We start from the raw sequence: 122,167 nt of genomic DNA on the forward strand, positions 1-122,167 counted from the left end.
TTGGTACGTTCTCATTAGTTTGATGGGCTTGCTTAACCATTTGTGACCAATATTTTGCTTATGAGAAAGTATATTTTGCCCTCAATTGAGTGAAAAGGGTTGCATTAATTCTTGGAGGAAATTCTGAACCCTAACCCTAACTTGCAAACCCAGAGCTAGGGTTAGGGTTAGGATTCCTGCAAAACATAGATACTTTTTGATGGCATAGCTGTGTTTTAGGGCAGAAATGATATTTATGACAATTGTTGTCTCAGTGATATCTGCAGAATTATTTTCTTCCATTTTTAGCTGCACTGCATTGCTTAAAATTGGAATTGTGTCTACAATGCACTAAGGCAAAGGTTTGAAAAAAGCTTAAAATACCTGTCAAAATCTTACCTCTGGCATTGAGTGCACATGCATATTATCAAATAAAGCCGAGATTCTTGGGGTTTTGGTGATTCTTACACCAGTTAAGCCTGAAACCAAGCTCATTGAGATCACCTTCCAAAACAAAATCTCCAAAAGTAGAATACTTATCCAAATATAGAAGTTTACTCTTGTTGGTACGTTCTCATTAGTTTGATGGGCTTGCTTAACCATTTGTGACCAATATTTTGCTTATGAGAAAGTATATTTTGCCCTCAATTGAGTGAAAAGGGTTGCATTAATTCTTGGAGGAAATTCTGAACCCTAACCCTAACTTGCAAACCCAGAGCTAGGTTTAGGGTTAAGATTCCTGCAAAACATAGATACTTTTTGATGGCATAGCTGTGTTTTAGGGCAGAAATGATATTTAGGACAATTGTTGTTTCAGTGATATCTGCAGAATTATTTACTTCCATTTTTAGCTGCACTGCATTGCTTAAAATTGGAATTGTGCCTAAAATGCACTAAGGCAAAGGTTTGAAAAAAGCTTAAAATACCTGTCAAAATCTTACCTCTGGCATTGAGTGCACATGCATATTATCAAATAAAGCCCAGATTCTTGGGGTTTTGGTGATTCTTACACCAGTTAAGCCTGAAACCAAGCTCATTGAGATCACCTTCCAAAACAAAATCTCCAAAAGTAGAATACTTGTCCAAATATAGAAGTTTACTCTTGTTGGAACGTTCTCATTAGTTTGATGGGCTTGCTTAACCATTTGTGACCAATATTTTGCTTATGAGAAAGTATATTTTGCCCTCAATTGAGTGAAAAGGGTTGCATTAATTCTTGGAGGAAATTCTGAACCCTAACCCTAACTTGCAAACTCAGAGCTAGGGTTAGGGTTAGGATTCCTGCAAAACATAGATACTTTTTGATGGCATAGCTGTGTTTTAGGGCAGAAATGATATTTAGGACAATTGTTGTTTCAGTGATATGTGCAGAATTATTTTCTTCCATTTTTAGCTGCCCTGCATTGCTTAAAATTGGAATTTTGCCGAAAGTGCACTAAGGCAAAGGTTTGAAAACTGCTTAAAATACCTGTCAAAATCTTACATCTGGCATGGAGTGCACATGCATATTATCAAATAAAGCCCAGATTCTTGGGGTTTTGGTGATTCTTACCCCAGTTAAGCCTGAAACCAAGCTCATTGAGATCACCTTCCAAAACAACATCTCCAAAAGTAGAATACTTGTCCAAATATAGAAGTTTACTCTTGTTGGAACGTTCTCATTAGTTTGATGGGCTTGCTTAACCATTTGTGACCAATATTTTGCTTATGAGAAAGTATATTTTGCCCTCAATTGAGTGAAAAGGGTTGCATTAATTCTTGGAGGAAATTCTGAACCCTAACCCTAACTTGCAAACTCAGAGCTAGGGTTAGGGTTAGGATTCCTGCAAAACATAGATACTTTTTGATGGCATAGCTGTGTTTTAGGGCAGAAATGATATTTAGGACAATTGTTGTTTCAGTGATATCTGCAGAATTATTTTCTTCCATTTTTAGCTGCCCTGCATTGCTTAAAATTGGAATTTTGCCGAAAGTGCACTAAGGCAAAGGTTTGAAAACTGCTTAAAATACCTGTCAAAATCTTACCTCTGGCATTGAGTGCACATGCATATTATCAAATAAAGCCCAGATTCTTGGGGTTTTGGTGATTCTTACACCAGTTAAGCCTGAAACCAAGCTCATTGAGATCACCTTCCAAAACAAAATCTCCAAAAGTAGAATACTTGTCCAAATATAGAAGTTTACTCTTGTTGGATGTTCTCATTAGTTTGATGGGCTTGCTTAACCATTTGTGACCAATATTTTGCTTATGAGAAAGTATATTTTGCCCTCAATTGAGTGAAAAGGGTTGCATTAATTCTTGGAGGAAATTCTGAACCCTAACCCTAACTTGCAAACCCAGAGCTAGGTTTAGGGTTAAGATTCCTGCAAAACATAGATACTTTTTGATGGCATAGCTGTGTTTTAGGGCAGAAATGATATTTAGGACAATTGTTGTTTCAGTGATATCTGCAGAATTATTTACTTCCATTTTTAGCTGCACTGCATTGCTTAAAATTGGAATTGTGCCTAAAATGCACTAAGGCAAAGGTTTGAAAAAAGCTTAAAATACCTGTCAAAATCTTACCTCTGGCATTGAGTGCACATGCATATTATCAAATAAAGCCCAGATTCTTGGGGTTTTGGTGATTCTTACACCAGTTAAGCCTGAAACCAAGCTCATTGAGATCACCTTCCAAAACAAAATCTCCAAAAGTAGAATACTTGTCCAAATATAGAAGTTTACTCTTGTTGGAACGTTCTCATTAGTTTGATGGGCTTGCTTAACCATTTGTGACCAATATTTTGCTTATGAGAAAGTATATTTTGCCCTCAATTGAGTGAAAAGGGTTGCATTAATTCTTGGAGGAAATTCTGAACCCTAACCCTAACTTGCAAACTCAGAGCTAGGGTTAGGGTTAGGATTCCAGCAAAACATAGATACTTTTTGATGGCATAGCTGTGTTTTAGGGCAGAAATGATATTTATGACAATTGTTGTTTCAGTGATATCTGCAGAATTATATTCTTCCATTTTTAGCTGCACTGCATTGCTTAAAATTGGAATTGTGCCTAAAATGCACTAAGGCAAAGGTTTGAAAAAAGCTTAAAATACCTGTCAAAATCTTACCTCTGGCATTGAGTGCACATGCATATTATCAAATAAAGCCCAGATTCTTGGGGTTTTGGTGATTCTTACACCAGTTAAGCCTGAAACCAAGCTCATTGAGATCACCTTCCAAAACAAAATCTCCAAAAGTAGAATACTTGTCCAAATATAGAAGTTTACTCTTGTTGGAACGTTCTCATTAGTTTGATGGGCTTGCTTAACCATTTGTGACCAATATTTTGCTTATGAGAAAGTATATTTTGCCCTCAATTGAGTGAAAAGGGTTTCATTAATTCTTGGAGGAAATTCTGAACCCTAACCCTAACTTGCAAACTCAGAGCTAGGGTTAGGGTTAGGATTCCTGCAAAACATAGATACTTTTTGATGGCATAGCTGTGTTTTAGGGCAGAAATGATATTTAGGACAATTGTTGTTTCAGTGATATGTGCAGAATTATTTTCTTCCATTTTTAGCTGCCCTGCATTGCTTAAAATTGGAATTTTGCCGAAAGTGCACTAAGGCAAAGGTTTGAAAACTGCTTAAAATACCTGTCAAAATCTTACCTCTGGCATTGAGTGCACATGCATATTATCAAATAAAGCCCAGATTCTTGGGGTTTTGGTGATTCTTACACCAGTTAAGCCTGAAACCAAGCTCATTGAGATCACCTTCCAAAACAACATCTCCAAAAGTAGAATACTTGTCCAAATATAGAAGTTTACTCTTGTTGGAACGTTCTCATTAGTTTAATCGGCTTGCTTAACCATTTGTGACCAATATTTTGCTTATGAGAAAGTATATTTTGCCCTCAATTGAGTGAAAAGGGTTGCATTCATTCTTGGAGGAAATTCTGAACCCTAACCCTAACTTTCAAACCCAGAGCTAGGGTTAGGGTTAGGATTCCTACAAAACATAGATACTTTTCGATGGCATAGCTGTGTTTTAGGGCAGAAATGATATTTAGGACAATTGTTGTTTCAGTGATATCTGCAGAATTATTTTCTTCCATTTTTAGCTGCCCTGCATTGCTTAAAATTGGAATTTTGCCGAAAGTGCACTAAGGCAAAGGTTTGAAAACTGCTTAAAATACCTGTCAAAATCTTACCTCTGGCATTGAGTGCACATGCATATTATCAAATAAAGCCCAGATTCTTGGGGTTTTGGTGATTCTTACACCAGTTAAGCCTGAAACCAAGCTCATTGAGATCACCTTCCAAAACAAAATCTCCAAAAGTAGAATACTTGTCCAAATATAGAAGTTTACTCTTGTTGGAACGTTCTCATTAGTTTGATGGGCTTGCTTAACCATTTGTGACCAATATTTTGCTTATGAGAAAGTATATTTTGCCCTCAATTGAGTGAAAAGGGTTGCATTAATTCTTGGAGGAAATTCTGAACCCTAACCCTAACTTGCAAACTCAGAGCTAGGGTTAGGGTTAGGATTCCTGCAAAACATAGATACTTTTTGATGGCATAGCTGTGTTTTAGGGCAGAAATGATATTTATGACAATTGTTGTCTCAGTGATATCTGCAGAATTATTTTCTTCCATTTTTAGCTGCACTGCATTGCTTAAAATTGGAATTGTGCCTACAATGCACTAAGGCAAAGGTTTGAAAAAAGCTTAAAATACCTGTCAAAATCTTACCTCTGGCATTGAGTGCACATGCATATTATCAAATAAAGCCCAGATTCTTGGGGTTTTGGTGATTCTTACACCAGTTAAGCCTGAAACCAAGCTCATTGAGATCACCTTCCAAAACAACATCTCCAAAAGTAGAATACTTGTCCAAATATAGAAGTTTACTCTTGTTGGAACCTTCTCATTAGTTAAATGGGCTTTCTTAACCATTTGTGACCAATATTTTGCTTATGAGAAAGTATATTTTGCCCTCAATTGAGTGAAAAGGGTTGCATTAATTCTTGGAGGAAATTCTGAACCCTAACCCTAACTTGCAAACCCAGAGCTAGGGTTAGGGTTAGGATTCCTGCAAAACATAGATACTTTTCGATGACATAGTTGTGTTTTAGGGCAGAAATGATATTTAGGACAATTGTTGTTTCAGTGATATCTGCAGAATTATTTTCTTCCATTTTTAGCGGCCCTGCATTGCTTAAAATTGGAATTTTGCCGAAAGTGCATTAAGGCAAAGGTTTGAAAAAAGCTTAAAATACCTGTCAAAATCTTACCTCTGGCATTGAGTGCACATGCATATTATCAAATAAAGCCCAGATTCTTGGGGTTTTGGTGATTCTTACACCAGTTAAGCCTGAAACCAAGCTCATTGAGATCACCTTCCAAAACAAAATCTCCAAAAGTAGTATACTTGTCCAAATATAGAAGTTTACTCTTGTTGGAACGTTCTCATTAGTTTGATGGGCTTCCTTAACCATTTGTGACCAATATTTTGCTTATGAGAAAGTATATTTTGCCCTCAATTGAGTGAAAAGGGTTGCATTAATTCTTGGAGGAAATTCTGAACCCTAACCCTAACTTGCAAACTCAGAGCTAGGGTTAGGGTTAGGATTCCTGCAAAACATAGATACTTTTTGATGGCATAGCTGTGTTTTAGGGCAGAAATGATATTTAGGACAATTGTTGTTTCAGTGATATCTGCAGAATTATTTACTTCCATTTTTAGCTGCACTGCATTGCTTAAAATTGGAATTGTGCCTAAAATGCACTAAGGCAAAGGTTTGAAAAAAGCTTAAAATACCTGTCAAAATCTTACCTCTGGCATTGAGTGCACATGCATATTATCAAATAAAGCCCAGATTCTTGGGGTTTTGGTGATTCTTACCCCAGTTAAGCCTGAAACCAAGCTCATTAAGATCACCTTCCAAAACAACATCTCCAAAAGTAGAATACTTGTCCAAATATAGAATTTTACTCTTGTTGGTACGTTCTCATTAGTTTGATGGGCTTGCTTAACCATTTGTGACCAATATTTTGCTTATGAGAAAGTATATTTTGCCCTCAATTGAGTGAAAAGGGTTGCATTAATTCTTGGAGGAAATTCTGAACCCTAACCCTAACTTGCAAACCCAGAGCTAGGGTTAGGGTTAGGATTCCTGCAAAACATAGATACTTTTCGATAGCATAGCTGTGTTTTAGGGCAGAAATGATATTTATGACAATTGTTGTCTCAGTGATATCTGCAGAATTATTTTCTTCCATTTTTAGCTGCACTACATTGCTTAAAATTGGAATTGTGCCTACAATGCACTAAGGCAAAGGTTTGAAAAAAGCTTAAAATACCTGTCAAAATCTTACCTCTGGCATTGAGTGCACATGCATATTATCAAATAAAGCCCAGATTCTTGTGGTTTTGGTGATTCTTACACCAGTTAAGCCTGAAACCAAGCTCATTGAGATCACCTTCCAAAACAACATCTCCAAAAGTAGAATACTTGTCCAAATATAGAAGTTTACTCTTGTTGGAACGTTCTCATTAGTTTAATGGGCTTGCTTAACCATTTGTGACCAATATTTTGCTTATGAGAAAGTATATTTTGCCCTCAATTGAGTGAAAAGGGTTGCATTAATTCTTGGAGGAAATTCTGAACCCTAACCTTAACTTGCAAACTCAGAGCTAGGGTTAGGGTTAGGATTCCTGCAAAACATAGATACTTTTTGATGGCATAGCTGTGTTTTAGGGCAGAAATGATATTTATGACAATTGTTGTCTCAGTGATATCTGCAGAATTATTTTCTTCCATTTTTAGCTGCACTGCATTGCTTAAAATTGGAATTGTGCCTACAATGCACTAAGGCAAAGGTTTGAAAAAAGCTTAAAATACCTGTCAAAATCTTACCTCTGGCATTGAGTGCACATGCATATTATCAAATAAAGCCCAGATTCTTGGGGTTTTGGTGATTCTTACACCAGTTAAGCCTGAAACCAAGCTCATTGAGATCACCTTCCAAAACAACATCTCCAAAAGTAGAATACTTGTCCAAATATAGAAGTTTACTCTTGTTGGAACCTTCTCATTAGTTAAATGGGCTTTCTTAACCATTTGTGACCAATATTTTGCTTATGAGAAAGTATATTTTGCCCTCAATTGAGTGAAAAGGGTTGCATTAATTCTTGGAGGAAATTCTGAACCCTAACCCTAACTTGCAAACCCAGAGCTAGGGTTAGGGTTAGGATTCCTGCAAAACATAGATACTTTTCGATGACATAGTTGTGTTTTAGGGCAGAAATGATATTTAGGACAATTGTTGTTTCAGTGATATCTGCAGAATTATTTTCTTCCATTTTTAGCTGCCCTGCATTGCTTAAAATTGGAATTTTGCCGAAAGTGCATTAAGGCAAAGGTTTGGAAACTGCTTAAAATACCTGTCAAAATCTTACCTCTGGCATTGAGTGCACATGCATATTATCAAATAAAGCCCATATACTTGGGATTTTGGTGATTCTTACCCCAGTTAAGCCTGAAACCAAGCTCATTGAGATCACCTTCCAAAACAACATCTCCAAAAGTAGAATACTTGTCCAAATATAGAATTTTACTCTTGTTGGTAAGTTCTCATTAGTTTGATGGGCTTGCTTAACCATTTGTGACCAATATTTTGTTTATGAGAAAGTATATTTTGCCCTCAATTGAGTGAAAAGGGTTGCATTAATTCTTGGAGGAAATTCTGAACCCTAACCCTAACTTGCAAACCCAGAGCTAGGGTTAGGGTTAGGATTCCTGCAAAACATAGATACTTTTTGATGGCATAGCTATGTTTTAGGGCAGAAATGATATTTAGGACAATTGTTTTTTCAGTGATATCTGCAGAATTATTTTCTTCCATTTTTAGCTGCACTGCATTGCTTAAAATTGGAATTTTGCCGAAAGTGCATTAAGGCAAAGGTTTGGAAACTGCTTAAAATACCTGTCAAAATCTTACCTCTGGCATTGAGTGCACATGCATATTATCAAATCAAGCCCAGATTCTTGGGGTTTTGGTGAATCTTACCCCAGTTAAGCCTGAAACCAAGCTCATTGAGATCACCTTCCAAAACAACATCTCCAAAAGTAGAATACTTGTCCAAATATAGAAGTTTACTCTTGTTGGAACGTTCTCATTAGTTTAATGGGCTTGCTTAACCATTTGTGACCAATATTTTGCTTATGAGAAAGTATATTTTGCCCTCAATTGAGTGAAAAGGGTTGCATTAATTCTTGGAGGAAATTCTGAACCCTAACCCTAACTTGCAAACCCAGAGCTAGGGTTAGGGTTAGGATTCCTGCAAAACATAGATACTTTTCGATGGCATAGCTGTGTTTTAGGGCAGAAATGATATTTATGACGATTGTTGTTTCAGTGATATCTGCAGAATTATTTTCTTCCATTTTTAGCTGCACTGCATTGCTTAAAATTGGAATTGTGCCTAAAATGCACTAAGGCAAAGGTTTGAAAAAAGCTTAAAATACCTTTCAAAATCTTACCTCTTTCATTGAGTGCACATGCATTTTATCAAATAAAGCCCAGATTCTTGGGGTTTTGGTGATTCTTACACCAGTTAAGCCTGAAACCAAGCTCATTGAGATCACCTTCCAAAACAACATCTCCAAAAGTAGAATACTTGTCCAAATATAGAATTTTACTCTTGTTGGTACGTTCTCATTAGTTTGATGGGCTTGCTTAACCATTTGTGACCAATATTTTGTTTATGAGAAAGTATATTTTGCCCTCAATTGAGTGAAAAGGGTTGCATTAATTCTTGGAGGAAATTCTGAACCCTAACCCTAACTTGCAAACCCAGAGCTAGGTTTAGGGTTAGGATTCCTGCAAAACATAGATACTTTTTGATGGCATAGCTGTGTTTTAGGGCAGAAATGATATTTAGGACAATTGTTGTTTCAGTGATATCTGCAGAATTATTTACTTCCATTTTTAGCTGCACTGCATTGCTTAAAATTGGAATTGTGCCTAAAATGCACTAAGGCAAAGGTTTGAAAAAAGCTTAAAATACCTGTCAAAATCTTACCTCTGGCATTGAGTGCACATGCATATTATCAAATAAAGCCCAGATTCTTGGGGTTTTGGTGATTCTTACCCCAGTTAAGCCTGAAACCAAGCTCATTGAGATCACCTTCCAAAACAACATCTCCAAAAGTAGAATACTTGTCCAAATATAGAATTTTACTCTTGTTGGTACGTTCTCATTAGTTTGATGGGCTTGCTTAACCATTTGTGACCAATATTTTGTTTATGAGAAAGTATATTTTGCCCTCAATTGAGTGAAAAGGGTTGCATTAATTCTTGGAGGAAATTCTGAACCCTAACCCTAACTTGCAAACCCAGAGCTAGGGTTAGGGTTAGGATTCCTGCAAAACATAGATACTTTTTGATGGCATAGCTGTGTTTTAGGGCAGAAATGATATTTAGGACAATTGTTGTCTCAGTGATATCTGCAGAATTATTTACTTCCATTTTTAGCTGCACTGCATTGCTTAAAATTGGAATTGTGCCTACAATGCACTAAGGCAAAGGTTTGAAAAAAGCTTAAAATACCTGTCAAAATCTTACCTCTGGCATTGAGTGCACATGCATATTATCAAATAAAGCCCAGATTCTTGGGGTTTTGGTGATTCTTACACCAGTTAAGCCTGAAACCAAGCTCATTGAGATCACCTTCCAAAACAAAATCTCCAAAAGTAGAATTCTTGTCCAAATATAGAAGTTTACTCTTGTTGGAACGTTCTCATTAGTTTGATGGGCTTCCTTAACCATTTGTGACCAATATTTTGCTTATGAGAAAGTATATTTTGCCCTCAATTGAGTGAAAAGGGTTGCATTAATTCTTGGAGGAAATTCTGAACCCTAACCCTAACTTGCAAACTCAGAGCTAGGGTTAGGGTTAGGATTCCTGCAAAACATAGATACTTTTTGATGGCATAGCTGTGTTTTAGGGCAGAAATGATATTTAGGACAATTGTTGTTTCAGTGATATCTGCAGAATTATTTACTTCCATTTTTAGCTGCACTGCATTGCTTAAAATTGGAATTGTGCCTAAAATGCACTAAGGCAAAGGTTTGAAAAAAGCTTAAAATACCTGTCAAAATCTTACCTCTGGCATTGAGTGCACATGCATATTATCAAATAAAGCCCAGATTCTTGGGGTTTTGGTGATTCTTACACCAGTTAAGCCTGAAACCAAGCTCATTGAGATCACCTTCCAAAACAAAATCTCCAAAAGTAGAATACTTGTCCAAATATAGAAGTTTACTCTTGTTGGTACGTTCTCATTAGTTTGATGGGCTTGCTTAACCATTTGTGACCAATATTTTGCTTATGAGAAAGTATATTTTGCCCTCAATTGAGTGAAAAGGGTTGCATTAATTCTTGGAGGAAATTCTGAACCCTAACCCTAACTTGCAAACCCAGAGCTAGGGTTAGGGTTAGGATTCCTGCAAAACATAGATACTTTTTGATGGCATAGCTGTGTTTTAGGGCAGAAATGATATTTATGACAATTGTTGTCTCAGTGATATCTGCAGAATTATTTTCTTCCATTTTTAGCTGCACTGCATTGCTTAAAATTGGAATTGTGTCTACAATGCACTAAGGCAAAGGTTTGAAAAAAGCTTAAAATACCTGTCAAAATCTTACCTCTGGCATTGAGTGCACATGCATATTATCAAATAAAGCCCAGATTCTTGGGGTTTTGGTGATTCTTACACCAGTTAAGCCTGAAACCAAGCTCATTGAGATCACCTTCCAAAACAAAATCTCCAAAAGTAGAATACTTGTCCAAATATAGAAGTTTACTCTTGTTGGTACGTTCTCATTAGTTTGATGGGCTTGCTTAACCATTTGTGACCAATATTTTGCTTATGAGAAAGTATATTTTGCCCTCAATTGAGTGAAAAGGGTTGCATTAATTCTTGGAGGAAATTCTGAACCCTAAACCTAACTTGCAAACTCAGAGCTAGGGTTAGGGTTAGGATTCCTGCAAAACATAGATACTTTTTGATGGCATAGCTGTGTTTTAGGGCAGAAATGATATTTAGGACAATTGTTGTTTCAGTGATATCTGCAGAATTATTTACTTCCATTTTTAGCTGCACTGCATTGCTTAAAATTGGAATTGTGCCTAAAATGCACTAAGGCAAAGGTTTGAAAAAAGCTTAAAATACCTGTCAAAATCTTACCTCTGGCATTGAGTGCACATGCATATTATCAAATAAAGCCCAGATTCTTGTGGTTTTGGTGATTCTTACACCAGTTAAGCCTGAAACCAAGCTCATTGAGATCACCTTCCAAAACAACATCTCCAAAAGTAGAATACTTGTCCAAATATAGAAGTTTACTCTTGTTGGAACGTTCTCATTAGTTTAATGGGCTTGCTTAACCATTTGTGACCAATATTTTGCTTATGAGAAAGTATATTTTGCCCTCAATTGAGTGAAAAGGGTTGCATTAATTCTTGGAGGAAATTCTGAACCCTAACCTTAACTTGCAAACTCAGAGCTAGGGTTAGGGTTAGGATTCCTGCAAAACATAGATACTTTTTGATGGCATAGCTGTGTTTTAGGGCAGAAATGATATTTATGACAATTGTTGTCTCAGTGATATCTGCAGAATTATTTTCTTCCATTTTTAGCTGCACTGCATTGCTTAAAATTGGAATTGTGCCTACAATGCACTAAGGCAAAGGTTTGAAAAAAGCTTAAAATACCTGTCAAAATCTTACCTCTGGCATTGAGTGCACATGCATATTATCAAATAAAGCCCAGATTCTTGTGGTTTTGGTGATTCTTACACCAGTTAAGCCTGAAACCAAGCTCATTGAGATCAACTTCCAAAACAAAATCTCCAAAAGTAGAATACTTGTCCAAATATAGAAGTTTACTCTTGTTGGAACGTTCTCATTAGTTTGATGGGCTTGCTTAACCATTTGTGACCAATATTTTGCTTATGAGAAAGTATATTTTGCCCTCAATTGAGTGAAAAGGGTTGCATTAATTCTTGGAGGAAATTCTGAACCCTAACCCTAACTTGCAAACTCAGAGCTAGGGTTAGGGTTAGGATTCCTGCAAAACATAGATACTTTTTGATGGCATAGCTGTGTTTTAGGGCAGAAATGATATTTAGGACAATTGTTGTTTCAGTGATATGTGCAGAATTATTTTCTTCCATTTTTAGCTGCCCTGCATTGCTTAAAATTGGAATTTTGCCGAAAGTGCACTAAGGCAAAGGTTTGAAAACTGCTTAAAATACCTGTCAAAATCTTACCTCTGGCATGGAGTGCACATGCATATTATCAAATAAAGCCCAGATTCTTGGGGTTTTGGTGATTCTTACCCCAGTTAAGCCTGAAACCAAGCTCATTGAGATCACCTTCCAAAACAACATCTCCAAAAGTAGAATACTTGTCCAAATATAGAAGTTTACTCTTGTTGGAACGTTCTCATTAGTTTGATGGGCTTGCTTAACCATTTGTGACCAATATTTTGCTTATGAGAAAGTATATTTTGCCCTCAATTGAGTGAAAAGGGTTGCATTAATTCTTGGAGGAAATTCTGAACCCTAACCCTAACTTGCAAACCCAGAGCTAGGTTTAGGGTTAAGATTCCTGCAAAACATAGATACTTTTTGATGGCATAGCTGTGTTTTAGGGCAGAAATGATATTTAGGACAATTGTTGTTTCAGTGATATCTGCAGAATTATTTACTTCCATTTTTAGCTGCACTGCATTGCTTAAAATTGGAATTGTGCCTAAAATGCACTAAGGCAAAGGTTTGAAAAAAGCTTAAAATACCTGTCAAAATCTTACCTCTGGCATTGAGTGCACATGCATATTATCAAATAAAGCCCAGATTCTTGGGGTTTTGGTGATTCTTACCCCAGTTAAGCCTGAAACCAAGCTCATTGAGATCACCTTCCAAAACAACATCTCCAAAAGTAGAATACTTGTCCAAATATAGAATTTTACTCTTGTTGGTACGTTCTCATTAGTTTGATGGGCTTGCTTAACCATTTGTGACCAATATTTTGTTTATGAGAAAGTATATTTTGCCCTCAATTGAGTGAAAAGGGTTGCATTAATTCTTGGAGGAAATTCTGAACCCTAACCCTAACTTGCAAACCCAGAGCTAGGGTTAGGGTTAGGATTCCTGCAAAACATAGATACTTTTTGATGGCATAGCTGTGTTTTAGGGCAGAAATGATATTTAGGACAATTGTTGTCTCAGTGATATCTGCAGAATTATTTACTTCCATTTTTAGCTGCACTGCATTGCTTAAAATTGGAATTGTGCCTACAATGCACTAAGGCAAAGGTTTGAAAAAAGCTTAAAATACCTGTCAAAATCTTACCTCTGGCATTGAGTGCACATGCATATTATCAAATAAAGCCCAGATTCTTGGGGTTTTGGTGATTCTTACACCAGTTAAGCCTGAAACCAAGCTCATTGAGATCACCTTCCAAAACAAAATCTCCAAAAGTAGAATTCTTGTCCAAATATAGAAGTTTACTCTTGTTGGAACGTTCTCATTAGTTTGATGGGCTTCCTTAACCATTTGTGACCAATATTTTGCTTATGAGAAAGTATATTTTGCCCTCAATTGAGTGAAAAGGGTTGCATTAATTCTTGGAGGAAATTCTGAACCCTAACCCTAACTTGCAAACTCAGAGCTAGGGTTAGGGTTAGGATTCCTGCAAAACATAGATACTTTTTGATGGCATAGCTGTGTTTTAGGGCAGAAATGATATTTAGGACAATTGTTGTTTCAGTGATATCTGCAGAATTATTTACTTCCATTTTTAGCTGCACTGCATTGCTTAAAATTGGAATTGTGCCTAAAATGCACTAAGGCAAAGGTTTGAAAAAAGCTTAAAATACCTGTCAAAATCTTACCTCTGGCATTGAGTGCACATGCATATTATCAAATAAAGCCCAGATTCTTGGGGTTTTGGTGATTCTTACACCAGTTAAGCCTGAAACCAAGCTCATTGAGATCACCTTCCAAAACAAAATCTCCAAAAGTAGAATACTTGTCCAAATATAGAAGTTTACTCTTGTTGGTACGTTCTCATTAGTTTGATGGGCTTGCTTAACCATTTGTGACCAATATTTTGCTTATGAGAAAGTATATTTTGCCCTCAATTGAGTGAAAAGGGTTGCATTAATTCTTGGAGGAAATTCTGAACCCTAACCCTAACTTGCAAACCCAGAGCTAGGGTTAGGGTTAGGATTCCTGCAAAACATAGATACTTTTTGATGGCATAGCTGTGTTTTAGGGCAGAAATGATATTTATGACAATTGTTGTCTCAGTGATATCTGCAGAATTATTTTCTTCCATTTTTAGCTGCACTGCATTGCTTAAAATTGGAATTGTGTCTACAATGCACTAAGGCAAAGGTTTGAAAAAAGCTTAAAATACCTGTCAAAATCTTACCTCTGGCATTGAGTGCACATGCATATTATCAAATAAAGCCCAGATTCTTGGGGTTTTGGTGATTCTTACACCAGTTAAGCCTGAAACCAAGCTCATTGAGATCACCTTCCAAAACAAAATCTCCAAAAGTAGAATACTTGTCCAAATATAGAAGTTTACTCTTGTTGGTACGTTCTCATTAGTTTGATGGGCTTGCTTAACCATTTGTGACCAATATTTTGCTTATGAGAAAGTATATTTTGCCCTCAATTGAGTGAAAAGGGTTGCATTAATTCTTGGAGGAAATTCTGAACCCTAAACCTAACTTGCAAACTCAGAGCTAGGGTTAGGGTTAGGATTCCTGCAAAACATAGATACTTTTTGATGGCATAGCTGTGTTTTAGGGCAGAAATGATATTTAGGACAATTGTTGTTTCAGTGATATCTGCAGAATTATTTACTTCCATTTTTAGCTGCACTGCATTGCTTAAAATTGGAATTGTGCCTAAAATGCACTAAGGCAAAGGTTTGAAAAAAGCTTAAAATACCTGTCAAAATCTTACCTCTGGCATTGAGTGCACATGCATATTATCAAATAAAGCCCAGATTCTTGTGGTTTTGGTGATTCTTACACCAGTTAAGCCTGAAACCAAGCTCATTGAGATCACCTTCCAAAACAACATCTCCAAAAGTAGAATACTTGTCCAAATATAGAAGTTTACTCTTGTTGGAACGTTCTCATTAGTTTAATGGGCTTGCTTAACCATTTGTGACCAATATTTTGCTTATGAGAAAGTATATTTTGCCCTCAATTGAGTGAAAAGGGTTGCATTAATTCTTGGAGGAAATTCTGAACCCTAACCTTAACTTGCAAACTCAGAGCTAGGGTTAGGGTTAGGATTCCTGCAAAACATAGATACTTTTTGATGGCATAGCTGTGTTTTAGGGCAGAAATGATATTTATGACAATTGTTGTCTCAGTGATATCTGCAGAATTATTTTCTTCCATTTTTAGCTGCACTGCATTGCTTAAAATTGGAATTGTGCCTACAATGCACTAAGGCAAAGGTTTGAAAAAAGCTTAAAATACCTGTCAAAATCTTACCTCTGGCATTGAGTGCACATGCATATTATCAAATAAAGCCCAGATTCTTGTGGTTTTGGTGATTCTTACACCAGTTAAGCCTGAAACCAAGCTCATTGAGATCAACTTCCAAAACAAAATCTCCAAAAGTAGAATACTTGTCCAAATATAGAAGTTTACTCTTGTTGGAACGTTCTCATTAGTTTGATGGGCTTGCTTAACCATTTGTGACCAATATTTTGCTTATGAGAAAGTATATTTTGCCCTCAATTGAGTGAAAAGGGTTGCATTAATTCTTGGAGGAAATTCTGAACCCTAACCCTAACTTGCAAACTCAGAGCTAGGGTTAGGGTTAGGATTCCTGCAAAACATAGATACTTTTTGATGGCATAGCTGTGTTTTAGGGCAGAAATGATATTTAGGACAATTGTTGTTTCAGTGATATGTGCAGAATTATTTTCTTCCATTTTTAGCTGCCCTGCATTGCTTAAAATTGGAATTTTGCCGAAAGTGCACTAAGGCAAAGGTTTGAAAACTGCTTAAAATACCTGTCAAAATCTTACCTCTGGCATGGAGTGCACATGCATATTATCAAATAAAGCCCAGATTCTTGGGGTTTTGGTGATTCTTACCCCAGTTAAGCCTGAAACCAAGCTCATTGAGATCACCTTCCAAAACAACATCTCCAAAAGTAGAATACTTGTCCAAATATAGAAGTTTACTCTTGTTGGAACGTTCTCATTAGTTTGATGGGCTTGCTTAACCATTTGTGACCAATATTTTGCTTATGAGAAAGTATATTTTGCCCTCAATTGAGTGAAAAGGGTTGCATTAATTCTTGGAGGAAATTCTGAACCCTAACCCTAACTTGCAAACTCAGAGCTAGGGTTAGGGTTAGGATTCCTGCAAAACATAGATACTTTTTGATGGCATAGCTGTGTTTTAGGGCAGAAATGATATTTAGGACAATTGTTGTTTCAGTGATATCTGCAGAATTATTTTCTTCCATTTTTAGCTGCCCTGCATTGCTTAAAATTGGAATTTTGCCGAAAGTGCACTAAGGCAAAGGTTTGAAAACTGCTTAAAATACCTGTCAAAATCTTACCTCTGGCATTGAGTGCACATGCATATTATCAAATAAAGCCCAGATTCTTGGGGTTTTGGTGATTCTTACACCAGTTAAGCCTGAAACCAAGCTCATTGAGATCACCTTCCAAAACAAAATCTCCAAAAGTAGAATACTTGTCCAAATATAGAAGTTTACTCTTGTTGGAACGTTCTCATTAGTTTGATGGGCTTGCTTAACCATTTGTGACCAATATTTTGCTTATGAGAAAGTATATTTTGCCCTCAATTGAGTGAAAAGGGTTGCATTAATTCTTGGAGGAAATTCTGAACCCTAACCCTAACTTGCAAACCCAGAGCTAGGTTTAGGGTTAAGATTCCTGCAAAACATAGATACTTTTTGATGGCATAGCTGTGTTTTAGGGCAGAAATGATATTTAGGACAATTGTTGTTTCAGTGATATCTGCAGAATTATTTACTTCCATTTTTAGCTGCACTGCATTGCTTAAAATTGGAATTGTGCCTAAAATGCACTAAGGCAAAGGTTTGAAAAAAGCTTAAAATACCTGTCAAAATCTTACCTCTGGCATTGAGTGCACATGCATATTATCAAATAAAGCCCAGATTCTTGGGGTTTTGGTGATTCTTACACCAGTTAAGCCTGAAACCAAGCTCATTGAGATCACCTTCCAAAACAAAATCTCCAAAAGTAGAATACTTGTCCAAATATAGAAGTTTACTCTTGTTGGAACGTTCTCATTAGTTTGATGGGCTTGCTTAACCATTTGTGACCAATATTTTGCTTATGAGAAAGTATATTTTGCCCTCAATTGAGTGAAAAGGGTTGCATTAATTCTTGGAGGAAATTCTGAACCCTAACCCTAACTTGCAAACTCAGAGCTAGGGTTAGGGTTAGGATTCCAGCAAAACATAGATACTTTTTGATGGCATAGCTGTGTTTTAGGGCAGAAATGATATTTATGACAATTGTTGTTTCAGTGATATCTGCAGAATTATATTCTTCCATTTTTAGCTGCACTGCATTGCTTAAAATTGGAATTGTGCCTAAAATGCACTAAGGCAAAGGTTTGAAAAAAGCTTAAAATACCTGTCAAAATCTTACCTCTGGCATTGAGTGCACATGCATATTATCAAATAAAGCCCAGATTCTTGGGGTTTTGGTGATTCTTACACCAGTTAAGCCTGAAACCAAGCTCATTGAGATCACCTTCCAAAACAAAATCTCCAAAAGTAGAATACTTGTCCAAATATAGAAGTTTACTCTTGTTGGAACGTTCTCATTAGTTTGATGGGCTTGCTTAACCATTTGTGACCAATATTTTGCTTATGAGAAAGTATATTTTGCCCTCAATTGAGTGAAAAGGGTTGCATTAATTCTTGGAGGAAATTCTGAACCCTAACCCCAACTTGCAAACTCAGAGCTAGGGTTAGGGTTAGGATTCCTGCAAAACATAGATACTTTTTGATGGCATAGCTGTGTTTTAGGGCAGAAATGATATTTAGGACAATTGTTGTTTCAGTGATATCTGCAGAATTATTTACTTCCATTTTTAGCTGCACTGCATTGCTTAAAATTGGAATTGTGCCTAAAATGCACTAAGGCAAAGGTTTGAAAAAAGCTTAAAATACCTGTCAAAATCTTACCTCTGGCATTGAGTGCACATGCATATTATCAAATAAAGCCCAGATTCTTGGGGTTTTGGTGATTCTTACACCAGTTAAGCCTGAAACCAAGCTCATTGAGATCACCTTCCAAAACAAAATCTCCAAAAGTAGAATACTTGTCCAAATATAGAAGTTTACTCTTGTTGGAACGTTCTCATTAGTTTGATGGGCTTGCTTAACCATTTGTGACCAATATTTTGCTTATGAGAAAGTATATTTTGCCCTCAATTGAGTGAAAAGGGTTGCATTAATTCTTGGAGGAAATTCTGAACCCTAACCCTAACTTGCAAACTCAGAGCTAGGGTTAGGGTTAGGATTCCTGCAAAACATAGATACTTTTCGATGGCATAGCTGTGTTTTAGGGCAGAAATGATATTTAGGACAATTGTTGTTTCAGTGATATGTGCAGAATTATTTTCTTCCATTTTTAGCTGCCCTGCATTGCTTAAAATTGGAATTTTGCCGAAAGTGCACTAAGGCAAAGGTTTGAAAACTGCTTAAAATACCTGTCAAAATCTTACCTCTGGCATGGAGTGCACATGCATATTATCAAATAAAGCCCAGATTCTTGGGGTTTTGGTGATTCTTACACCAGTTAAGCCTGAAACCAAGCTCATTGAGATCACCTTCCAAAACAAAATCTCCAAAAGTAGAATACTTGTCCAAATATAGAAGTTTACTCTTGTTGGAACGTTCTCATTAGTTTGATGGGCTTGCTTAACCATTTGTGACCAATATTTTGCTTATGAGAAAGTATATTTTGCCCTCAATTGAGTGAAAAGGGTTGCATTAATTCTTGGAGGAAATTCTGAACCCTAACCCTAACTTGCAAACTCAGAGCTAGGGTTAGGGTTAGGATTCCTGCAAAACATAGATACTTTTTGATGGCATAGCTGTGTTTTAGGGCAGAAATGATATTTATGACAATTGTTGTTTCAGTGATATCTGCAGAATTATTTTCTTCCATTTTTAGCTGCACTGCATTGCTTAAAATTGGAATTGTGCCTACAATGCACTAAGGCAAAGGTTTGAAAAAAGCTTAAAATACCTGTCAAAATCTTACCTCTGGCATTGAGTGCACATGCATATTATCAAATAAAGCCCATATACTTGGGATTTTGGTGATTCTTACCCCAGTTAAGCCTGAAACCAAGCTCATTGAGATCACCTTCCAAAACAACATCTCCAAAAGTAGAATTCTTGTCCAAATATAGAATTTTACTCTTGTTGGTACGTTCTCATTAGTTTAATGGGCTTGCTTAACCATTTGTGACCAATATTTTGTTTATGAGAAAGTATATTTTGCCCTCAATTGAGTGAAAAGGGTTGCATTAATTCTTGACGGAAATTCTGAACCCTAACCCTAACTTGCAAACCCAGAGCTAGGGTTAGGGTTAGGATTCCTGCAAAACATAGATACTTTTCGATGGCATAGCTGTGTTTTAGGGCAGAAATGATATTTAGGACAATTGTTTTTTCAGTGATATCTGCAGAATTATTTTCTTCCATTTTTAGCTGCACTGCATTGCTTAAAATTGGAATTTTGCCGAAAGTGCATTAAGGCAAAGGTTTGGAAACTGCTTAAAATACCTGTCAAAATCTTACCTCTGGCATTGAGTGCACATGCATATTATCAAATAAAGCCCATATACTTGGGATTTTGGTGATTCTTACCCCAGTTAAGCCTGAAACCAAGCTCATTGAGATCACCTTCCAAAACAACATCTCCAAAAGTAGAATACTTGTCCAAATATAGAAGTTTACTCTTGTTGGAACCTTCTCATTAGTTAAATGGGCTTTCTTAACCATTTGTGACCAATATTTTGCTTATGAGAAAGTATATTTTGCCCTCAATTGAGTGAAAAGGGTTGCATTAATTCTTGGAGGAAATTCTGAACCCTAACCCTAACTTGCAAACCCAGAGCTAGGGTTAGGGTTAGGATTCCTGCAAAACATAGATACTTTTCGATGTCATAGTTGTGTTTTAGGGCAGAAATGATATTTAGGACAATTGTTGTTTCAGTGATATCTGCAGAATTATTTTCTTCCATTTTTAGCTGCCCTGCATTGCTTAAAATTGGAATTTTGCCGAAAGTGCATTAAGGCAAAGGTTTGGAAACTGCTTAAAATACCTGTCAAAATCTTACCTCTGGCATTGAGTGCACATGCATATTATCAAATAAAGCCCATATACTTGGGATTTTGGTGATTCTTACCCCAGTTAAGCCTGAAACCAAGCTCATTGAGATCACCTTCCAAAACAACATCTCCAAAAGTAGAATTCTTGTCCAAATATAGAATTTTACTCTTGTTGGTACGTTCTCATTAGTTTGATGGGCTTGCTTAACCATTTGTGACCAATATTTTGTTTATGAGAAAGTATATTTTGCCCTCAATTGAGTGAAAAGGGTTGCATTAATTCTTGGAGGAAATTCTGAACCCTAACCCTAACTTGCAAACCCAGAGCTAGGGTTAGGGTTAGGATTCCTGCAAAACATAGATACTTTTTGATGGCATAGCTGTGTTTTAGGGCAGAAATGATATTTAGGACAATTGTTGTTTCAGTGATATCTGCAGAATTATTTACTTCCATTTTTAGCTGCACTGCATTGCTTAAAATTGGAATTGTGCCTAAAATGCACTAAGGCAAAGGTTTGAAAAAAGCTTAAAATACCTGTCAAAATCTTACCTCTGGCATTGAGTGCACATGCATATTATCAAATAAAGCCCAGATTCTTGTGGTTTTGGTGATTCTTACACCAGTTAAGCCTGAAACCAAGCTCATTGAGATCACCTTCCAAAACAACATCTCCAAAAGTAGAATACTTGTCCAAATATAGAAGTTTACTCTTGTTGGAACGTTCTCATTAGTTTAATGGGCTTGCTTAACCATTTGTGACCAATATTTTGCTTATGAGAAAGTATATTTTGCCCTCAATTGAGTGAAAAGGGTTGCATTAATTCTTGGAGGAAATTCTGAACCCTAACCCTAACTTGCAAACCCAGAGCTAGGGTTAGGGTTAGGGTTCCTGCAAAACATAGATACTTTTTGATGGCATAGCTGTGTTTAAGGCAGAAATGATAGTTAGGAAAAGTGTTGTTTCAATGATATCTGCAAAATTGTTTTCTTCAATTTTTAGCTGCCCTGCATTGCTTAAAATTGGAATTTTGCCGAAAGTGCACTAAGGCAAAGGTTTGAAAAAAGCTTAAAATACCTTTCAAAATCTTACCTCTGGCATTGAGTGCACATGCATATTATCAAATAAAGCCCAGATTCTTGGGGTTTTGTTGATTCTTACACCAGTTAAGCCTGAAACCAAGCTCATTGAGATCACCTTCCAAAACAAACATCTCCAAAAGTAGAATACTTGTCCAAATATAGAATTTTACTCTTGTTGGTACGTTCTCATTAGTTTGATGGGCTTGCTTAACCATTTGTGACCAATATTTTGCTTATGAGAAAGTATATTTTACCCTCAATTGAGTGAAAAGGGTTGCATTAATTCTTGGAGGAAATTCTGAACCCTAACCCTAACTTGCAAACCCAGAGCTAGGGTTAGGGTTTGGATTTCTGCAAAACATAGATACTTTTTGATGGCATAGCTGTGTTTAAGGCAGAAATGATAGTTAGGAAAAGTGTTGTTTCAATGATACCTGCAAAATTGTTTTCTTCAATTTTTAGCTGCACTGCATTGCTTAAAATTGGAATTTTGCCGAAAGTGCACTAAGGCAAAGGTTTGAAAAAAGCTTAAAATACCTTTCAAAATCTTACCTCTGGCATTGAGTGCACATGCATATTATAAAATAAAGCCCAGATTGTTGGGGTTTTGGTGATTCTTACACCAGTTAAGCTTGAAACCAAGCTCATTGAGATAACCTTCCAAAACAACATCTCCAAAAGTAGAATACTTGTCCAAATATAGAAGTTTACTCTTGTTGGTACGTTATCATTAGTTTGATGGGCTTACCTAACCATTTGTGACCAATATTTTGCTTCTGGGAATGTATATTTTGCCCTCAATTGAGTGAAAAGGGTTGCATTAATTCTTGGAAGAAATTCTGAACCCTAACCCTAACTTGCAAACCCAGAGCTAGGGTTAGGGTTAGGATTCCTGCAAAACATAGATACTTTTTGATGGCATAGCTGTGTTTTAGGGCAGAAATGATATTTAGGACAATTGTTGTTTCAGTGATATCTGCAGAATTATTTTCTTCCATTTTTAGCTGCCCTGCATTGCTTAAAATTGGAATTTTGCCGAAAGTGCACTAAGGCAAAGGTTTGAAAACTGCTTAAAATACCTGTCAAAATCTTACCTCTGGCATTGAGTGCACATGCATATTATCAAATCAAGCCCAGATACTTGGGGTTTTGGTGATTCTTACCCCAGTTAAGCCTGAAACCAAGCTCATTGAGATCACCTTCCAACACAAACATCTCCAAAAGTAGAATACTTGTCCAAATATAGAATTTTACTCTTGTTGGTACGTTATCATTAGTTTGATGGGCTTGCTTAACCATTTGTGACCAATATTTTGCTTATGGGAAAGTATATTTTGCCAATTGAGTGGAAAGGGTTTCATTAATTCTTGGAGGAAATTCTGAACCCTAACCCTAACTTGCAAACCCAGAGCTAGGGTTAGAGTTAGGATTCCTGCAAAACATAGGTACTGTTTGATGGCATAGCTGTGTTTTAGGGCAGAAATGATATTTAGGACAATTGTTGTTTCAGTGATATCTGCAGAATTATTTTCTTCCATTTTTAGCTGCCCTGCATTGCTTAAAATTGGAATTGTGCCTAAAATGCACTAAGGCAAAGGTTTGAAAAAAGCTTAAATTACCTTTCAAAATCTTACCTCTGGCATTGAGTGCACATGCATATTATCAAATAAAGCCCAGATTCTTGGGGTTTTGGTGATTCTTACACCAGTTAAGCTTGAAACCAAGCTCATTGAGATCACCTTCCAAAACAACATCTCCAAAAGTAGAATACTTGTCCAAATATAGAATTTTACTCTTGTTGGTACGTTCTCATTAGTTTGATGGGCTTGCTTAACCATTTGTGACCAATATTTTGCTTCTGGGAACGTATATTTGGCCTCAATTGAGTGAAAAGGGTTGCATTAATTCTTGGAGGAAATTCTAAACCCTAACCCTAACTTGCAAACCCAGAGCTAGGGTTAGGGTTAGGATTCCTGCAAAACATAGATACTTTTTGATGGCACAGCTGTGATTTAGGGCAGAAATGATATTTAGGACAATTGTTGTTTCAGTGATATCTGCAGAATTATTTTCTTCCATTTTTAGCTGCCCTGCATTGCTTAAAATTGGAATTGTGCCTACAATGCTCTAAGGCAAAGGTTTGAAAAAAGCTTAAAATACCTGTCAAAATCTTACCTCTGGCATTGAGTGCACATGCATATTATCAAATAAAGCCCAGATTCTTGTGGTTTTGGTGATTCTTACACCAGTTAAGCCTGAAACCAAGCTCATTGAGATCACCTTCCAAAACAACATCTCCAAAAGTAGAATACTTGTCCAAATATAGAAGTTTACTCTTGTTGGAACGTTCTCATTAGTTTAATGGGCTTGCTTAACCATTTGTGACCAATATTTTGCTTATGAGAAAGTATATTTTGCCCTCAATTGAGTGAAAAGGGTTGCATTAATTCTTGGAGGAAATTCTGAACCCTAACCCTAGCTCTGGGTTTGCAAATAATATCTGCAGAATTATTTACTTCCATTTTTAGCTGCACTGCATTGCTTAAAATTGGAATTGTGCCTAAAATGCACTAAGGCAAAGGTTTGAAAAAAGCTTAAATTACCTGTCAAAATCTTACCTCTGGCATTGAGTGCACATGCATATTATCAAATAAAGCCCAGATTCTTGGGGTTTTGGTGATTCTTACCCCAGTTAAGCCTGAAACCAAGCTCATTAAGATCACCTTCCAAAACAACATCTCCAAAAGTAGAATACTTGTCCAAATATAGAATTTTACTCTTGTTGGTACGTTCTCATTAGTTTGATGGGCTTGCTTAACCATTTGTGACCAATATTTTGCTTATGAGAAAGTATATTTTGCCCTCAATTGAGTGAAAAGGGTTGCATTAATTCTTGGAGGAAATTCTGAACCCTAACCCTAACTTGCAAACCCAGAGCTAGGGTTAGGGTTAGGGTTCCTGCAAAACATAGATACTTTTTGATGGCATAGCTGTGTTTAAGGCAGAAATGATAGTTAGGAAAAGTGTTGTTTCAATGATATCTGCAAAATTGTTTTCTTCAATTTTTAGCTGCACTGCATTGCTTAAAATTGGAATTTTGCCGAAAGTGCACTAAGGCAAAGGTTTGAAAAAAGCTTAAAATACCTTTCAAAATCTTACCTCTTTCATTGAGTGCACATGCATATTATCAAATAAAGCCCAGATTGTTAGGGTTTTGGTGATTCTTACACCAGTTAAGCTTGAAACCAAGCTCATTGAGATCACCTTCCAAAACAAACATCTCCAAAAGTAGAATACTTGTCCAAATATAGAATTTTACTGTTGTTGGTACGTTCTCATTAGTTTGATGGGCTTGCTTAAGCATTTGTGACCAAGATTTTGCTTATGAGAAAGTATATTTTGCCCTCAATTGAGTGAAAAGGGTTGCATTAATTCTTGGAGGAAATTCTGAACCCTAACCCTAACTTGCAAACCCAGAGCTAGGGTTAGGGTTAGGATTTCTGCAAAACATAGATACTTTTTGATAGCATAGCTGTGTTTTAGGGCAGAAATGATATTTAGGACAATTGTTGTTTCAGTGATATCTGCAGAATTATTTTCTTCCATTTTTAGCTGCCCTGCATTGCTTAAAATTTGAATTTTGCCGAAAGTGCACTAAGGCAAAGGTTTGAAAAAAGCTTAAAATACCTGTCAAAATCTTACCTCTGGCATTGAGTGCACATGCATATTATCAAATAAAGCCCAGATTCTTGGGGTTTTGTTGATTCTTACACCAGTTAAGCCTGAAACCAAGCTCATTGAGATCACCTTCCAAAACAAACATCTCCAAAAGTAGAATACTTGTCCAAATATAGAATTTTACTCTTGTTGGTACGTTCTCATTAGTTTGATGGGCTTGCTTAACCATTTGTGACCAATATTTTGCTTATGAGAAAGTATATTTTACCCTCAATTGAGTGAAAAGGGTTGCATTAATTCTTGGAGGAAATTCTGAACCCTAACCCTAACTTGCAAACCCAGAGCTAGGGTTAGGGTTTGGATTTCTGCAAAACATAGATACTTTTTGATGGCATAGCTGTGTTTAAGGCAGAAATGATAGTTAGGAAAAGTGTTGTTTCAATGATACCTGCAAAATTGTTTTCTTCAATTTTTAGCTGCACTGCATTGCTTAAAATTGGAATTTTGCCGAAAGTGCACTAAGGCAAAGGTTTGAAAAAAGCTTAAAATACCTTTCAAAATCTTACCTCTGGCATTGAGTGCACATGCATATTATAAAATAAAGCCCAGATTGTTGGGGTTTTGGTGATTCTTACACCAGTTAAGCTTGAAACCAAGCTCATTGAGATAACCTTCCAAAACAACATCTCCAAAAGTAGAATACTTGTCCAAATATAGAAGTTTACTCTTGTTGGTACGTTATCATTAGTTTGATGGGCTTACCTAACCATTTGTGACCAATATTTTGCTTCTGGGAATGTATATTTTGCCCTCAATTGAGTGAAAAGGGTTGCATTAATTCTTGGAAGAAATTCTGAACCCTAACCCTAACTTGCAAACCCAGAGCTAGGGTTAGGGTTAGGATTCCTGCAAAACATAGATACTTTTTGATGGCATAGCTGTGTTTTAGGGCAGAAATGATATTTAGGACAATTGTTGTTTCAGTGATATCTGCAGAATTATTTTCTTCCATTTTTAGCTGCCCTGCATTGCTTAAAATTGGAATTTTGCCGAAAGTGCACTAAGGCAAAGGTTTGAAAACTGCTTAAAATACCTGTCAAAATCTTACCTCTGGCATTGAGTGCACATGCATATTATCAAATCAAGCCCAGATACTTGGGGTTTTGGTGATTCTTACCCCAGTTAAGCCTGAAACCAAGCTCATTGAGATCACCTTCCAACACAAACATCTCCAAAAGTAGAATACTTGTCCAAATATAGAATTTTACTCTTGTTGGTACGTTATCATTAGTTTGATGGGCTTGCTTAACCATTTGTGACCAATATTTTGCTTATGGGAAAGTATATTTTGCCAATTGAGTGGAAAGGGTTTCATTAATTCTTGGAGGAAATTCTGAACCCTAACCCTAACTTGCAAACCCAGAGCTAGGGTTAGAGTTAGGATTCCTGCAAAACATAGGTACTGTTTGATGGCATAGCTGTGTTTTAGGGCAGAAATGATATTTAGGACAATTGTTGTTTCAGTGATATCTGCAGAATTATTTTCTTCCATTTTTAGCTGCACTGCATTGCTTAAAATTGGAATTGTGCCTAAAATGCACTAAGGCAAAGGTTTGAAAAAAGCTTAAATTACCTTTCAAAATCTTACCTCTGGCATTGAGTGCACATGCATATTATCAAATAAAGCCCAGATTCTTGGGGTTTTGGTGATTCTTACACCAGTTAAGCTTGAAACCAAGCTCATTGAGATCACCTTCCAAAACAACATCTCCAAAAGTAGAATACTTATCCAAATATAGAATTTTACTCTTGTTGGTACGTTCTCATTAGTTTGATGGGCTTGCTTAACCATTTGTGACCAATATTTTGCTTCTGGGAACGTATATTTGGCCTCAATTGAGTGAAAAGGGTTGCATTAATTCTTGGAGGAAATTCTAAACCCTAACCCTAACTTGCAAACCCAGAGCTAGGGTTAGGGTTAGGATTCCTGCAAAACATAGATACTTTTTGATGGCACAGCTGTGATTTAGGGCAGAAATGATATTTAGGACAATTGTTGTTTCAGTGATATCTGCAGAATTATTTTCTTCCATTTTTAGCTGCCCTGCATTGCTTAAAATTGGAATTGTGCCTACAATGCTCTAAGGCAAAGGTTTGAAAAAAGCTTAAAATACCTGTCAAAATCTTACCTCTGGCATTGAGTGCACATGCATATTATCAAATAAAGCCCAGATTCTTGTGGTTTTGGTGATTCTTACACCAGTTAAGCCTGAAACCAAGCTCATTGAGATCACCTTCCAAAACAACATCTCCAAAAGTAGAATACTTGTCCAAATATAGAAGTTTACTCTTGTTGGAACGTTCTCATTAGTTTAATGGGCTTGCTTAACCATTTGTGACCAATATTTTGCTTATGAGAAAGTATATTTTGCCCTCAATTGAGTGAAAAGGGTTGCATTAATTCTTGGAGGAAATTCTGAACCCTAACCCTAACTTGCAAACCCAGAGCTAGGGTTAGGGTTAGGGTTCCTGCAAAACATAGATACTTTTTGATGGCATAGCTGTGTTTAAGGCAGAAATGATAGTTAGGAAAAGTGTTGTTTCAATGATATCTGCAAAATTGTTTTCTTCAATTTTTAGCTGCACTGCATTGCTTAAAATTGGAATTTTGCCGAAAGTGCACTAAGGCAAAGGTTTGAAAAAAGCTTAAAATACCTTTCAAAATCTTACCTCTTTCATTGAGTGCACATGCATATTATCAAATAAAGCCCAGATTGTTAGGGTTTTGGTGATTCTTACACCAGTTAAGCTTGAAACCAAGCTCATTGAGATCACCTTCCAAAACAAACATCTCCAAAAGTAGAATACTTGTCCAAATATAGAATTTTACTGTTGTTGGTACGTTCTCATTAGTTTGATGGGCTTGCTTAAGCATTTGTGACCAAGATTTTGCTTATGAGAAAGTATATTTTGCCCTCAATTGAGTGAAAAGGGTTGCATTAATTCTTGGAGGAAATTCTGAACCCTAACCCTAACTTGCAAACCCAGAGCTAGGGTTAGGGTTAGGATTTCTGCAAAACATAGATACTTTTTGATAGCATAGCTGTGTTTTAGGGCAGAAATGATATTTAGGACAATTGTTGTTTCAGTGATATCTGCAGAATTATTTTCTTCCATTTTTAGCTGCCCTGCATTGCTTAAAATTTGAATTTTGCCGAAAGTGCACTAAGGCAAAGGTTTGAAAAAAGCTTAAAATACCTGTCAAAATCTTACCTCTGGCATTGAGTGCACATGCATATTATCAAATAAAGCCCAGATTCTTGGGGTTTTGTTGATTCTTACACCAGTTAAGCCTGAAACCAAGCTCATTGAGATCACCTTCCAAAACAAACATCTCCAAAAGTAGAATACTTGTCCAAATATAGAATTTTACTCTTGTTGGTACGTTCTCATTAGTTTGATGGGCTTGCTTAACCATTTGTGACCAATATTTTGCTTATGAGAAAGTATATTTTACCCTCAATTGAGTGAAAAGGGTTGCATTAATTCTTGGAGGAAATTCTGAACCCTAACCCTAACTTGCAAACCCAGAGCTAGGGTTAGGGTTTGGATTTCTGCAAAACATAGATACTTTTTGATGGCATAGCTGTGTTTAAGGCAGAAATGATAGTTAGGAAAAGTGTTGTTTCAATGATACCTGCAAAATTGTTTTCTTCAATTTTTAGCTGCACTGCATTGCTTAAAATTGGAATTTTGCCGAAAGTGCACTAAGGCAAAGGTTTGAAAAAAGCTTAAAATACCTTTCAAAATCTTACCTCTGGCATTGAGTGCACATGCATATTATAAAATAAAGCCCAGATTGTTGGGGTTTTGGTGATTCTTACACCAGTTAAGCTTGAAACCAAGCTCATTGAGATAACCTTCCAAAACAACATCTCCAAAAGTAGAATACTTGTCCAAATATAGAAGTTTACTCTTGTTGGTACGTTATCATTAGTTTGATGGGCTTACCTAACCATTTGTGACCAATATTTTGCTTCTGGGAATGTATATTTTGCCCTCAATTGAGTGAAAAGGGTTGCATTAATTCTTGGAAGAAATTCTGAACCCTAACCCTAACTTGCAAACCCAGAGCTAGGGTTAGGGTTAGGATTCCTGCAAAACATAGATACTTTTTGATGGCATAGCTGTGTTTTAGGGCAGAAATGATATTTAGGACAATTGTTGTTTCAGTGATATCTGCAGAATTATTTTCTTCCATTTTTAGCTGCCCTGCATTGCTTAAAATTGGAATTTTGCCGAAAGTGCACTAAGGCAAAGGTTTGAAAACTGCTTAAAATACCTGTCAAAATCTTACCTCTGGCATTGAGTGCACATGCATATTATCAAATCAAGCCCAGATACTTGGGGTTTTGGTGATTCTTACCCCAGTTAAGCCTGAAACCAAGCTCATTGAGATCACCTTCCAACACAAACATCTCCAAAAGTAGAATACTTGTCCAAATATAGAATTTTACTCTTGTTGGTACGTTATCATTAGTTTGATGGGCTTGCTTAACCATTTGTGACCAATATTTTGCTTATGGGAAAGTATATTTTGCCAATTGAGTGGAAAGGGTTTCATTAATTCTTGGAGGAAATTCTGAACCCTAACCCTAACTTGCAAACCCAGAGCTAGGGTTAGAGTTAGGATTCCTGCAAAACATAGGTACTGTTTGATGGCATAGCTGTGTTTTAGGGCAGAAATGATATTTAGGACAATTGTTGTTTCAGTGATATCTGCAGAATTATTTTCTTCCATTTTTAGCTGCACTGCATTGCTTAAAATTGGAATTGTGCCTAAAATGCACTAAGGCAAAGGTTTGAAAAAAGCTTAAATTACCTTTCAAAATCTTACCTCTGGCATTGAGTGCACATGCATATTATCAAATAAAGCCCAGATTCTTGGGGTTTTGGTGATTCTTACACCAGTTAAGCTTGAAACCAAGCTCATTGAGATCACCTTCCAAAACAACATCTCCAAAAGTAGAATACTTATCCAAATATAGAATTTTACTCTTGTTGGTACGTTCTCATTAGTTTGATGGGCTTGCTTAACCATTTGTGACCAATATTTTGCTTCTGGGAACGTATATTTGGCCTCAATTGAGTGAAAAGGGTTGCATTAATTCTTGGAGGAAATTCTAAACCCTAACCCTAACTTGCAAACCCAGAGCTAGGGTTAGGGTTAGGATTCCTGCAAAACATAGATACTTTTTGATGGCACAGCTGTGATTTAGGGCAGAAATGATATTTAGGACAATTGTTGTTTCAGTGATATCTGCAGAATTATTTTCTTCCATTTTTAGCTGCCCTGCATTGCTTAAAATTGGAATTGTGCCTACAATGCTCTAAGGCAAAGGTTTGAAAAAAGCTTAAAATACCTGTCAAAATCTTACCTCTGGCATTGAGTGCACATGCATATTATCAAATAAAGCCCAGATTCTTGTGGTTTTGGTGATTCTTACACCAGTTAAGCCTGAAACCAAGCTCATTGAGATCACCTTCCAAAACAACATCTCCAAAAGTAGAATACTTGTCCAAATATAGAAGTTTACTCTTGTTGGAACGTTCTCATTAGTTTAATGGGCTTGCTTAACCATTTGTGACCAATATTTTGCTTATGAGAAAGTATATTTTGCCCTCAATTGAGTGAAAAGGGTTGCATTAATTCTTGGAGGAAATTCTGAACCCTAACCCTAACTTGCAAACCCAGAGCTAGGGTTAGGGTTAGGGTTCCTGCAAAACATAGATACTTTTTGATGGCATAGCTGTGTTTAAGGCAGAAATGATAGTTAGGAAAAGTGTTGTTTCAATGATATCTGCAAAATTGTTTTCTTCAATTTTTAGCTGCACTGCATTGCTTAAAATTGGAATTTTGCCGAAAGTGCACTAAGGCAAAGGTTTGAAAAAAGCTTAAAATACCTTTCAAAATCTTACCTCTTTCATTGAGTGCACATGCATATTATCAAATAAAGCCCAGATTGTTAGGGTTTTGGTGATTCTTACACCAGTTAAGCTTGAAACCAAGCTCATTGAGATCACCTTCCAAAACAAACATCTCCAAAAGTAGAATACTTGTCCAAATATAGAATTTTACTGTTGTTGGTACGTTCTCATTAGTTTGATGGGCTTGCTTAAGCATTTGTGACCAAGATTTTGCTTATGAGAAAGTATATTTTGCCCTCAATTGAGTGAAAAGGGTTGCATTAATTCTTGGAGGAAATTCTGAACCCTAACCCTAACTTGCAAACCCAGAGCTAGGGTTAGGGTTAGGATTTCTGCAAAACATAGATACTTTTTGATAGCATAGCTGTGTTTTAGGGCAGAAATGATATTTAGGACAATTGTTGTTTCAGTGATATCTGCAGAATTATTTTTTTCCATTTTTAGCTGCCCTGCATTGCTTAAAATTTGAATTTTGCCGAAAGTGCACTAAGGCAAAGGTTTGAAAAAAGCTTAAAATACCTGTCAAAATCTTACCTCTGGCATTGAGTGCACATGCATATTATCAAATAAAGCCCAGATTCTTGGGGTTTTGTTGATTCTTACACCAGTTAAGCCTGAAACCAAGCTCATTGAGATCACCTTCCAAAACAAACATCTCCAAAAGTAGAATACTTGTCCAAATATAGAATTTTACTCTTGTTGGTACGTTCTCATTAGTTTGATGGGCTTGCTTAACCATTTGTGACCAATATTTTGCTTATGAGAAAGTATATTTTACCCTCAATTGAGTGAAAAGGGTTGCATTAATTCTTGGAGGAAATTCTGAACCCTAACCCTAACTTGCAAACCCAGAGCTAGGGTTAGGGTTTGGATTTCTGCAAAACATAGATACTTTTTGATGGCATAGCTGTGTTTAAGGCAGAAATGATAGTTAGGAAAAGTGTTGTTTCAATGATACCTGCAAAATTGTTTTCTTCAATTTTTAGCTGCACTGCATTGCTTAAAATTGGAATTTTGCCGAAAGTGCACTAAGGCAAAGGTTTGAAAAAAGCTTAAAATACCTTTCAAAATCTTACCTCTGGCATTGAGTGCACATGCATATTATAAAATAAAGCCCAGATTGTTGGGGTTTTGGTGATTCTTACACCAGTTAAGCTTGAAACCAAGCTCATTGAGATAACCTTCCAAAACAACATCTCCAAAAGTAGAATACTTGTCCAAATATAGAAGTTTACTCTTGTTGGTACGTTATCATTAGTTTGATGGGCTTACCTAACCATTTGTGACCAATATTTTGCTTCTGGGAATGTATATTTTGCCCTCAATTGAGTGAAAAGGGTTGCATTAATTCTTGGAAGAAATTCTGAACCCTAACCCTAACTTGCAAACCCAGAGCTAGGGTTAGGGTTAGGATTCCTGCAAAACATAGATACTTTTTGATGGCATAGCTGTGTTTTAGGGCAGAAATGATATTTAGGACAATTGTTGTTTCAGTGATATCTGCAGAATTATTTTCTTCCATTTTTAGCTGCCCTGCATTGCTTAAAATTGGAATTTTGCCGAAAGTGCACTAAGGCAAAGGTTTGAAAACTGCTTAAAATACCTGTCAAAATCTTACCTCTGGCATTGAGTGCACATGCATATTATCAAATCAAGCCCAGATACTTGGGGTTTTGGTGATTCTTACCCCAGTTAAGCCTGAAACCAAGCTCATTGAGATCACCTTCCAACACAAACATCTCCAAAAGTAGAATACTTGTCCAAATATAGAATTTTACTCTTGTTGGTACGTTATCATTAGTTTGATGGGCTTGCTTAACCATTTGTGACCAATATTTTGCTTATGGGAAAGTATATTTTGCCAATTGAGTGGAAAGGGTTTCATTAATTCTTGGAGGAAATTCTGAACCCTAACCCTAACTTGCAAACCCAGAGCTAGGGTTAGAGTTAGGATTCCTGCAAAACATAGGTACTGTTTGATGGCATAGCTGTGTTTTAGGGCAGAAATGATATTTAGGACAATTGTTGTTTCAGTGATATCTGCAGAATTATTTTCTTCCATTTTTAGCTGCACTGCATTGCTTAAAATTGGAATTGTGCCTAAAATGCACTAAGGCAAAGGTTTGAAAAAAGCTTAAATTACCTTTCAAAATCTTACCTCTGGCATTGAGTGCACATGCATATTATCAAATAAAGCCCAGATTCTTGGGGTTTTGGTGATTCTTACACCAGTTAAGCTTGAAACCAAGCTCATTGAGATCACCTTCCAAAACAACATCTCCAAAAGTAGAATACTTGTCCAAATATAGAATTTTACTCTTGTTGGTACGTTCTCATTAGTTTGATGGGCTTGCTTAACCATTTGTGACCAATATTTTGCTTCTGGGAACGTATATTTGGCCTCAATTGAGTGAAAAGGGTTGCATTAATTCTTGGAGGAAATTCTAAACCCTAACCCTAACTTGCAAACCCAGAGCTAGGGTTAGGGTTAGGATTCCTGCAAAACATAGATACTTTTTGATGGCACAGCTGTGATTTAGGGCAGAAATGATATTTAGGACAATTGTTGTTTCAGTGATATCTGCAGAATTATTTTCTTCCATTTTTAGCTGCCCTGAATTGCTTAAAATTGGAATTTCGCCGAAAGTGCACTAAGGCCAAGGTTGAAAACTGCTTAAAATACCTGTCAAAATCTTACCTCTGGCATTGAGTGCACATGCATACTATCAAATAAATCCCAGATTCTTGGAGTTTTGGTGATTTTTACACCAGTTAAGCCTGAAACCAAGCTCATTGAGATCACCTTCCAAAACAACATCTCCAAAAGTAGAATACTTGTCCAAATATAGAAGTTTACTCTTGTTGGTACGTTATCATTAGTTTGATGGGCTTACCTAACCATTTGTGACCAATATTTTGCTTATGAGAAAGTATATTTTGCCCTCAATTGAGTGAAAAGGGTTGCATTAATTCTTGGAGGAAATTCTGAACCCTAACCCTAACTTGCAAACCCAGAGCTAGGGCTAGGGATAGGATTCCTGCAAAACATAGATACTTTTGGATGGCATAGCTGTGTTTTAGGGCAGAAATGATATTTAGGACAGTTATTGTTTCAGTGATATCTGCAGAATTATTTTCTTCCATTTTTAGCTGCCCTGCATTGCTTAAAATTGGAATTTTGCCGAAAGTGCACTAATGCAAAGGTTTGAAAAATGCTTAAAATACCTGTCAAAATCTTACCTCTGGCATTGAGTGCACATGCATATTATCAAATAAAGCCCAGATTCTAGGGTTTTTTTTTATTCTTACATCAGTTAACCCTGATACCAAGCTCATTGAGATCATCTTCCAAAACAACATCTCCAAAAGTAGAATACTTGTCCACATATAGAATTTTACTCTTGTTCGTACGTTCTCATTAGTTTGATGGGCTTGCTTAACCATTTGTGACAAATATTTTGCTTCTGGGAAAGTATATTTTGCCCTCAATTGAGTGAAAAGGGTTGCATTCATTCTTGGAGGAAATTCTGAACCCTAACCCTAACTTGCAAACCCAGAGCTAGGGTTAGGGTTAGGATTCCTGCAAAACATAGATACTTTTTGATGGCTTGGTTGTGTTTTAGGGCAGAAATGATATTTAGGACAATTGTTGTTTCAGTGATATCTGCAGAATTATTTTCTTCCATTTTTAGCTGCCCTGCATTGCTTAAAATTGGAATTTTGCCGAAAGTGCATTAAGGCAAAGGTTGAAAACTGCTTAAAATACCTGTCAAAATCTTACCTCTGGCATTGAGTGCACATGCATATTATCAAATCAAGCCCAGATTCTTGGGGTTTTGGTGATTCTTACCCCAGTTAAGCCTGAAACCAAGCTCATTGAGATCACCTTCCAAAACAACATCTCCAAAAGTAGCATTCTTGTCCAAATATAGAATTTTACTCTTGTTGGTACGTTATCATTAGTTTGATGGGCTTTCCTAACCATTTGTGACCAATATTTTGCTTCTGGGAACGTATATTTTGCCCTCAATTGAGTGAAAAGGGTTGCATTAATTCTGTGAGGAAATTCTGAACCCTAACCCTAATTTGCAAACCCAGAGCTAGGGTTAGGGTTAGGATTCCTGCAAAACATAGATACTTTTTGATGGTATAGCTGTGTTTTCGGGCAGAAATTATATTTAGGACAATTGTTGTTTTAGTGATATCTGCAGAATTATTTTCTTCCATTTTTAGCTGCCCTGCATTGCTTAAAATTGGAATTTTGCCGAAAGTGCACTAAGGCAAAGGTTGAAAACTACTTAAAATACCTGTCAAAATCTTACCTCTGGCATTGAGTGCACATGCATATTATCAAATCAAGCCCAGATTCTTGGGGTTTTGGTGATTCTTACCCCAGTTAAGCCTGAAACCAAGCTCATTGAGATCACCTTCCAAAACAACATCTCCAAAATTAGCATTCTTGTCCAAATATAGAATTTTACTCTTGTTGGTACGTTATCATTAGTTTGATGGGCTTTCCTAACCATTTGTCACCAATATTTTGCTTCTGGGAACGTATATTTTGCCCTCAATTGAGTGAAAAGGGTTGCATTAATTCTTGGAGGAAATTCTGAACCCTAACCCTAATTTGCAAACCCAGAGCTAGGGTTAGGGTTAGGATTCCTGCAAAACATAGATACTTTTTGATGGTACAGCTGTGTTTTCGGGCAGAAATTATATTTAGGACAATTGTTGTTTTAGTGATATCTGCAGAATTATTTTCTTCCATTTTTAGCTGCACTGCATTGCTTAAAATTGGAATTGTGCCTAAAATGCACCTAGGCAAAGGTTTGAAAAAAGCTTAAATTACCTTTCAAAATCTTACCTCTGGCATTGAGTGCACATGTATATTATCAAATAAAGCCCAGATTCTTGGGGTTTTGGTGATTCTTACCCCAGTTAAGCCTGAAACCAAGCTCATTGAGATCACCTTCCAAAACAACATCTCCAAAAGTAGAATACTTGTCCAAATATAGAAGTTTACTCTTGTTGGTACGTTCTCATTAGTTTGATGGGCTTACCTAACCATTTGTGACCAATATTTTGCTTCTGGGAAAGTATATTTTGCCCTCAATTGAGTGAAAAGGGTTGCATTAATTCTTGGAGGAAATTCTGAACCCTAACCCTAACTTGCAAACCCAGAGCTAGGGTTAGGGTTAGGATTCCTGCAAAACATAGATACTTTTTGATGGCATCGCTGTGTTTTAGGGCAGAAATGATATTTAGGACAATTGTTGTTTTAGTGATATCTGCAGAATTTTTTTCTTCCATTTTTAGCTGCGCTGCATTGCTTAAAATTGGAATTGTGCCTAAAATGCACTAAGGCAAAGGTTTGAAAAAAGCTTAAATTACCTTTCAAAATCTTACCTCTGGCATTGAGTGCACATGCATATTATCAAATAAAGCCCAGATTCTTGGGGTTTTGGTGATTCTTACACCAGTTATGCTTGAAACCAAGCTCATTGAGATCACCTTCCAAAACAACATCTCCAAAAGTAGAATACTTGTCCAAATATACAGTAGAATTTTACTCTTGTTGGTACGTTCTCATTAGTTTGATGGGCTTGCTTAACCATTTGTGACCAATATTTTGCTTATGAGAAAGTATATTTTGCCCTCAATTGAGTGAAACGGGTTGCATTAATTCTTGCAGGAAATTCTGAACCCTAACCCTAACTTTCAAACCCAGAGCTAGGGTTAGGGTTAGGATTCCTGCAAAACATAGATACTTTTTGATGGCACAGCTGTGATTTAGGGCAGAAATGATATTTAGGACAATTGTTGTTTCAGTGATATCTGCAGAATTATTTTCTTCCATTTTTAGCTGCCCTGCATTGCTTAAAATTGGAATTTTGCCGAAAGTGCACTAAGGCAAAGGTTTGAAAAATGCTTAAAATACCTGTCAAAATCTTACCTCTGGCATTGAGTGCACATGCATATTATCAAATAAAGCCCAGATTCTAGGGTTTTTTTTTATTCTTACATCAGTTAACCCTGATACCAAGCTCATTGAGATCATCTTCCAAAACAACATCTCCAAAAGTAGAATACTTGTCCACATATAGAATTTTACTCTTGTTGGTACGTTCTCATTAGTTTGATGGGCTTGCTTAACCATTTGTGACAAATATTTTGCTTCTGGGAAAGTATATTTTGCCCTCAATTGAGTGAAAAGGGTTGCATTCATTCTTGGAGGAAATTCTGAACCCTAACCCTAACTTGCAAACCCAGAGCTAGGGTTAGGGTTAGGATTCCTGCAAAACATAGATACTTTTTGATGGCTTGGTTGTGTTTTAGGGCAGAAATGATATTTAGGACAATTGTTGTTTCAGTGATATCTGCAGAATTATTTTCTTCCATTTTTAGCTGCCCTGCATTGCTTAAAATTGGAATTTTGCCGAAAGTGCATTAAGGCAAAGGTTGAAAACTGCTTAAAATACCTGTCAAAATCTTACCTCTGGCATTGAGTGCACATGCATATTATCAAATCAAGCCCAGATTCTTGGGGTTTTGGTGATTCTTACCCCAGTTAAGCCTGAAACCAAGCTCATTGAGATCACCTTCCAAAACAACATCTCCAAAAGTAGTATTCTTGTCCAAATATAGAATTTTACTCTTGTTGGTACGTTATCATTAGTTTGATGGGCTTTCCTAACCATTTGTGACCAATATTTTGCTTCTGGGAACGTATATTTTGCCCTCAATTGAGTGAAAAGGGTTGCATTAATTCTGTGAGGAAATTCTGAACCCTAACCCTAATTTGCAAACCCAGAGCTAGGGTTAGGGTTAGGATTCCTGCAAAACATAGATACTTTTTGATGGTATAGCTGTGTTTTCGGGCAGAAATTATATTTAGGACAATTGTTGTTTTAGTGATATCTGCAGAATTATTTTCTTCCATTTTTAGCTGCCCTGCATTGCTTAAAATTGGAATTTTGCCGAAAGTGCACTAAGGCAAAGGTTGAAAACTACTTAAAATACCTGTCAAAATCTTACCTCTGGAATTGAGTGCACATGCATATTATCAAATCAAGCCCAGATTCTTGGGGTTTTGGTGATTCTTACCCCAGTTAAGCCTGAAACCAAGCTCATTGAGATCACCTTCCAAAACAACATCTCCAAAATTAGCATTCTTGTCCAAATATAGAATTTTACTCTTGTTGGTACGTTATCATTAGTTTGATGGGCTTTCCTAACCATTTGTCACCAATATTTTGCTTCTGGGAACGTATATTTTGCCCTCAATTGAGTGAAAAGGGTTGCATTAATTCTTGGAGGAAATTCTGAACCCTAACCCTAATTTGCAAACCCAGAGCTAGGGTTAGGGTTAGGATTCCTGCAAAACATAGATACTTTTTGATGGTACAGCTGTGTTTTCGGGCAGAAATTATATTTAGGACAATTGTTGTTTTAGTGATATCTGCAGAATTATTTTCTTCCATTTTTAGCTGCACTGCATTGCTTAAAATTGGAATTGTGCCTAAAATGCACCTAGGCAAAGGTTTGAAAAAAGCTTAAATTACCTTTCAAAATCTTACCTCTGGCATTGAGTGCACATGTATATTATCAAATAAAGCCCAGATTCTTGGGGTTTTGGTGATTCTTACCCCAGTTAAGCCTGAAACCAAGCTCATTGAGATCACCTTCCAAAACAACATCTCCAAAAGTAGAATACTTGTCCAAATATAGAAGTTTACTCTTGTTGGTACGTTCTCATTAGTTTGATGGGCTTACCTAACCATTTGTGACCAATATTTTGCTTCTGGGAAAGTATATTTTGCCCTCAATTGAGTGAAAAGGGTTGCATTAATTCTTGGAGGAAATTCTGAACCCTAACCCTAACTTGCAAACCCAGAGCTAGGGTTAGGGTTAGGATTCCTGCAAAACATAGATACTTTTTGATGGCATCGCTGTGTTTTAGGGCAGAAATGATATTTAGGACAATTGTTGTTTTAGTGATATCTGCAGAATTTTTTTCTTCCATTTTTAGCTGCGCTGCATTGCTTAAAATTGGAATTGTGCCTAAAATGCACTAAGTCAAAGGTTTGAAAAAAGCTTAAATTACCTTTCAAAATCTTACCTCTGGCATTGAGTGCACATGCATATTATCAAATAAAGCCCAGATTCTTGGGGTTTTGGTGATTCTTACACCAGTTATGCTTGAAACCAAGCTCATTGAGATCACCTTCCAAAACAACATCTCCAAAAGTAGAATACTTGTCCAAATATACAGTAGAATTTTACTCTTGTTGGTACGTTCTCATTAGTTTGATGGGCTTGCTTAACCATTTGTGACCAATATTTTGCTTATGAGAAAGTATATTTTGCCCTCAATTGAGTGAAACGGGTTGCATTAATTCTTGCAGGAAATTCTGAACCCTAACCCTAACTTGCAAACCCAGAGCTAGGGTTAGGGTTAGGATTCCTGCAAAACATAGATACTTTTTGATGGCATAGCTGTGTTTTAGGGCAGAAATGATATTTAGGACAATTGTTGTTTCAGTGATATCTGCAGAATTGTTTTCTTCCATTTTTAGCTGCACTGCATTGCTTTTAATTGGAATTGTGCCTAAAATGCACTAAGGCAAAGGTTTGAAAAAAGCTTAAAAAACCTTTCAAAATCTTACCTCTTTCATTGAGTGCACATGCATTTTATCAAATAAAGCCCAGATTCTTGGGGTTTTGGTGATTCTTACACCAGTTAAGCTTGAAACCAAGCTCATTGAGATCACCTTCCAAAACAAACATCTCCAAAAGTAGAATACTTGTCCAAATATAGAATTTTACTCTTGTTGGTACGTTCTCATTAGTTTGATGGGCTTGCTTAACCATTTGTGACCAATATTTTGCTTATGGGAAAGTATATTTTACCCTCAATTGAGTGAAAAGGGTTGCATTAATTCTTGGAGGAAATTCTGAACCCTAACCCTAACTTTCAAACCCAGAGCTAGGGTTAGGGTTAGGATTCCTGCAAAACATAGGTACTTTTTGATAGCATGGCTGTGTTTTAGGGCAGAAATTATATTTAGGAAATGTGTTGTTTCAATGATATCCGCAGAATTTATTTCTTCCATTTTTAGCTGCACTGCATTGCTTAAAATTGGAACTTTGCCTTAAGTGCACTAAGGCAAAGTTTTGAAAAAAGCTTAAAATACCTTTCAGAATCTTACCTCTGGCATTGAGTGCACATGCATATTATCAAATAAAGCCCAGATTCTTGGGGTTTTGGTGCCTCTTACACCAGTTAAGCCTGAAACCAAGCTCATTGAGATCACCTTCCAAAACAGTATCTCCAATAGTAGATTACTTGTCCAAATATAGAATTTTACTCTTGTTGGTATTTTCTCATTAGTTTGGTGGGCTTGCTTAACCATTTGTGACCAATATTTTTTTTCAGTGAAATATATGTTGCCCTCAATTGAGTGAAAAGGGTTGCATTAATTCTGAACTGTTCTGAAGTTGCAAACCCATAGCTAGGGTTAGGATTCCCACAAAACATAGACAGTTTTTGATGGTATAGCTGTGTTTTAGTAAAGTTATGATAATTAGGATAACAGTTATTTAAATGTTTTTTAAACATTTTGTTCTGACATATTTGGCTGTATACTGTACAATTTATTTCCCCAAAAGAGAATGTTGTGTAAATAGCTTTTAATGCACTGGGATTTAAGAAATAAATATCACATTTTTTTAGATATTTCTGAGTCTCCCACCATTTAAGCATGAATCCATTCTCATTCAGGACTCCATTCAACACAAGATATCCATTAACAGAATATTTGTCAAAATTACTGTGTCTATTTTTGATACATTCTCTTTGTTTTGCAGAGGTTTCTTAATTGTTTCAGACTGATATCTTGATCAAATGAAGTCAGTTTTCCAATCAAATGAATGGAAGATTGTGGAAAAAACACCCTTTACCCTAACCCTAACATAACCCAAAGCCTTAGCTAGGGTTAGGGTTATGATTCCCACAAGACATAGACAATTTTTGATGGCATGGCTGTGTTTTAGTATAGAAAATATATGTAGGAAAACAGTTTTTCAGTGTTTTCTAAACATTTTTTCCAACATACATTAAAATGCCATATTGTGTGTGCAGTAGCGAAATGGAAAGCAATTTAGAGATTGTATTTTTGTGCTCTCAGTGGTATTCTATGTTATTAAACTATAACGTTATAGGAACACAGAATATTTCCTTTTTAGAGGTTAAATTTAAACGTTCCAAATTAATGATAGGAATCTATACTGTACTGGAGTTGTATTCCTGAAGCTGTTTTCATTTACTTCTAAATACAAAGTCATTTTGTAATTTCAAGGGATTGTGCTCAACTGAAATTAAGACAAAGAAGATAACCTCCATTCAGTTCTAAAATGATATTTTGAAAGTCTACTGTCACAGAAAATGCTACATGAATAGCTTTTTTTGTTTTACAGATTTGTTTGTAAAACTATAGGGTAATAAAAGATCAGGTCAAGCTTGCATTATACATTATATCGTGCTTATTACTGTATTTGTTTTTTTAAGCCTGTTACAAAATAAAGCACTGTATTTTTCAGTGCTTTCAGACTAAATTGGTATAAAGTACAGTAATGGAATATAAAATATCATGTCAACTTCATAAGAATGTAGGTAATTGTAGGTCAGAAATCAAGTGTTTTTGTGAGGGACTGTTACAGGCAGGCCATAAAAGCTCTAATTAGGGGCTGTTGTGCTTCAGACTTGAACAGAAGGCCTCTGCACTGCACTTGAGCTGACTAGTCCAGCATGCTCAGGCACCGTAACTCTCAAGCCGAAACTGTTATACTTAATATTTGCAAGTTGAGAAGTTTCTTTAATTATTTACAGGGTTCTCCCTTTGCAGAGAAAACTTGGAAAGAACAGATGTGACAAAGTCTTATTAGTTCTCACCTTAATCCATTCTTCTATTCTCCCTTGCTGAGGTAGACTGCCCCTGCCCTTGCCTGGACCTCCGCCTTCCTTCCCAGCTGCTCATACCAACATTCCTGCAATACACGGCTCTCTGCCCCTTAACTTCTCAGTGAAAAATATAATTGAGCCTGTGATTGAAATTCTGAATAGAATTAGAGCACTGATTAACAAAAGCTCCAGGAGCATGACCAAGAAGCCCAGAGGGATGATTATAACCAGTGACCCACAGGCAGGCACATTATGTCTGAGGGTAATGTCGCCTCGACAACCCCAGAAAAACTATTTGTATACTGATATAGTCCCTGAAGTTTTTAAAACCAAAGGCCCAGTGATTACAAACTATGGCAGATGAGTGACAAAAAATAGACAAAGCTATTTCTCACAAGTGGGTTATCACCAGTGGTTTGTTCCCAGTTTCTTTTTCTCTATGGTATCACTGGCAGTACCAACAAGAGCCAGAGTCTCTAATGTGGCTAGTTAAATTTCAAACCTTCCAAGCCAACAGCACCTTCAGAATTCTGGGAAGAGAGTTTCTAGTTCCGTTTAGACTGAAAAATAATTATTTTGCAGTACAGTGCTTTGGACATAGAGATGGAAACAGATTTCACAACTGATGAGGAGGAGGAGCGTTGTTCCTTTGTCAGAAGTTACTCACCATGGAGTACAGATCTGCTATACTGGAAGGAGAATGTGTGACAGTCAAATGGGCTGGGAAGAGAGTTTACCCTTGTGATGGACTACTCCTCCCTTAGATGATCAAGGGTAAACAAAGAATGAACGACCCGGGTTAAAACATCGTTCTTAGTCATACAGCCCTTTTACTTTACTTTATTGAGCATCAATCAGGCTCAAAACAGGGCAATGCTGATAAGCCATCTCAAGCTCACAGCCTCTCGGCACACTCTGCTCCACCTGGTAGGTTTGAGCTAAGGGGGAATGTGGGATGAAGCACGTGCAATTCATGATGAGTCTTGGGAGGGAATATGTGTGACTGGAATGTCAGAATACTGTCAGAATAATGTCAGAATACATATTAAACTGTGCACATTAAATTAAGCTGCAATATCTACAATTTCTCCAGCAGGGGTCTGCAAAGGACCAAACCCAGGAATATGACTGTGATAAGTTGTAAGTGGGAAAAAGGAAAAAGGGTGGAACTGGTAACCTGTCCCTGCTTAAAAAGCCAGGGCTCCCCATAGTTAGTTTGTCATAAAGTAAACTCAGTCTAGGGCTGTTGAGCAGTGTATTTACTGTTGAAAGGTTTACATTTGTTTTTGCTGTAAATAATACATACTGTATGGAGCTGAAGGACTAAATTGACAACACAGTGAAGTGTCTGCCTTTGTGCTAAGGGGCAGCTTTGAGATCGAGCACTGTGACCCCATATGCATTTAGTGTGCAAAATAAAAACTGTATGTACTGCATACCTCTGTCCCATTTTTTAACTGTTTCTTCTGATTCAGGGTCTCAGGGAAGCCAGAACCTGTCCCTGCTTTAACAGGCACAAGGCAGGGTATACACTGAACTGGACACCAGTTCATCACGGGACAGACAGACACAAACACAAAAACAGACATGCACACACTAACATCAAGGCCTACTTCCCTAGAAGCCAATTCATCTACCACTATGTTTTTGGAATTTGGGAGGAAACCCACAAGAACACAGGGAAGACATATAAACTCCACGAATATAGCACTCCAGGTTTGGAATTTAACCTAGGGCCCCAGCATTCCAAGGCAGCAATGCTAAACAATTGCGTCTACGTGCCACCTGCTATGTTTCACCTGTTTGGTTAAATTATTGGTTATTGTATGAAGGCATTCCTTGTTCAGCTTTTGTAACAAACTGATTGGGACAAATATTAAATGTGATACTGCACGTCCTGCTGCAAAGTCACCTGACAGGAATCTCACCTCTTCTCTTCCCAAAGGTAGCAGGGTCTGGGCCAGTGAAAAAAACAGTGTTATTTGCTTCTGTGACCTCTGTTTCTTAATACATTACTTAACCGCAGGAGTGTGGGAGATTGATTTAGTTTTCAATATAGAGAGAATGCAGAAGCATTAACAATTTAAGAATATCCACAGCAGGATTGATGTTTAACCCTAGAAAACACAGTTTGCTGCTTTATTTCTTCAGAGCAATCTGTGCTACAAACTAAAGCACAGAGCTGTTATTTTGTGTGCATGCCATGTGCATGTGCTGAGTAGCTGTATTAAATTAAGTCAATTGTTCTGTTATAGAACACGAACCATCGTCCTGAGGGAACTTACATATTGTTGTTTATACTGTATGTTTATAATTTTTTTATTGCACATACTCTCAGGACAGATAATAATAGACAATGAATATGTGTAATGGTCTATTAATTAATCTGTATCCATTTTGAGACAATTAAATACAAAATAAAATGTTATTACGTACACATACATATTTTATTAATCCTGTCAGTAAATAATAACTACCTGCAAGTAAAAAAAAACAGAGAGCCATGCGAGCTTTTGTTTTCCTTTCCACCAAAATTCTCAATTTTTAATTACACCAAAAACTAGCCTAAATAGTCCTGATTAACTTGATCTCTGTCTATTGGTTAAATATGCTCATAAACCCTAAATGATTGGGGCTTTCCATGATAAGGACATCTTGTATTTCACAGATTTTACATACAGTATATCATATTTCTCTAAAAGTCAGGAAGAACAGAGAATAAAATGTTCTCCGATGAGTAGGTTATCACCAGTGTTTTGCTCCCAGTTTTTCCTCCATGGTTGTACCACTGACAGTATCTACAAGAGGCAGAGTTTCTAATGTGAACTGAAGCAGCCAGCAGCACCTTCAGAGCCCTGGGGAGAGAGTTTCTAGTTGAGTCAAAAAGATTTATTTTGCAGTCCAGTGCTTCAGACATAGCTGGCAGCTGTGATTTCATAACTGATGATGATGAGGACCGCTGTTCCTTTGTCTGAAGTTACTCGCCATGGAGCACAGATGTGCTATTGTGGAAAGGGAGAAGGTGACTATCAAATGAGCCATTGACATCTTATAGTGCAATCTGTTGGGAAGGGAGTTTGCTCTGTTGATGGATTACTCCTCCCTCAGATGATTGAGAGTAAACAAAAGAGTGGAGCACCCAGGTAAAAAGGTGGCTCTTCTCCTGCATTCTTATCACTTTATAACAACAGCAAAAGTCAGGCTCAAAACATGGCAAAGCCATAAAAAAGGAAAACAAAAATGTCAATTCATATGCACATATTTTTGTAGGTATGTATTTATGTGAAATTATTTTATACAAATGGGTCCTATAGTTGAGAAAAGAGGATACAGCTGCGAGGAAATGTAGAGTGTTTAAAAACTATTACCTAGATTGAATACTATAATTGTTCGTGCTGTGCTTGCAGTCTTCCTCAGGGTTCAGCCATAGATGAACCACTCAAGAAAATAAAGCTTTCTGGGATTTCATTTTTAAAGGGGGGGTTTCCTTTTTAGGTTTTAGATTTCTAGCTGTTTTAATTCAATTTACCCTTAACTGCTATTAATAAAAATGTTGGGAATACTGTAAATACATTTCCTATTTTATCTGTTCCAATAGTACATGCAACTGAATCAGGCCTTCTTTAAACCAAATACAGAATTAAAACATACAGGTAATTCAGGGTTAACTCTACTATCCATTGCAAAGTAGAGTTAATGTGAGAAACTGCATTTGACAGAACAGTGAACCTCATACATTTCTGAGAGTCTGGTGCTAAACAGTACAGGAGCCAAATTTATACAGTATTTTAACAGCCTTCATGTAAGAAAAAGGAGCAGGTGGTTTCACATAATACCCAGTTTCTAAGTATGGTGATGGTGGTTTGCTATTTGAGGTGCGATATTGCAGTATTTTTTGTGTTATTATTATTCTTCCACATTCTATTGAGCACTGTCACATTTAACCCACAGTTAAAAAAGACAAAATGACAGCACTGGACAGCACAGGTTGTTTTTGGCTTTCTTCTATCTCATTTGTGATTAACAAAACACCTGATTTGTATTAGGTATTTAAAATTAATTCAATTTAAAATTGGATGTACATTTTTCTCATATTATTTTTTCACTCCAGATACTACTGCAGCTGTCTAACTGTAAGTCAATTAAGTGTATTGCATTTCAATAAAGGTATATTAAGAAAAAACTTCAGTGGACGGTTTTTGCTCACTGGTAACAGTACTGAGACTGAGAGTCTGTGAAAATATTATTCATATTTGCTCAGAGCTGTGCAAGGTAGAATGCCAGTTTAATTCATATTCAGTCTCTATCAATAGTAAATCTTATCAAGACAGCTGTTTTATGTTGTGTACATGTATTTTCTAAATTAAATTTACTCAAGAGAGACTTGTAAGTCATATGGTTTTGGCAATTTAAAGGTTCTGAGTCTACTACACCATCTGAATGAAACAGAGGACTTGTTATATCAAGGTGTAACTTTTCTATACAAAAAAGTATAGTATAAGAATACTGTATATATAAAATGTGTGATTATTATTTATATATACTGTATATGTTTCTGCTCTAAAATGACAAATTGCAGAAATTATTTTTTAGAGAAAAATCACATAAAGGAAAAATATAAATCAATTAGACATTGATGACTAAGTACTACTGGAGTGTTTGGGGTTTTGAAAGATAAAGTGTACTTTTAAAACTGCTCTTAAACTTGGAAACAAACTACAAGAATGGAAAGATGCAAGAAGCAAAAGACGAGAGCCAAAATAATTAGAACTGGATTTTTTGGGGGATAAATGTTTCTGTGCAGCATTAGCTATCAATTGAGCTTGACACTGCATTCTTCATCAAATTCTAAGTGCATGGCTAGTGAACTCTGGCCATATGTGGTAATGAGTTACGGAGAACTGCCATCACAAACATCTTGCACAAATGAGGAGGAATCCCTCCTTCTCCTACTTTGTTACCTGTAAAAAAACAAATAAACCCTCATTTTCAGCCCCTTTTTCTCTCCCTGCAGACTTTAAGCTCTGTGGATCCAGCTGTTTGTGGTTTCATGAAGGGAAACTTGAGATCCTAATTGCTTCTGAACAGACGTCCATCAAAAATTCCATCATGTTTGTTTATGAGCTGTTTATTCCTAACAGCAAGTGAGTGTATTAAACAAGTGATGAGGTTTAGAGTTTAACACCCTTCTGTTAACACTGTCAGGATTGCAAGGATGTGAATTAGGCCTTTATCAAATAAACTAGGAAAGTCTACTGCCAGGTGTCAAGATATGACTCATACTTACAGTGTAACGCTTTCCCTGAAACTAATGAATAACAGCATTTTAAAGGGCTCTTTTGTTTTCTTCTCTTCAACTAAGAACTACTGTATGGTGTATATAATGTATTCAAAGTACACACAATTATTTTTTTAAGTTTATCAGATACAGTATAGGTTAGATGTGTATTTTAAGTTCAGTAATTACAATTGCAGTCAAACAATCAAATTTTACTTTATGGAGCTTAATCAAAAAATTAAATAAAACATATAGAACCTGAATTATAGACTACTTATCTCACACCATCCTATTTCCAAGTCTAGGCTCCAATTGTCTCACATAAGTAAAATATTTCTTAACTGACACCCATTTAAAGGTTAGAATAATTCAGAGAAACCTGAAACCATAGAGTTACTGGAGTTACATAATTAATCTGATTATCAATTTTATTTTTTGCAAATGAAAGCTTTTTTTAAATGGAATAACGTAAAGATGTTGCCAAAATATTCCAACTAAAACCAGAGTTTCAGCAGTTTCAATTTGAATAATCTGGAAATAATATCACAGGATAACTAATGACATGATATTTTCAAACCTGCCATCCTTCAGAAAAGACATTAAACCAAGTCATGACTACTTGTTTCCAAGGCACTTTTCATAACGGGAGGGGTTTTAATCCCATGGTACAATTCCCCCTTGGGTTGCATTATCTGGCCTCTCTAAATTTCTGCCAATTCAAACAATTTCTCAGTTCCCCCATAGTGAGTTGTATAAGTTGTGTACTTGGGCTGTTGGTGTGAAATTGCTACCACACATCACCCAGGTGCTGCTCTTCCCCACAGCACAGTGGAGAATGGAGTGTGTTCCTTCTTATTTCTGAAATACCCTGGGATCCTTTGGGATGAAAAGTGTATAAAATGCAAACTATTACCATTATATGTATAATAATGTAGAGGGAATGGATATATTAACTGGGAGCTAATGGAGGTACAGGTGAAAGCAGATTTGGGAACTACAGGCTCCAGATTTCTTAGTGCTCAAGAGGGAAAAATAGTCTGAGCTAAATGGACACACCTGTGCAGAAGCACTCAGCACAGAAGCACTCAGCACAGGTACAGTATAAAAGACTGAGTTGAGGGATGGTTGTTTAGGTGTGGGCTTGGTGGAGTCAGAACCAAGGCCTAAAATTAAACAGACTGAAGTAACTATAGGAACTGCTTTTGTCTGGAGGAGACCCAGACCTGGGTATAGACTTAAGCTTGCAAAATACCCTGATTTACAGCAAAGTCCCCATTTGTTTTCTTTTGATTTATGTGTGCTAGATAGTCTTGCTTTCCATCTTCTACAAGGAAGTAAGACAGAGCTCTAAAGACATAGCTAGGAATTTGTGTAATACTCACAGAATGCTGGATAACCCAGCCTGTTTTTTCATTACTTACTTTATGTATTGTATTCATTTCACAATTAAACTATTCCCTGACACATATTGTAACCCTACACCCTGGCCCTGCCCCTCAATGTATCATATAAAGAAAGGTGATGAAAAGACTCTGGGAGACAGAAATGCATGCTTTGCCATGGTATGAAAGTCAATATTGCCAATCATGAGCTTCTTTATTTATTTTTTAACCTGTTTTAGAACAGAGGCTGGTTTTTCAATTTTGTGTGAGTCGTAGCCTGATGGAAAGCAGCCATGCTGAGTGATATATTGCTTCTCATAATAAAATGTTCACAAGCACTTATGAAAGATTAGCAATATGAATCTGTTCAATATTTCTGTGGTGTATCACTCTACAGGCTTACTTTATCTTACTTTTGTGTATCATGCTTTACTATAGCTCTATATTCTTTGCCACACCTTTGCATTGTTTTTGGTACACTATATTTTTCTGTGATTTTAACATGGTGTTTCTGAACATTTGATGTTAATTTTGTTTTTGTGAATCGGTCCATTACATTTGGCACATACCTGTAATTTCCACTCACTTCATGAACAGCCCCACTCAGTGCAACTAATGTTTGTACTACAGTAAGTGTTGCTTGATTGAGTGTAAAATAATTGTATATTCTTTATATTACAGTTACATTAGTCCATGGAGCTTATGACCTCTATCATTAATCGTTTACTCTGGACCAGCCTGAAAAACACCCAGCTTCTAACTGCAAGTACTGCACAAGTGTCTGAAGGTTACAGGTAACATTATGCTATTGGCAAATACCATGAAAGGTTTTGTATCTTAATGAAATGTCATGATTAGCAATTTTACCTGCCCAGCATTCAAAGTTATTTTTTCTCCTTTTTGATTTGTTTCAAGTCACTATTAGTGTAACACACTATCTTTCACATGTCTTGGAAGTGCCTGCATGTGAATGTCTTTTGGAGACAGTTTGGTCTATCACAACAGCAGCAGTGGGTCTGGTTGGCTGGCCTCACTGTGGCTAAAAAGATTATTTTCATTGTGATTCACTGCATTCTTTTCCTTGGCATAAATGGGTCTTGGCCTTTCTTGACATTTACATGTCTGCAATTCTTCTTTTGTATGATTTCAGCAGGAGATTCAGAGGACTGTATCACTAATATTGGGGGAATGTTTTTCCACTTTCCGTATTTAGTTTGTAATTTAGTTTGTCTTGAAATGTTTACATTTTAGATTATTTCTAACATCAAAGGACACTTAAATAAACATATGCTTGTGTCCTTTTGTCACAAATTTGTCACAAATCTGATTTTTATAAATATCTGATGCAGGTTTTGTGACCCTTTGTAACTGGCCCTTTGTATTGGAGTCCTACAGTAACTAGCACAAGAGATGTCTTGTGTTCTGCCCAAAGCATCCAGAACTAGTTATGGGTGTTCCAACCCTTACCAGACAAATTACTTTCTCATAATGAATAAATCTATTTTTCACTCTATGAGAACAATGCATAACAGTTCCTAAATGACAAAAGATCTGTCTTTAATCTCAATGTTAAATTGAAAGTGAGATATAGGAACAAACTCCCACCTTTCTGTGTAAGACTCTAATGCTGTTATTATAAAGATCAGCATGATATAATATTCATTTAATGGCTCAATTCCCTTAATGTCCCATGGAAGCTATTTTTTGCTGCAGTAACGCCTGCAGTACTTTGTTTTGTTACATTGTTGTCATGTAAACATACTGTAGTAAAGTGTGATTTATCTATTTACCACAGATGTGATGTGTCCTTGTGTGCCTACTAATGTTCATCGACTCCTCCACTATTAACTATTTTGGTTAGAAATTTTATCCAAGGCATTCAAGAAAATTGACACAGTATTATGATCTGAAATAATCTGCAGTGCTTTGTTACAGAGTAGGATTGGCTTTAATGCCTCTCATGCTTAATTAGACAGAATACAGATAAATACGTGTTGGTTTTGAAAGGCAAGACTGTAAAGTGCCCAGGCGGGCTGGGATAATTATGTGAGGGAAACTGGATACTATTTCACTTCAAGTGCGTATTAAGCTTGCACTTCTACATGTTCATTTCACAATAGTGATGGATTTAGATAATCATTTTAATGGGATGCTTAGCAATACTCACTGTAATATTTAACTCTTCTACTGTCTGAGGTTTGTGCTACTACTTCACACCATCTTAACCGAGCTGTAATATTCTCAGAACAACAAGCATACACATGAAGGACTTTACCATTTATTTGCTGGAGTTTACGGAGTTGTCTTACTCCAAAAGCCTGCTTTTTCTACTGCTTCTGAAAGAAAACACAACCAGTCTTTCTGAAGCTGAGTACAAGAACAATGTGGTATATTAAATCTGCCAAGCTGGCATGCAGTACAATAACTGGTCCAGCAGAACCCATTCAATTACTTTTTTAACTGCTTTGTTACATAACCGATAATAATCATTATTACTCTTGTTTATACACACAAAGTAATAGCTCAAAATGTATAAAGTGGCATTTGAAGAAGTTCCATAATTTTAACAGTTTGCAAGTTGGCAATAGTTTGAAGAATTCTAAAAGTACAGTAAATGGTCAATGTAAATGTACTTGGGTGTTCGTCAAAAATCCCTCCTACATTACTGATACATTTTCCAAGATTACGATCTAGCTTCTGCAAACTAGGAACTATTTTAAATTCCAAAAATTACCAGCATGGCTACCAGCAATTTTACAGTCTGTAGTTTACCAAAGCCTCCAATGTCCTTGCAGATGAGCTTCAATAAGAATTAGTGAAATCAAAGAAATTTAAATGGAGTGTGTCCAAATATGTGTCTGCCAAATATAGACAAGTTACAGGATCAGTACTGGCAAGCACAGTTTAGAAATTCATAGAGTTTGGCTTGAATTTGATAATAATATTGCTGTGGTTAGTACTATAAACAGCAAGGTACTGTACACTTATTGTTTTGGATTTGTATTAACAATGTTGAAGTTCAATAGTAGGTTTTCATTTCTGTTGTGCTATCCTTTTATTGGTGCATATAATAAAATAATTAGAATATTTTCTATTAGAATATTCTACTCAAATACCGTTTAATCTAGATGAATCAATTTAATCTAGACATCAAATTGTAAATCATGATTTTGGTTTCAAAAGAAAAAACAAGAAGAAGAACATTCTAGTAAAAGAAACAAACGTTTTTTCAACTTTAAACTTCAGTCAGTAATATCAATTGATTACATGTGAATCTGAATAAAATTAAATGAAATCTAGCAGGATGTTCCCACTTTTCTTAAAATAAAAATTTAAATGAAATGAAAAGAAAAGCTTCCATATACAGTATATGTAAAATGTATTTAATTTATGGAAAGTGTTCAGGAGTGAGAATATTAAGCCTTTTTGTTAAAAAATATTTTTCAAATAACTGTACTTATTGTAACTCATGTACAATGATTTCAATAACTCAGAACATATATTACAATCTCACTAAAATAATGATCCAAAATTCTTTGTTCATTTTTTTCCCATAAACTCTGGAGAATTAATATAAAAATCTACCTAAAAGTAACCAAAGAAATGAAGTCTTTTCTCCTTAAGTCTTTTATATAAGTGTAAGTAATTATTACTATTATAAACACTTGAGATAAATGTTGGAGCCTTGGTGGTATTCTACCAATTGTACTCAAAGAAAATACAGTAGGTGCTATTTGTGGTGAAAGCCAACCTCCAGGCCACAAAATTTGACTCTGAGCCAGCATACCACCAGGTTATCACCAGCGGTATATCACTGTTATTGACTCTTTGGAACCCCTCCAGGCTCCTACGATGTACTGTTGGTCCCCTTTAGGAAAAGCCTGCACAGTCCTAAAACCAACCCAGCACAGAAGTAATAGATGTATTGTTTCATTCCTCTTCATCTCCTGCAGACCAGCTCTTCAGGTCCTTTTTAATCCACCAAGGAAAATGGAACTTCTTCAGCACCACTTTACAGCTCTTCATAGACTATGGAGGATTCAAGTTATATCCAGGACTACTTAAATACAAAAATACTAAATTCACTGATTCCTTCCAACAATAATTAAATCCAATCCAAAGCAAACAAATACTTGCAAGTTTCTTTTTTATCTCTCTTAAATCCTTCAGACTTAATCTGCTTTAGGACTACAGGCTAGCTGCTGATGTCAAAGCACTGGAGTCACTTATTAACTCCTATGCTATCTAAAATCCCTAGAATTCATCCTTCTCCTGACTCTCCTCCAGAACTGCAGGAGCATAGATGCAGCCCCTAGCTAGATACACACCTAGCAGCAAGTATAACCCAATAGTAAATCCCATGGAATGTTGAATTGCTCACTGTACCAATCAAAGTAGCTTCAGTGGCTTTATAGTCACACGACACTAATCAGGCAATCAAGACAGGTGTGTCCAATTTTTACTCACAAGCCTGGCTTACACACATCACCATCTTGAGAGACCACCTGGGTATGTGCTATCTCACACTTAACACCGCTGTGCTATTCATAAACACAGTGTTGTTAACAATGGGTTGTTAACAAAACCCTTGCAAGATATATTCAAAAGGGGAAACTTAAGAACTTCAAGAACTTCAAATATTCAAAGGCTCTGAGAAGGTGAAATTGCACTTAGAATCTAGAGTGAATAGTGAGAATGGGAACAGGAAGTATTATTTTACACAGAGGGTTGTGGGTATATAGATCAAGTACTGCTGTTCAGCCATGATGTAGAAACTGATCTCTTAGTGTATTTTAAGAAATGGCTGGACCAGATATTTGCATCACTTACTTACCAGAAACAAAATGAGTGATTGTCTGAATAGATTTGTGCTCTTTTACAACCTGTATGGTCTCATGTTATCAGATGTTATCTATTCAGCAATTAGTCTTAATTTCAGGTGAGAAGAGGCAACAGAAAATGCAAGGTGTTCAAACTGAAGGACTGCTACCACCCCTGACCCACACCCACCCACTGTGTGATTTTAATACCACTGTATTGCAATAATTAGATGTTTTTTTTATGCAACTGGTTTTTATTTTTAGTTTGTGGTTAAGTCCTGGAGCGAGGTTGAGGGAGTGCAGAGGGAGCTGTATTGAAGTTTATTCTTGTTCGGTTCTATTTTTGGAAATTAATAAATATTGGTTCGTAAGAAGTATGAGTTTGTGAATTGGTCACTATATAAATTCAGTGTTCTTTGGTAGGCTTTGTAGAATGATTTGGCAACTAATACTGCTTATACAATATTTCTTGATATTTTGTTACATTCAATGATCCTTCTATAATACAGTACCAAGTTCAGCTGTACCTGAGGGAACAAAAACTACCCCAGATAATCACAAAGTCTCCCCCATGTCTAACACTAAGAATGATAAATATATCTTCAAATACTTTAGCTATTTTTCCAAACACATTGGTATCATCTTGGTAAAAAAAACAATGTTCAATGTATCTGACCAAAAAATGTAAAATGGTATTAGAATTAAATGGTTAAGCTTAAGTGTCTTTATTTTGTGCATTGCTTTTAACAGAGGCTTGCATCATAGTTTTTGCCCATGGACATTCTTCTAGTTAAGGTATTATTAAATTGTTCATTGGGAAATTTATTGGTGAATTACTCAACCATCTACTTTGAATTCTAGTGTAAAATCATTTGCAGACATTGTTGAACTTTGCCAGGAGACCCAAACGATTCTTCTTCCACATGTTGAAGAAATCCTGCTTTGTCTGTCACTAGTGGAGCTAACTGACACTGTTCCCTTTCTCTGTGATTTTTGGTGAACGGTGTGGTTTTGCTATTTTTGTAGTAATATTTCTTTGTTTTAGTCATAACTGCTTTGACATTGTTGCTGTATTGTTTACTTTTAACCAGTTCTGTTGTATTCATCATAGTTATCCAGTTTTATCACACTTGACAATTGTATTTTATTTCTAAACCACCAAATGTGTTTTAAACAAATGTTTTTAGTACAGAATAGTCTGCCTGGGTATGAAATTATTTCTTACATCTATTTAGTTTAGTTTATTTATAGAATGTAATGTTTTAAAATAAACCAGAATCTAATTTATTTTTGTTGCACGGTGAGATTTAATAGAAATTTCTTCTTTTTTATTTTAGACTAATTCATTTGTTGTCTGCCCAATCTGGAATCATTTGATTTGGGCTCGGTGAAGCAACAGCCTGTTACCACACAGGGACCCTGAGGAAGGGCAGAGGTCGTCCTCTGACCACCTATTCATCAGGCCACTTATCTTTCGACACTCTTACAAGCTCCTCACTTACAGTACATAATGGTTAGTGTCATTTTGAGAAGTGGTGCTTCCTTCACTGATGTCACCACAGACCTACAGGTCCCCAGGATGTCAGAAGGTAGTGGTTTGACCAAGAGTAGAGAGAAACCCAAACCTCCAGTGGCACTGAACCAGGCGCTTTTCCGCTTCATTCACAGTTCCTGTTCGACAGTGGGATGACCGAAGCTTTAAAATGCAACATCTAGTTCATATAGTAGATCTCAACTTCCATACATTTTCTATCTCTTCATCCAATTCAGGCTTGTGGGGGAGCCAGAAACCATCCTGGCAAACAATGGACACCAGGATACACCCTAGATGGGCCCTAGTCCATCTCAGGGCAGGCACGCACACACACACACACACACACACACACACACACACAGCTCCCAGCACCCAGGGTAAACCAATGACAACACAGGGAAAACACACAAACTCTACTCAGATAGCACCAGTGGTCCAGACTTGAACCCAGGGCCCCAGCACAGCAAGGCAGTGATGCTAACCTCTCCATCACCCTGCCATATATCTTGGCTTCATTCATTTGGCAGATTTTTATATCCAAACACCTTTAAATTGCATCTGGTCGAGATACTGTACAAAGGGTGAATTTAACAGTAGTATTACACAACACCAAAACTAACTTAATTGCCTGGGTGTTGCACAATGCTAACCTGCTTGTTGAACCAGTTAAGAGCCCCTTGGTTTATTTTTTAAATGTTCAAATACTTTTGTCTGTAACTGTAAATGTACATGATTATTCTGAGCAAAGGAGACGAATACTGTTGTAAAATGTAGCCATAGAGAGTGAAAACTTTGTTAAAGGGCTATGTGAAATCAAGTAGATTTTTTTCTAAACAAATGTAGTGTTTCTGAATTAATATTGAGGCAAGAAATTATTTAGAGACTGATGAATGAGCATGAAAAAACATGACGAGGAAAGTTTTCTCTGCTAGAGAACCTCAAATATCAGTAGAAAGCAGTGTTGCTGATGAACTGCAGAGTTCTGTAATTACTGCAGGTTCGTGATGCTGAGGATATCTGCTTCAAATCAAAAGGCTGCTTTGAAAGGAAAAGATAATGTTTTTGAAAATTTCATAGTGACTGCAATGGAAACAGTAAGTTCATGCTGACAAAATAAATTATCCAGGGCAGACAATCTTATCTTCATGCGAAGACTCCCACATCCTAAGCCTCCAAGAAGATTTTAAGAGTTCAATCAACTATAACTGTCAGTATTATGCAAACTATATTTTGACATAATTCCATTTGCAGATTTGTGATATTATTATAACATAAAAGCTAATAAAGGATGGAAAAGACAAAAGAATGTGCTTATCTTGCCCAGGAGCACTGGTGTTTATTGTTAAAATCAATTATATTTTTTTCCATTAGACAAAAGTGTAAAACCTTAAACTTTCGGAAGATATGTGAAGGTCTATCCCTGTTTCTTGGAAACATTGCATGAATTTCCAAAATTTGGTGTCTTAGATATCAAGGATTTAGTGGTTACCATCTGGAGAAATTGAAAAATCATATTATTTTTCCGTAGTTATCCTTTAAAAGCAGCTTCATCAGACAGGGTTTTGGCATAAGGGCTTTTGTAATAATGCTAAGTTAACCCTCCTTCTTTATCTGATTTACAAAGGTTTTAAAACTGCAGACATCACAGACCACCACCAATGTATAATTCAAACACAGTTAGATTTTGGTTTAATTACATCTGCTATACAGTATCTCCCCATAAATGTTGATCTTAACTAATAACTGTAAAACTTCCCCTGTAATAAATGATTACTGGTAGAGAAATGCATGCATTAGCAGCCTTGCATGGAACATGTGGCATAATGAGAAATGCCTGGGAAAATATGGGAATAGGAATATATGGGTTAGAAATACCTTTACTCAATAACATACCTGAATAGACAGGGAAATTCTTGGCTACCCATATACCACTGTGGCAACATCATAAAAAGTTGTAACTTTGCACTGGTTAATACTGTATGCATATACAGTACATACATGTTTAAATATGTGGTTGCAGTCACATTATGGAAAAAGCTTCTATAATGTTCCCTTCACAGTTTGGAATTTTGTCATATTAATTTTAATTACAGGTCAACATTCCTAAGAAAAGTCTTAGAAAACCATATTCATATTGTATTGGTTCTGGGGAGCAGTGGTGCACAATATGTTATAGGTAATCCTCACTGAGTCAAGACATTGAAACAGTGGTAATGTAGACCAATTTAGTGAACAATTTCTTAAAGTTATTAAGACTCCAGCATGGAATGAAAACCAGAGGACATGGCAGGCCTCCATGGGTGAATATCAGTACCCTAAGGGATATTATTCAAATCTGTTCCATGACTACCAATAAACTGCAGTTCCAAACAGACTCCCTGAAAGTAAAAATCTATATATAATTAAATAACTGAAAGTCAGAGGTTGCCAGGGAACTACTGATGGATAATGGGTTCTTGTCAAATTTTCTAGTTTTATGTGAGAACTATATCCAAGCCATGCAAAGGCAGTTCTTGTAGCACTTCACCATTCTTTATGAGCTTCTGTGCTGCACAGTACATGTCAGCACATGGAGCTTAAGAAGTAATAAATGCTCTATTTTCAGTGGCAGTATGTCATAGAGAAAGAACATTTGAGTTGTTAAAAATGAAAGACCCTAGAAAACCATCATATCAGTGGGATGCTGGAGGTCAGCAGCTCAGAGATGCAAAGAAAAAAAAAACATATTTTAATTCTACTTATGTTTGCCTAGCAACTTCCAATTAATGTATTTTAAAGGTACATTTTTGAGACAAAAGTTCAGAAGAAAGCGTAGTGTTAATCTTAAAGATTAATAGAAAAGTCCACATCACTCTAAGGAACATGTGTTTTCCGAGCACGTGGCACTCACTGCCTGTAAGAGATATAGTTATCATTAGCAACCTGCTCAGCTGTAATGTTCAGTAAAAGAGAACAGCATCTTGTACACTGTAGGCATCTAAGTTAAATTGGAAACTGAAAGGAAAAGGTCATTTCACGTGTTTTGACACTATTAAATATAATGACACCAAACACTGGACTGAACATAAATGTATTTCAGAAACTGGGTATTTAAAGAAGTCAGATTGCAATAAACACCTTTAAAATTGATTAATGAGTTGAATGTTATTAAATTGTAATATAGAAAGTATAGAATAGAAAACCACTATATGGTGCTTCAGTTCTGAGTCATGAATTATAACACTCTTAATTTATTTACTGTCTTTTTAATGCCACTAGGCTTTTGAATTATATAACAAATGTAATGACGGTCTCTTGATTTATATCCATGTACTGGATACATGACACATAGTTTATAGAACACAGATGGGCAACGGAAATATTAGATTTAGAAATGGCTTTATTCACAGCAGCCTCAATAGGATGAGACAAGAGAAAGACACATTTTGATTTTAAGAAACTAGATTACTGCATTCATTCTACAAAACCACATTTTAACTTCTTAACAAGTGATAAAGACGGCATTTAAAAGTCCGTGTTGTGAAATGTTGTGAACAGTCTTGTGAACTGGGCACAGGTTAACTTTCAAAATGAAAACTGAAAATCCAATTGTAGAGTTATGAGAATCTAGATGTGTAAAGGTAGTATGGGTGTCAGTATTTAATAAATGCAATGCTTGGAGCTGTTCTTCTGTTGAATTAACAAAAGCCCGACTTGTTGACCTTGTTTCTGCTTCCCTCACCACTTCAGTTTATTGATTTTTTTTTTTCTGAGAGACAGTTTTCAGTCTAGTCTACTGTAACTGGTCTAGATCAGATGGAAATGGGAATGTTAATCCTCTGTGTCAAGGCAAAGGATACGATCAGAAAGCTCAGATTTATTTTTAGCCATTATGTTCTTAAAGAGGTTATTCTCAAAATAATAATACAGCTCAATGTTCTTCCCCACATTACCAATAAAACTGCCTGCTTTGTGGATCAGTATCTTAAATATAGACCCCCCATCCATAACTTTGTTTACTTTAAAACATCCACAAAATGGGTTTTGACTTTAATTCAGTTTTCTGCAAAAGCTCAGGAAGTGTCGTAGGGAAATTGTATGGACAATGTATATTCTTTCAAAACAAATAATTTTAAACTACTTTTTTATATACTATCATTTTGTGACCATCATGGCAAACAAAGCTATTATATAATATTGGATATACTGTATCTAATTCATATATACTGCAGCTATACAATATACTGTAAAATAGTATTGGATGAGATGTAAAGCAAATGTCTGTGGCCACTAAAAATCCCAGGGCATTTCTCAAAAAAAGAGTTGGGGTGTTATCCCAGTGTCCTGGCCAAATGTTACCTTGGCCTTTACCAATAATGCCCTCCTAATAATCCCCATCTATGAATTGGCTTCACTACTATGTTCTCCTCCCCACTGACATCTGATGTCTACTGGTGCATTTTGGCTGACATTGCGTGATCCAGCTGGGTGCTAGATGTTGGTGGTGGTGATGATGATGATGCAGGAACATGGTGAAGATACTTGAATACTTGGTTTAGTTTGATCCACAAAATGAAAAGTATTTTTCATCCCCCAGAGGTTAGTATGCATATGACTGAATGAGTTCAGATAATTATGTACAGATGAAGATCAGAAAGATTGTTTTTAGTAAGAAAACACTCTCCTTTAGGTTAATACTGAGAAGCATACTGTATTCCTAACTTGACACTCACCCCAAGAGAGGGTACAGTAATGATGCAAAACAGAATAAACAGTCAGGTCAGCTTTCAAAAATAGATGGTGCTTTATTATTGGAAATTGAATTTTTGTTATTATGGACCCTATGTGAGTGTGTACTTGAAAATGACTGTATCTCTGATCCAAGACACGTGATTAATGGCTTCTTATACTGGACTACCTGATTAGAATTCCAAATCATTTAACTCCACAATACAATTCATTGCTTAATACTGTATGTCATTGTTCAAGGGTGTCTGAGTATAGTCTGCAATGAATTCACCCAAACTTCAGGTAGATGGGAAATACGCAAAATATTCATTAGTTGTCATAGATTAAAACAGTTATTTTTCAGCCACTAACTGTGGCTGAAAAGCTGATCAACACATTTGTGTTCTCCTGAACTGACTACTGTAATGCTCTGCTCGCTGAGGTATCTAAATCTACATTGAACAAACTGCAGTAAGTCCAAAATTTGGCAGCCAGGATCCTGACCAGGTCTAGTGCAAGTGATCACAATACTCCTATCCTGGAGTCCTTGCACTGGCTTTTTGTCAAATTCCATGTGGACTTTAAAATCCTCATGCTCACCTATAAGGTTCTGCATGGTTTGACACTTCAGTACCTGTCTGAACTATTATCGCCCTACTTCCCACCTCGCAACCTCTTCTAATTCTGGTCTCCTAACTGTTCCCCAAGCCCTTCAACATTCTATGAGTGACAGGGCCATCTCCTGCTATGCCCCCAAGCTCTGGAACTCTCTTCCCAAGGATATCGGAGTCACCTCCTCTTAACTCCTTCAAATCCAGACTCATAAGAGCCTTTACTTAACTGGTTCCATTCTTTACCCCTCTGCTCCTACTATACTTAGAACCACCATCCATGGTCTCCTCTGTGTATTGTAATTGTGTTTTATCTTGTGTATTTGTTTTATTTATTGTTGTTGTCATTCTGTAAAGCGCTTTGAGAAGCCACCTTTAAAGGCGCTATATAAAATAAAAATGTTTTTTATTATTATAATTATTTCTGAATTGGTGATAAAAAATACCTCTCCATTACACAAGATCTTCTTTTAGGCAATTTGAATGTGCAGCATGGAGAAGTAATTAGGACTCTGGAATCCAGTCCAGATAGCTGTGAGTTCATATCCCAGGTAAGACACTGCCATTGTACCCTTAAGCAAGGTAATTCACTCAAATTACTCCAGTCAGTAACCTGCTGAATAAATGGCTCCCCAGGTCATCATTATAAAAAATAGTTCAGGTTGTGTTCTCTTTCTTCTTTTTTTCAGCATGGAATAAACCTATTACTTGTTCCATTATAAAAAAAATAATTTGTATTCACTTGACATTGCTAAATAAAGAACTAGCCCATTATTACCAAAATAACCCTCCTGTTGATAAGAGAATGCCCTGTAAATCAGTAAATAGGAACCTGCAGGCGCTTCGAGGTATCACAGTTTTTAAAGTTCTTTTGAGATCTAATAATGCACCTGACCGAAGTGGGGGTGAAAGGCCCGCCTCACCAGTGATTTTCGTTTTGGGGCAGTTCCTTATTTTTCGCTTATTTTCCGGTGGAGGCGATTTTGTCATGGACGCGCGGCACTCTTGAGTGCTTGCACTGCAAATGTCCTATGTGTAGAAGCTCAATGGAAACAGTAATTATTTTCTCTGCGCTCATTTGTGCTACTAACATAGGAATAGAAGAAGTAAGATTGGATAAAGACAGTGGAACTTCGTACACTAAGGTTTACAGCCGTAAACATACGTAAAAATTAGTAATGTACTGTGATCATTGCAGATTCTATCAAGCCTACAACATCCAGTTCACTCTTCACTGCAGGAAGTGACGATTTTCACTGCGGAAGCTTTTACTCAACTTCCGGCACTGGCGCGGGAGTGTTAAATAATAAGTGTATTTGCAGTCAGGTTCTTTTTCTTAAAATTTGAAGTTAAAGAAGGAGTATTTTATCAAGTGTTTATAAAATGTCACAAAGCTTTACTGAAGCGGAAATCCCCCCTAATTTGTGTCATCTCAAAGTAAGTGAAGGAAACGTCAGTGCAACTCTTATTTAGGCACTGTATGATTAATGCTCCTTAGTGTAAGCAAAGTGCCTTAATATACGTTTATGCTATATATCCACAAAATTGATACCATGTGATGTCAAGAAGTAGTAGGTCATGAGACAACCGAAACTTACTGTTAAGTGTGCACCGTGAGAACAGATCCTTTGAACTTAGGTAATATTTTTTTAGGTAATAAAAGTTGCGATTATTTTCAAACTGCGGATTTTTCCTTTTTCAAGCATTTTGGATTGGCCTATCATTTGTAACCAAATACTACAGTTTATGTGCTCGTATTTACACAGCAGTCTTTTTGCCATCGCACCTTTTATTTCATTCAAGGAGCTGTGATGTTTCACTTTGTAAAATATTTACACTGTTGTGTGCGTCGTTCTTAAGAATGGAAAATAAATAGTAGTTTACTGTAGTGTAGATGAAATTACAGAGTACAGTAGTTGCTTGTAGAATAGCCAACTCAAGTTATGGACTCTCTTTGTTTTTAGAATCTAGATTCTTTGTTTAGATGTCCAATCTGCTTTGATTATCTGGACATTTCAATGATGGTTCAGCACTGTTCCCATAACTGTGAGTACACATTTCAGTTTGAGATTTGTAAAACATAAGTACATTATTTTTGTTTCCAAGCAAAACTTTAAACCAAAATGTTTATTTGGTCACGTTTTTTACTAAGTGCTTAAATAATTTCGATAGATTTTAAATGTTCCTTTTTAATTATATCAGAGAGCTCAAATCATGTAATTCTATAAAAAAAATGTGCTTGAACATTTTAAGTATAGAAGCTGCCTCCTGCAATGGTGTTGTTATACTGTGCTGTAGTGTGGATTCATATTAAAAATATGTTTGTTGCTTTCAGTTTGCTCTTTATGTATACGGAAATTTCTGTCCTACAAACTGAAGTGTCCAGTATGTAATTCGGTAAGTAAAGTATTCTTGTTTTAAAACTTTCCTTATACGTGCAAATTACCATTGTTCCATAGCATATTTATGTAACAATGGCATTTTGCGTGGATTAGAAAACCTATACCTAAATGTTTTCTGAAATCATGTGGTTGTCACCAATGAACAGGCCTACATACAGTATTTTGGTAAGAAATATCTGATGTGGATGTTGAAGGAAGAATGAAATTTCATATCTGTAAGCAGTTTCTATACAACCAGAAGCTGACATTTCTAATTAGATTTAAATAGTTCTATTTCTTGCACTGTTTTTGGTCAGGGGGAAATACTGTATGGGAACAAGTAAATGTTGATTTCACGCTGAAAAGAGAAGAAAAGAAACAATGTTTTGTCTGTGGTGCTTTCTTTGGGTGTAAAGGTGCTGTATCTGAGTGCTTTAAATACTATTATGCTTGTATGTTATTTCAGTATCTGATCAACATCAATGGCATTTGACAAAGCAGAACCAAACTGATTATTTTATAATCCCCACTGATTTTGGAAGGTTAAGACTATCTTCTTATGGTTTCAAATATTTTGTCAGTTCAAGCATTTAAGCTAGAGAGAGAAAACAAAAAACATGACTTGAGTTTTATATACTGGGAGGCATTAAAAAGGCAACACGGTCTTGTTGCCAATATTTTTCCAAAAGTAAGGGGTTCAGTTTATCAGAAAGAGAATAATTCTGCACTATTAGTTAACCAAATGTGCAAAACCCATTTCAGTCATTTGTATCGTAGGCATGTATGCAAATGTAGATGTGATCACTATGATGTTCAGATGTTACTGCGTCTGCAACTGTGTGCACAAACATGGCTGAAACAAAATCCCATGGCTTCCACAGCCATGGTAGGGTAGAAAAGAAGAGGCCATTGGGATGCCGAGGGCAAGTATGTCAGCATTTAGGGGAAATAGACACTGGTGTGCTTCACACGAGTTTAACTTGTTACTGACGGTAACCAAGTGGCCATGAGTCACCACACCTGTTTGAGGTATATCCCATTGAGATATCTCGGAGGATGAAATAAATAGTCCTGCATCCTAACCTACTGCCCAGTCACCTGGATGTCTACATATCCAGACCAGCTCCCAGACAGAAAGATAGTGTCTTGAGAATGAAGGCATAAGAACCCATTGTACACATAGGGTTGCTGTTGAATAACCATCATAGGGCAACATGTCATGCTTGGGCAACTGAAACTGGCCCAAGGCAAATTCAAGTTCAAGTTAATTTGTCAGTCCAGCCATATACAAGTATACAGAGGATCTGGATATTGTTCTCTGGGTCTTCGGTGCAAATACAGACACTGGCAAGAAAATGCTATAGACAATGTAGACATAGACATTTCTGACAGGGTACGGTGCAATGTGCATAGTAAAATTGGAACAACGTTGTATTAAGTGGAGGGTCATGGGCCTTTCTGATGTAGCACAACAGTGGGCATAGGGCATAAAGCAAAGAAGTACCATCCGCATTGTTTCAAACGTGGGTGTATCTGAAGCTGGAGATGTGATGGTATGGACTGCAATTCAGTGTAATTCATATATAAGCGCTTTGAGTGGAGTGTCCAGAAAAGCGCTATATAAGTGTAAGCAATTATTATTATTATTATATATATATAATTACAACAGAAAGTATTTCTCACGGGTCTCCTTCTTAAGCACTCAGTTTAGACACAGATAGTGCTGTTTTATGGCTCTTTGACTGTGCAAAACAATAGTGGCAATGTTGTTGGCACATGCATTGCACCTTACTTTGGTCAAAATTATGCCCTACACATTTATGTGTGAGAATTCATTATCACATATTGCACACATTTGTCAGACTTTCCTGTCACAGCAAATTATGCTTAGGAGGTACCAACCAACCTATTCATCTGACCTGAACCCAATAGTGTATCTGTGATACATACTGTGTCATTAGGAACCTATTCTGTATGTCTGCTGAGCATACTCAACATAAACACCCTTGTAATGTTTTTCAGGTGTGAGCATTACTTGCAGTGAATAGGAGATATAGAACTAACTAAAATGGTCTCCTTTAATTTGATAATAGAGTTGAACTTGAATATGTCAAGGGTGCCTCAGGTTTATATGCAGTCCATTTTGACTGTGTAAGACATGGATCAGTCTGTGTTCTTTTTTTGGTATAATTTTACACTAACATCATTTGTTGCTTTTTAATGCTTCTCTATCTAGTATATTTATCCAATTTACTTTAGCATTACCTTAGAGATCTTTGTATTACCTAATCACAGAAGCATAATACATTTAAAGGTAGCTTGTTAAGATGTGTCTTGATGAGTCATTTGATACTGTAGCGGAGTTTCCCACAAGAATAAAATATTTGTTATGTATTATCAGGCATAAGGCTAGCCTTTTATAAAGGCTACTGATATAGGAACTGTTCAGATCTGTATTGAGGGTAATGATTTCTGTTCTTTACATTGTTTACATTGCTTACATTGTTACATAATCTTAACATTTGGACGTATTTCCTGTCGCACCAAACTTCCAAATCTCTCAGCTTTCTCTCTCACCTATTCATGACTTGAAATAATAATAATAATTGCTTACACTTATATAGCGCTTTTCTGGGCACTCCACTCAAAGCGCTTTGCAGTAATGAGGCTTCTCCTCCATCACCACCAATGTGCAGCATCCACCTGGATGATGCGACGGCAGCCATAGTGTGCCAGTACGCTCACCACACATCAGCTATCAGTGAGGAGGAGAGCAGATTAATGAAGCCAATTTATAGATGGGGATTATTAAAAGGCCATGATTGGTAAGGGCCAATGGGAAATTTGTCCAGGACGCTGGGGTTACAACCCTACTTTTTTCGAAAAACACCCTGGGATTTTTAATGACCACAGAGAGTCAGGACCTCGGTTTTACATTTCATCCAAAGGACATCACCTGTTTACAGTATAGTGTCCCCATCAGTATACTGGGGCATTAGGAAAAAATAGAAAACTGAATATAAATGACTAAATTGTTTCATGATTTTTTTTTCTTCCTTTATTCCAGGCAGTGACAGAATCAGACCTCAGAAACAATAGAATACTTGATGATCTGGTGAAGACCTTCCAGTTAGCAAGGTACCATATGCTTTTAGCAGTCATTGATAACATTTAAAAAAATCAACTTAAGCACATTTCTTCAGTTTTACCCTGTGTGTACCTCTTTTATAATTGTATTGTTACACGGAGTTTCTCAGTATTATTATATATTGATGAGGCACTGTGTGTTTTCACTGCTTATTTTGCAATGGCAGTTGCAAAATGTTTCCTTTATAGTACTACCTTACTCACAACATTCACTGTAAGTGGAGAAATCTCAGACAGAGAAGGAGTAATGGTCACTGACCAAATAAAAGAAAAAAGTTGCATTTCACGTCTAATGAAATTGACAAAAACAACATAAGCTCCCACTTTAGATGTATGTGATGTTTTAGAATTGGGCTGAAGGGGTCCTGTAATACTGTATTTAAAATTATAACAATCCTGATGGTAGTGAATCACTTTTGTGCACTGACTGGATATAAATTGAAAGTAGCATAACCCAAGAAAATGGAGTGCGTTATCTCTAATAATATGCAGTATTTTGAAAATAGTTATCTTACTCATCCTAAAAAATAGAAAACTGAATATAAATGACAAATAAATGATTTGTCCACTTACCAATATTTTACAACATTTTACTTCTTCAAAGCTTTATAAGAAGTTTTAAGGAAAAATGCAATTTTGCAGTATTACTGAAAGAATGAGGTACAAATAGTTGGAGATATAATTATCATGAATGAGTGAAGCAAAGAAGCCAAATGGGTGAATATTTGCTATTTCAAAAGGAAGTAATGAGAGAGACATCAGTCCAAGTGTGGGGAATGTAAGGGTAGCCGTGATTCAAATGTTTTTTTTCATCTCTGCTTAATTTTCATTTTATTCTAATTTGATAAAATATTAGGCATTGTGCTCTGGTTACCTCCCACAATAACATACTGGTAGGTAAACTGGCTTCTGGAAAAGTTGGCCCTAATGTATGTGTAAGTCTGTCTTGTGATGGACTGGCATCCCATCCAGGGTATAGGTTGTCTTGCACTCATTGCTTGCTGAGATAGGTTCTGGGTCCCCTGCAACCCTGGACTGGAAGAAGTGAAGAAGTGAGGTTAGAAAATGGATTCATTTAGAATCAAGGGGTGGCATAGTAGCACAGTGGTTAGCATTCCTCACCTCGCAGGGATGGGGCCCTGGGTTCAATTCTAGACCAGTGAGAATGTACAGACTATCTGCTTGGAGTTTGTATGTTCTCACTGTATTCACGTGGGTTTCCTCCCACAGTCCTAAAACATACTGATAGGTTAATTGCCTTCTGGGACAAAATGGCCCTGGTGTGAGTGTGTCTGTCAGCCCAGAGATAGACTGGCAGCCTTGTGCCCGTTGCTTGCCAGGACAGACTCCGGCTTCTCCATAAATTGGAAGAAGTGGTCAGAAAATGGATTGATTAAGTATTGCAGTGAGAACTCCACTTGCAAGGATTGAGAGGTGAACTCAGATCAGAACATATTGATGAGTAAAGCAAGAGCTGGTTTGCATCCATCATGCATTAGATCCAGTTCAAAGTAAATTGTGGATGGTTTCAACATTTGACAAGTGGAGTTGATGCGATGAGCCCATACCAGACACAGAGGAAATGGGATTGTACAAATTCCAAGGAACCTTTCACAGAAGACATCTGTAAGTATAGTTGAAGCCTAAGACTTGGTCCCACAGGGTTGTCTGAAAAAATAAAGGGCATTTCGGTGTAATATTATTAAGTTTTAGATAAAACATCTCCAAAGTCAAAGTTGAATTGTTGTATGTATTCAGTCATTTGGAAGGAGATGCATGACAACAAGGTATTTTATTTAGCAAAAAGTTCCAGATTGGTAAGTGTGTTCTATTGGAACAAAGGTACTGTAACTCGTCCTAAACTGTTTAAACAATAATACAGCCTTCACTTTAATTCCCTGGCTATTTCTTTCTCCCTGGTGGAGCAACTTACAATAAACCGTTTCATTACTTCATCCACTGTAGAATATTCGATTTCCTGTGGCAATAAGATAGGGATTTAGGCTTCATAAAACTAAATTATATTGTTTTTTTGTTACTTATTTCTGTACTATTTAAGGAAATGAGAAATTTTAAGCATCTTATGTTTTAGAAAAGAGTAACCAAAGGCTGTGTGCAGGGATCTTGACATTTACTAAATAACTAAAGGCAAAATGAATATTTTAAAATAAAAGAATACAAGGGGGTGAGATTTGCAAGGACTTCATTTGGTCCATCTAACTTGTTTTGTTGCTACATAGGTAATTGTTCAAGAATCTCATTCTTTAATGAAAGATGCCAAGGTTTGGCCTCATCAGTATGAGGGGGTAGCTTGTTCCATATTCCCACAGTCCTTTGTACTGTATATGGTGGTGCTTTCTGTTCTCAATTGTATATTTGTACTTATAATTACACTTCTTTGTGTGTTATAGTTGCTGTTTCACTGTTGAGATTCTAAAGTCCATTTGGTTGACTTTGTCTGTATCTTTAAGGATTAGGAATACCTGAGTAGTTGCCCTCGTGTCTCCTCTTTTTAAGACCTAAAAGGTTCAGTGCAGGATGCTTGCCGCTACTGCACTGTTTGCTAAGCCTACTATTTAAATAGAGTCTTAAACCCTACCTTTTTTGCTAATTATACCAGAAACTAGATCTTGGTAGAAGAATCGTAGTCTTAATCGAGATTATTCTGGTGCTTTATTAATTCCATCTCTACAAGGGAGTGTTTGCCCCTTTATCCATGCTCTGTGTTTTTCTATTTATTGACAAGTTATCAGTCTAACTACATGCACTACCATGGGAATGAAGATATGAGAACATAAGTTTGCAAACAACATTAGGCCGTTAACCTAACGTTAGTCAGTGAGTCAAAAAATCTAATTTTCCGTTTTAAAAGAATTTCCTTTTAGTTTCCAGTTGCGATCCTCTGTCTTTGTTATAATGTTGAGTGTGCACTAGTCCTCTTGTTCGATCCTGTGTACAGTATATCCCTTAATGTTTTATTATTATCAAATATGGTTTGTTCTAGGCAGCAAAGATCCAGACGGGTAAAGAGACCAAATATTTCTGCAGTATGGAGTAGTGGTAACAATCTTCATTGCTGTGCTCTCCTCCCCACTGATAGCTGATGTGTGGTGAGCGTTCTGGTGCACTGTGGCTGCCGCTGCATCATCCAGGTGGATGCTGCACATTGGTGGTGGTGGAGAGGAGTTCCCATTACCTATAAAGCGCATTGAGTGGAGTGTCCAGAAAAGCGCTATATAAGTGTAAGCAATTATTATTATAGAGTCAAGACCAAAAGGTCTGACATTCAAATCTCTAAGGTGGTTGCAGCCCAGATATCACTGAGTAAGGTATTCCACTCAGGTGGTTGCAGTGAATGAGTAACTGAGTAACTGGGTACTTTGTAGATCATCCTGTAAATGAGAATTTGGTGTCAACTTACTCATATGGTTAAATGAAGGATTTAAAAAGTAACAATTTGAATCGTCCTTGTTCCTCTTTTCAAAACACTTCTCTAAAGCTGTAATAAACATTTTGTGGTATGGTGACCAATGAAGAACACAGTTCAGTTTGTGCAAATTCAAACTCTATGCCCATTCCTAGTCTCCAGAAATGTCTGGAATTAAATCTAAAACACTACACAGTTTAAGGGGGTATGGAATTCTAACCCCAGATCCACTTCAAAGCTACCAAATATGCCACTATTTAATTTTAAATACTTATAAGAAGGGATTGCTTTATACTGAAATCCAACAGAAGGCTTGCATATTAGATATTTTAGCCATATGAGATTCTAACCAATGAAGGGAAGTACCAGTGATCTCTATATAATTTTCTATGCTTTCCTGTGGGATTCTGTGATTTACAGTGTCAAAAGTTGCACTTCAGTCCAAAAGAAGAAAATTAACTAACCTTAACAGTGGCTGGCTTGGTAATATGAGTTTGTTTAAATCCTGACTGGAAAGGTTCAAAGAGCTCATTAGATGCAAGATGAGATTGTAATTGAGCTGCCAATGCCTCTCTCCGAATATTTGTAAGGAAAGGCAAATTGAAAATAGGACAGTATTTAAGTACTTGATGGTCCAGGTCATTTTTTTTAGCTGGCCAGATAGCTGCAGATTTAAATCCTGTAAGTACGAGAACATGGTTCAAGGACGCACTTATGAGGTTGACATCAAATGGGCAAAGGGGCAGCTTTGAGTCAGGGCAAAGGAATATGATCCAAAGCACAAATATTAAGTTTCAATTTAGCTACCAACACAGTTATAGGAGTAGCATCCACAGCAGTAATACGAGAGAAACTCTAACCTGCAAAAGCAGGAGAGGGCATAGTTGTCATGACAGCAGGAGGTGCAGTCAACAACTGGTTATTAATAGTATGTATTTTTGTTAGATGAACTGCATGAATGTGTTACGTTGTTTAAGAGAGGGAGGAAAATCGGACTTAACCTGGTGAAACATTTGGTAGCATTACTACCACTCAATCTGGCAGGCTTAAGGGCATCCTTATAGGTCTGTTCAAATCATTTGAACTGTTAAAGACCATTCATTTATCATGCAAAATGTATGAATTGAAAGTAATTTGAACAGTGCAATTCTTATATACCAATCAACACATTTTAATACAGTTGAGTCAAAAGTCATAACCATTTAACAAGGTTGTAGAAATGGGTACTTTTAACCCATGTCATATCTAGGCCTGTATCAATATAACTGAGGATGCCTCAAGCTCTGTTTGAGTAAGCTTATTTTTAATCTCTGGGTTAAAAATATTTCTTCTAAATATTTTTTTTCCTGATAAATAACATTTTATTTTGATTACAACTATTAGATCACTTGTTTTGTTTTTATGCTCTATTGATAAAAGGAAAGTTCTGGCTTTCATTTAAAAAGGAAAAATGCTGGCTTTAGGCCAGCAGTGTGACCAGGCAACCAGTGCAGGTGGAATAAAATCCTGATTGCAGAGTAGTGGAGAATCAGCCATCAATGACGTCACCCAAAGTGTCAAGAAAGTGGCATAGAAAGTCTACTCTCATTTGCATTTAATTTCTCATTAGTGGTTGGATTATTGTCAGAGCTGCATGTCAGCTGTCGCCTTTGTGACCTGAAGTCTCAGGCACAGATGAATGACGGAGAAGCAGTTAGACATCCATTTTTCTTTTGGTTATTGACTTCCTTTCTAATTTTCTTCCTGTTTGAGGGTGACTTGCATGTTGATAAATGAGAAATTACCCAAAGGTCTTTTACAAAACCTTGTTTTTCATGATGAAATGCTTCTAACCCCCTTATATTTTTTGGGCAATAATTATTTTAGAAATCCTATTGAAGAGAATGTAAAAATGTGACTAGATGTCTTTACATTGCCGTGATGAAAATACATTATGCCATGGCTTGTCTCAAATGAATGAATTTAAATTTTTTGTAAATAATTCTAAACATTTACATCTGTACATTTTAATCTTGACATACCTGTTCACTGTGCTAAAAACGTCGACATGTTTAGTAGATCTTGGATGTTGACTTTGCTAAAACAGAATTGGAGTTCTATAAATTTCATGACTTTTGAGGACTAAATACTCTGACAACCTATATGTAATTATAAAGATCTTCATCGTGTGTAGTCAGATATGACTTTTTTTTAGTTTGAAGCTACAAAGTAGGCCAGGAAAATAGTGGGGACTGTCATGTAGATTTATATTGATTTCAGATAGACTTTCTCAGTATCTGCTTGATATTTATAAAGTATCATTGTTTGCAGTTTGTACACTAATTGAACATTTAAAGTCTACAGTTAATACACAAAGTTCAAATGAAATTAACCCATTTAATGTGGCTGAACTACCATTAGTTAGGTGGGACATATTAACCACACTGTCTAAAAATATTATTTTAAAATATCAATATATAAACAGATATCAAAGAGCAACTGAGAAATAACCTCTGTATGAAAATAAAATGTATTTTTAAATACATCTCTTTATCTGGTTTAAAATATTCTCTGTTCTTGAATTTATTTGCAAAGCTTATGCTTGCATTTTTCATGTCTGGAATATTAGAAGATGTCTAGTTAGATTTGGTAAATTCTAAATTCATGCTTTTATATTTAAATGTTTTGTAAAGAAGTAACACATGGATTAGCTATGTATAAAGAATATATGCACATGTAATTTGCAAAAATCTTGGAATCTTAAGATATATCTAAATTAGTAACATATTTGCAGACAAAAGAGGCACATACAAAGAAAGGCACTTTGTTTTCAAAAGAAAATGAGAATAGTTAAGAATCTCATGGCCACAAATACCTAGAATTTACTGGGCAAGGTCAACACTAATTGGTACTGTATGTCAAAGGAAGGAATCCTCTCTGAATACAGACTGAGCACAAACACTATTGGCACCTTAGTGGGCAACACCCTCTTCAACTAGGAGCTTCATTGGTTTAATCCCTTACACTTGTTTTTTTCTGCCAGCTTTAAATTTAAGAGGCCCACAAGATTGACTTTTTTATATTCAATTTTCTAATCTCTGATTTCTTCTAGGTATTGTTTTCTACATTTTTCCACATGTTCTCGCTATTAGTCCCATTCTTTATAGTCCATACCTATCATATAGATACCTATCATGTAAGATACGTATATCTTCAGATGTACCTTGTGGTATGTCTTGTCATTAAACCTGTAATGACGTTACGTGTGCATGTAAATTACATTGCACACATCAACATTAAGGACACTTAGTCTGCATTAAGGACACAAGTGCTGCAATGTAAAGAAATATGTTAATAACTGGGAAAAAATCTAAATACACAGTATTCTTATTCATTCAAAGTATAAAAATGTTGTTAGTCATTATGTGGTTTCTCAAAGCTCAGAAGGTTAATAATTTTAATTACATTAACTTCTACTGCGTATTTAAAGGAGGCTGAGTGCAGTAAATTGGACAGTACTACTTCTTCATAGGAAATGTCAAGAGATTTAAGACAAAATATTATCATCCTAAGCAAATGTAGTGACAATTGTAAAAAATGTATAATACATCCTAGTTTAGAATGCTATGTACACCAAGTTAAAGCTAATGGAATAGTTGCTACTTCACTAGGAAGACCTAATATTTTACCCAAATGTGTGGTCAAAGAAGTACTGTAGCCTGGGAGAGTAATTTTCACCCAAGGGCAAAATCTGCAATTAGTTTCCAAGCACATAGTTCTGCTAAATTATCCCCAGTAATTTAGGCCTTGTGTGGAACAAATACCAGAAGTGACAGTGGTCCACAAGGAACCAGGGCTAGGAGCACTCATCTCGCTTGCTGAATACAAACACTTAAATCTCTGTCCTGGATTGCACCCTCAGATTTGTGTTAACCAAACCAGGTAGCAGTATTTCTCTAACTTCTTTTTGTATTTCCTTTGCTGCTGCTGAATTTAACCAGGTATTTTGAAATGCAAAAAATAGATCCAGCATTTACAGAATGGTCATGAAATGATATGAAATGTGTACTACAAAAATAAATTACAGTTAATTGTACCTGGTATCGAACGTTGCAGAAATAAGTTCTTTAATTTTAGTTTTCCACAAAATTTTACCAAAACAAAAGACTTATTTTGTGCTGGGCACACAAATGACAATTCAAATTCTAAGTAAAGTGAATTATTGGTTATAAAATAGTAACTCTTATTAAAAATCATTATGAATACAGAACATTGTTGCCCACCCTTTTCGTGCAAGAGACTGCTCTGTATACTATTGTTTACAGCCCTAAGCTGGTCTTTGCACATGGACATTGCTTGTCCATTTGTTAGAATGTGTCAGTACAAGTGCCTCTCTTCATTTTACATGTGCAAGGCAATTTGCTGGTTTTATGAGCAGTCACTGAGCAAACTGACATTTGAGATTATATGGTGACTCAGCTGCTGTCTATAATAGCTTTTTTTGCTTACTGTTCAAATTAGCAGTTAGCATTTTTTAATAGACTAAACCATCTGTAAAAAATATGTTTTATAAAGCTAAGCAGAGTGTGATAAGATTAGGCCTAGTTTTTTAACAAACCCTGCAAGTGAGTTAGAGTCCTAAAGGTTGGAGTGGCTGAACATCATAGGTCATTTTAAATTGAATAGTCATGTAGGTTTTTGTTTGAATTACATTCTTAAATAAGACAGACCTTTTCAGTTCTTTTCAGTTTCTGTTATGTGTTTTTATGTCTGTCTTAGTGCAAAAACTATTAGCTATTATTTCTAAAGCTTGAAAAAGCTTATTTTCACCTAGATTTAAATACAAACTGAAAGTAAGATTAAACCTGATGTTTGTCGTGCAGGTTAAGCAAATGACCTTTTAGTACTGTTCTTATAATTAGAGCCCATATTACATCAGTATTGGCATTTTGGTAAACTGGCTCTGTTTGCTATAATTGAACTTGTAAAGATCCACAAGCTGCCTTATGCTTTAATGTATTTAAGACGCTGCTTATATTTTGAACTCCTGAACCTTCTACGTTTTGGCAAGGGGATCTGTTTTTCTAACAGTTTTTCAGGCACTTTTGCACTTTTTTTTACAGAACAGAATTTAGATTATTTAAACAGTTTTGCTCTTTAAATCCTCACTTTAAATAGCGAAAACGGACATGTTTATGATGATTCATTGTGTGTAGGAACTGTTTTTACTTTGTTCTTTTAAGTACAATTTTGGAAACTTCTTTGCTTATGTCATATATTGCGTATCTTTAAACATTTTATTGCTGTCACGCCAATAAAATGGAAAAAACAATAAGGAGTGCTGCTCAGGAGATGCACTGACCTCAGTGCCGCCTGTTATCCAGTTCACAAAATTTTAAAATCATGTGAAGTGCAAATGTCCAGGTCCACTGTGTGTCTACACTGGTTTCTGTAAAATGGAAATCCCTCCCAGAAAGGGGAGCAGATTCCTCACAGTACCGTGACACTCGTATGAAAGGCTGATTGCAATAATATGTTAATTTTCATTATCTTATTATTTTATTTGACTTATGCTTTTGTCCAATGTGACATACATTTGTATCTACGTATACTGAAGGGCAATGTTCTGAGTGAAGGGTTTGACAGCATTACCCCCACCTGAAAACTGTACCCATAACCTTCCACTCCTCTGCACTGTTGCATCTGCTTTGAAAAGCCCTGGGAATTTATTAAATCAATATCCTTTTACAGAAGTTCTTCAATCCATGCCAAACGTGTAATGAACTACACATGACTGGAGTGCAGTGGAGATGTAATCACAATCCGTCCATCAATACTGTTTCAGGGTTGCAGGGGAGCCGGAGCCTGTCCCAACAATTTAATGGTGCAAGGCAGGATGCACTCTGGATGGGACACCAGTCCATCACAGAAATCAACATATATTACATTATTAAACATCCATTATTATTAAAAGTACAGTACACATACAGTAGTTAGGTGTAGCATACTGTATGCAACGGTACAGTTTTTAGGTGCTGTTTTGGTGTGTTTGTATTTCTGTGTTTCAAACCTAATGAAACTTTAAGTTGCAAAGGCTAATGTTTTCTTAACACAAGGGAGATGCATAATTAAATTTCTGCAGGGATAGAGCTCTTACTCTGTGCATCAGAAATTCACAAGGTGTCGGTTGTTGACCATTGACCATTTGTATGTATTTATTTAAAACTATAACTAATAAGAATATAATGGAATAAAAATTGATAATTTATAATAAAAGCATCAATATTTGTAAGAATAACAGCTGTTTAATTATATGTACGGTATTTAGTCTAACTTTTTAATTCATGATGACATAATATTAAGTTAAGTACAGAAGGTTTTAATAGTGAAGTTTGAAAATAAATTGTATTTATCATGCAACATAAACAGGAAAATAATCCACATTTCTTATTAGTTATTAGTTTATTATTACTACTATTTTAGTATTAGTATTACTTGCCACTTTAAGTTGTAAAATATTTATATTTCTCTAAAGTACGTTTTTTTCTTTCTGGTCGATAATATGGAGTGGTGAATGTTGAAACTATATTATCGTTAAACATGCAGAAAAATGATTTAGAAATAAATTCATGAATTGACAGCTTACATCACACTTGAGTATTGTGGTCGGTAATCATATTTGTTTCCTGATATAGTTTCTGTAGCATGAGTAGTTTTGAGAGAGTAAAGTCTTTGTTGAAAATAGTTGGTCACAAAAACTGCTTTTGTATTGTATCTGTATTGATTTTGTTTATTATTTGGCATTTGGGGTTGCTCTTCTTTTTTTTTTACCTTTTAAGAAGGAATTATGATCCTAGAGCAGCATTGAGTGAGAGTCTTGGGATATATTTTTTGCAAAGACTGCATACAAACCATAACAATTTTTTTTCTGCAGGCATCAGCTTTTACGAGTGAATTTTGAGTCACCACCCGTCTCTCCAAAGACCCCTTTGACCTCTGGCAAACTCAAGCAAGAAAATTCTAAGGGGCCTTCTGTTCCAAAGATGGAAGGTACAATTATGAGCTGTTTTTTCCAAAAAGGGAAGTCTTCCTCTCCTTCAGATGTGCCGAAACCACAAAATACCCATCAAGACGATAAAGTCAATGAAGATCGTTTCAACAGGACTGTAAAGGAAGAACCAGAAGAGTTGCCTACTATATCTAGTGCTTCTTACAGCCCGGAACTTCCATCTACTTCAACTGAAGTTAAACCTGTCATAAAAGGTGACATCCTTATCTCTACCTCTCTACCAAAAAGAAACAAGCAAATGCATCTATTAAACAGTTAGTCAACTTAAGTTTAGTTTGATATACATTTTTGGCTGCTTAGATCTGTGGATCAGATCATTTGTGCAATAATTGATGCTTTTCAACAATATGGTATTATGAGGTGATGATCAATTTGTGCGATGCACTGGGATGAAGTAAAGTAAAGTCAATCACGTATATAATATATTGTACATTTTTCTGTATTAAATGCCTAGGGACAGCTCACTCCCAGTTAGGTTTTGCTTATCTAAATTAACACCGTGAAGCCTAGGATCAGTTATAGTCGTGGTCTGTGAAACCCCTGCTTAAAGACCTGGTTTAAAGACCAAGTTATTAACTGGCTTGCTACACATTAAATGGCTTTTCTGATTGTTTCAGTAAATAATTCCTGAAATATAGAATCTTAATTTTATCTTTGTCTTTCCAGTGGAGTGTCCTGTGTGTGGTGTTGGTGTTTTAGGGCAGCACATTAATAAGCACTTGGACAGCTGCCTAACGAGGGATGAGAAAAAAGAGAGCTTGAGAAGGTAAGGAGGGTTTATGATTCTTATTTGTGCAAGTCATATTTTTTTCTTGAAAAAAAGGCAATGATTGCACAAATGTAGCAACCAGAACCTGTTGTTAGCATCTGATTTGTAATTTAGCATTATTAAATTACTCTCAACTTTGCTGTAATTTGAATTTCAGGTAACTATCATTAAATCTAAAAACTGGAACAAATCAGAAAACCTCTGTTTATATACAGAAATATTTCCAAGTTTCATTTCCAATTTCATTTTTATTACAGGAATGCTGGGACACATATACACAGGAGTTTGATATGATTAGCAAGGTTATGCTTTGGAGAAAAACTCAATCTTGTATAGTGATGAGCTGTTTGACATGGGAAGTTTTTTGACAGTAGTTTCTAATAGCAAAGTCTTGGTCTTTTTTGTAATTTAATTATGATTAACAGCTTCTCCCTTATATTAAATATTATGTAATATTCAATAGCTATGCTGCTATAACTCATACTGTATATATATAAGGAAAAAAATGTTAATCATAATTAAATTACAAAATAGTCTTTTGTATTTGAAAATTCAGTCTGTTTCCGTAAATAAGAAAAAGTGCCCTTTTTTGTCATATGGCAGAAACTTTAACATTATTTTGTGAGTTAATATTTCAAAAGATTTGTCTGATTAGTAAATAACCACAGGAGCAAGAACATTTTTACCAAGGGCTGAAAACAATCCCAAAAGGAAGCCTATGACTCACAGGGCTTTATCTCCAGCAAAGGCATATTAAGGTCAATGTTCCCTACTATGTAAAGGCAGCAAAACATGCATGGTTTCAGTTGTACATGGTCTGTAAAAAGACAGAGCACAATTCCCACATACTTAGCCAAATAATCTTATTTTCTTGAAAGGGGAGAATTTCAAAACCTTTAATGACCTGATGGAGCAGTGTTCTGTTCATATGCATTCCACATACTCGTGTAGTTGCAATCGCAGCCCAGTTCACTTATATTCCTTTATTAATTATTTTTAAAAACTGAAGAGCATGGCCAGTGCTTTGGACCCGTTGAATGAAAATTGTGTTTTCATTGAACCCTATGTATTCTTGTGTAAGTAGCCTCTGCACTTATCCATGCACATCTCTGCTTCAGGTTAGACAATGACAGTTCTTTTCTGGTTAGAGCAACTACTATGCAGAAATTAATATTGAGACACCCTGAAGTTGTCAAAGTTGTACAAGAATACTGTTGCTTTTGTGCATTTTAAATGGCTGTATAGTTTGTTTAAGAATGTTAGTGCGGCACATTATTGTACATTACTGAGCTACCCATTAATATGAAGCATTATGACAGAAAACAGACATCTTAAAAATAGACATTGTTCATTCCATTTTGTTATTATTGTGTTTAGATGTCCTGACAATGAACGAATTCTACATTACATAGTTTTCCTTGGCAGGCTTTTTCAAATTTGCAGCATGTGAAGTCAATGCAGTTGCTTAAGTCATAACTAGACCTACTCAGTTATTCTTGGGAACTTGACTTTTTAATACAAGAATCGCAATTGCCTTAGTAAATGTTTCCCCTTTTGCCTTGAACATCTTGATAAAAGTATCAGTAAAAAAAAGTTTCATTTGGAAATGAATATTATCTCTGAGGAACATAAAAATAATATGCTTGGCTTATAATTTACTTTTCCTGCATTGTATGTTTTTTTCTTAATTTCCTTTAAAAATGCATTTGCTACAGATATTGAATGATATTTTTGATATTTCAGGCAATGTTGTCATCCTCAGCAAAGTTCTACAGTATACAAGTTTTACTTTGCCAAATATGGCTTTACTCCTTTTTGCTGGTTTAGAGGCAGTAAAGGTAAAAATGACATTACTCGTAGTTCATACTGCGACAAATGCAGACTGCTTTGGTATTCAACAGCACTAGAGATCGATACCCTAAAGTACCACTGTATGCTTTTGTCAAAACTTAAAGATAACTTATGTCTGGGTCTTTGTGGGAAGTTTTACCCCCTACGCAGCTAGATCTAAGCTATAAACTTTGGTGAAAATGGAATGTAAGTTTGAATTTGGGCATTATTATTTAATCTATCTTCCAAAGCCAGCTTGGTAGAACAGTCTTGACATAAACACCAACATGAAGGAGCTTCTTTTGCTTGCAGAATTTGTCCTTGTAAACAATACTTTATTAAAGGCGCTCAATTTTGTTAACTCTGACTTGAAAGTGACTGCCCCCTGACTCCATAGTTGAACAATATATAAAGTAATGTGCTTTTATAACATTGAACAGTGTTGGCAAATAACTTGAAGCAATCCAGAACTTGAGATGTCTATGAAGAAAGCCTTGTAGAATTTGCCAACTCTCCTAGCTAGTATACAATACTTAAATTTGAAATTTAAATTTGAGATTTTATTGAGAATGTCCCCCATATAAAATGTTAAAGAAGTGGTCAGAATATACTGTATCTATAAGTCTCTGTGGAAGTCTTCATTAGAAAAAGGGTGGTTGTGAACTGTAATGTGCTACTCAATGTTTTAATCATTAATAGCCACTTTATGACGTGTAAAGTGTAAAAAAAAAATGACTTTGACATTTGTAGCTGGATACATGCTTAAATCAAATGTAGTAAAACACAGTGGTAACTAGTAAAATAAGCCATTAGAATTATAGAAAGGCACTTGTAAAGGCGAGGTTGCTACTATACTATATCCTGTTGATTTTTTTTCACATCTTTCAGTGATTTGTTAATCTTCAGAAGAATATAATGTTATTGTTTTTAAATATGTAATTACAGTATTTCTGATAGAATGACAGGCCTCCGGCTAAATAATACAGTCCTGTAAAATCTCAAATAGCTTAAATTTGTTCTTCAAAATGTTTCATCCTCATTGAAGAGAATGGATGTTAAGGTGCTCTGTGAACTTGAAAACAAGTATGCCACACTTACTTTACTTAGTAATGCTTATTTATTGATAAGCACCTACTCTTTTTCATGCTTCTGCTTTGTTTCTAAACTAAACTTCCTAGACTTCTTTTGGACATGAAAAGGACCATTGGCATGAACTTTGTGTCTTTTTGCAGCTCTGTTAGCAGAAGGAAGAATGTGGCAAAAGTGGTTTACGATCTCCTTTCTGAACGGGAATTGAAAAAGAGACTCAAGGACCTCAACCTTCCTACCTACGGTAGCCGGCAACAACTTATTAAAAGGCACCAGGAGTTTGTACACGTGTACAATGCCCAGTGTGACTCTTTAAATCCCAAATCAGGTATTTGCATGTGCTTTTTGTGTTGAGATGAAAAAGATCTTAAGACGGGACATTATTTTGTTTTGTAGAATTGCAGATCGAAAGATGAGAGGACACTGCACTTGAAGATAAAATATATCTATATATATTTTAACAGTAGTCATCTCTAAAAAAAATCCCATTGTGTTATGGCACGGTTTATCACTTTCATTTCAAAGCGACACTATAGCGCAGAATAGATCTGTCAAAAGTTTATACACCTTCAGTACTTTTTGTGTTTTTAATTTCCTGTTTTTTGGCCAGTTTCTTGAAGCTTGCCCTCCAGGGATTAAATCTTAAAAACCAAAGCAAATGGGTTACGATTTACTCATTCTCTTCTGTCAGATCCTGTAGTGTATACCACATGAGAGCCCTTTTAAGCTGCTTTAGCATGCATAGGCACTAAAGTAAATTTGCGCAAGTTCCTGGAGTAATTCTTTGCAACTTAAGATGAAATAAACCTGCACTTGCTGAATACAATTAATTTCATTGCATCTTCTCTTTGCTCAGTTTTGATTATCCTCTGTTGTAGAACATCATTCAAATTTAGGTACTTTTTTAATGTAACTCTCTGAGCATTTTTAAGTGCATTTGGAAAATCAAAATGGATGTTGACAAATATTACACTCACCCATTTCAATACTAAAGATTTAAAGAATATTTTCTAAAATGAACTTTTACTTTCTAATAATTTCTACAGGAAATGACTTATATAATAATCAAATTATTTGAAATGATTTGCTTATAACATTTGTTATGAATAGGACTTGAAATGCTGTAAAACTGAACTTACAGTAAATCTCAGGAAGTGCCAATAACATCTACTTTTCAAACAGCATACAAAGGAATAATATAAATAATTCCTGTAAAAAGGAATATTAAAATATGATTTAAACCAGAGGAATTTTCCACAGAATCTATAGTTACCAAATGTAGAGTGACTTTCTCTTTATTAATCTGAGTTTATTTTTATTAGAATTATATAGCTATTTATTATACTTATTATGTATGTTACTGACTCCTTTGCTGGTGTTTAATGAAGCAGTATTTAATTGGATTATTCACAAAAAGCATTTGCTATAAAAGTCCAATTTATGTCCAGTTTGGTCTAATTCTCTAATTTAAGGTATGCAAACCGATAGCTATAGTAAAAATGTTTATTTATTTGCTAACGTTCTCAAACAGTGTAGAGCTGATTTTTTGTGGTTGGAGAAAAAAGCTCCGTCCTTTATTTCTACAGCTATTATTGTCTGAGAATGCTTTGCAGTTACAATGAATCTCCATTGCTCTTTTCTCAAAGTTATTAAAGGACTGCAGACTTTGAAAACTAAAATAATAGATTATCAAGATGGCATGATTAATACTATTACACAGCATTTCATATTGGATTTAACAACTCATTACTTAGCCTATAAATCTGAAGAATATTAAACAATCCCAGAAATGTTCTATATATCACTATATCGTTCTAAACTGCCAGAGAATATTAATGGGAAGAAAAACCTGTCAAGCGTGTTATATTACATATGCTTATTATAGCTGTTTCAAACTGATTTTTGCGTTGTCTTTCTCTTTATTACCATGAATATTGATTTCTTCATTTATAAAGACACAGCAGATTCCTTCTGTGTCTACTTGCGTGGCCTTCAGTAATGTTTTCTCTCAGGCAGCAAGTTGCCTAAGGCAGACTCCCAACTTTTCCCATTGATAGGACTCAATATGTTCTTTATGCTTTATTTTTAACAAAAACCTCAGGAGAAATTCTCACGCATTGCGTTCTGCATGTCATTTTTAAATGTTTTTGTTGAAGTTCACTGGTTTTCCCATACCAACACTCACTTGTGTCCGAAAGGGGTGGCTGGCAGATGGACACCATTCTATTCCCTTGCTGTTGACACAAACAGCTTGTTCGTCATGACCTGTGGGAATGTATTCGTTTTTTACTATCCAGAGGAGGCTAGCTAACATTCAATTACCATTTCAAAATGTTCAGATGAGATGGCCTGTATTTTCCTGTTCTGGTTTATTTTTCTAGGATTGTATCCAGGTTTTTTCCACTTTTTATTTAACTCTTAAGTCTTAAAACATTTGTTTTAAGCCTATCTAGAACTTAAATATACACAGAATATAAAGAGATCACCTTGCAGTGCAAAGTGGTTTCTTTTAAATTGGTATACCTTCCTTTCAGGTATAAAAGCTGAAACATAACAGGGGTGTTTTGTGCTATTTTTGTCTTTGTAATAAGAACCCGTACCGCTGCATTTTATTAGCAGTGCTAGCTTTTGGCTAGGATTTAGTTAACAAATGATTTATTTGTTTTAAGAGCACTCAGTTTTAAGTTATGGATTTGCCATGCATCAACAGTGGTATTGCCACTTTAGAAAAACACCAAGATAATGATGTACCTTAATTATAAGCCTTAGTGTCTACTTTAAAGTGAAAATCAATACTTGATGTGCAACATTAGGACTGTATACTGTTAAAATGAAAATGGGTAGATGAAAACATTAAGCTGTTAGAATATTATTGCTTACTTATTCACAAATGTATTCACTATTGGCACTAAACTATGGAGTATTTAAAGAGAAGCTGAAGATTATGTTCATTGACCATTAATTGTAATCTATTTTTTAAATCTAATCTGGAAGAAATCCATACACTTCTTTATGTTGAAAATGCACACAGTAATTCAGTTAAGAATTGTTGTTGCATTGGATATGTGTGTCAGAATGCAGTGCAGCATAGTTTTTGACCCATCTGCCTTAGCAGTGATCAAAGAAGAATACCTTTTGCTGTGTTGTGCTGCATTTCTGTTTTAAAAAGAAAACTTTTAGACTGTAGCTACACTTTTATTTTTTAATAAAGAACATTTACACATTCTCACAGTAACTAAAGATTTAGAAATGTACATAGTACTTATTTATATTACAAATATCACTCCACATTCTGAGGCTTTCGCTTCCAGCTTTTGTTCAAAAACATAAACAGCCTACATGCTGTAAATTAAAATTCAAACCCCATGTTTTATAGAGAGTTAAAGGATAGGATTGGAATTTTCTTTTTTTCTTCAAATGCTTGAAAAATATTTTGTGAGGAAAAAAATTGGTATATTTTGTTTTTTTAATGTTTTTCAAACGTCTAAATGTGTTTGTGGGAGAGACAAAGACTGTGAAGCTTCACAGAAAAGCTTGCAGAGCATGAACAAAGCTATTTGATACCCTAACAAGATATCTGGAACAATTAGCTTCTATTAGCAAAATGAGCTAGACATACCAAATGATGTGCCTTCTTTTTTAACCTTCTTACGTGGAGTTTTCACATTGGGCTTTTCTTTGTGAAGCATTCAACATTTTAGGGTGACTGATTGTGCCCAAACCTGTCAGCAATAAACTGTCCAGATCATATATATATATAGTATATGAACAGACTGTGATGTAAACTGAAAACTATTTTTTTCAGCACTAGCACCCTCACCTCCTCCCCACCGTCTGAGGAATTAAAATTTAAAAAATGAAGTTTAAGAAGCCCTTTTGTATATTTGTATGAATGTTGAAGGGATATCATTTTGCTAACAGGTACTTCATGAATCTTAGTTTTACTTGCAGAAAAACCCGTCTACTAATGTTAATATCTCTATTTTTTTATTAATCTGAAACTGATTCTGAAATGTATTAATGCCACTATTTTAAGGACATTAATTTTACTCATTAAAGCTTTCTTTCAGTGATTGTGGCTACAATTACAATAACTAGTTATTAAAGATTAAAATTTTAGTGTAGCCCAGCATTATTCCATTACATATTTATTTGCAGTTGTTTTGAATAGTATTCATGACTTTGGATTATTTTTTTGCAGCACAAGAGATAGCAAAAGAAGTTGAAAGAAATGAGAAGCTGAAAACCCAGTTGGAGGGTAAATCTAAAAGTGTAAGTGTTTTTTTGTAATGTCTATGAAGTGCTTTTCAATTTATTTTGCATAGTGTTTTTGTAAAAAAATAAAAATCCCATTGAATTAGCTTTTTTTTTACACTGCAATTAAATGTATTTTTTCACTAATCTTTAATATTTTTGCGAGATGTTACTCTATTCCTATATGAACATGATGTGATTAGCTTGATCTTTCAGCAGTTAAAAACCATAGCTTTGGTAGGTGCATTGCAGGGCACAAACACAGATGCACACTCACACCAGGGACAATTTTCACTGAGGTTGATTAACCTACGAGCATATCTGGACTGTGGCAGGAAACTGGAGCACCCAGAGGAAACCCACAAAAACCCAGGTAGTACATGCATCCTCCACACAGATAGCACCCTAGGAGCTGAACCCAGGTACCCAGTGCTGCAAGGAAAAACTGCTCCGTTAGGTGTTATTAAACCTAATTGCATTAATGATATGTGAATATACTCCCTGACCACAATGTTAAGAACCTGCATTGACTAAACTGTGGGGCCTCTCTGGGTGTTCCACAAACTTTTGGAAATATTTTCTATTCTGTTGCATCCCATTCCCCTCAGCATGAAACTGAAGTTGTGATGAGCGTAATAGTATATGTGACTGAACTGTGGATTTTCAATAGAATTTAAATCTTAAACCTGAGACGGTGATAGTCTTATGTTACTGTATGTCAACTGATTGTACATTGCCTGTCGCTGCCACAGAAGGTCTATTTATCTAACTGGGGCTATGTAATATTTTTGCCTACATTATTGAACAAAATAGGCTCTGGCTCCCCTGCAACCCTGTATTGGATAAAGGGTTTAGAAAGTGGATGGATGGATTATTGACCAGAAAATGAAAAATCAGCAATTAACATTAAATATGAGCCTTTATATTATGTGGAAGCTGAGCTATCATGCTTGTGATAGTTTATATAATAGCTTTTTAGACTGCATTCTGCAATATCAGTCTTCAGATCTTCTGTTAATGGGAGGTGCACTGATGTATTAATAGTCTATATAATTAATCCAATATAAGTGAACATGGCACTTCCAGCTATCGGAGGTTTGTATAGTTTAAATGCTAATTACCCATATTTAGTTTCATCTTATCCCAGAAAAAGCACTTTCTGAGGCTTTCTGAGACAAATTCCTCTTGCGCCACTGTGCATTGGAATGGCTCTGCTGTAAATAAAAATCAGCTTGAAAGCAACAACAGGATGGAGTTACGGGACTGGATGTACCCTTCCAATCAAATCACGTCCTGAAGTAGACAAACGTGCTGTTTTCCAGCTTTGTCCGCGGCAAGTTTTGTTTTTCTAGAGCATGTTTTTTTTAATACGGAATTGGAAGTGTGCTGGAGGAGGTGTTTTTTTTCTGCCCTCTTTTAAGCAAGCATTACATGTGATGATTATTTCAATGCTCCATCTGCTTCAACTCATGGGTTGAACATAGCACTACACTTAACAACTAAAGAAAGTGGATTGCTATTAATACATAATTTGCTTTTGTAATTGCCTTCTTGATCTGCGTTTTGTGTATATTCACATTACGGTGAGGACTCGTGTATTTTTCATCTTGTGTTTTCTGATTTTGAAGGGAACTGTGGTTTTAATTTTATAAAATAAGGAAAGTGACAGTTACCTCAGCAGGTATAAAAGCTATGTATTAATTTTAATGATGCCCTTATCCAGAGTCATACGTGATGTGATCTGTATAATATACTGAGCTTCAACAAAACTTACTGCAACAATATTATCATGAAAATGACCATTTTGTAGGAGGTACACTTTAAAGATCAGACATGACTTAAGTCCATTTTGCTGAATGATGTTTCTCATTAACAAGGGGTCTACAGTGAAAGGCAAAGGTTTGCAAGGTATATATGTTACTGCTTTGTTAGGATTTAGATTTTATGCAAAGTAAAAATATTTTTCTTTTTGTTTTCTTGTTTTTAGGTAATGGTGTTTTCAAAAAATCAAACTGAAGAAGAAATAGATGAATTACATTCCAAATATCGTAAGTTAGTGTTCAATTACATTATCTTTCTTAAAACAATTTGTGGACCATCATCTAGTTTTTGAAATTGTGGGATAAGGAGAGTCTCTGCTGTTGTAGAATCCTGAAGTGTTTTTATTTGAATAGCAACATTAAATGTCAAATTAATTGATATTAATTTTCTTTAGCACATAGGGATCTGAGGTTAAAGTGAATTGATTTTATCCCATTGGCAATAATGCATTTTTAAAACCTTCAATTACTTATTACTTTGCAACATGATGTTAAGTGGATTTGCAAATGTCTTATCTGTGTAAGATGTTGTGCATCCAATTTATATATATCAAATTGAATAGGGTGTCAGTTCTTTAACAGCTGTACTTTATGTAATATACTGCATCTACATTTGTACGCACATATTGACATTTTTTCTCGTCGCCCAAGATATTTTTTCAAAGGATTGTGGGTACGGTACCATTTCAGGGGCAAATCAAGAATTCTTCAAAAACACTTTCACGCAGCACAAATTAGGTTATCCCTTTCATACAGACTGCTTTCTCAAAAGACACGCCAGTCAACAGGTCGGATAAAAAAATATCCGGTAATAAATAAAAGTATATAAAAGCAGGAAAAAAAACACCATTGCTCATTTCTGGGTGGGATTAAAGCTCCACTAAGGCTCATAGTAGCAGGGTCCTGTTATATTCTCTGCCAAATTTTAAAGCAACCTCAGTAATTTATTGGCATCAATCTCAATGACTTGTTGCATGATATTGGTGTCACATGCACCTTTTAGGGCAGATCCTGATTTAGAGATGTTCAAGTCATAATCTAGCAGATTATAGTTTTGCACCATTGGCTCCTTAGCCAAGCACAAACGCCCACTGTCTGAATAGGTGGTTCCTGTCATATGAAACAGTTTCACTTTGCAGGTGCGAAGGTATGTTTGTTCAGAGGCATGTGTAGGAACACTCCACTCTGAACACTCCACTGACATAATGTCAATATAGGGATGCATGTTATTTTGAATTGTGACTTGTTTGTAGTTTGGTGTTGTGTTAAATAAAATTAAGAATGATCAAATAATTTTATGTTACACTAATGGATGGAGTATTACTTTAGGTTGCTCTGTACAAACTGTGGCATGTTTTGTCTTGTGATAGTTTTATGGCACAAGTTAAGCGCATGATCATCCCTGCGGGCAGCATGGCTATGGAAGGGACCTTCACACATAACGCTAGTCCAGACCGATGTTAATTCAAATGACTCCACCTATCTGGTCTCCTGGACCTCAGTCTAACCAAGCCTTGTAACTTGACACCCACACCGACAGACTTAAACCGAACACTAACTCTCAAAGAAAATTTCTAAAACTCTGAACTGACTTTCTTGTGTAAGTCTTAAGCACCTTTAACTATCCTACAGCCCACGATCACATTCAGTATTCTAACTAGTTAATCACCATGTGAAATACAGGTGAACTCCTATATAAACAATAGGTGGGTAATTGGAGATTAACCTGTCTTTAAGGGCAACTCTATGGCAGCCTCTTGTGGTGGCCTAATTGTCACTGCATCGCCCAACAAAGCAGCCTTTGTATGAAAAGGTTTTAGACTCCTTTTAAGATTGTTAATATCCCAAACAAAGTTATGAACAGCTATTAATAATAAATACACAGTTCAGTGAAATATGGGGGTGGAATGGGGTAAAAATGGCATTGTTTACACTTTTTAGGTTGTATTTACCCTTTACAGCATGACGATTAAGTTACCAAAGAAAGCCAGCTACATCCACAGCTGTTTCCTTGCAAACTCTCACGTGAGTTCAGGCTACACTTCCGGTTCTGCTTTTTAACTAGCATCACTGTTCATAAAGACCACCATTACAACTCTGTTCTGGTGTAGGAAGTTCACATGATGTACTATACCACTTAAATGTCAGCAGCCATATCACCCTGCAACTCACAACTGGCAACCCACTGAAGCTAAGCAGGTGTCAGCCTGGTCAGTACCTGGATGGGAGACCTCCTGGGAAAAACTAAGGTTACTGCTGGAAGAGGTGTAAGTGGGGCCAGCAGGGGGCGCTCACCCTGCGGTCCATGTGGGTCCTAATGCCCCAGTATAGTGACGGGGACACTATACTGTAAACAGGCGCCGTCCTTCAGATGAGACGTAAAACCGAGGTCCTGACTCTCTGTGGTCATTAAAAATCCCAGGGCGCTTCTCGAAAAAGAGTAGGGGTGTAACCCCAGTGTCCTGGCCAAATTTCCAATTGGCCCTTACCAATCATGGCCTCCTAATAATCCCCCTCTATGAATTGGCTACATTACTCTGCTCTCCTCCCCACTGATAGCTGATGTGTGCTGAGCGTTCTGGTGCACTATGGCTGCCGTCGCATCATCCAGGTTGATGCTGCACATTGGTGGTGGTGGAGGGGAGTCCCCATTACCTGTAAAGCGCTTCGAGTGGAGTGTCCAGAAAAGTGCTATATAAGTGTAAGCAATTATTAATTATTAATTATTAACAACTTTATATTGAACCATATAGTATAGTATTCCATATAAACAAGCAAAGTTAATTTGAGGTCTGCAACAGAGGCCAAAGTATTGGTGGATTACATAAAAGGGCCACAACACTTACAATGTTCTGTCTGGCTGCTTACACAGTAGCTGGGAGCTTATCCCTCTGAAAGATTTTCCATGTTAGAGGGGGAAATGCATGTTAAGGCATTTAATGAGTTCCTTTTTCCTTTGCAAAAGCACAGGATCCATTCTCGTTGTTTCTCCTGAGGCTTATGTATTTAAAGTATACAGCAAGTGGCATGATTGACTTCCAGTTGCGACAGCAAGTATTTTATTTGTAGTCAAGTATTGTAATGACCAACAGTATGAGAAGGACATGACCTAAAAAGTCTGCCGTTGTTTTTTTTACTAGCAGATGATAAAAGCGGTAACGTACAGATTTTACTTTGAAGGAAATTTAAAACATTAATCTAGAACCAGTATGTAGACCTATGAATAGAAAACCGGCAGTGATAAATTCTTAATTAATCACTTGAGACCAATGAGTCACAGTTCTGCTCGTCATTATTCTAGTGATATAAACATTGCCTGCACTTAAAAAGAGAAGGCTGTAAAAATACCTGCCTCGGTCCTGGGGGATTATTTTTAGTACAGATATTGCTGTCATTACTTTTTAAATTGAGTTTTTAAGCAAAGTGAGACTGACAGTTTAAAAGTTAATGTTAAAATGTGAATGTATTTTAAGTATATCATGGGAAATGAAAAATGCTTCCAAATGCAGCCAAGTGTTATAGAAAATACACTAGTGCAATGTTTGTTCTGTTGCGTTCTTTTGATTTAAGTTAAGAATCATGTCCTTAGGGAGAAAAAAAAATCTTAATGACATTCTAGACATGGCTAGCGTAGTTCCTTAGTAAATATTTTCTGTGATTATATATATATATTGTTTTTCCTAGGGAATTAAGGCTGATTGCACTCCTGTAAAAAGAAATTTCTTTCTTTTCAATACTGGAATCTAGACAGTATTTTTTCTGTTTCTTCTTTATGTTCTAAGTATAGAATTGTATGTATTCTATACTTATTTAAAATTAAAAACTTAGTAAAATTATTTTTCCCAAAACATTTAAATAATTTCAGTAAAATAATGTGACATTCAGATTTGTTCAGCAAAGATGGCCTGGATGAAACTGTCCTTAATTACTATAAAAGCTTGTATGTATCTTATTTGTATGTATCTTATTTGTTTCCAGTTTAATATTAAATTACATGTCTGTGATCACACAAAAACCCTCAAAAACAGCCTCTTATCCAGGATCTTTCCTCTTTGTTGTGGTTATTGTTTGAGAAGCTATCAAATCTGTTTAGATTGCACATCTGAACATTGCTATTCTCCATTTTTTTGACTGGTTGTGGTTTAAGTCTTTCAAACGAGATGCTTGAAGTGGAATTTGAAATGAAAATTTGGCTTTTAAAACAAAACACACAAAATGTCGTCTTAACCACCTTGACCTGCTGACAGTGTAGTATTGCAGAGGTTAGTCATGTTTAAAAAATGAATAAAATACTACTTCTGTTTTGTATCATATTCCTTTTCATGTGTTCAACATTATGCAGCTGTATTGCATAATGCATTGTTGCAGACAACTGACTTTGTTAGTTTGTTTTTATATTATTTTGTAGGTGTAGTTGTGGTATTTGTTCAAATCAAATCAAAGTTTATTTATCAAATGCACAACAATACAGCGTGCAGTAGTAGTTGCTGGCAATGAAATGTCTTTTGTGCGAGCTCACAAAAATCACAAGAATAACAAAAATCACAAAATTAAGGTTACGAAAATAAAGTTACATGATAATAGATAATAATGTAGTAGAAACTGAATAAAACTCAATATGAATAGAGCTGCTATGTGTCCATGGTGTATGCAATATATTATGTCCAAGTAGTGCAGTTATGCTGAATGCAATGAAAACTGTGCGTCCATGTAGCCATTATGAGTGATTTGCTAAAGGAGCTGCAGGTTGGCTGTTTAGCAGTCTTATTGCCTGGAGGTAGAAGCTGTTCTGTAATCTGGTGAACTTGCTTCGGTACCATTTACCACACGGTAGGTTACTTTCATGTTGAGATATCAGTTTATTACTGGAACGCCTGTGAATGCATATAGTATTTTTATTTTAAGCAGATCTCTCTCTAAGTTAAGGTTAACTTAATGTTCACTGGATAATACATTTCGTCTAATTCCTGGCAGAAACTTACATGCAGTTGCAAACTCCTTGTCCCTGCTGTGTTTTTAAGCGATACAAGCAAAAATACTGCCCTTGAAGTGGGTACTTTTCCAATAATGAAATATTTGTTCAGCCCTGGTCACTTCACACAACTTCTGTGCTATGCGCACTCTGTGCGCTGACGTATAAGCTTCTAGTTCCGTTGTCCCCTGGAAATTTTGTTGAATGGCTGTATTGTGAGAGGCAGGCACCATGATAGTGCAGTCGGTTATCACTGATGCCTCACAGCACTGGAACTGTAGGTTCAATTCTGTAACTGGGGTGCTATCTGTGTAGAAGTTGTATTTTCTCACTGTTTTCCCATGGGTTTCCTCCCACAGTCCAAAAACATACTGGCAGGTTAATTGCATTCTAGGAGAATTGGCCCTTTGTGACTGTGTGTCTGCCTTTCAAAGGACTTGTATCTCGTCCTGGTTGTGCCCGTTGCTTGCTGGCTTAGGCTCCAGCTCCAGCTCCCCTTGTATCATATTGGATAAAGTGGTTGAAAAATTGATGAATGTATAGTTTTTTTTTCGTCTATTTTCTGTTCTTTATTCTGTTTTTATTTTGGGGATACATAATTAGGAATTCCACATTGGATGGGCCTACATTTAAAAGTAAATGTGATTTTGGATTTATTGGGGAAAAAAAGAACACTGACAAATACAAATCTGCCAAAACCAAAAATGTCCCTCATTTTGAGAGCAGTATATCTATTCTTTCGTTTTCTAGAAGGCTCAGACATGAACTGACATAAGAGCATGTACTGTATGGCTGAACTAATGGCATATTCATTTCTATTAGTCATGAAGTTCAAGGTCTCATTTTGTAATGATTGTTTTTTACATCATTATCTGTGACCCATTATAGAATCAGCTAGAGTATTTTTAATGGAAGTCTCTAGGATTCAGGAGCTTACTTTATTAATCAACTCTTTACAAGCTGTTCAAAGACTTGCACATATCCTGAAATACAGCAGTTTTGCTTTGGTAAATTTCCATTCTCTTGAAAAACTAACAAAATCAGTAAACAAAATCTCAAGTAAACGTGACAGCTATAAAAAGTAAAACAGAAAAGAAGTGTTTCAGATTTTATTATTTTGGTCAAAGATAATATTGGGTACAAAAGCTCTAAATCAGAAAAGCCAAGCTGTTGAACCTTAGATACTCCCTTTTGTCAACTTTATCTTGTAATGTCACTTCTTGAAGCCAATCTCCACAGGTCTGCAAGCTTGTCACCAGGCATTATTAATGTCTTTTTGGTTCAGAGCAGTGACAATAACATAAAAATGTCTTCAGAGAAAGATCAGCCTTGCACTGAAAATGATAAAACTACTGGTTTATTTCTTGAGGTAAAGAATTGATGGAGGAAAAATACACTTCCAAATGTTGCATTATCGCCTGCCAACAGGAGTCTGTAAAATACAAGAATTAAATTATCTATTGGACCTACAGAGATTTTTTTTTTAATTATTTATTGTGTTTGACTGTATAGCTTTCAAGAAGGAACAAGTAAAGGTTTATTCCACGGTGAAAAGAGAAGAAGGAAAACACAACGTTTCGGATGTGGGGCCTTCATGGGGTGTCACACAGCCAATTTCTAAGGGTATGCTCCAAAGAATGTCTGCCCATCTGTGGTATGATGCTTCCCATAAAAGACAAAAACGTTGGAATTCCATGACTGGGAATGACATTGAAAGGGGGGAGGAGGGATATTATTTCCAATCATATCTTCAAATACGTAGTCTGCGGGTATGCATTTGGATTGTTTTTATGAAATGCAGGCGAAAACCGTGCGGAGAGCCCTTGGGATGTCATCTAAGGCCTCTGCAATGCCTTAAATCTCTTGGGAATATAGTTTTAGAAAAGTTTTACAGAAAAACCATTTGCTGACCTCACCATCTTCCTGAACTGTACTTTCATGACCTTCCTGTTCCTGCACTTGACTTAGTCCACTTAGTTTGTGTACAAACTTAACCTTCTCTTCAAGTCCCCATTTGCCCCAACCTGATATTGAGCATTATTTAGTCCTGGTTCTTTGAATCCAGCTCATGTCTTTTTTTTTTCTTCTCTGCGTATTCTTTGAACCTCTTTTGTTGATTTTGTTTTTCACGTATAAAAAGTTTCCTATTTCACAAAGATTTCAAAAGCAGTCTTGTCGGATTTTGTTGCTAATGAAGCGTACAGTGGAAGAATGCAAGTGTTGCATGAGTCACTGTATAATTTTAAAAAATCCAATAGAAAGCCTCAGAATTATTAGAATAGAATGTTCAACAAGTCCTGCCTTCTATTGAAAAATAGAATTCCCCATCACATGGTGCAGGTTGTGAAAATCATCATGGTTTTAAGAGACTGCATATTTTATTGGATACATTGTAAACTAGGCATTTAAGATCATACACCAGATAACCTTAGAAAGCTGCAGTTAACCATCCCTGTATTTTTCACCAAAGATTTGACCGTAATGGGGTGCTCAAAATGATGTTTTTGTTCGGTGCTAGCTAACATTAAAATATATTTTTTTTAGTGGAATTTGTACTCCAATCCAAGCATAAGGCACAGAAGCACCAGAACCATTATCTGTCCATCTGTGGTATGAGGGCTGTATAATGAGCTTTCAGATATCTTCTTCATCCTGGGGTCTAGGTGTTATGTGCTGAAGTAGCCAATCAAACCTGACCTGCACAGAAAATCAAAGTACAGGAAAAAGCATATGAATATTTCCACTCCATACAAAAAGGTACTCAAAAATAGAATTGAACCCGGCACCCTAAAGCTGTGAGGCAGCAGTGTCAAATAGTACCAAATAGTGCATAACAGTGGATGAGCAGTAAGCTAAAGTACAAGGAGTAAAAGATTGTACACTTCATACCTTAAAATGGATGTTTCATGTGCATATTTGAAGTAGTTGTGATTAGCCATTTCATCTCCAATATAACATGTGGGCTTCAAGAAAGATTTTGTTTAGTTTTTTGCTGAAATTACCAAATATCCAAGAGTATTTTTACGTGATGGAATTTGACAAATATTATAAACATTTACGCACAGTGGAAGAATTGTGGCTTATAAAGTAAAATAAAAGTGTAATCCTCTAGCATGTCCTGTAACAAGTGCATTACATAAAAAAAGGTAATATGTTCCAGATGAAGGTGAGCAGAGAGAACCTAGATTGCCCCAGAAATGCAATCTGAAAATAGAAGAATGTTTTTAATTATTCCAGTCAAAATATTTGCTTTCCAAGAATTCATGATGCAACAGTTATTTAACGGCATCGTAGCTGCCATAGTTGTTTAATGAGATGCATATTTTTGTCAGGGTTGGAGTTGCTTCTTACCAAGCCCTTGGTTTTCATAGATGGACAGAGCGTTCGTAATTTGGGAATGATTTTAATCCTTAAAACCATCACGCATTTTTGTCAGTATAATCGCATTTTTTGTTACATTCCATTTAAGTGCATTAAGGCTGCTTTTCTTTCCACACTGACCACTAAAAAGCACATAATTGAAAGCATGGATTGGAAAAACAGCAGTATTGTCTTTCAGTTCATACATAGTTCGTTTAAATAAAGAACATAAGAATGATTACAAACAAGAGGAGGCTATTCGATCTATCGTAGTTACGTAGTTAGTAGCTTATTGATCTAAGCATCTAATCCAGATATTTCATAACAATCCAGTGTGTTGGTGTCAACAATGTGTGTAGCAAGTGAAATGTTGGGGAAAATGCATTTCCATGTAGTTTGCACTTGTGTAAGTCTAAAAAGGTTCTCTTCCTTCAACCAGTAAGTTTAGGACACTTCCCTGAACTCTGGAAGGTACCTGGTTGCTTTTCTCGGGACTGACTCCCATGCAGCAATATCTTTTTAGATTAGATTTATGTATAAGGTTCCATCTTTGAGATTCCCGTGTGCAACAAGAGGAAGAAACTCCAAGGTGCTTTTCTAAATGAATATAAAAAAGATGTTTTTGCGTTTTGTGATTTTGAAGTCCATATGAAAAATCCTATAAAAATTGCAGATTATTATTGTGTTATTTAAAATGGTACACTATGCGCTACCAGTGGCACAGCGGTTTACTTTGCTGCCTCCCAGCGCTGAGGCCTTGTGTTCAATCCTAGACCTGTGGTCGCTGTCTGCATGGAGTTTGTATGTTCTCCATGTGTTCACATGGGTTTCCACTGGGTGGTCCAGTTTGCTCCCACAGTCCAAAAACATACTCGTTAATTGGCTTCTGGGAAAACTTACTTGGTGTGTGTGTGCATCTGTGTGCCCTGTGATGGATTGGCTTCCCATCCAGGGTGTATCCTTCCTTGTACCCTTTGCTTGCCAAGATAGGAACCGGTTCCCCCGCGACCCTGAATTGAATGAAGCAGTTAGGAAATGGATGAATGGTACACTATAGAAAATTAGAAATATGAAAGAGCTCTACGTTGCTTTGGATGGAACCTGTTCCAAATGTAGTAAAGCATTGTAAGGATTATTCTGTGAAGGAAATAAAATTCAACTTTGTGCTGTCATCGTTTTCACATCTTTTTATACCTGGTGCTGAGATGGTTTTTGTAGTATTGCTATATATTGTAAGAGACTTTGTTCTGATCAAAAGATTTTAGTAAGTGAATTGTGCTAAAAATTAATAATACAAATTTAAAGCTGCAAAATATAATGTCCAGAGGTTTAATCCAAATCTCATTTGTCATGTTGTCTATACGTTTTCATATACAGTAGTGTCTAAGGTTTTTGCTCTGCAGTTATAGTATGCTTTAAAATGTAATATATTAGGACAAAATTATTCTTTCCGTTTCTTTCTCTGAATATATTCATTATAGAAGTATCTTTTTAAAAACTGATTTTCTGTTATGGTTTTAATTCAATGGAATGATTAACTCACAAATGAACTCACATGTCCATTTTCATGTTTGTTACATTAAGAAAATAACATTGTCTTCATCATCAAAGAGGATGCTCTGTTCCATATTGCTTTATGTGTACAACTGTTTTCAGTTACTGTTTGTTTCTGTTTTGATTCCCGCTAACATAATCTAATAGTCATGTCGGTCTGCCAAATCTAACACAAAACATTCATTTTCTTCCTTTAATCTAAATCTATTTTTGTATCTGTGTTTATCCCAACATATAGAACTGTTTGTGCGTTTGAGTCATAGGTTTATGCTGTCATTTTCAATAATCTACTCATCTTTACACCATACAGCTGCTAGAAAAAGCATCAGAAAAAGGGAATTATGCACTTGATGAAAATGTTAAAGTACTACAGAAATTCATACTGTCTTTAAGGGATTCGGGACCAATACAAGGTGATCTCTTTATCTAAACAGGTCTTTCACACATTTCTTCTTGGTGACCAGATTTATTTAGAATAAGATTAAGAATGCAAAATAAAAACTGCACTGCTTTAGTATGACACATACTGTAATAATCAATTTACAATTAATATTAACCAATATATACAATAAAGTTTGTTAGGTGCACTTTCCAGTCAGTTTGCTGTATATACAGTATATATGCTAAATGACTATTAGGATGTATAGTTCCTGGCCCCCTTGCCTTCCAAGCTTTAGAAAGACATGCAAATACTTGATACAATTTTCAGGATAAATTGAAATAAGGAAAAAACAAAGCCCACTTGCTCACATTTAAAACGGACCTTTTTAGTTATTAGTTCTGATTGTTTTAAACGTTTTGTATGTTATTTTGTGGTGTAATCTTGGTACAGATTCTTGGGTTAATTCAAACAAAATGAGGAATTTGTACAAAAGTCAGTTGTTTTCTGGGCACCAGAACTGTGTCTGAATGTGTGAATATGCAGACAATATGCAGGCGGCAGTATGCTTTTTCTTGTGTTCTGACTGTTTTTGCAGCTTTTATTTTTATGATGTTCAGTAAACATAATCCATGTGATCCAAGTCTTTGGGATTGACAGGCTTGTATTATGGTCGGTGGCTAATGATGCTCTTGCAAATCATTCTTTTCTGTCTAGAGAAATAAATAAGTGAAACCATTGCCATTGTTATTTTCCATTTCAGTTCTGTACAAATGTAGAATCTCTATTGTGGGGTGTTGGAGTTTACCAACCTAGAAAACCTTTTCACTTCTACTTTATCTTTACAAGTGTTATGACAGTGTTTTATGTGTAATGTGTTTGTTCAAGTAGCTGATTTATGTAGTTGTATTCCCTAATGGTGCCATTGCCATTTATAGTTTATTGTAGAACAATGAATACAGTTAGTACTAAAGGCTACCTCTTATTAAATTTAGGTGACGGAATAACAGAAAAAAGTGGTCTGAGTGGTAGTGTGAAGGTTGTGAGGGGAGATTCAGACTGATTCAGAAGAATTTTTGTTTTGTCAGCTGCCAAACTCATTTGTCAGAACAAAACTCATTGTCCCCAAATATTTAATAACACTTGAATTAATAATTCATAATTAATAACATAATTGAATTTATGATGTATGAAATGGTAGGTGGACTGTAATGAGATTTTTTGGAAGCTGTGTTGGTAATGAATGCACTAAACATTTATAAATGGGTATAGAAAATATGGTTGTGGTTTCATACTTTTTTTGGACAGGGCTGCATAAATGAGAAATGAATGCTTAAAAGCATGAGAGATTAAAAGCATCGCTTTGCATCCCCTTATCTCACAAAAAACACCTTACTTTCTTTACCCTTGTAAATTTAATTAAAGTGCCTATTGAAAAGACCGTGAATTTGATGTCATGCATCTATTATGAGTAATCAATGCGTTGTGGCTGTGATTTGTTGCAGGGAAACAGCACAAGGATGAGTTCTCTCAACTTATTGCACAGGTGAGAGGGCGCTGTAAGAAAAAGCAGGTGAAACAGGAGCCAGAGGAGGAAACGGATCACGAAAGGGAATGCTCTACAGGTACAGGCAGGGGAATTACCTTCAGAACAGTATTTCGCCACAGGGCAGAGTACACCCAGGACCGGGCGCCAGTCCTTCACAGGGTACACACAGTCAAACACACATTGCATTAGGGTCCATTTTCACAGAAGCCAGTTCTAAAAGTATATCTTTGGACTGTTGGAGAAAACCGGAGCACTCAGAAAAAAACCCTTGCAGACACTGGGAGAACATACAGACTCTATGGTCCATGTCCAGAACTCCTATTACACTATACAACACTGTACTGTGACAGTCCATACCAAGAGCCATAAATATGTAATCGATATGGAAGATCTGTGAGGCTGCCATCATTCAACAGTGGCTAACAGTCATTTTCAGTATCACAAATAATGTTAAAACTTCACTAACCATAAAGGGATTGAATAACAAAGCACAATCATGCATAACTCTTTATTTAAAGCTGGTAATATTTCTTATTAATAGTCTGCATTGCAGTCTAAAATGCATAATATTTCACCAGAGCTAAAACAGCAGCTTCAGAAATGGGTTTTAAGTTTACTGCATCATCACCCCTCTGTCTAGCAGCTCTTATTGGTAGCCCCTTGTTATTTCTCCCTCCTTCATTCTCTGAAGTTTATATTGCATCGCTGTTTTTTTTTAACCCTTGGTACAGATTGATTAGATTTCCCTGAAACACTGTAATTGTGGCTTGTGAATTACTGTTTACAAGAAGGTTTTTGTATTTTGTTTTTGAATTCATTTAAATAAACACATTCTTAGGCTGTACTGAATATTATATATGCTTATGAACATGCATGTACATGGGAATATTTGTGTATATACTGTATTAAAGAGGACCTGCGGTATTTCTGAAATTTGCTGACTCAAGCAAAATGGATTGTTTGGGCCTGAATGAAAGCAGAATTTATTTTTATCAGCAATCTATATTGTCCATATTTGGCTAAAGCTAGCTTTCCCCAAATTATTTGACACAAAGCATAGAGATCTTGAGGCAAGTAGGCCTTTGCCTCATTTAAATGTTTTACTCATGTTCTGTATTGAATGGTCTTTTTGGAACTCTTTTTTTCCTGTGTAGAATCAGCTGAAGTTTCCCATGAAGATAATGTCACGTTAGATCATGTTCCTGTACCACCCAGTCCTTCTGTCAGTGAAGTGTCCATTAGCAGGTAAGATATAACCATGCTTTAGACTTCCAAATAGTTTTTTGTATGTCTGACTCATAATACGTATTCCAGTCAGATCAACACAGGACAAAACAGAACATAACATCGCTTTATTAGCCCTATACAATTACTTGCATTAGGAATTCGTCTTTTCGCATACCCCAGCTTGCTCTCCGTGAGACACATAGACACACAGACAGGGAGAGAAGCCTGGGGTCAGAGTGCAGGGTCAGCTATTGTACAGCGCCCCTGGAGCAGTTGGGGTTAAGGGCCTTGCTCAGGGGCCCAACGGAGAAGGATTCCTCTGCTGGCTGCAGGATTTGAACCAGCAACCTTCCTGGCATAGGCACAGATCCTTAGCCACAGAGCCACCGCTCTCCCCCTATATACATCTATACACATAGCATATATTAAGTGTCTCTAAATATTTAGTGTTGGGGCTGTCTGTTTCTGTTGAACAGGTTTGTTACCAACAGTGCGATAGAGGTTTGGAGTTTAAGGGAAATGTAGGAAGCAGTTTGGCCTTTTTGATTTATACTGCAGTTTGTAAAGTTTCCTGAAACTTGGCTGAGTAGTAGCTGGCATCTATATTTTTTTAACTTTGAATGGAATGTGTTTGAATGTGTAAAAGTTCAATGAAGTGCTTAGAATATCACTTAAAGTGCACAAAAAGCACTTTTGTATAAAGTAATACAAAAAGGTTCTAAATATAAGAAGTACATGTTTTATTTTCAAAAAAGTTAACTGGCCATAAAATTGAATAGCTGCTCCAATACAGGATAAAAGTTTCAAGTTTTTACGATACAATCAGTAATCCTCTCGATTTTTTTCTATTTCCGTTTGGATTTTTCAATGTCCAAGTTCTCTGTTGTTCAGTGAAGCACATTGTACAAGCCTACACTTTTTATGCTTTGACAGGTCAAAGCATAATATAGGTAAATTCTCGGAATAGGTTTTATATATTTGAAATGTTGGTGGTATGTTCTGCATTCAAATGCAATTTTATTCGACACCTATTGCTTCATAATTCTGAATCGGTTTTGACTTTTTTCCCTTTAGTAGAAATATTTTAACATTGAAATCGTGAATGTTGACACCAAGGTTACATTTTCTACACTTCACATTTTTTAAGTCTTAGACAAGGAAGACTTTTGAGTGATTCAGCTTCCACGAAACCCAGAGCTTCTATATCTGTTTATCCCAGTAATTTGATATTTATTGTCCAAGCACTTGAGCTTCTCCTCTGTGGCTTATTGTTTTTCCCAAGCTCCTGTAACCTTGTGTACAGGTAAAAAAAAATACTAGGGAATTTTTAGGAACTTATTTGTGATGTTTGTGGTTTTCAACAGATCCGAATTAAATGATCCTTATGTGACCATGTTTTTCTTACTGTTCTTCATGGATATTTATGCGATGGAAAGGAATATTGCTCTGAAGTGAAATCACCCAGAGATGAGTGTTTCAAGTCCTAAGTCATCTGGCAATTTATCATGGAATCAGAAAAGTGTTCGTTTTTTAGTTTGTTTTTTTTCCTGTTGGGTCATTCATCATGATGTTAGTATATTTAAAAATGATGGCAGAGGACTTGTACTATAAACAGCCCTGCACAGTTTCTTTCCCGTGGCTTGGCATTTACCTATTGCAGGCCTGAGAAAGCTAGGGTAGGGTGTGAGACATGTGCTTTGGGATTTTTGTGGTAACTTGACTGCTTAAAAAGGACACTGAATAATAAAGATTACCATCAAGGGAGGGGACGGATTCTGAAGAATGCTAAATGCATCTTAGTCAGCTCATAACTATCCAGAATACTAAGAGAGTATGTGAACTGCTGCTTCCACATTATTGTAATGTAGCACTGATTGATTCTTTGGTTGCCTGAACTTTCCATTTCTGAGACTTTTCATATGGTATTTTTTAACAGGCGCCTGAGGCTATAAGAAATTATGGAGTGTCAAGTGTCTAATTATCAATATGTAAACATTTGTGTGAAAAGCACATAAGACTTACATGAATACATCTACCACACCAGTCTAAAGGGTTACAGAGAGAAGATCAAAGTGAAATGTAATAATAATAATAATAATAATAATTGCCTACACTTACATAAGGCTTTGTTTTCTTTCAAGTGCTGTAGCTTTTAGTACAATGAGCATTAACATTGAAACACAAAATCAGCCTATAAAGATAAGATAATTGTGCTAGTTTTGATATCAATAAAATCATCATCACACTTATAAAGCACTATTCTGGATATTCCACTCACAGCACATTACAGTTTAATTACCTGCCCGATGTGACAGCAGCCAAAGTGCACCAATGCGCTCGCCACACATCAGCTCTCAGTGGGGAGGACAATAGAGTAATGAAGCCAATTCATAGATGGAGATTATTAGATTGGTAAAAGCTGGGGAAAATCTGGCCAGGATGCCAGGGTGAACAACCGTTCTCATTGACCAGGGAGAGTTAGGACCTAGATTTTATGTGTCATCTGAATAAAATAAATGGACTAGTTGTAGTGGCATGGACCTTAACCAAACATACAGTACCTTAGGGGATATCCAAGAGACCTTGAAATAACTAATGATATAGTGGCAGTCCTTTCTCCAAAACAATTTTAACTCCTTTGAAACACTGAGCTATGTCGAGGCCACAACTAATTATGCTTTGTTCACATTATGGTCGTTCAGAATCCTCCAATCAATTTGTTTTCCTCTGTCAATCACCTCTGCCCTTCATCAGAGCGTGCCCTGAAGCCCTGTCTGTCTTAGGTAGCCTTTGTCGCTGTTGTTAAATCTTGTCATAAATTACACATTATTCCCTCAGTATAGTGCAGGCTCAATAAACATTTCAAATAATTTTTCAAGCAGTCCCTGTTCTTTTAAAATGTTTTTAGAAAGTTTTTTTTTTACTTTGAAGGGTTTAGAAAATAGTGATTGGTATTAATATCCTCTTAAGTGTTTTTCCCTTAGATGGAGAAATCCATGAACATTTCGTTGCATATCAAAAACTCTTGATTTAATAGAGTTTAACTTTATTTTCCTTTAGTGACTGTTTTAGAATTTTTTTACCTGATTATTTAACATATGGTAACTGTTATAACTCTTAAGAAATGTAATACTGTACCTGCTTCATTTTTCTATTTTAACAACCTTGCAGAGTCCAAGTTTTCCCTGGCTTAGGATCTCCAAATTGTCAACTTGCCTTTTCAATTAAAGCCTGTCCATTTGTATGGCATCTCTTGCTTTTACAACAGGTGTTATAGTTAAGATGGAAATAGATATGTGCGAAAAGTGAAGTTTAATGATTTCCTATTGGTCTCCATTCAATTTTTGTTTATTAACCACATATCAATATGTGACTATTTAATAACATACATTTTTAATAGAATTCTTAGTTTATGTAATGTGTGTATAGATGTGGTATACATGATAATGTAATGTAGGTTGTATTGATGTGTAAGAGGTAAACAGCTTCACTCAAGATATCTTAAGAAAGTAATAGATGAATGAGAATACTTGAAAGACAAGGAGGAAAGAATTTAAACTGCTCTGCTTTTGCAGTTGAGCAACATTTCTAAAATCCATTGTCCATTCGTCTTTAGAAAGCCTATAATACCCGGTAAGGGTTATGGCAGCCCGGAGCTTATCCCAGGAGCAAGGTACAAGATGGGACAGAAACTCAAAAAGACAGAAGCCTTTCACAGGTGGCACTCACATAGGTACATTTAAGGAAGGAGGGTGATATAGCCAGCATGTCTTTGGAAAATGGGAGAAAATCGGAAGACCCAGAGCTGGAGCGAGCATGCAAACGTCTCACAGAAGGTGCCCCAGTGCACAATCGAAGACTTAAGGCAGGAGCGCTAACCACATTCCCACTGTGCTGCCTCATTTCTTAAAATTCGTTGGCTGTTTATTTTTGTTTTTTAATGTCTTTTGAAAGGAAAACAATTCCTCATTATGAGTGCTTATTAAAATGCTTCCTTTAAGAACAACAGAAAATTTTAGCCACACACTGAAGTATGTACTTTTCTTTGATCTTCAATATTGAAATACAGTTTATACAAGAGTTTCACTGGAAAACATAGAAAGGAACAGAAGTTAGAAATGTTAGAAAACAATCATAAACGTGGTCTAAAATGTTTTTTTCCAAGTTTGGTTTTTTTATTTGAAGTATGTTATACTAGGTTATACCACTTGTGTTCTGACACCATCATAAATTGTTCTCTGGATAAATATTTCAATACCACTTTAAATACTTTCAGATGTAGAATCATTATCCACTTATTTGTCAGTGTTCTTGTACAGGATGCTATGTGTAATTTATTGTTAGGAAATATATTTGTGCTAAAACGAACACAAAACTTAAAAGGCTATGACTTTGTAAAGTACTGTTCTTTTTATTGTTTTAGACTTAACTTTTCAGCATTTGCCTAGAGCAGGGCTTCCCAGTCTTGGTCTTGGAGGACAAAACACTTTTTTTTAAATCTCTCCAACATCTTAGTTACATAATTTAACCCTTAATTAACTTGACCTTTAGAGCCAACCTATGAAGAGATCTAGCCTTTTCTTTCCTTCACTCAGAGCCCTCCTGCCTCCTTGGAGACTACTCTCCAGATGTCACCTAAGTTATCCCGTCTAAGCCTTACAACAGAGAGACAGGTTAATACTCCACCAGAGGCTCCAACCAGGCTGGTGTATCTCGCTCTCATGACTGATGATATCACCATGGGCATTCTCTTTGTGTGCTCTTCCACAAGATGACAAATCTGTGTTCATCGGTCTCTAATGCATGTCATTCAGATCATACATGTTTGCATTTAACCCACAGACAATTGTCCCATTTCTCATTGATTGCCCCATCTCTCTTTATCTTTATTACCCTGTTAACCATTTATGTACAGTTCACAAGACAACCTGGCTTCTGCTTTCCCGCTACACTGTCAAGTATGTTCAATTAAATATCAGTGCACCTGCGTCTGAAAAGATTGATCGTTTTTCTGATATTTGTGCCTTTGTTGCCGGTTATCTTGTGTTACAGTATATGTGCTCAGTCTACAGTGCATTTAAATGATTCTGTCAGACATAAAAGTGGAATAGTTTTCCAAAGGGCATTCTTGTTTTATTACTGCCATCAGTTGAGAATATGCTATGTGTTCATGCCAGTTAAAACCATTTAGCATCATCAAATTAGTCCATGCATTGTGGTTTATGGAAATGAGACTCTGGGGCAATTGTGACAGTATTGCCGTCTGTCATGGTAATTTACTGCCATGCTAGTAAACAGAAGGAGACAAAAACAGCTTTTACTACTGTGGATGGTAGGTTTTAGAATAACCTTCACTTTGTTTTAGATGCCCAATATGGTAAGATGACATTTCACTGTTCACTTAGCTAAATAACTTACACTGGTGAAAGATGCCTCCAAATCTGAGTTTGTATGATTTCACATAAAGAATGCTAACAATACATCATACAGAACAAGTATATGTGTTCCTCAAGGCGGTGTTATCACTGCTGAAAATGTCGGATAATCTGAGTGAGAAGTGAATCGGTGTTGACTATATCTCACCAAAATGGTATTATTTATGAATGAAACAGTTTTTATTTACAGGCTAGAGGTGGCAGCGTGAGTAATGGCCACTTCAGAAAAATCAACAAATGAGCTCAGTTTCTTGGCATAAAATTGAGAGCAGTCCCATTAATTATTTCTGATGAAAGTTTATGAATGTAATGCTATGTCTTATTTGAGAATAAGCAGTGCCTTCCCATGGGTAGCAAGAATCACTCAACAAAATGCAATGTTTGTTCCCTTTTGAGGACTTTGAATTATTATGGTAACGTGATAAAGAAAGTTAGTCCTCAAAGAAAGAGCTTATTTACCGATTATTTGCAGAATCTCTGGCAGTGAGATTTCACACAAAACCAGTAAAGGGATATTTTGATTGTAGCTTTGCTAGGTTATGGGAATTTTTTTTAAGGAATGTTCCCGTTTTCCCGTGCACACCCAAAACCCACTGTGTGATTTTGTTTTAGGCAGCATGTAAGAGAGTTGGGTAACAGCTCTGGTTGCGTTGGTGTGCAATGAACCAGTTGATCTTTGTTACGTTGAAATTCAATGCGAAGATGCAGAATTAGACATTTTAGGTCATGGTGCACTTAAGACTTTCCTTTTCTGACTGCATTTCAAAGAAAACTTTTTATCTGGACAGTATAGCTTTTAATGCTAAATGGTATAGCACTGTCATCATTTCTATTTTGGACATTGCACAAAGTTGATCTATATAATTTCTGCACTGAGAAATGAAGCCCAAAGATACTCACAGGCCAGTGGCACAACTCTTGTTTCTTCTTTCTGTTGGATCGGGGCCCTATGCTTTTTATGCTTTCTATAATAATTTGAAACTAGTCCACATAAATATATGACTAGTGTAAAGCCCAAAGGAACACGGCTCAAGCCCATGAGGAGTTGGGCATTGGCTTACATTAAAGCTAAACTTTTATTTGACAAGTATTGTATCTATTGACAAGTATTGTCTTACATCAAAAGGGAGTTATGTTAACTGGACCAGATCTGCATAATTTATTAGTGCCATTTTTTAGTGCACCTCTCATTCCTGCAGACTTGCATTATTGTGATATGGGTTTTGAACTCTCTCAAGGGAATAAGTCTGTTTTTATTTTTATATTTGGTATGTAGAGAAGTAGGTTTTTTTTAATATAGTGGGTCAATCAGTAATTTGCATCAAGAAATATGAATAGCACTGGTAGCTGTTATTGACATTTATCAATGTCTCAATTTTAGAACTCAAATTAGAATTTAAATGCAAAGTAGCCCTGCTGCCTCTACCTAACAGTAGAATTAACTGTATTACACTTTTTGTGTTTCCTGCTTTTATTTGTAGCTCACACACTGGGCTTATTCTAGTTAAACAGAATTTTAAGTGCTTAAAGCCATTAATAAACAATTCTATTGTAATGGTTGTAATTCGTTCAACTTGGAAGCAAAATAAGGAAATTATGGGTCTGATCAAAAGCAAAAATCTTTTTTAAGTTGTTGCCTTGCATATTTATTGCTTGGCACAGCCCTTTTCAATTTCTGGTAAAGCAGAGCAAGTGAATGGTGTGCTGTACAGGATCTCCAAGTCTGGTTTCAATTGAAACTCAACAATTTTGCAATTTTGAAACAAATATGCAAATTCCATCTTTTGGTATGAATGTTGATTGTAATTTTAAGGAATGTGAAGCCTGCTGTCAAGATGTTTTGTACTAGACTGAAAGACTTCCAGAAATGTGAAGCTTACTGTCAAGATGCTTGGTACTAGACAGGGTTTTCATTCAGAATTTAAAAATTGCAGTGTGTTTCACTCATTAAAAAAAAGCCAAATTGGAGCCTAAAGTGTCACACTGCTCCGGAGTTATAAAGGAGGGGAAGAATTACAGAATGCAATAACATGATGCATAATATGTTCAGTAATGTGATCAAATATTTTGTAAGAGCTAGGAGAAAATAAATACAGATTAAGTTTAAGCTTTTGATTTCAGGAATTATTACCATCCTAATTTAACCAAGGAATAAAGCCAAGCTGAATTATGAATTTTTACTTATATATTTGTTTGAATACGGATTTCTTTTAGGAATGGCATTCACCCCCATTCCAGACCTGTTTTAAGTTCTAATCCATTTTCCTTTTGCCTTATTGCAAACAGTAATGGGCCTTACCTTTATAGTTTCAGATGCAATTTTCTTATGCCACCTTTGAGCTGCACATAGCTGGCTTCGGCCTGACTTATTTCAGTGCAGTACACCCTTAGACTTGTAATTTCCTTACTCCCGTTGTTGTAGAGCTAGTTTTTGTTTCCTTGTGTGTTTCATTAAAGGCACACAGTTCTGTAATCGCTTTTCAAACAGTATACTCAGGCAGGCATACCTTCTTGATGGCAAAGCCAAGTCTTGAAAACTAACACCAGATTCATCAGAACTCCCGGAGAGAGCTCCTAGATGAATACTGAGAATCTAATATCCGGATGTGGCATTCCATCTGAAGCATCATTTTCTGAACAATATTTCTCTGGTTCAGGTACGAGAAATCAATTGATCACCTGTCCTGCGTAAGCCTCTATAGGTGTGACAGCAATATTCAGGAAAGGTTTTTGTGGTTTTAATGTGTAGACTAAAGTTGGAAAGTAAAAATTCTCCGTGGGGGTCATTTAGAGATCATTTTGGTGTTAACTGAGAGAGAATTGTCTCCACTAAATGGGAATGCTCAATAAGGTTAAACATATGGTAAGGCCAGTTTACTGTGAACTGAGTGTGTTGATGAATCACAATTTATAAATCATTCATATTTAAGACCTTAAGACAATGCAGTACATCACACAGTGTAAGGAAGGTTTTTCTCAGATAGTTGTGCATCTTTTGCAATTTGAAAGTAAGGCTACTTACTACCATTTGCTATCAATGCTTGGTATTCTTGGTTGTCTTCTAGCAAAAAAATGAAATTTAAAGTTTAAAGTTAGAAGGGATATATGTTAGAGAAGGTCATTTTTAGCACTAGTTTCAGCATTGTTCAACCCTGAAAAATGTTTTTGCTCCATACTTGTAGAGATTTGAAAGGTGACCTTAACGTTTTTTTTGCTTTTTAATCCTTGTACTCTGGGGTTACACCACAAAAAAGGAAAACATCCAAAATACCACTGAAAGTCAAGGTCCCTTCCAGTTTCGTGCAAAAGTTCAGGAATGTAATAATTCTGGTTTTATGTGACGTAAAGAAAATAACAAAACTAAACCTTCCCCCTCCATTTCGAATACACTGGAATAATGATTTGGTAATAATCCCTATGAAATTTAAACAACTCTTTATATTGACGTAGATGACATGATAAAACTATTAAAAATTTCCGGTATTATTGTAGAATTACAGCACATCAATGGTTTGTCTATACTTAGGATAATACTTAAACCGAGGTGCTACATAAGTAATGTTTTTATTGTAGTAGAATTTTGTTCAAGTCCAATTTTGTAAAACGTCCAAGGAGGTGAATACTTATGATAGTCTCTGTATATAATATACTGTATGTATTGTATATATGCCTACTTTACTTGGAAAACACTTCCCACACAGTTCCAGCAGTGCAGAACCTTGAGCGTGACCATCTAAACTTAATAGAAAATACTGAAGATTTAGACTGAATCTCTGAGCATTGTGTTTGAGGTCAAATGTCTAGGATCTTCATTTTTTTTTCTCAGATGAGCATCTTCAAACAAGATGAGAACACTTGAAGTCTATAATGTACTTGATGCTGTTTTTAATTAAACTCTGCATCTTTCAATTTATAGGCTCTTGTATAATTTCATGTCTTCACTGAAAATCTTCCTTAATAATCAACACGTATTTAGTTTTGGCATGTTGAAAGACAGCGGATTCATAAAGATCTTGTGATCCTAAATATGTATATCAAAAAGAAGTACAAGTTGAATATAGTTTTATTTTTTCTAAAATGCTTAAACATAAAACTCCACAACTTAAGAAATGAGGAAATCTGAAATATTTAGTAAGCTGTAAACATTTTGAAGACCTTTTTGAGATTGAACTGATATAAATGCATCTACTGCTTTCCAGTACTGAAAATGGTTCACATATGAAAGTTATTAATAATAATAATAATAATAATTGCTTACACTTATATAGCGCTTTTCTGGACACTCCACTCAAAGCGCTTTACAGGTAATGGGGACTCCCCTCCACCACCACCAATGTGCAGCATCCACCTGGATGATGCGACGGCAGCCATAGTGCGCCAGAACGCTCACCACACATCAGCTAGCAGTGGGGAGGAGAGCAGAGTAATGTAGCCAATTCATAGAGGGGGATTATTAGGAGGCCATGATTAGTAAGGGCCAATTGGAAATTTTGGCCAGGACACCGGGGTTACACCCCTACTCTTTTCGAGAAGCACCCTGGGATTTTTAATGACCACAGAGAGTCAGGACCTCGGTTTTACGTCTCATCCGAAGGACGGCGCCTGTTTACAGTATAGTGTCCCCGTCACTATACTGGGGCATTAGGACCCACATGGACCGCAGGGTGAGCGCCCCCCGCTGGCCCCACTAACACCTCTTCCAGCAGCAACCTTAGTTTTTCCCAGGAGGTCTCCCATCCAGGTACTGACCAGGCTCACACCTGCTTAGCTTCAGTGGGTTGCCAGTTGTGAGTTGCAGGGTGATATGGCTGCTGGCCATATTAAATGCATAACTGATGGTTCTACCACTTCAGGTTGCCATTCCACTGTGCATTGTCTTAACTGGATTAATTCTATTATGATTTGGGACTCAAGTCACAGTATGATACTTTGTGCTCCAGAGATAACCTGAGTTATGCAGATTTATTCAAGCTCTGTCGAGTGCTTTATTGATATCACACTGACAGATTAACAGCCATTATGACAGACGAGCACACTCCATTACTCTCGTCCTTCTTTAATGATGTAAGCCTAAATGGCGTTATATTAAATGTTGTTGAATATCTTTTTTTCTCACAAAACACTCTTTCCTGTTTCAGCTCCCGCAGTAATGTTTTCAGTTCAGACTCTGCTGATGAAAGCAAAGAGTAAGTTTTTTTTTTTCCTTTTTCATTTTAAGCTTTTGGGCAATGCAATTCAAGCCAGACTTCACTGACAAGCGAGGACAGCTGCTTCGTTTTCACATTTGTGTGTGTATACTGCCTTGCAAAAGTATTCAGAGCCTTGCTCAGTTTTCATATTGTTGCTTTAAAGCTGAAGTCAAGGCACTTTGACGTAGCAATTAGTATTTGATATGTACACAACCTACTTCAGAGATTCAAAACAAAAAAGGAATTAATATGAAGGAAAAATGGAGCAGTCATGATTGCATAAATATGCAAACTCTTTACTGTGGCAAACCTAAATTTAGTACACAAAATTAATTCTTATTATAATCAATAGTCATCTGCATGATTTCAGAATACATGCATTTGTTCCTGTAAGGTTCTTCAGTAAGGTAGTGAATTTCAATTAAAGTTTGAACCATGAAAACCATGAAGCTTTCAAAACAACTCTGGGATACAGTTATATAAAGCCACAGATTAGGGAGAAGATGGAAAAAAATCAAAGACCTTTAATAACTCTGAGCAAGGTGTTGTCAGGTTAAGGATACCACTGTAAAGCCACCTGTGATCCAACATAGTGCATCAGTCACTCACACCATTATGTTATAGATCTGCTTCTCATCACCTGGAACTTGGAAGCTTGTCAAAGACTGACGAGAACGTATATGGAGCAAAGTATTGGCAAATGCTAGAGGAAACTCTGCTTCATACCTATCTGTTCATACTGGGACAGAAATTCAGCTTTAAGCAGGACAATGACCCAAAGCACTGGAATGGCTTAAGAATAAGCAAGTAGATGTCCTTGAGTGGCCGAGTCCTGACTTGAATCCTATTGAGAATGTGTGGAAAGGATTAAAAACTGCTGTCGATAAGCGATCCCCAAGCAACTCAAGAAAATCTGCCAAGAAAAACAGGCAAAAATTGCACCACAACTGGTAGAACTTACCCAGAAACACTTGTGGCTATACATTTCTGCCAGAGAACTCTCCCACCAGATATCAAGTCTGAATACTTATGTAATCAACATATTTGTTTTTTTCTCATTAGTTGTTGTTAACATTTACTGCCCTTAGAATTCTTTATTTTGAGCTTTCAGGTTTTGAATAACTTTTTTAAAAACTGCATTATTTTATGATTTTTTAAAATGGGACTCCAGAGGAAGGGTCTGGCTACAGTCACAAGGCACTGTACAGTTCCTGTGTGCTTCTGCATATAGGGTGTTCAACAAAGAACTGTTTTTTTTTTTATATTCACATAATTTGCTTTAACAGCTGTGGGATTTGCCCCTTGTATATTTTTAACATTCAAGAAAAAGTGATTGCGAATCAGTTATATCCAAAAAAAGTCATTTCTTGCAGACTGCCGTGAAATTATATTTCATTTATTTATAGACTCACCTATTTCACAGACAGTCAACATGTTAAACCCAAGAAAGTACCCATTATCAGCTGTGCTGTATGTCAGGTTTATTTTTTTAATCAAATAGGCGAACATAAAATCTATGAAGGGTGTAATGATGAACATTTTCTCACGACACCTGCTTGAGGGAAAATGTCCCTCCATAATGAGTCATTTTATCTAAACAGAGTAGTCTTTTTCACCAATTATTCACAAGCTTTGGTAGAAGGTTATTGTATGACTTATGTATTTATGCATCTCTCCTTCTCTACTTACGATATAATGTTAAGCAATAAACTGTTCATTGAAGCATGCAAAAGAGCTGTACTTTAAAGTGCTGCAGTGTATAAATAATTTTCATTGCAGCTTAAGCAGGAACAGAAGAAATTACTATTTTTATGACCTAAAATAGTATCAGCAAGCAGGACTTGAAACAGGTTTCTTTAGTATCTTTAGAGAAAATGAAAAGAAAATGGATTGAAAAAAGAAAGTGTCTTTCATTGCAGCTTAAGTAGTAACAGAAGAAATTATAGCCCGCCAAGACCTAAAACAGTATCAGCAAGCAGGACTTGAAACAGGATTCTTTAGTATCTTTAGAAAAAACGAAAAGAAAATGGATTTTCAAGTTCATTAGTAAATGCCAAGTGAATTCCATAGTCTTGCTGCTGAGGAGTAATATTACAAAAATTTAGAAATATAGTTTTCAAATATACATTTAGAAATATATATTGATGTCTTGCATTTATATTAATCAGAACTAACTCTGGATTAGGAATATAGTAACGTGACAAAATGTTTCTTTATAATTAGTGTGGCTGCAAACACTTAGGTGCAAGCTGTTAGTTCCTCTATGTGCTGTTGCTGTTCCATCTGGTTTGAGTATTACCTCCCTGCTTTTTCTACAGATGACAGTTAGAAAATTAATGAGTGCAGTGGCTTTGATCTGCAAATACATTAAGTACAGTACACATCGGTATTGATGCCAGTTGAGTAGCTGTTCAGTTTGGCATTGAGCCATTACTTACAAGGTTACTGGACATTTTCTCTGTACAGTACAGCTGTCATGCTGTGATCATTAAGACTCCATTATTCTTTTAAGTTGGTTAGTTAGAGCTATGCACGGTACCCTGTACGTAAGCTATTGGCAATTGAGAGCACACTGTGTGGAGCAGGTAAAGGTGGTGCATTTCTGCTGTCAGCAGACCTTGACAAGTAAATATCATCTGTCAGGGCACAGGGGAGGAAAACTCCTGGTTTGTTTGGTGATCATGTTGATGTGTTTTGGAGAAAATCCATAAGTAAATGCCACAGTGCGTTTCAGTTTGCAGAGATTTCCATATGCTTTTGCAAAATAGTTGCAAGGTTTTTAAAAGGTCTGCATCAAATATTGCCTAGATTTAAAATATATTTCACCATCCTGCTATAATGGTTTAGACCCAGTGTGTGAAATACTGCATTTAATTCATTCTAAACCCTAAAGGTTCTAAAGGCTAGTAATACTCTTGTGAATGTGAATTAAGTGTCTGTGTAATCCATACAGTAATATGAAGTTTTTATCCCCTCCACTTTACATTATCACTTGGTTTGGAAAGCTTTTTGGTCCTTTGCAGTTTTATATCCTTTTCTGAAAAATACTGAGACTGTGGCAAGACTTTTAAATGGGAATTTTAACTGGAATCTTTGCACCATTTGGTAAGACTTGTTAAATTAGCTGAAATGTTTTGTAATTGCTTTTTAAGTAATCTGCTTCACATTCCAATTAGTTTTAAAACAAAGTAGTCATAAGTATTCAATGTTTGAAGATGAATTATTATACTACCAGGTGTTAGCTATTATCCTGAAACGACATCTGTGAAGGAACTACCCCTTTCAAATTCTGAAAAAAATAATTCTGGTGCATAACTGTTTTATTTAAAATGGAATCAACAGAGTATTATATCCCAAAATACACCTTATGAAAAATACATTACTGTCAGTCTTTTTTAACTGAATTGTGATTCTGTGTAAATATTTTAATTGTGATAAACATTTCTCTGTTTTCTTACTGTATCCTTCTTAGTTCTCATTTGTATGTGAGTGCAGTATCTGGTTATATGAGAGCTGAGAATTAAAATGGAGGCCAGCCCATTCTGCAGTGTTTGTAAAGAAAGCATGTTCATTCAAGGTGAAGGAGAGACCAGATCAATCATGTCTGGAGAGATTGTTATCAATGAAGAGGTCAAAGCTATAAGTCCAGCTTTTCTTTAAAAATACTTAAAGAGACTGTAATGACTACATAATGATACTGCATGTTACACTAAGCTTAACTGTATATTTGTGCATGTTCTTAGAATCAAAACCTAAATGATAGCATATACATTCATATCTCTTAAATACACATTTACATAGTCAACACTTTTTACATCTTTTAATTTTTTTTCTTTTTACAAATTTTGTATGTATACAGTAAATGTCATAGGCTGATACACACAGTTAATTAATTTAGCATGTCACTGGAAGATTCACAGTTCAGAATATTGATTGTCATACTTCACAAAATCTGCCAAGAGAACTGAGTTAGAATGCAGCACACAGCTGTAACCGGTGCCCCTGTTTATTTCTTAATACAAGATGACTTGCGTTAGATTGACTGAAATGCTGAATCAAAGGGGTTGTCATTCAGTGGGATTTGTGAGCAGATTTATTGAGAGTTTAAAATTGGGAATTATGTTAGCCTCAGAAACCTAAATCAAAGCCCATGATACTTATCCTTTTGTATGCGTCAGATTTAACCAAGCGTGTAAAAAATATTTTTCTCATGTCCTTCTGTGAGAAGCCCAGGCTGCTTAGGAACAAAAAATGTATGTGTGAAATTCCCTTTGAAAACAACTTCCAAAACCTTTTTTAAAGTGCTGTATTTCACTGTTGTGCCTGGATAGTAGCACATGGCCTTTATGGAATTGTGCTGAAAACATTGTAGTCATTTGGATATTCTTGCCTGTTTTTTATGGCTCATAAATTGCAGTTTAGGTAAAAAGGTAGGATATTACGTTTCAGAAAGTACAAGCACTGCTTCATGCCCCAATACACATAAAGCCACATACTCTTGACTCAGCAGGAAGCTTGGGACAAAAGAGGCATGAAAGTATTCAGAGTTTCACTGTTATCCAGATGGTTTGCCTGAGCAAACGTCAGAAATGGGATTGTGATCACGTAATTATGAATGTACAATAAGTAATTTTTGCACACTAAGGACCTCAAGGAGTCTTAGTTTGGCCTTGTAGTACTACTTAGTGTTAACGAAATACCTAGGGTTAATATTAAGTTTTGGAAAGTCCAGTTCTTTAGTGTAGCCAAGTGAACAAACGAACCCTTCCAAAATGTAATGCGTTGCAATTTGTCAATTTGTTTTGAGCATGCCTTTATGACATATCAATATCTGAGATGCAGTTTACAATTTAATGGCTTTAGCAGAGGAGAACAGAATGTTTTTTTATATATTACTGTACCTAAATATGTTTCAGTTTCCCAGCAGAAGCAAGTTATTAACTGACTGCTTGTAGACAGTCAATTTATATCCACTCATGCATTGAAAATATGCCACAGTTAATTGGGAATGAGATTGACTTCCCATGCATATAACTGCTACGATTTCATTTGACTTCTGTAGCCCAACGTGGGACAGATACTGATGGACCTTGGCCATCCAATTTCAAGAAAATAACAGATATGACTCACGAACACATACAGCATCAAGTGTTTTTTTTTCATTTGAAGTCTGGTTTCTTTTTAAATGGTACCATATGTGAAATTCTGTCAGTTTGTGGAACTTCCCTTGGGGTGTGTTAGCTGAGCTTTATCTTTGGAATATATATATTTATTTTCTGTTCTCTGTCAGGAGAAGAGACGTGCTCTGTCACTTGTTTCATGGTTTTTATTTTTCCTTCCAAGGAAGCATGCCTTTCACTCACTGAAAAACTCTTTAGTCGTCCATATGGTACGTTTCACTTGGCTACATTATAAGTGATACACAGGTAGTGTTACTTTAATTCCGCGAACTGAGCATGGTAGCATGTCAATTTATTTTTGTGACCTCATGTTCTAATGTTCTCAGATGTTCTAAGAACCTTAATAAATAATGTTATTGATTTTTTTGGGTTATTTGATCAGAATGAGTTTAATCTTGTTCAGTACACTGCATATGTCGGCAGGGATCTCTCGTGACTCAGTTTATACAATGTGGGAAGGGTAGGAAGTCTGGCAAAACTGTTTAGAGTGATGAACTCCTGGCTTCAAAAGTTCTTTTTTTTTGTCAAATAAAGGTTTAAGTTACAAATTTCTGAATAAAATAAAACTTACTTTTAATTTAAAAATGCTCTTTGGGTCCAAAAAATCATTGTAAATGTAATTTTACCCTTTTCATTTCTAGAAAAAGTAGGATAACAAAATAAAGTGAAGATTCAGTTGGTGAATTGAGCCATTCTTTATACAAGTATATGTGTAGTTATAATATGCCAATATGCATAAGTGTAGCTATTTGTTGTGTTCTCTGGCAATATGCTGTCTCTTCAACTATAGGTTCACAAGGCTTATGTGGGTGGTGAAGATTGCGTGCAGTAGACAACAGATTTACAGAGTTCTCGTACTGTGATCATCTTGTATTTGACCGTTTTGTATTAGCAATTTTGCTAATATCTGTGAATTTTTCCCAAGGTGAGATTTTGTCGTCGCAAACGTCTTCCACGATACTGTTTTACCGTATTATTTTAATCTGCTCTTATAAATGTATACACACAATACAAACTAAAACCCTTTTCAAACTTCAATGGAAAATAAATAAGCAAATTGTATGTGATACTGTATCAGACCTACAACAAATTACTTTATTAAGAGAAAAATAACAGAGCTTGAGTAGTTACATGACTGGTTTAAAATTTTAAAATAATCTTGGAATATTTCTAGTTACTGCTTAAATGATTGAATTCTCTAGTCAGCCTTAATTTGCCTAAAATTGTCATTTAGCATTTTTACACAGTGATATGTCTAATTCATGTCATAAGCAGCTGATGCAAGAATGTGTTTCATGATTGTCTTATTTTCCTCTGCAATTAGCATTTATGGCAAATAGTTACCATATTTTTTAAGCATCTAAATTATGACCACAAAAAGCTGCACATTGGTTTTTCATTTGGTACTAAATTTAATAAAGCTAATGTAATTGTTTGTATATCTTCAAGGAAAGAAGATGCTTTTATCTGTAATATTATGTTATTTTAATTAGAGCAGTGCTCAAGAGTTTGTACACTGTTTGCAAGTGAAAATATTACCAATCTCTATATACAGTACAGTATATTAAGTAACACACACTTACACTGGATTGCAGATGGGAGGGTTACTTTTGAATAACTACTGCCAAATAATTACTATTGAATAACTACTTTTTGAATAACTTTTTTTATATGTTTCACATTTAGATTTTTTACTTGTGATGCCATAAACAGCAATTCAAATATTTGATTACTGTGTTCTTGAGTAGAAATAACTACGCCACCCTCCAGATTGTATTCCCTTTTACATAATATTTTATTTTTAAAGTACCAGATGAGAAAGTACATTTTTAATTTTTCTTGTCTGACCGAATTCAAGTAATTTGAGCGTGGAGCTGCGTCAGAGTGCTTTGGCTGCCAAGGAACAAGTAAAGGTTAATTCCACGCTGAAATGTTGAAAGAAAAAATGCAATGTTTCGGCTGTTAAGCCTTCATCAGTTGTCACACCTGAAATGTCTTTTCTTTCTGATTTTCAGTGTGGAATTAACATGTATTTATTGATTTAATCTAATCCCAGTGCTGTCTTTCTTGCACTCCCTATGTAATAATATTTTATTTTCCCTGTATCTTTTGTTTTACTTTACATTATACTTTGCAGTTCATAATCCAAAGAATAAGAGAAAAACACAGGGTCCCATAGTGAGGCCAGTGAGTTGTGAAAAAGTATGTCTGCATTTGTTATAAAGTAATTTGCAATATGGTGCAGGATTCTCTAACGCTTTTTGTGGGATAATCAACTTCCATGGATTTTAGACTTCCAAGCAGAGTGCATTATATAGAGTCCTTGATGACTTCCTGAATTTCTCTTTTTTGCCCCTTAGAAGTGAGCATTATTATTACCTGAAGCTTTACAGAAAAGTAAATGAATGCAGCAGTAAATCTGTAGGAGCTGCATGATTTGAAAAATATGTATCAGACAAGGTAAAATTAATAATTGGCAGAAGTGTCCTGATTTTCAAGACTAAATCCTTTTTCCCCATGTTATGGGACAATTTATAGTGTCTCAGTTATTCCACTTGAAAACAAATGGGATTTAGGCAGATTATCATTGAGAAACTGGGTTGCTTTGGAGTTAATTACAGTAGGTTCAAGGAAAACATGATTGTCCCAGTCCTTTTGCACCTCGATAAAGAATACACAGCCAGCGAAAAAATAGCATCATAAAGTGCCCTTTTGATTTCTAATCTTTACACTTTTCTCATTAATCATTGAAAAACTGAGACTGGGCCATGTGGTCCCTTTATGGAAGTTGACCATTTACTGTTTTTCATGCAATGGAAATAGGTATTCAAAAAATAATAATCACAATACTCACAAGAAAAGAACAAAAATAATAATCACAAACAGCTTTTTGTTATGTATGAATTTTTACTTTTATTTATACAACTTGATCAAATACAATTAAACATTACTTCTTGGTATGATGGTGCAGGTGAAACTGGGGTAGTTTTCCTTTGTATTGATCCCAGTGGGAAACGGGATAAACTACAAAATATATTTCAAATTCTCAGATCATTAGAGAACGTGTAGCAGCCATATTTTAGTGTCTGAATAAAATCAATTCTACCAGTCTGTGTCAGGTATCAGTGCAGACCGAGCCAGCTTACCGCTTTCAATTTTAACCTTGTGTGAAAACTGGTATAATTTCTCATGTTCCTAGTTTAAAAATATGACATCCAGTCCTGGCAAATAAAGGAATGCAGTATAGCAGTACAGCATATATAGTTACTAGTGTAACTTATTTTGATTAATTGGAAAAGTTTCACATGAATGTTTTAGTCTGAGCCAAATAAGACTCGTGCATTTACCTTTTGGAGTCATCACACAACCTGGCCCCAACTGTAGTCAAGTCATACCAGATAAATCCTGAATTTAGTGTAAAAAGGATTACAAAATGTACAGGATGAATCTGTAACAAATTTTAATTGGCAAATGGAAGCTGTTTTCCAAGTTGTTGTGGGCTTGGTGAAATTTTAGTCTTGCAGTGGAACCCTTTTTCATAGGTGCTTTGTCATTATGCTGTGTGCTTCATGCCAGCTATAAGTTGAACAAATGTTTTGGTGAATTAGATATTGCAAACCTTTGAATCCGCCTAGCAAAATCATTACATTTAATTAAGTAGTTTTGTAGTCTACAAATTAAGTACTATTAGTTTGCAAATAATGTGGAAATAATAGGTGAATTTGGAACAAAGAATCTCTTAAAACTATGGCTTCAGCATGACCATCAATACTGGCTTCCAGTGAAGTTATTCTCAGGTCATAAAACACTGAGTGGTTTATCTCCTTATTATTTTAAGGATTTAATGCTTGTGTATAATCTAGAATTAATTCGTGCTCTGCCTCCACACAGTGCAGCACCACATCTGTGTAGCTCACTGCACAAATCCATTTGAGTCTCTGCAACAGTTAACCCTTTCATAATTTGCTTAAAGACCTATCTTTTGAGTAAATCTGGGGTTTGACTAAACCGATCTGTTTTTTTTTTTTTTCGTTTTTGTTTATTTAACATTTTATTTCTCTGCTGTAATGTGGTGCAGCATTCTGAGTTTCTAGAAAATACCTCATCCATCAGTGCAGTGTTTTATGATGGTACAACTTTGATCCAGGTTTTGCCATTTTTTATAAATGATCTTTTTTGGCTGCCTTTGTTGAGCTTGTTTTGTTTTGTTTCCAGCTATATCAGTATAATGTCATAAAGGTTAAAAGAGAAGCTAACGCTCAGGCCTCCAGTGAATGTCCACTGAGAGCATGCATAAAACTGACATCCAGGGGTTAAGGAACAGTGACCTGCCAAAAATAAGACCAATAAAAAAGTTTATTTGCCCGCTGAAAATATAATGCAGTCACATAATTTACTCTTTTTAACAAACCCCCTTTTTTCCACTGTTATTCAGAATGTTTGGGTTCGGTTTTGGCATAATTACGGTGGGCTTTGTATTGGATCTTACAGTAGTATCTAGTGAGTCTAAGCAACTTTGATGAATTTTGCTGTTTGATAGGGGTTTCTATACCTGGGTGTTGGGCCTATAGGAGTAAAAGGTCCAGAGTGCTGTATCTGTGTTGCTGTCTAGTTTTAAACTCTGTATAATTAATGTTCCGTGTAGACAGATGAGCCACCTTCTTGATGAGTATGCCAGAGTGTGTCAGTCTGGGAATGCATATACCTTTAGAATTACAGGAGGAAATCCTTTGGCAGGTTTGCCAGGTCTTCAGTGGGTAATCACAAATCGCAGTACCTACACTGAAGTTCATTTTAGAATGTCAGGGGAGCAGTGTAGATATTTCTAAAGTATATAAAGGTCAATGTTTTGAATCATTTAATTTACTTGTGAGTATTATACAGTGAATATTATTTAATAAATGCCCTGGCAGTGACTGCTTCTTTTTTGACCTTGCTCATTCCTGTACTGCCAATGTGATATATCTAGGTTATTCTGTCAGTTTCCCTTTGTTCAGATATTTAGGATGAAATCATAATCAAATTGTAATTTTCCAGGCAGGATGTATTAGTTATTGAAGCATGTTTGGGTGTTAGTCAGAAATGACAACAGCTTGAATACATGCTGTTACAAGCAAATTACGAACATTAGACTGCATTCCTAAGAAAAGAAGCAGTTCAAAAATATTTAACCTAATCGATTTTTTGCACATATTTAATGTCATCTCTAATTTTTGTAATAATACTGTTTCCTCACAGTTTGAAGGGTTTTAATTTTTATCATTTACTGTATGATGGAGAGGAGGATTCAGGTGAAGTGCTTAAAAGGGCACTTAGAGCATTGTGCATGTGGTTTTTAAATGAGATAATGGACCAAAAAGCTTTAGCCCAGCTTGAAAGGAGCCGTTATGCTCATTCATATATAATTTGATCAGTTTTTTTTAGTAAGTAAAACAAATTCCAATATGCAAGGGAATGGAGGGGAAATCTGGGTCACATTTTACCCTTTAACTAACAACCGATGAACAGTCCCTTTATGGCACCATGTTGTGCATATCAAACATTTTGTTTTGTCCATGGTGTCTTTTTTATGATCTGAAGACATCTTTAAGGAATACAAACAAATCTTGTACAAGGCTGGGTTACGAAGTATTTTGACCTTTTAATAGAAGGCCTGGGTTCTGCCCATGGCTGAAGCTTTTTGTGTCAGAGTGGAGTGTGGGAATCGGGAACAGGAAGAACAGAGTCCCTGCAGAAAAGCAAAGCTGGCTTATCCTCCTCCAGTATCCTGAGATGACATATTATCCGATCTGTCTCACAAGAACCTTGGTCTGTTCCAAAACCAGAGCTTGTTCTATAGATTAGTGGTCTTGGTCCTGGAAATAGCTGTATGGCCTGTAGTCACAGGAGTAGTCCCTGACAGGAAATACGAATTATAAGCATTATGAAGATAAGCAGCTACCACAGCACGAACAAATAATGTGCACCCTCAAGTGAGATTTGCAGTTATACTATGAAGGAAATTGACAAACTTCCCATAGCATTCAGGTGAGCAAGAGCAACTTTAGGTTTTCAAATAGTGAGTTATGGAAAGAATGTTCTTGTATATTAATGGAAGTTGATTGGTGTATTGGTGGCTGAATGCCTTTTTGTTTTACAAACATTATGTTCTTGTTTATTGTTAACACAAACTATATCATAGAAGAAATGACCAGACACAAAGTATCTACTGGTCTTGTGGCACGATCATAGAAATCTTCTATTATTCAAGCGTCGGTCAAGGGATTTTGTCTGATGTATATCAAACTCTGTTACAGCAATTTTGGAGAAACGCCCCCCAGGAAACGGAAGATCTGTAGGGCCACAGAGGGACCTTTCATCCAGAACCCAAAACGGACTAAAGAAGAAGAGCCGAAGAGGAAATAAGATTGCAAACGGGAATGAGACTTCTCAGACTGGGAAGGAAATCATTTTCGTCAAATATGTTTTTCTTTTGTGTATACGTAGTCAATCAAACCTTTTGTTTTTGTTAAACATGTTGATGCACATTTCTTATGATTTTATTTAAATAACGTTTTTATTTGTTGCACATTTTCAGTTTGAAATGTTCATTAAACAGCTCTAAATACATTGCAGCTTTATTTCAGATCATTGCACATCTGCAGTTTACATTTAAAATCCAAAGAGTGGCATTCTATTATATTCAGGTATACCAATAGAAAATGTTTGTGGTATGAATTAAAAAAAAATACAGAATCATTGTTTTCATCATGTGCTCCAGCCAGTACCAGTGCTAGCACACAGATGAACTGTGATGTGTAGCAGTCGTTGCCGTCCTGGAGAAACACAGTCTCTTCTGGTTCATGTTCTGAGTTATTAATCGCAAACTAATTGCATTTAGCTTTTTTGAAGAATTGTTTCCATATTCCCTTCAGGTCCTCTACCTTGCTTTGAGTATGTAATTGGTATCAAGTCTGTATCAGTTTCTGAGGTGAGGAACCCCACTGATCCTAGTGCATCAAATAAAAGGCATCAGTGATTTAAAAGCTGAGCAGGAATGAAGATCAGCAGAGATGGCAGTCTTCCAGGACTGTGGCTTAGTGAGCCACTAACTTA

The 122,167-nt window shown here is 36.0% G+C and overlaps 1 protein-coding gene across 2 annotated transcripts; it reads left to right on the forward strand.

Moving 5' to 3' along the window:
* The first annotated feature begins 61,499 nt into the window (after nt 1-61,499).
* Nucleotides 61,500-121,681, forward strand: rad18 (RAD18 E3 ubiquitin protein ligase). 2 transcript variants are annotated; one of them, XM_015347321.2, is made up of 13 exons: nt 61,500-61,899; nt 62,427-62,508; nt 62,798-62,859; nt 65,911-65,981; nt 76,331-76,659; nt 77,132-77,231; nt 80,297-80,481; nt 84,355-84,425; nt 86,395-86,455; nt 97,998-98,117; nt 99,196-99,286; nt 109,842-109,889; nt 121,369-121,681. In XM_015347321.2, the coding sequence occupies exons 1-13, from the start codon at nt 61,846-61,848 to the stop codon at nt 121,475-121,477; spliced, it is 1,383 nt and encodes a 460-aa protein (XP_015202807.2). In that variant the 5' UTR covers nt 61,500-61,845; the 3' UTR covers nt 121,478-121,681. The 2 variants fall into 2 exon arrangements, with proteins under 2 accessions (XP_015202807.2, XP_015202808.2); XM_015347322.2 differs by lacking the exon at nt 109,842-109,889 and having other exon boundaries at nt 61,502-61,899.
* The last annotated feature ends 486 nt before the right edge of the window (nt 121,682-122,167 follow it).

Source organism: Lepisosteus oculatus, chromosome 4 (genome assembly GCF_040954835.1).
Source record: "Lepisosteus oculatus isolate fLepOcu1 chromosome 4, fLepOcu1.hap2, whole genome shotgun sequence".
In the NCBI taxonomy this organism is placed as follows: Eukaryota; Metazoa; Chordata; class Actinopteri; order Semionotiformes; family Lepisosteidae; genus Lepisosteus; species Lepisosteus oculatus.

What these genes read in the sequence shown, in the direction of transcription:
- rad18 (XM_015347321.2), top strand. Translation starts at nt 61,846, where the DNA reads ATGTCACAAAGCTTTACTGAAGCGGAAATCCCCCCTAATTTGTGTCAT. An exon ending in CTAATTTGTGTCATCTCAAA is followed by an intron (nt 61,900 to 62,426) that starts GTAAGTGAAGGA and finishes CTTTGTTTTTAG; the next exon opens with AATCTAGATTCTTTGTTTAG. An exon ending in AAAAAAGAGAGCTTGAGAAG is followed by an intron (nt 77,232 to 80,296) that starts GTAAGGAGGGTT and finishes GTCTTTTTGCAG; the next exon opens with CTCTGTTAGCAGAAGGAAGA.